At 42.1% G+C, this 144179-nt stretch overlaps 3 protein-coding genes and 1 pseudogene across 19 annotated transcripts; 3 read left to right on the top strand and 1 right to left on the bottom strand.

The window, feature by feature from the left end:
- Positions 1–27145: 27145 nt before the first annotated feature.
- Positions 27146–28597, top strand: LOC109876121 (piggyBac transposable element-derived protein 4-like; annotated as a pseudogene).
- A 1297-nt stretch (positions 28598–29894) lies between these two features.
- On the top strand, positions 29895–94945 carry LOC109876122 (serum response factor-like). Of its 5 annotated transcripts, none has more exons than XM_020468586.2 (8): positions 29895–31029; positions 64735–65001; positions 88635–88878; positions 91812–91964; positions 92599–92700; positions 92949–93128; positions 93570–93646; positions 94554–94945. In XM_020468586.2, the coding sequence occupies exons 1-8, from the start codon at positions 30397–30399 to the stop codon at positions 94647–94649; spliced, it is 1752 nt and encodes a 583-aa protein (XP_020324175.1). In that variant the 5' UTR covers positions 29895–30396; the 3' UTR covers positions 94650–94945. The 5 variants fall into 5 exon arrangements, with proteins under 5 accessions (XP_020324175.1, XP_020324178.1, XP_020324173.1 ...); XM_020468589.2 differs by having other exon boundaries at positions 93570–93671; positions 94554–94861; XM_020468584.2 differs by having other exon boundaries at positions 92949–93170; positions 94554–94861.
- Positions 94946–102716: 7771 nt separating this feature from the next.
- On the bottom strand, positions 102717–123720 carry LOC109876116 (uncharacterized). Of its 11 annotated transcripts, XR_004211673.1 has the most exons (8): positions 123357–123714; positions 114041–114119; positions 113727–113896; positions 113339–113443; positions 110919–111013; positions 110696–110784; positions 109944–110598; positions 102717–105869 (listed from the first exon to the last, which is right to left on the bottom strand). XR_004211673.1 is itself a non-coding variant. In XM_031835922.1 (7 exons), exons 3-6 carry the CDS (start codon positions 113844–113846, stop codon positions 110028–110030), a joined length of 888 nt encoding a protein of 295 aa, XP_031691782.1. In that variant the 5' UTR covers positions 113847–113896; positions 114041–114119; positions 123357–123716; the 3' UTR covers positions 102717–105869; positions 109944–110027. The 11 variants fall into 11 exon arrangements, 2 of the variants coding, with proteins under 2 accessions (XP_031691782.1, XP_031691783.1); XR_004211671.1 differs by having other exon boundaries at positions 109944–110784; positions 123357–123712; XR_004211672.1 differs by having other exon boundaries at positions 109944–110784; positions 110919–110985; positions 123357–123711.
- Positions 123721–130139: 6419 nt separating this feature from the next.
- On the top strand, positions 130140–133416 carry znf511 (zinc finger protein 511). 3 transcript variants are annotated; one of them, XM_020468591.2, is made up of 7 exons: positions 130140–130672; positions 131246–131319; positions 132016–132217; positions 132338–132471; positions 132622–132761; positions 132851–132903; positions 133241–133416. In XM_020468591.2, the coding sequence occupies exons 1-7, from the start codon at positions 130478–130480 to the stop codon at positions 133247–133249; spliced, it is 807 nt and encodes a 268-aa protein (XP_020324180.1). In that variant the 5' UTR covers positions 130140–130477; the 3' UTR covers positions 133250–133416. The 3 variants fall into 3 exon arrangements, with proteins under 3 accessions (XP_020324180.1, XP_020324179.1, XP_031691781.1); XM_020468590.2 differs by having other exon boundaries at positions 132622–132903; positions 133241–133409; XM_031835921.1 differs by having other exon boundaries at positions 132016–132471; positions 132622–132903.
- Positions 133417–144179: the final 10763 nt, after the last annotated feature.

The following is a 144179-nucleotide window of genomic DNA, read 5'->3' as shown; positions in this document are numbered from 1 at the left end:
GATGTGTGTCTGAATGCTCCTACCTACATCATACTCTGCCCCTATGTTGAACATTTTGTACTCACTCATATCCAGTTGACATGCCACCACCTTGTGGCTACCAAGAGCATTGCAAGGAAAATGCAATAGTCACCATAGTCACAAACCTGAGTTTGGAGTGTTACGTAGTCTTGTAGTTTGGTGAGAGTCTTAAAGATTAAGGAAAGTAAACTGGGGTGCTCTCTTTAAAAACTAAAAGGATTTGTTTGTGAAGTTAATCCACCTATAATGTCTCCACTTGTTCCCTCTCATCTGTACAACCCAGCACTAATCTCAGTTTCTGCCCTAAAGTGCTCAGCTCTTAAAGTGGGGGTTGTGCACTCAAGAAACTTTTTCAAAATATGATCATTATCATGTTTCCAATCATAAAGGCCTGAGTATGTTTAATTTGTAGTGGGCAATATCTGCCTATGTTACTGTCTGCACTTTTTACTATGCTTAGTTCTTGTGGATTTCAAATCACATGACACAGTGTTTCGGGGGATCATTTTGGCCAAGGCGAGCAGTATCGCTTATCTTGATCACATAATGAGTAGTTATTTGGGATGCAAGGTGATTTGTAATTTGCAGTCCGAATGCAATATAGTCAATCTCAAACATGCAAATTGTGTAATGTGGTTGCTGTCCACCAGGAAGAGCTGTGCAGCAGAATGGCCACTGTGCTGCCATCCTGTTAGAAGATAACGAATCATTAATTTTATGACAATGGTTAAGATGGATTTTCATTGTGTTCCATGGTGTTATTCGCCCCCTAGTGGAGCTTTCTGGTACTTAGACTGTTAGGAGAACAGAAAGAGACGCCGAGAAGCAGCTAAAAAGAACGCTACAGGGCAGGTCTTTTGTCACGCTTCAAAATATTTGTTTGTAAGTTCGATTCAAGCATTTAGCTAGTGATGATAATCTTGTTATTGTTATAATTGCTTACATATCAATGTTGGTTGCATTTACTCACACAAATTGCATTGCAGCTGTATTACCTTGCTCGTTCGTCATGCAAACGAATTGTAAAATATACAATACTGTAGTTTTGTTACTGTTTCTAGTGTAATATGCTTTGTTATTCTACAGAGATGGTTGTTTATTATCAAAGTAATGAAAGCAGTTAGCCAATTACTATATGAGTAACAATTAGCAATATGGTTTGGCGTCATGCCAGATGCATGATACATTGGCACGTGCTTTGTATTTTCATGCAACTTCAACTTGAAATGTATAATGTACAGCAACAATATGTCAATTTGAATTGAATACTAAAGTATATTCTTTTCTGTATTTTACAGTTTCACAACATAAACGTTTTCAATATATTCATTCAAGAAAAGTCACACCTTGGGAGTTTTATTGATGACTTAGTTGTTAGCTATCTGTCTAGTTTTGCATGGGAACGCAATTCAAGGGGAGAATAGCCACACCATAGCTGAGAAAAAGATTTTTTATGTAACTTGAGGTTATTATTTATAGGGGTGCCAGGTAGGTTGTGCCTACCAGAGAAAACATTGGTTTCTCCTTTTGGTTTGGAAGGGAATGAGTCCCATCTGGTCCGTCAAGTCTACACCAATAGAAAGGACTTATGTCAAAGTCAGGATGGAAATAAACTTTTCATAAACCCTTAAAACATTGAAAAAACTTCCAAAACAACTATATTCTTTTGCGTGGGTTGTATTAGCAACATCAATGATTACACACACACATATAATAATATCATAATGAGTTCTGGTTCCTCCAGAAATGTCCTGTACCTCGGGCCTAAAAAGAGTCCAGCCCGGTAAAGGAGTTCAGTGAACTCAAGTGACTTTTGTCACGCAATGTTTGTCCGTTCATTCAAGTGTAGCGTAAACCCAGTATTAATCATGCAATCAATATAACAATTATTTTACCACAGAACTTTAAAACGTATCAACTTTTACTAAGTCCTCAACTACAACTAACGACATAAATCATCACCGTATACATCACATCAAAACAAATGAAATACCGTATACAAAAAGGTGGTAGTCAGTCGGTCAGTCAGACAATCCAATCTGCCAATAGTTCTCCAGCGGAGAAAGGCCACGAAGAACTGAGAAGTGTAGTCCACAGACGATCGGATCCTGGGTAAACTCTATTAGGCTACAAAACACACGTTTAAAGGCAACCAAACAAATGGAATAGAGAAGCTTCGGAACTGAGGGTTGAACACATCCTCATTCACGTCTCCATCACAACCAGATGACATGATTGAGTAGAATACAGGAAAGGAAAATACAACACTGTTCCAGATGCCTTATCCAGAGCTCCTGCTTGTGATAACGGTGGCCCTCATCTTACATGTGCTACTGTCCTGTCAAGCAGGCGAGACTCGCCCCAAAACGGACTTTCCCATCTCTGATGAGGCCATATGAAAAGCCCAACAGGATGATCCAGAAGTACAGGCTTTGTACCAGACTATCCTGGAAGATGGAGAAAAGATGGTCAATCCTACCACAAAGCTGACCATCATTGAAGACAAAGTCTACCGAGTTGTACAACTACCTCACAGAACACTCTACCAAATGTACATACCTGAAACTCTACGCCTTCAACTGCTTCAACATTTAGCTGGTCATTTGGGCATGTTCAAAACCTACAAGCGGTTGCAAGCGTTACTGTACTGGCCACATCTGAGCATGGATGTGAAGTCACACATCCGAAACTGTCAGGTTTGTCAAATGTACAAACCAGAAGGTAGAAAGCCTGCTGGCAAGTTGCAGCAAACGGTGGTTACCCGACCTTGGGAAATGTAGGAGTGGATTTGATGGGTCCATTTCCTAGAAGCTCCCATCAGAATGTGTACATGCTATTCAAAGTGGGTGGAGCTCTTTTCCCTGCGTCAGGCCACAGCAAGGACAGTCTCTAACATCCTTACGAAAGAGATCCTGACTCGCTGGGGAGTGCCTGATTACATACTGTCTGATCGAGGTTCCCAATTTGTCTCTGATCTCTTTGAGGAGACCTGCCAAAGATGGAACCTGAGACAGAAGTTGACCACGGCCTATCACCCACAGACCAATCTCACTGAGATTGCACCCCTATAAATAATAACCTCAAGTCAAAACCGTTACAGTAGAGAAAGGGAAGTTTGGCGAGGTGCTGCTGGCCAAGGCGAAGGCCATCGAGGAGGGTGAGGAGGATACAGTGGTGCTGGTGAAGAGCCTGCAGAGACGAGCAGCTGCAGTTAGTCTTCAGCCGCCAGGCCAACATTTTCTCCAAGCTGAGCCACGGCAACATGGTGCGACTGCTGGGGTTGTGTAGGGAGGCCGAGCCCCACTATATGATTCTGGAGTACTATGAGCTGGTAAACACACACACACAAAGACACACACACACATAGATACAGCACAGACGCATGCACACACATGCAGACACATACACAAGTGAGAATGAGCGCACACACACAGGTATTGGGGATTAACGGATTACATGTAATCTGTTACATTACCAGCACAAATATTGTAATCAGATTACCGATACTTTTTTAAAAAAATAGATAGATAGGATTACTTTCAAATTTAGAAGGGATGTTTGCAGAAAAAAAATGTCCATGAAACAATTGCCTGTTTTCTTATTGACCTTTTATATTGACGTCAATCACTAACTGAAAAAGTACTTACTTGATCTTCCTGCCTGAGCAACATACACGGTCACAAAAGAAAATGGTATGGCGTGCCAACGCAATGCATTTTTTGGATGGTGCTTCAAATAACAATTTGTGTTCAAAGAAGAAAAGGGCAGGAATGTAACAGTTCAATGCAAACTATGTTTGCCCACTGTAAAGCTGCTGTCAACATCCAAAGACTTGACTTCGAACCTGAAGAAACACTTGGAGGTAAGGATGACAATTGGCAGGTGTGGCGCGTTAGCTTGCTTAGCTAGTCTCTAGAGGCAGACAGGTTGTCTTCACAATGTTACCAATGTTCCAGCATAGGTCAGAGAGTACTAGCTAACTAGTTAGTCAGATTTCTAGCTAGCCTGTTTAGTTTGCTAATTTGCTTGCCAACTCTCCTACACTATGGGGTATGCTGCTCACTTAAAGTTGCTCTGTCAGTTGCTACTGTAGTTAGAAAGATAACAAATTAACACAATAGCATACTTGCTATGCTAACAATTGAGCTAATTAAGTCTATTTATCTTGTACACCATTGAAACAAGCAAAACTACAACCAGGAGGTCCACACACCTCACAAAGCCGGGTTAATCACCTGGTATTTGACATCATCATAGAGGACTTGCAACCCTTTTCACTAGTAGAGGTGCCTTCATTCCACAAGCTAGTAGCTAGTAGAAGAGGAAACAGTGGTGGGAGAAAGGTCATGTGTCGAAAGACTAATGCAACAAATTGAAGGGAATTTGAGTCCATGAAAAATGCTCTCTCCACCAGAGCATAAAGTCAGTCTGCACCACAACAGACATCTGGTCTGTCCATAACATAAGCTTCTTCGGCATGACATGCCACTGGATCGAGGAAGGCACCTTGGAGAGGAAGTCAGCTGCTTTGGCTTGTGTGAGACAGAGGACGTCATACCTACGATGTGATTGCTGCCAAGTTTGATAAGGCGTTCAGTGAAAAGTAGAGAAGTAGAGATAGAGATACTGATGTGCAAAAGAGCAGAAAAGTAAATAAAATAAAAACTATATGGGAATGAGGTAGGTAGATTGGGTGGGCTATTTACAGATGGACTACAGTGTATGTACAGCTGCAGCAATCGGTTAGCTGCTCAGATAGTTGATGTTTAAAGTTGCTGAGGGAAATAAAAGTATCCAACTTCAGCGATGTTTGCAATTCGTTCCAGTCACTGGCAGCAGAGAACTGGAAGGAAAGGCGGCCAAATGAGGTGTTGGCTTTGGTGATGAACAGTGAGATATACCTGCTGGAACGTGTGCTACGGGTGGGTGTTGTTATCGTGACCAGTGAACTGAGATAAGGCGGAGCTTTACCTAGCATGGGCTTGTAGATGACCTGGAGCCAGTGGGTCTGGCGACGAATATGTAGCGAGGGCCAGCTGACTAGAGCATACAGGTCGCAGTGGTGGGTGGTATAAGGCGATTTGGTAAGAAAACGGATGGCAGTGTGATAGATTTCATCCAGTTTGCTGAGTAGAGTGTTGGAAGCTATTTTGTAGATGACATCGCCAAAGTCGAGGATCGGTAGGATAGTCAGTTTTACTAGGGTAAGTTTGGCGGTGTGAGTGAAGGAGGCTTTGTTGCGAAATAGGAAGCCGATTCTAGATTTGATTTTGGATTGGAGATGTTTAATATGAGTCTGGAAGGAGCGTTTACAGTCTAGCCAGACACCTAGGTATTTATAGTTGTCCACATATTCTAGGTCGGAACCATCCAGGGTGGTGATGTTAGTGGGGCGGGCAGGTGCGGGCAGCGAACAATTGAAAAGCATGCATTTGGTTTTACTAGCATTTAAGAGCAGTTGGAGGCCACAGAAGGGGTGTTGTATGGCATTGAAACTCATTTGGAGGTTAGTTAACACAGTGTCCAAGGAAGGGCCAGAAGTATACCGAATGGTGTCGTCTGCGTAGAGGTGGATCAGGGAATCGCCCGCAGCAACAGCGACATCATTGATATATACAGAGAAAAGAGTCGGCCCGAGAATTGAACCCTGTGGTACCCCTATAGAGACTGCCAGAGGTCCGGACAACATGCCCTACGATTTGACACTGAACTCTGTCTGCAAAGTAGTTGGTGAACCAGGCGAGGCAGTCGTTAGAAAAACCAAGGATACTGAGTCTGCCAATAAGAATACTGTGATTGACAGTCGAAAGCCTTGGCCAGGTCGATGAAGACGGCTGCACAGTACTGTCTTTTATCGATGGCGGTTATGATATCGTTTAGTACCTTGAGCATGCCTGAGGTGCACTCGTGACCGGCTCGGAAGCCGGATTGCACAGCGGAGAAGGTACGGTGGGAGTCGAAATGGTCAGTGATCTGTTTATTAACTTGGCTTTCAAAGACTTTAGATAGGCAGGGCAGGATGGATATAGGTCTGTAACAGTTTGGGTCTAGGGTGTCACCACCTTTGAAGAGCGGATGACCGCGGCAGCTTTCCGATCTTAGGGATCTCGGACGATACGAAAGAGAGGTTGACCAGGCTGGTAATAGGGGTTGCAACAATGGCGGCAGATAGTTTTAGAAAGAGAGGGTCCAGATTGTCTAGCTCAGCTGATTTGTACGGGTCCAGGTTTTGCAGCTCTTTCAGAACGTCTGGATTTGGGTGAAGGAAAAGCTGGGGAGGCTTGGGCGAGTAGCTGCGGGGTGTGGGGGGGGTGGCTGTTGGCCGAGGTTGGAGTAGCCAGGAGGAAGGCATGGCCAGCCGTTGAGAAATGCTTATTGAAATTGTATTATTTATCAGTGGTGACCGTGTTACTTAGCCTCAGTGCAGTGGGCAGCTGGAAGGAGGTGCTCTTGTTCTCCATGGACATTACTGTGTCCCAAAACTTTTTGGAGTTGGAGCTACAGGATGCGAATTTCTGCTTGAATAAGCTAGCCTTTGCTTTCCTGACTGACTGCGTGTATTGGTTCCTGACTTCCCTGAACAGTTGTATATCGTGGGTACTATTCGATGCTATTGCAGTCCGCCAAAGGATATTTTTGTGCTGGTCAAGGGCAGTCAGGTCTGGAGTGAACCAAGGGCTATATCTGTTCTTAGTTCTGCATTTTTTGAACGGGGCATGCTTATCTAAGATGGCGAGGAAATGACTTTTGAAGAATGACTAGACATCCTCGACTGATGGGATGAGGTCAATATCCTTCCAGGATACCCGGGCCAGGTCGATTAGAAAGGCCTGCTTGCAAAAGTGTTTTAGGGAGCAGTGATGAGGGGAACGCGGACCAACTGACCAACTTGCCCTCCAAATACACCTCCGCTGTTTTCAATCAGGATCTCATCGATCACTGCCTCATTGCCTGTATCCGCTATGGGTCTGCCCATGTTAACAGATTTAGGGTTGTACCTGGTGGGTTCCTTGATGATTTGTGTGAGATTGAGGGCATCTAGCTTAGATGGTAGGACTGCCGGGGTGTTAAGCATATCCCAGTTTAGGTCACCTAACAGAACGAACTCTGAAGCTAGATGGGGGGCGATCAATTCACAAATGGTGTCCAGGGCACAGCTGGGAGCGGAGGGGGATCGATAGCAGGCGGCAACAGTGAGATACCTATTTCTGGAGAGGTTAATTTTTTTAATTAGACGTTCAAACTGTTTGGGTATAGACCTGGAAAGTATGACAGAACTTTGCAGGCTATCTTTGCAGTAGATTGTAACTCCTCCCCCTTTGGCAGTTCTATCTTGACGGAAAATGTTGTAGCTGGGTATGGAAATCTCAGAATTGTTGGTGGCCTTCCTAAGCCAGAATTCAGTCACGGCAAGGACATCAGGGTTGGCGGAGTGTGCCAAAGCAGTGAGTAAAACAAACTTAGGGAGGAGGCTTCTGATGTTGATATGCATGAAACCAGGGCTTTTTCCATCACAGAAGTCAACAAATGAGGGTGCCTGGGGACATGCAGGGCCTGGGTTTACCTCCACATCACCCGAGGAACAGAGGAGGAGTAGGATGAGGGTACGGCTAAAGGCTATCAAAACTGGTCGCCTAGAGCATTGTGGACAAAGAGTAAAAGGAGCAGATTTCTGGGCGTGGTAGAATAGATTCAGGGCATAATGTGCAGATGGGTATGGGGTGGGTACAGGGGTGGGCCGTCAGGGCCAGCAAGGCCTTCTCTGCTGGCCTAAACATCATCAGAATATACTTAAAAATATATATATTTTCCCACAAATATGTATTAAATTATTCCTCAGAGTAAGAGTTACTCTTAATTTCATAGCGTTCCTCTTGGTTGCACTGCTTCCAGCCCCAGGTTGAGATTTGGAGGGCTGGTCTTTATGTTAGATCTTTTATCCAATCATATTCAGCCATCATGTGTTGCCAGGGGTCTAAAATCTGCCCTCGGGCCTTCAGAATCAACAGTGCGGGCGCTTGTAGCTTAAAGTGAATGGAAATAAAAAATTTGTGTCAACCAATCAGCTTTAGAGTTGGCTATTGTACGCCTGCTGGCTGGCTCCAGTGTTACACAGGAGCCAGCTAGCAGGCGTAGTGCGTGCACGTCTTTTGATTGGATTACCAATATTGAGAGGCAGGTCCTATATGGGCAGGTCTCAGAACTAGGAAACTGAAATTGATCAACGAATTAATTTGCGTACTACTAAGCTGTTTTTCCTTTTTTCAAGGAGAGGATATCTATTTGGTCGAGGATATAATTATAACGGCATTCTCAAGACAAACTTTTCAAGAAAAGTTAGACATTGTCAGGAGAGGTAGACGCCAACGCTACAAAGCCTGTCACAGGCGGGAAAGGGGTTCGTTCGCCACTTTCAACTATGGGCGCTATCAATGACTCACAGGCTCCGAGAAGCACTGCAAACTGTACTGCTGGGAATGCCTATTATTTGCAAGTGATCGATTTGGTGTTTGGAGCCACACTGGCTTTGCAAACCTGAGTTGTCTAACCAAGGCAGCAACGAGACACCAAAGTACGGTTGGGCACTTACAAGCAATGGTGCTTTAGAAAACTTTTGGGGACACCCGAGTGGATCTACAGCTCAACGAACAAGCACAATGAAAAGGTATTGTACTCTTCCCCTGCAATTCTCTGAATAAAAATGTCAATTTCAAGGTGACGCAACGCCTGGTTATACTGCGTTTCTGTCTAAATGTATAGTGTCTAGAGCCATGGCATCATAATGATGGTAATAAGAGGTGGATTAATTCGGGTGGGACTGTGTAGGACTTCACTGAAGGCCCAGGCCCCAGAACCACAGCACGCTACTGGGTGGGTACAGCGGAGGTAAGCCCAGGCACTGAGTGATGATAAGAGAGGTTGTGTCTCTAGATAAGCTGGTTATAATGGGTGAGGTCACCGCATGTGTGGTAGGTGGGACAAAGGAGGTATCAGAGGTATAATGAGTGGAACTAGGGGCTCCGCAGTAAACTAAAACAATGATAACTAACCTAAACAACAGTATACAAGGCATATTGACCTATGAGAGAGACATACAGAGAGGCATAAAGTAATCACAGGTGTTGATTTGGAGAGCTAACTCAGACAACAACGGGTAAGACAACAACAGCTAATCAGCTAAAACAACAACAGGTAAAATGGCGATGAATGGGCAGAGAGGGTCGGTTAACTACACACAGAGCTTGAATTTGCGGCAGGGGCCGACAGATAAAATAAAAAAAATTATACAAATAAATAAACAGAATGGAGTACCGTTATTAATGGACAGTCCAGCAGGCATCAGCTATGTAGCCAAGTGATCATAGGTTCCAGGGGGCAGCAATAGAAGGAACAGGGGAGCCACGGAGTAGTCGCTACCACGCTTTCACGCGGGCTACGTGGCGTTTAAAGTTAGTTGCCCGGGGCTAGTAGAAGTGTCTGCTCCGACGGAGGCCGGTTGAAGGCACAGCGGATGGAGTATTCGTCGGTAGACCTGGTGTCGACTAAGGATCCAAGCCCAATGGTGAAAGATGTGTTGTAGTAACTTAGTTTTCTATCCGGGAGATGCGCCTGGCTCATGGCTAACTGGTGCTAGTTTCGGGGCAGGGGCGTTAGCCACTATAGCCACTCATTAGCAGCGATCCGGTGCCAAGGTGATCCGGTGCCAAGGTCCAGAGCTTACAGCAAGGATCCGGTGGAGTAGTGTGTTCTAGCCGTGTTTGGGTGGAGTCCGGGTGAACAACTGAGTAGGCCGGGAGGTGGGTCTCAGGGATGGCTTCGGTACTGGGTAACTCGGTGGGTGCTAGCTAGCTGTGAAGATCAGGAGAATGGTCCAGGGATTACGGCAGGAATCCGGCGTTGTAGTGGAGAGACAGTCCGTTACTGGTAGGTTGGCGAGTATTATCCAAGCTAAAAAAAAGGGCTGGTACCTGTGCAGAAGGTAAAGGCCGCTAGCAGTGGCTAAATAGCTTGTAGCTAATTAGCTGGTTAGCTTCTGATGGCTAGGAGGTTCTTGCTATGAGGTTTAAAAATAATAGCGGTTCCGTATCACATTGTGTGAGGCAGGTTACCGGAAGGTATAATTGAACTAAAATGGAGAAGAGATTGAAATATAAACAAAAAAATAAGAAAAAATACAAAAGTACACGAGAGGACGAACAAAACACGTCTGCACTGCTACGCCATCTTGGATTATTGTGGAAAGCTTGTGGACGGCTACCCGAAACGTTTGACCCGAGTTAAATATTTTCAAGGCAATGTTACCAAATACTAATTGAGTGTATGTAAACTTCTGACCCACTGAGAATGTGGTGAAAGAAATTAAAGCTGAAATAAATCACTCTCTCTACAATTATTCTGACATTTCACATTCTTAAAATAAAGTGGTGATCCTAACTGACCTAAGACAGGGACATTTTACTAGGATTAAATTTCAGGAATTGTGCTAAACTGAGTTTAAATGTATTTGGCTAAGGTGTATGTATGTATGTATTTATTCTGAAAGTATTCAGACCCCTTGACTATTTCCACATTTTCTTCATTTACAGCCTTATTTTAAAATTAAGTAGTCCCCCCCCTTATCAATCTACACCAAAACAGGAAATGTTTGCAAATGTATTACCAAAAAAAATGACATTTCACATTTACATAAGTACTCAGACCCTTTACTCAGTACTTTGTTGAAGCACCTTTGGCAGCAATTACAGCCTCGTGTCTTCTTGGGTATGACACTACAAGCTTGGCACACCTCTATTTGGGGAGTTTCTCCCATTCTTCTCTGCAGATCCTCTCAAGCTTTGTCAGGTTGGATGTATTTTTTACTGCACAGCTATGTTCAGGTTTCTCCAGAGACGTTCAATCGGGTTCAAGTTATGGCTCTGGCTGGACCACTCAAGGGCATTCATAGACTTGTTCCGAAGCCACTCTTGCATTGTCTTGACTGTGTGCTTGGGGTCGTTGTCCTGTTGAATGGTGAACCTTCGTCCCCAGTCTGTGGTTCTGTGTGTTCTGGAGCAGTTTTTCATCAAGGATCTCTCTGTACTAGTCTCCCAGTCCCTGCTGCTGAAAAACATCCCCACAGCATGTTGTCACCGCCATGGATTAAATGTCAGGAATTGTGAAAAACTGAGTTTAAATGTATTTGGCTAAGGTATATGTAAACTTCCGACTTCAACTATATGTTGCTGTGTTAAGCCCGTACTTATTCCTGGTTTTAAGATGTATCCTTTGTCCTGCTCATTGTGTTTGTGCCCACATTTTTGACAGGTGTACATGATTAAAAAATGCATTGTCGTCTGACTTTGATGAGATCTTATAGGTGTAAATGGCAAAGATCAGGATGAAGGACGCATATTAGAGGCAGGTATACAGGGTTTAAATACATTTTTGTCACAATGTTTTGTGATGTGTTCTAATGTGGCTCTGCTTAGTGGCATCCTGCAATACATGTTAAATTGGTAATAATAAAAATGTTCTTATGTGTTTACGGGTGAAGTAATCCAAAAGTAACTGAAAGTAATCAGATTACATTAATGAGTTAATCCAAAAGTTACGTTACTAATTACAATTTTACAGGGAACTAGTAACTGTAATGGCTTACAAAAATTACCTGCCCAACCCTGTACATGCACAACACACACACTACATGATAGATGCTGAACAATTACATACCCATATAACATAGTATAACAGACTCTCATTCATATAGACCAGCAGTGTCAAACATACACGGATCCGCGAGGGGTTTGAATTGTCTCAATATACTTTAAAATGACTAAAACCAAATTGGCACTATGTAGAAATTATTCTTGACTATGTCCAGCTCACTAATAATCCCCGAAATGAAAGGTAGAAAGTCAGGGAGCATCCAGAATTCCCAAAATGATAGGACTGTTTTTTGCACATTTTGACAGGGAGGTAACAATCAATTTTGTGTGCGGGCCTCTGGACCTTGTTGAAGACTGAATGCAGTTGCTTGGGCAAAAATGGTTTGACACAACTGATATAGACTATATCAATTATCTATGCAAGGTTTAGGAAGTTATGCAGTTTACATTTGAGTACTCTAATAGATTACGTAACTAACCTTGAAACATGCCTCCAAGTGTATTATATTTATTGTTATGCTGCTGTTTTTGAATTTTTTAATATTTGATTATCTATTTTTTTTATTTTTAGCATTTTTCGGTTTCCTTGGAAATAGGGAGATCTGAAACAGTTCTTGAGAATCTACCAAAGCAAAGATGAGAAAATCTAGTATCAACCTATCAGCACAAAGACCAAAGTAAGTAGCATTCACTACATGTTGGATGGAATTTGCTCATTTAATTTGAAAAACAAGCACACAACACAATCATTATGCTCTGTTGGAAACCTTATGTGCCAGCTGGAGGGTACACGGGTGTCTCTATTTTGATGCAAATGAGTCCTTTTTTCTCTATAATTGGATTGCTTTGTCTAATGGGGCTTTAGACAGCTTTTAAAAACCCTATGTAAAACCTACCTGATTCATGCCATTCTGGATCTGAGTTGAGCAGCTTTGTATTATATGCCAATGCCCTTTCTCTGTCTCGCTCGCTCTCTCTCTGTGCCCAGGTAGCTCATGGGATGGAGCATATGTCCAATCACCGCTTCGTAACTGCCTGATCAGCGGCCCACGCAGTGTCAAAATCTCAGCTCTCAGCAAGAACATTTACAACAAGTAAGAGATGGTGCCTGCCACGTGTAGTGACGGTCCATCATGTGAAAAAGTATAGCACATTTGTACTAGGATAATGTATGCAGCCTTGGTTAAGCATAAAGTCAAGACAAAATAGTAACATCATGCACATAATTAAACTCTCGACATTAGTCTGTTTGTCTGACCCTCTATACATGTGTTGGTCTGTCTGCAGTGAGTACTACCACTACCAGCAGGTGTGGATCCCCCTGTGCTGGCTCCCGGCCGAGTCTGTGTTTGAGGATGACTTCTCCACCGAATCAGAGGTCTGGGCCTTTGTGGTGCTCGTGTGGGAGGTGTTTAACCACGAGGAACTGCCATACACCAAACTCAGTGATGATGAGGTGCTGGAAGGTTTGTATAAATCAATATACATTTTGAAATTAAGTACTTTGACTAGTGCAATTTACCAGATTACATAGTGCTCACCAATCTTTGTAATCCAATGGCTGAGCAACCACTGTTCAGAATGGGGGGGGGGGGGGCTTTGGATCACTACTGGCTGCAAGCAAACGACTAATGTGCATTTGGAGCAATACTAGCTGTATCCAAGGCTCAGCCAATCATTCACATAACAACAGAATGCAGCATGCGACTGGAGAGAAGAGACAACCAACTTTTTAGTTACAGCATCAGGAGTTTGCCAGTTACAGCAGTGCGCCCCCTGAACGATAATGAAGAGGTAGGTGAAACCACTGATGATGGGGGTGAGATGGTGATGAAGCTACTTCATGAGCTGTAACCGAAAAACAACTGGCATTTGGAAAGTTTGAGGTGAGTGTGGTGGAACAATAGCTTTTTTATTATTTTTATTTCACCTTTATTTAACCAGGTTGGCTAGTTGAGAACAAGTTCTCATTTACAACGCAACAATTACCAGATGGTCATGTACAGGTAGAGATACTGGTGTGCAAAAGAGCAGAAAAGTTAATAAATATAAACAGTATGGGGATGAGGTAGGTAAATTGGGTGGGCTATTTACCGATAGACTATGTACTTTATTAGCATGGTTAAGTATCTTGCTAGCTGGATCAAATTATCCGTTAGTTAGCCAGAGAACTGTTGACCAACATTAGCCAATTTAGCTGATCAAATAATTAAGTTTATGGTGTGAAAATTAGCTGGCTAATAAAGTCAGACAGCTAGTTGACGTTACAACAACAGATGAGCTAACGTTAGTAACCTAACCAATTCGCTATAGTATTAACTGGTATACGAATCAAATCAAATCAAATTTATTTATATAGCCCTTCGTACATCAGCTGATATCTCAAAGTGCTGTACAGAAACCCAGCCTAAAACCCCAAACAGCAAGCAATGCAGGTGTAGAAGCACGGTGGCTAGGAAAAACTCCCTAGAAAGGCCAATACCTAGGAAGAAACCTAGAGAGGAACCAGGCTATGTGGGGTGGCCAGTCCTCTTCTGGCTGTGCCGGGTGGAGATTATAACAGAACATGGCCAAGATGTTCAAATGTTCATAAATGACCAGCATGGTCGAATAATAATAAGGCAGAACAGTTGAAACTGGAGCAGCAGCACAGTCAGGTGGAAGTTGAAACTGGAGCAGCAGCATGGCCAGGTGGACTGGGGACAGCAAGGAGTCATAATGTCAGGTAGTCCTGGGGCATGGTCCTAGGGCTCAGGTCAGTTGAAACTGGAACAGCAGCATGGCCAGGTGGACTGGGGACAGCAAGGAGTCATCATGTCAGGTAGTCCTGGGGCATGGTCCTAGGGCTCAGGTCCTCCGAGAGAGAGAAAGAAAGAGATAAGGAGAGAATTAGAGAACGCACACTTAGATTCACACAGGACACCGAATAGGACAGGAGAAGTACTCCAGATATAACAAACTGACCCCAACCCCCCGACACATAAACTACTGCAGCATAAATACTGGAGGCTGAGACAGGAGGGGTCAGGAGACACTGTGGCCCCATCCGAGGACACCCCCGGACAGGGCCAAACAGGAAGGATATAACCCCACCCACTTTGCCAAAGCACAGCCCCCACACCACTAGAGGGATATCTTCAACCACCAACTTACCATCCTGAGACAAGGCTGAGTATAGCCCACAAAGATCTCCGCCACGGCACAACCCAACCCATACGACTCCTTGCCATTCCTCAAGTTATAACGTTTGTTGCTTACTGGAACCTGGCAATCTGTGAAATGTTAACTAGCCAACGAACAAACTATCTATGAATGAATATTTTCCCTCTATAGTATGTGGTTAATTTGAGGGAATTAGGTGAAAATGAGGCGTTGCTTGTTAAACAAGTGGATTCAGGGATGAAGTGGAGCTGGGCTTGGCTTAAACGGGATGCCACTATAGAGGTGAAAGGAACACCACACTTTTTCCTATTTCTCACTTTTTCAATACAGTGGATAAAAAGGGCTATGCCAGGTGTACTCTCTGCCTGAAAGAGATCAATTATGCCAACAACGGGTCTCATGTTCTGCTTCTAGCACATTGTAGAACACATGCCCACAGGCAGAAAGTATACATTGTAATAACGTGCAGTGTAGCCCAAAGACATTGCTTTTGTCTTGTTGAACTTGACATAGCATAACACTTGTGAGTGAGGGGAGATTATAAAACATTTTACACAGTGAACGTTATTTTTGTTGGTGCACTTCACGATGTCTACTATAGTTGCCACTATAATAGAGCAAAAATAGAATGCCTGTTTCATTTGATTTCTACTATAAGATGGTCCCCCCCCCCCAATTGCAATATTTAGATGTATGTGGTCACATGCGTTCTATAATAAAGTCTATCATTGCTAACTGCAATATTCGTGTATTGTTTTTTTTCTCTGGACTTGTGTCATTTGCAGTAAAGTCTAGGCAACAAATAACATTGGTTTGCTTTCCTTACATTTTTTAGCAGTGAGATAGGTTCACATTTACCACTTTTTATTTTACACACAGAGACTGATCATGTAGATCATATTCTTTGTTGTTTAATTAGTTCAAACCTGTATTTCAAAAAGGGATCCAGCCTTAGTCACTAGAAATTAGCATTTTAAAGCTGATGTAAAAATTTAAAAAATGTATCCCCCCTAGCAGGGATTTCTTTTGCATGTTTCAGTGCCAAAAAAAAGTGTCACCTTTTTCGACCCTCACCAGTTTGCATCCCTGGTACTTATGTTCTAAATAGTAGGCTGATTGGGTATGAGAAAAAAAAAATCTTATCTGCTCTGTGTATGTACCCTCTAGTGCCAAGGCTGCGAGGGCTGCTGCCCAAGTGATTGACTGTCCACCAACATGCTGTACTGTACTGTATTGTATACAACACACCCCAAAAGCCCCTATTATTTTGTGGGACTTCAATCATTTCAAACTGGAAATGTCACTACCAGGGTATGAACAATATATTAAATCTGAAAATAGAAATATGTTACGGAAATGTTATAAATGCATATACTGCTAGAGCCGAGCCAAACCATCCCTGTCTAACTCTGATCACAACATTCTCCAGCTCATTCCCACCTACTGTACAGATCGAGCAGTAAACCACTTGTGAAATCTGTGAATGTGTGGACTGAGGACAGCATAGAATCACTTCAAGGATGTTTTTTGTGTACAGGATATTTTTTATGAGTTAGACATGCACAAATCAATACAGATTTGTCACAGACTACATACATTTCTTTGTTGACTCTGTGATACCCAAAAAAACAACAAAGGCATATCCAAACATCAAACCGTACATCACAAAGGAGGTAAAGGACTGTATCAACTGCAAGAGACAAGCATTCAAAAATAAGGACCCACAACAACTGAAATGTGTGCAAAAGGAGCTCAGCCAAAAGCTCAGGGAGACAAGGAAACAACACATGGAATCAATTAAAAAAGAGTTCTTTACAATGAACTCCAAAAAACTGTTGGGTTCGATGACAACAATCACCAACATGAACTCCAAAAAACTGATGGGGTCGATGACAACAATCACCAACATGAACCCTGCAAAAATCATTGCACACACCAGATGAGCAGACCAAGGCCAATTAATTAATTGTTTTTTATTTCATTTAAAATTTGATGTACCTGACTTCTCTGTTGAGTGTGATAATGTGATTGATTCCATTGTTATTGATGACTGTGCTCATAGAAAGTATATTTTCTGGGTGATTTCAATATTGACTGGCTTTCATCAAGCTGCCCACTCAAGAAAAAGCTTCAAACTGTAACCAGTGCCTGCAACCTGGTTCAGGTCATCAGTCAACCTACCAGGGTAATTAAACAGCACAGGAATGATATCATCATGTATTGATCACATGTTTACTACTGCTACAGAAATGTGCTTGAAAGCATTATCCAGATCTATCGGATGTAGTGATCACAATATAGTAGCCATATCTAGGAAAACCAACGTTCCAAAGGCTGGGTTTAATATAGTGTATAAGAGGTCATACAATACGTTTTGTAGTGATTCCTATGTTGTTGATGTAAAGAATATTTGTTGGTCCGTGGTGTGTAATGAGGAGCAAATAAACGTTGCTTATCCCAGTTACTAATAAGCATGCACCCTAAGGCTAGGCGTCCCACTAGCAGTACAACTTCCAGGGACACTGGAGGGCATGCAATTCAAATAAATAATCATAAAGATTATGGATATTTAACATTTAGGAACATACAAGTGTCTTATATTGGTTAAAAGCTTAAATTCTTGTTAATCTAACTGCACTGTCCGATTTACAATAGGCTTTACAGCGAAAGCATGCCATGTGATTGTTTGATGACGGCGCCCCACATCAAAATATTTTTTCCACCAGCACAGGTTTCATAAATTCACAAATAGCGATTAAATATTCACTTTTTGAAAATCTTCATTTGATTTGTCATCCAAAGGGTCCCAGCTACAACATGTAATTTTGTTATATAAAATCCATCTTTATATCCCAAAAAGTAAATTTAGTTGCCACCATCGATTTGAGGAATCCACTCGTTCAACATGCAGAGAAAGGAATCCAAAAAGCTACCACTAAACTTTGCTAAAACAAGTCTAAATATATTTCTATTTAATCCTTGGGTACCCTAAAATGTAATTAAACTATAATATTTTGTACAGAAATAAGTATGTTCAACAGGAAAATGATATTAGCAGGTGCGCGTCCTCTTCGTCGCGTGCGCACAGACTGATTTCCAAGTCTGTATCCCAGTACTAAAAGTCATAATTCTTCCTCGTTTGGGAAGAAACAGGCCTGAAACCTTGAACAAACCTTGGACATCCAGTGGAAGCCATAGGAATTGCATACTGGGAGCTAGATTACATTTTTTCCATATATGTTCTAATGGAAGAGCATTGGCTCTCAAAGAAAAAAAAGATTATGGTTGGTTTTTCTTTGGATTTTCTCTTACCATATCTATTGTTTTATTGTCTCCTACATTATTGTAACATTTCTACAAACTTCTGAGTGTTTTCTTTCCAATGGTACCAATTATATGCATATCCTGGCTTCAGGGCCTGAGCAAGTTTAGGCCCTGAAGCCAGGCAGCTACTTTGGGCATGTCAATCAGGCGGAAATGGAGAAAAATAGACCCTAGCCTGAAGAAGATTTATTAAGAAAATGACTGTAAAAACTGTTAAATCCCAGTGGATTGATAAGGAATTAAAAAATTGTACGTTTGGGATGAGGCAAAAGGAATGGCAAATAAGTCTGGCTGCACAAACGATTGGAAAATGCACTGTAAATTGAGAGATCATGTGACTAAACTGAATAAAAAGAAGAAACTATACTATGAAACAAAGATACATGACATAAAGAATGATAGTAAAAAGCTTTGGAGCACCTTCAATGAAATTTTGGGAAAAAAGGCAAACTCAGCTCCACCATTCATTGAATCAGATGGCTCATTCATCACAAAACCGACTGATATTGCCAACTACTTCAAAGATTAGCAAACTTAGGCATGACATGCCAGCAAAAACCACTGACACTACACATCCAAGTATATCTGGCAAAAATATGAAAGACCAGAATTAAAATTTTGAATTCCGTAAAGTGAGTGTGGAAGAGGTGAAAAAATGATTGTTGTCTATCAACAATGACAAGCCACCGGGATCTGACAACTTGGATAGAAAATGACAGGATAATAGCGGACAATATTTATTCTAATAACATGCAGAGGAACTGACCCCGACTTGGTGCCATATCTTTCAGTGGTCTGTAGACTCCCATCCTCTCCCATCCATTTGGAAAAAGGCCATTATCACTCCAGTCCCCAAAAAGCCTTGTCCAAAAGAAAATAATGACTTTAGACCTGTTTCCCTGACCCCCATCGTAATGAAATGTTTTGAAAAGACCATGGTGTGGGAGCTCCGTTCAGATCCCTGTGTTCGATTTTGTGTTCGATTTTGCCTATAAGAAAATTTGTGAGACTCATCATGCAATCAACATCTGGAAAACCCCAAGGCCTAAGCTAGACTGTTATTTATTGATTTCAGTTCAGCATTTAAGACAATACTGCCACATGTCCTACTCAGCCAGTTAAAGCAGATGCGTGTTAACTCCTATACCATAAGGTGTTACCACTCATTCCTGACTAGCCATACTCAACAGGTTAGAGTTAACAGGAGATGGTGTTTGTCCCCAAATCTGTCGGCGTCCACGTGCCTATGGTTGTCCACAATGCTGAAAATAATGCTCCTGTTATACTATGCGGTCATAGAGTACCTTGAGATACGGCATCACAGTGTAGTTTGACAATTTATCAGTCCAACTGAAATCCCAAATTACCTGCCTGATACAAACTGCCATGAAGGTTATGGGTGTGAGGCTACATCCCTCCCTGCAGACTATTTTTGAACAGACAAGCACAGATTTTTTTTTAGATCCGATAAAACCAGATCCTTCCCATGTCCTTTACTCTGAGTATCACCTCAGATGCTATAGGGTCCCTCCTCCCTTCAGGCAGACACTATAGGGACCCCCCTTCCCTCAGGCAGACACTGTCTCTCCTCGCCTCAGGCAGACGCTATAGGATACCTCCTCCCCTCAGATATACGCTATAGGGTCCCCACGTGTAAGCTGAACAGGTGTAAGCCTTCCCATGTCCTTCAAATACCTAAACGACAATAAGTAAAGCTGAGCTGTTAGTACGCGACTGACAGAATAAGGGAATAAGCAAAGTATTACTTATGTGGCTATATGAGAAGTGTATGATGATAATGGTAACGTGCAATGTATGTATTATGTTGAGTGTGTAATGTAGTGTCTATTTTGTGTACAGTAGTACTGTGTGTCTGACAATGTTCCCCTAGGGACATTAAAGTTCATCCTTTCCTATCCTCCTTATAGTATGTGAAATTTCTAAAATGTTAAATGCCAGGATGTCAAACTAATTTGGCCTTTTCATCTAGTATGAGAATCATCTTTCCAGACCCACGTGCGTTTGACAACAGCCAATAATCAGATAAGGTGATGAGCTGTACCAAAATGAACGGATGGCTGGAAGCAACGCAATTGTGCATTAGATTACACAATCTCAGTATGGATGAGCCTAGTATGTTGATATTTTACATAAGTAAACTGTAGTTAATTATGCTTTTACTATACAGTACATTCTAAATAGTATGTAGTACAATTAGTGCACAGCATGCAGTTTTAGTAAGTAGTAAGCAAGACAGATTTCGGACACGGCCACTCTCCTATTCTTAGGGTAACTTCAAGCTATTCTCGAGTGTCAATCGCAGGACTGTGATTAATAATTTTTATGGTTCTGTTAGGAGAACAACTTGTATTTGCTTGACATTGTATTGAGATACACTGTACTGTAGGTCACCTTGACAAAGTGTCTGCTAAGTGGCACATACAGTATCATCATTTTATTTTATCAAGCTGAGGGCAGGCTGTCTACCCAATCATTCTTATGAATTCCCTACCAGAACCAGTTTTACTCTATTCTTATGATGATTTGACTTATTGCTCTATAAGAATGGAGTGAATGAGTCAAATCACATTGACCTGTACATTCTGTCTCCCAAGTCTAACCTCCCCTGTCTCTCTGCTCCACTCTTTTCTCCCCAGGTCTGCAAGCAGGCAAGATTAAGCTGCCCATGCCCGACGGCTGCCCCTCAAGTCTACAAGCGCATGTGCCGCTGCTGGTCCCCCAGTCTCAAAGAGCGCCCCTCCTTCAGTGAGTTCGTCAATGCCCTGGGGGAGCTGTCCTCGGACAGTGAAGCTTGAGAGGAGGACAACTGACCCCACCCCACCTGCATCTCTGCCCCCCCTCCCAAATGAACACAGAAATGCTGGATTTTTCTGAGTCACACAGATTTCAGGGATGAGGTGTGTGGCAAGGAGTTATTATTTCTAAGGACGTGTGGATAAGAAGAAGAAAATACGTTTTTATACCCTTGCGTGTGTGTAGATGGTTTCATGTGAGGAGGAGTGCCAGGAGTTTACATTTGCCTTAATTGCAGCATGGAAGGCATGCCCGCTGACGCTGTCCCTCTTTGCTCATGTGGTTTCACTGTGCCCATGCCTGGCATGGGTCTCTCAGGGTGTGTCCTAGAGATGCTCTCCCTCTCCTCTATGACCCTGCAGCACAGGAACCATAGGAACTACAGTGCCTCTCCTTGCCTACCAGGACCTCTACCAACGCTTAAATCCCCCCAACTAATCCAGGAGGAGAATTTAAACTACTTTTGTCCAGCAGGAGGCACATTGTGTATGTGCTGCACTGGACTCACCACCTGAATGCTGTATGTACAGTACCGTGAAAACGTATTTGCCCCCTTTCTAATTTTCTCTACTTTTGAATATATATTTATTTATTAGATATTTTTTTTTACAAATGTGTATTTTTACAGCTTTTTCTCCCCAATTTCGTGATATCCAATTGGTAGTTAGTCTTCTCCCATCGATGCAACACTGACTCGGGAGAGGCGAAGGTCGATAGCCATGCGTCCTCCGAAACACGACCCTGCCAAGCGACACTGCTTCTTGACACACTGCTCGCTTAACACGGAAGCCAGCCGTACCAATGTGTCGATGGAAACACCGTCCAGCTGGCAACCGTGGTCAGCTTGCAGGTGCCCGGCCTGCCACAAGGAGTTGCTAGAGTGCAATGGGACAAGGAAATCCCGGCGGACCAAACCCTCCCCTAATGCAGACAACACTAGGCCAATTGTGCGCCACCTCATGAGTCTCCCATTCACGGCCGGCTGTGACACAGCCTGGGATCGAACCCGGGTCTGTAGTGATGCCTCAAGTGCCTTAGATAGCTGCGCCACTCGGGAGGCCCTACTTTTGCATATTTTTGATACTGAATGTTAACAGATTTTCAACCAAAACCAAATATTATACAAAGGGAATCTGAGTGAACAGATAACACAACAATGACATACAGTACTTATTTCATTTATTTCATACAGAAGGTTATGCAACACACAATGCTCCTGTGTGAAAAAAAGTAATTTCCCCCTTACACTCAATAACTGGTTCTGCCACCTTTAGCTGCAATGACTCCAAACAAACTGTTTGTGTAGTTGTTTATCAGTCTTTCACCTCGCTGTGGAGGAATTTTGGCCCTCTCTCCCATGCAGAACTCAGCGACATTTGTGGGTTTTCAAGCATGAACTGCTTGTTTCAATTCCTGCCACAACATCTCAATTGCGATTAGGTCTGGACTTTGACTAAGCCATTCCAAAATGTCAAATTTGTTGCTTTTTAGCCATTTTCATGTAGACTTGATTTTGTATTTTGTATCATTGTCTTCCTGAATGTCCTAGCTGCGCTTCAGCTTCAGCTCACATACGGATGGCATGTCATTCTCCTGTAGAATTCTCTGATACAGAGCATAATTCATGGTTCCTTCTATTAAGACTAATCGTCCATGTCCTGAGGGAGCAAAGCATCCCCAAATGTTTGTTTTTTATGAAGGCTTACACTTAGGCCTGTTTTTGAATCCGCTTCAGCTAATGGCCACAGTAACCATGATGTATACAAGCTGCTACCAATAAAGTTTCATGTGTTTTTAAACAAGGTGTTTCGTCTTTCTAATTTCTGTGTTACATAGAACTCTGATTGGCCCCATACACACTCAAGTTGTGAAACTGATGTGCAACACGTTTTATGTACACTCTTAGAAGAAAAGGTGCAATCTAGAACTTAAAAGGGTTATTTGGGTGTCCCCATAGGAGAACCCTTTGAATAACCCTTTTGGGTTTCGTGTAGAACCCTTTCCACACAGGGTTCTACATGGAATCCAAAAGGGTTCTTCTACCTGAAACCAAAAAGGGTTCTCCGATGGGGACAGCCGAAGAACCCTTCTGGAACCCTTTTCTCTAGTAGTGTATGGTTGTGATACAATGTTTTTCTGTACAAAAATAAGTACATTAGTGTTGTGGACATGCCACACAATGGCTGTGTAGACGTTTTGTGCAGACTAACCCTCCACTGTGTCACAAAAATATCAGTTGTGCCACAACCATTGTGTCAAATGTGTTGTACATGAGTTTACCAACATGAATGTATGTGTACAGGGCCATGTAGACTGGAGAGATTGGAGATACTGAAGAGCCAGCAGTGTAAGGAACTTTGTAGAAGTTAAAGAAAGATTGTTTGACAAATGCCCCTCTGAGGCTTTAGGGATGTGTCTGTACTCTGTGGGTCTATAAGAGCTGTGTTGTCTCTGATGTGTGTTTACATGAATGGACGGTCACACAGGACCGAGTCTGGAGGCAACAGGATCTTGGTCTGACACAGAACTTTTCACAGAACTTCACAGCCCCATGATGTTGCCACCTCTTCCTAGAAGGACAGAGCTTGAAAAAACAGGTAATGAGAGCCTAAGCAGTGTATAGTCCAGGCTGTTAATGTACAGTACCAGTCAAAAGTTTGGACACACCTACTCATTCAAGGGTTTTTCTTTATTTTTACTATTTTCTACATTGTAGAATAATAGTGAAGACATCAAAACTTTGAAATAACATATATGGAATCATGTTGTAACCAAAGGAGTGTTAAACAAATCAAAATATATCTTATATTTGAGATTCTTCAAAGTAGCCACCCTTTGCCTTGATGACAGCTATGAACACTCTTGGTATTCTGTCAACCAGCTTTATGAGGTTGTCACCTGGAATGCATTTCAATTAACAGGTGTGCCTTGGTAAACATTCATTTGTGGAATTTATTTCCTTATTGCGTTTGAGCCAATCAGTTGTATTGTGACAAGGTAGGGGTGGTATACAGAAGATAGCCCTATTTGGTAAAAGACCAAGTCCATATTATGGCAAGAACAGCTCAAATAAACAAAGATAAATGATAGTCCATCATTACTTTATGACATAAAGGTCAGTCAATCCGGAACATTTCAAGAACTTCGAGTTTCTTCAAATGGAGTCGCAAAACCCATCAAGCGCTATGATGAAACTGGCTCTCATGAGGAACGCAACAGGAAAGGAAGGCCCAGAGTTACCTCTGCTGCAGGGGAAACGTTCATTAGAGTTAACTGCACATTTATTTGTAGCCCAAATAAATGCTTCACATAGTTCAAGTAACAGACACATCTCAACATCAACTGTTCAGAGGAGACCGCGTGAATCAGGCCTTCATGGTCGAATTGCTGCAACAAAAAAAACACTACTAAAGGACACCAATAATAAGAGACTTACTTGGGCCAAGAAACACGAGCAATGGACGTTAGACTGCTGGAAATCCGTCCTTGGTCTGACGAGTCCAAATTTGAGATTTTTGGTTCCAACCGCTGTGTCTTTGTGAGACGCAGAGTAGGTGATTGGATGATCTCCACATGTGTGGTTCCCACCGTGAAGCATGGAGGAGGTGTGATGGTGTGGGGGTGCTTTGCTTGTGACACTGTCTGTGATTTATTTAGAATTCAAGGCACACTTAACCAGCATGGCTAACAAAGCGTTCTGCAGCGATATGCCATTCTATCTGGTTTGCACTTAATGGGACTATCATTTTTTTTTCAACAGGACAATGACCCAACACACCTCCAGGCTGTGTAAGGGCTATTTGACCAAGAAGGAGAGTGATGGAGTGCTGCATCAGATGACCTGGCCACCACAATCACATGACCTCAACCTAATTGAGATGGTTTGCGATGAGTTAGACTGCAGAGTGAAGGAAAAGCAGCCAACAAGTGCTCAGCATTGTGGGAACTCCTTCAAGACTGTTGTAAAAGCATTCCTCATGAAGCTGGTTGAGAGAATGCCAAGAGTGTGCAAAGCTGTATTGTCTGTATACCACCCCTACCTTGTTACAATACAACTGATTGGCTCAAACGCATTTACAAGGAAAGCAATTCCACAAATTAACTTTCAGAAATGCATTTCCACCTGTTAATTGAAATGCATTCATGTGACTACCACATGTAAGCTGGTTGAGAGAATACCAAGAGTGTGCAAACTGCCATCAAGGCAAAGGGTGGCGACTTTGAAGAATCTAAAATATATTTTGATTTGTTAAACCTTCCCGTTGTCTCGGCGGGTCAGAGTGACCCCGGGCAGCGTTACGAGTTGATTCCCTGTGTCTGTGTGGCTCAGAGTGACCCTGGCAGCGTTAGCAAGGTGTATGTTGTAACCCTCCTACCCCTGTCTGGGCCGGGTCATAGTGACGTCAGAGTGACCCCGGGCAGCGTTACGAGTTGATTCCCCGTGTCTGTGTGGCTCAGAGTGACCCTGGCAGCGTTAGCAAGGTGTATGTTGTAACACTCCTACCCCTGTATGGGCGGGGTCATAGTGACGTCAGAGTGACCCCAGGCAGCGTTACGAGTTGATTCCCCGTGTCTGTGTGGCTCAGAGTGACCCTGGCAGCGTTAGCAAGGTGTATGTTGTAACACTCCTACCCCTGTATGGGCGGGGTCATAGTGACGTCAGAGTGACCCCGGGCAGCGTTACGAGTTGATCCCCCTTGTCTGTGTGGGTCAGAGTGACCCTGGCAGCGTTAGCAAGGTGTATGTTGTAACCCTCCTACCCCTGTCTGGGCCGGGTCATAGTGACGTCAGAGTGACCCCGGGCAGCGTTACGAGTTGATCCCCCTTGTCTGTGTGGGTCAGAGTGACCCTGGCAGCGTTAGCAAGGTGTATGTTGTAACGCTCCTACCCCTGTCTGGGCTGGGTCATAGTCACCCACACTACCACCTGTTGGATACTAGTCGAAGGTCCTGCCCCAGAATTGACATGCGCCACATTCCGGGCAAGGGCCCTGTGTGCGAAGCGGCAGGCTGTCCCCCCGTACGGGCCCTTGGGCCCCGTGTGAGTTTGGGTATTGATTCTAAAAACGCCTCCTACACTACCTTCCCTTGGTTGTGGATATTGTGCTTTTTGGGTATGGTTGTTGTTACATAACCCTCCCCTTGTCTCGGCGGATCAGAGTGACCCCGAGCAGGGTTACGAGTAGATTCCCCTTGTCTGTGTGGGTCAGAGTGACCCTGGCAGCCTTAGCAAGGTGTATGTTGTAACCCTCCTACCCCTGCCTGGGCCGGGTCATAGTGACCCGGGCCCTGTGTAGGCCCTGTGTTATGAGTTGTTCCCCTCTGTCCCAGGGGCTGGGGTCAGACTGACCCTGGCAGCGTTAGCAAGGTGTATGTTGTAACCCTCCTAACACTGTCTGGGCTGGGTCAGAGTGACCCTGGCCCTGTGTTACGAGTTGTTCCCCTCTGTCTGGGCCGGGTCAGAGTGACCCTGTCACCACTTGTCCCCAAGAACTCAGTGCACGACCTCGGTGCAATCACACGGGGATACGAGCCAAGCGTACCGGATGGGCCGAAGGGCCTGAAGGAGCAGACAGGGCCGACCACGCGCCTCGTCCATTCGCGTGCCTCGTCCCATTCACGTGGCCACTGTAAGCCGGCCGTAGAGAGGCTACTAATATTTTCAGGAAGAAGAAGAAGAAGGAGTAGAAGATGAGGACGCTGATGAGGACGATGACGAGGAGGACGACGAGGAGGAATATGACCCCGTCGAGCGTGAGCCCTCCGCCTACGATGCCTCGCAGTCCTTGTTTCAGCGCAGCTCAGGTCCTGGAACAGATATCCTCCAGTGTCGACCAAGAAGACGAAGAAGACTACTGTGAATCCGAAGAGGAGGACATTTCGGAAGATGAAGACGGTGAGGAATACAACCTCGAGCGTGATGCGGACGACGACGACGACGACGACTCGGCCTCGCGGTCGTGCTCCTCTTCGGATGAAGAGCGAGAGGGAGAGCGAGAGGGAGACACGGCCGCTGCCCGAGAGCGAGACAGAGAGCCAGACAGAGAGCGAGAGCGAGACAGAGAGCCAGATCGAGACAGAGCCAGAGCGAGACAGAGAGCCAGATCGAGACAGAGAGGACGCGGCGGCAGCCGCCCGAGCCCAAAGGGTGACGTTGCTGTCAAAAAACTGCAAAATCAAATGGTCCTCCACTATTACGGCCCGGACCGGCCCCGCGCCATCCGCCGCCCCGGCCCCGTCGTGACGCCGGGCCCCGCGGCCTACGCCGCGTCGCAAGCGCTCGACATCGCGTCCACCTTCCGGATGTTTGTCACACCGGCGATAGAAAGGATAACATGACAAATCTGCAGGGGGTGAGAAAATACGGCGACAGCTGGCGACCCATGGACTCCACCGACCTGCGCGCCAACGTAGGGCTGCTAATCCTAGCCGGCGTCTACAGGTCCCGAGGCGAGGCCGCGGCCAGCCTGTGGGACGCCGAGAGCGGCAGGACTGTGTTCCATGCCACCATGCCGCTCAAGGTGTTTCACAAGTACTCGAGGCTGCTGCGATTCGACGACCGCCAGTCGAGACCCGCGAGACTCGCCACCAACAGACTGGCGGCCATAAGAGAGGTATGGGACCTGTGGGAGGAGCGGCTGCCAGCCCTCTACAACCCGGGGCCCGACGTGACGGTGGACGAACAACTGGTCCCGTTCAGAGGTACCGTCTATGTATCTGTGTATGTACGTGTAGCATAGAGAGGTAGCAGTAGTAGCATGGCCAGTAGTAGCAATCGGCAGTAGTAGCAATCGGCAGTAGTAGCATCGACAGTAGCGGCGGCGGCGGCTGCGTGTAACATAAACGTAGTGCGCCCCGATGGTGAGCCAGTAACGATGACGCTGCTAATCTCCTCTCCCCTTTCCCCACCGAAAGGACGCTGTCCTTTTCCGACAGTACATTCCCAGCAAGCCGGCCAAATACAGCATCAAGTCGTGGGTGGCCTGCGACGCCAAGTCCAGCTACACTTGGAAGATGCAAGTCTACACCGGCAAGGCGGCCGGCGGAGGCCCCAAGAAGAACCAGGGCGCACGCGTCGTCCTCGATCTGACCGAGGGACTGCCGGGCGGTCACAACGTCACATGTGACAATTTCTTCACCTCCTACGAACTCGGGCAGCGGCTCCTCGAGAGGAACCTCACCATGGTCGGCACGGTGCGAAAGAACAGGCCCGAGCTCCCTCCCGCGTTGCTCCAGTCAAAGGGCAGACAGGTCTCGTCCTCCAGGATCGCCTACACGCCCACCGCCACTCTAGTGTCCTACCTGGCAAAGAGAAATAAGAACGTGCTACTTCTGAGCACGCTACACACGGAGCCCGACGTTAGCGATCGCCGTGACCGGACGCCGGCCCTCATCCTAGACTACAACTGCAACAACGGCGGCGTGGACAACCTAGACAAGGTGGTCGGGACGTACAGCTGCAGACGGATGACCGCCCGCTGGCCCCTGGTCATCTTCCACAACATCCTCAACGTGTCCTCCTATAACGCCTTTGTCAAATGGCGAGAGATCAAGCCCGACTGGATGCCTGGGAAGCGGAACAAGAGGAGGGTGTTCCTGGAGCAGCTCGGAAAGGCACTCTTTAGGCTTTGATCCAAAGAATGCAGCGTCTCCTCCGCACCCAAGCCGTGTCCGCACTTGTCAAAGTCCTACAGAGTGCCACCGCCGAGGCTCGTCCGCAAGCCCGGGAGCAAGCCGCTGGCCCGGCTGACGCCCCAGCCGCCCCGGGGGCGAGTAAGAGAAAGAGGTGTCAGCTCTGCCCACCCAAGAAGGACGCCAAGACACACACCGCGTGCTGCAGGTGTAAGAAATACATCTGCAAAGGCTGTTCACACGCATACTGTCACTTGTGCCCACTGGGCCTTTAGCCAAGACGGGACAGGGTGACCCGGGGGGACACTGTGTGGTAGGCATAATAGGAGGGCAACGGGAGGTTTAACACTTTTTTTGGTGACTACATGATTCCATATATGTTATTTCATAGTTTTGATGTCCACCCTATTATTCTACAATGTGGAAAATAGTAAAAATAAAGAAAAACCCTTGAATGAGTAGGTGTGTCCAAACTTTATCCTAAAAAAAATATAGAAAACAAATCTGGGGGGGGGGGGTACTGATATGGGAGAGCTAGTTGGACTCATGCTTACGAATACTTTTTCCATTGAGTATTTGCATAGGTATTGATCCTATTGTGCTCCCAATATTGTGTTGCCTGTGATATGTAGGCCTACTGCTTATCATTAATGATGACATTGACCCTTGATTGGCCTGATTTATTCTACAATGATCTACTGGGCTTGTTGTCCATGGCCCTTGATTGAAGGTGATTTGTGTAAGGAGGAGTGTTAATTACCTCTAATATGTAAAGTTATAACATTTTATTACTAAGTATTTAACAACATCCAATGTTGCTCATTCTAACAAGATTATAGCACAATTATTTAGGCTATTACCATCAGATAAAGTATTTATCCAAATTTGGAACATGTAATGTTCCGATTCAATCTGCTTTTGAATTATTTTCTAAATGTGATATTTTAGATAGTACCACCATTTATTTAGCTATGATAAATGTAGTAAATTCTAAAACCCACTATCCTGTTCTTAGGCACAACACTTTTATTATCGTCTATAACACGTTTATTATACCCTTTAATTTACTGTCTTGATAAAAATGTAATACTATGCTGCGTTGAGGGCATGCATGTTTTGATATTTCAATATCTCAACGCATGACCACATTGACGTCGTGTACAGCGCAACCATTTTGGTATTTATTCTAATAAACATGCTATATTGACCAATGGTAGCTCTACTGAGATCCTCATCGGCCAATCCGTAGACGACGCTTTGACTCGCCAAATAAGGAGAGACAACTCCATAAAAGGAAACATTGTATCTCTTTATAAGGAGGAAAGTAGTTCTTGGGTTGTAATATTAGTCCACTATCTGATACATTATTTCAAAAGGCATCAGGTTTGTGTGCAAATGCACGGCTAAAATACTGCGTGATATTCGATTAAATATTTGCAGCGTTTGTGCATTGAAGGCGGATACTGATGACACTTAAAGCGTTTAAGGTGTGAACTACATGACATGGCGGAGTAATAACTAATGCGCTCTAGGCTTTTTCCTTTTAGAGAAATTGCTCGGAGTTTTGGAAATAGAGGAGGTTGAGCCAAGCTGGACCGGGCTGAAGAGTCCTAGGGGCAGCATCACTTTTGAAAGTTTACGCTGGTGGTTTCAAAAAGACGCCAATTTCGCAATGTCCTCATTTTCGCTGCTTGTTTACCTTTTGGGTGGTTGGGTTGCATGAGCTGTGCCGTAATTTTACTAACACACGCGCTCCAGCAGTCGGCTGGAGATTTCAGAGACCGGGTCCTCTAAATAGAATGTTACCAAGCCAGGCTGGATCAGCACCATCTGGAAACGGATCAGCGTCTGTCAGTGGTAACACAGGTCACGGTTCTGTGGTTATTGGGAGTGGAATTCGCCCCGTGTTGGTCAGAGCAGTGCAGACGACAACTGGGGTCAGCGACAGCACCGGTGCGGTTGGGATGTTGGGGGGCAACGGTCCAGAAGTGGGTCCAAGAGGTGGGGCAAGAACAGTGAGCGGGACGGGACTGACGACTCTACAGACCGCCGGCCAGGGAGGCATCGGAAGTCTGAATACGGGAGTTGGGGTTCACGGAGGGAGCCGGTACGACCCAGACAAAAAGTGTGCGCCCATGGGGTGCAGTGGGTCAGACGCTGATTCGGATTCGGGGGATGATGACGACATGATGGGATCAATCAGAGACAACAGAAGAGGTGTAAAGCGGGAGAGACTGGAGATGGAGGCTGCGGTGACAGGGCAGGGGACTGGGGTACCGTCGGGGGCTTATGGTTTAGTCCCCGGAGGTGTTGCTGGCGCAAAACCGGGGAAGAAGACACGTGGACGTGTAAAGATAAAAATGGAATTTATCGACAACAAGTTGAGACGATACACAACTTTTAGCAAGAGGAAGACAGGCATAATGAAGAAGGTGAGTAATCACAGTGAAATTTCCAGCTGTTGCAATCTCATCACACGTGACAATTGATGTGAATTTTAAATGTTTAATTTGGATTTCAATGTTGTAAAAAAAGTGAATTGTTCTTCATCCTCCCCTGATTCAGAATATAAAATATTCATTGTCATGGCATGCTTGGTTCCATCGAGAGAACCGATTTATCCAATATGAAACTAATTTTACCTTGTTGAACTGAACCATATCTACAGGCTCTCTAAAAAGTCTAGTAAACAATACTTTCCTGTGGATATTTTATCTAATTTCAAGCAGCTGAAGGACAAACCACACCTTCAACCGGTAGAGTAAGTTAAAATGCAATATTATTAAACATTCTGGCTTGTAAGGAACATTTTCACCACAGGAGGTTGGTGGAAGAGGTCAACCGATAAATCGGAATGGCCGATTTAATTAGGGCCGATTTCAAGTTTTAATAACAATCGGAAACCGGTATTTTTGGGCGCTCATTTAATTATTATTATTTTTAATTTAAAAAAAATATTTTTTTAATTTTTATATATACCTTTTATTTAACTAGGCAAGTCAGTTAAGAAAAGAAAGGTTGCAAGTTATATCCCCGAGCTGACAAGGTAAAAATCTGTCGTTCTGCCCCTGAACAGGCAGTTAACCCACTGTTCCTAGGCCGTCATTGAAAATAAGAATTTGTTCTTAACTGACTTGCCTAGTTAAATAAAGGTAAAATAAATATGTGAATGCAGTAAGCCAAGGTAAGTTGCTAGCTAGCATTAATCTTATCTTATAAAAAACAGTCAATCATAATCACTAGTTAACTACACATGGTTGATGATATTACTAGATATTATCTAGCGTGTCCTGCATTGCATATAATCTGACTGAGCATACAAGTATCTGAGTAGTGGTAGGCAGAAGCAGGCGCGTAAACATTCATTCAAACAGCACTTTTGTACATTTTGCCAGCAGCTCTTCGTTGTGCTTCAAGCATTGCGCTGTTTATGACTTCAAGCCTATCAACTCCCGAGATGAGGCTGGTATGAAATGGCTAGCTAGTTAGCGCGTGCTAATAGCGTTTCAAACGTCACTCGCTCTGAGCCTTCTAGTAGTTCTTCCCCTTGCTCTGCATGGGTAACTCTGCTTCGATGGTGGCTGTTGTCGTTGTTGCTGGTTCGAGCCCAGGGAGGAGAGGGACATAAAGCTATACTGTTACACTGGCAATACTAAAGTGCCTATAAGAACATCTAATAGTCAAAGGTTAATGAAATACAAATGGTACAGAGGGAAATAGTCCTATAATTCCTATAATAACTACAACCTAAAACTTCTTACCTGGGAATATTGAAGACTCATGTTAAAAGGAACCACCAGCTTTCATATGGGGTGGCAGGGTAGCCTAGCGGTTAGAGCGTTGGACTAGTAACCGGAAGGTTGCAAGTTCAAACCCCCGAGCTGACAAGGTACAAATCTGTCGTTCTGCCCCTGAACAAGGCAGTTAACCCACTGTTCCTAAGCTGTCATTGAAAATAAGAATTTGTTCTTAACTGACTTGCCTAGATAAATAAAGGTAAAATAAATAAAAATGTTCTCATGTTCTGAGCAAGGAACTGAAATGTTAGCTTTCTTACATGGCACATATTGCACTTTTACTTTCTTCTCCAACATTTTGTTTTTGCATTATTTAAACCAAATTGAACATGTTTCATTATTTACTTGAGGCTAAATTTATTTTATTGATGTATTATATTAAGTTAAAATAAGTGTTCATTCAGTATTGTTGAAATGGTCATTATTACAAATACATGTTTTTTTAATCGTCTGATTAATCGGTATCGGCTTTTTTGGTCATCCAATAATCGGTATCGGCATTGAAAAATCATATTCGGACGACCTCTAGTTGGTGGCACCTTAATTGGGGAGAATAGCTTGTGGTAATGGTTGGAGTGGAATGGTATCAAAGACATGGTTTCCATCCTATTCGCTCCGTTCCAGACATTATTATGAGCCGTCCTCCCCTCAGCAGCCTCTACTGATTTTAAACGATTTTGCAGACATTAGTTTCAAGCTGTGTGTATACTAGGCTTGGGCGGTATCCAGATTGTCATGTCAACCATGCGCCATCCTGGGATATTCTGTAATACCGGCACTGAACACAAGGGGCACAATAAGTACATATAAAATCCCATAGCACTCTCTGACAAACTGTTTGCAGGGCAGACATCCCAGCTCATAAAGTGACTTATAAATGCTACTGACAGTTTGCTGCACACACAAAACAAATATTAGACCAAAAGTCTCTTGATCCAGTTGGGGGGATTCTCTGCTGTTACCAAGAAGAGCTTGATTGCAAGAAGCTAACCACTTAGCTAGCTAGATAACTAATTACTAAGTTAGCAAACCAAATGCACAACTGTAGAGCATTTAGCAGGGTTATCAAGTTATAGCAGCAATCTACCTCACCAAGCAAAGTGAGAAGAATAAGAGCACCACATTGAAGCTGCCCAGCAACACCCGTTGAGGTGGTGTTGTCAATATGTTTGACAGTCTCCTGGAGGGGAAGGAGTCTCCAATAAATGGCCATATCAGTCTGCCGATTATGGACGGCCCCATCAAGAGGATCCTCCTAGATTATGTATTTTGGGAGAGAGTGGTAAGCAGCCTGAAAATCCTGAAACCTATAGCAGTAGCCATTGCGCGGATTGAGGGAGACAATGCCACCCCGTCTGATGTTCAGACTCTGCTTGCAGATGTAAGAGAAGAAATCTGTACTTCCCTGCCCACTTCACTGTTGCTCCAGGAAGAGGAATCTGCAGCTCTGAAATGCATCAAGAAGCGTGAAGACTTCTGCCTGAAGCCCATACATGCCGCAGGGTACATGTTGGACCCCAAGTATTGCTGGCGAGAGAATCCTGTCTGGTGCAGAGATCAACAAGGCCTATGGTGTCATCAATACTGTGTCTTGCCACCTTGGCCTGGATGCGGTCAAGGTTCTTGACAGTCTGGAGTACACTTCCAAGCAAAGGCTTTGGGATGGAGATGCAATATGGCAGTCATGCCAACATATCTCATCAGCCACCTGGTAGAAGGGACTTTGTGGATCTGAGGCTCTTTCCCCTGTTGCCTCCATCATCGACCAAATCCCACCAACATCAGCCGCCTCAGAGCGCAACTGGTCCTTGTTTGGGAACACACACACCAAAGCACGCAACAGGCTGACCAATACAAGGGTTGGAAAATTGGTGGCTATCCGGGGAAATTCGAGCCATCCACAACAAGGTTGGAAAGTGACAGTGAATGTGAGGCCTCAGTCTGATGTTCAAGAGGTGAACAATAAAGGAGGTCCAGGGAGAAGACATGTAAGCCTGAGAGGAAGACAACCAAAGCTTAAGATTCTAGACTATCATTTTACAGATGTATGTTGAAAATGTTATTGTGAGATGCGATGGATCATTCAATATTCCCTTTTGTTGTTCAGTGAAATCATCCCATGTGATGAGTCAACTCATTTAATTAAAGTTAAATTCGCAATTAAATTGTTTTATTTCTATTGGAAGGATTAAATCATTTGCAATTATGTCCACTAAGGTAAAAGGTTTATGTTTCTGTCTTCATATGATATTGTAAATATATCCAATGCAAAAAAACATTTACATTTTAAATGGTATTAATATTAATTTGCATATGTTTCTGTTAATTCCCACGGAAAGTTTCCACCTCTGACTATTCTCCAAAATGTGCAACCCTAGTCAAGAGGTATGAATACTTTCTGGAAGCCCCTGTATATTACGCTTCTTTCCCTGATGGGGCTGTATGTGCACAGAAGCGAACGTTTCGATCACATCGAATTGGGGGAGTGGTTAACCCTTTTACCTCAGATTTGTGATGTTAGTATAAGAGTTTTAGTCAACATAGTGACACAATCAATTGCTTAATGTATTTGGTTTTGTAGTGTTGAGTTGATCAAACGTGCTGGAACTTAGAACGCAGCTATACATTTTTTATCTCAAATGGTACTGGGTAATTCTGGGGGAGGTCTCTCTATAAAAGTCGTTGGCCACACATCAATACGGAGTTGACCGTCAAACTATCACTTAAATAGCAGCCAACTGTTGTCAATGTTAATATCCTGTGGCGGTTCGGGATTCATTGAAGTTGACTAACAACACATTTCTCTTCCCTTTTCCATGATGGCAGCCTCCCGAAATCAACGTCCGCCATTCCAAAATATAGATGGAAGCCTTCTACAAATTTTCAGCTAACCAACCATGTATAGGTTATTCCAAGTTTCAGTGTGGCCTTTGAATAATTTTAGTTTAAACAGCGCTGCACCCCAAATGTTTGCCCACTGTACTATTGAATTCTGCGAAATATCGATGGAAGTGATTTAACAAAAGTGTTGTTACACTTACCACATTGGTGACCCACTTGATTCAAAATGCAACACTTCTAAATGTAGCTTGCTGTCTTATACAAATTGTCCCCTAACCAGTGATGTACAAAAATACTTTGAAGTACTTTAAATTATGTCTGTATGTTGTAGTGTTCCCTTGGCTATCCGTATATAAATAAAAAATAATAAGATTGTGCTGTCTGATTTAGCATATAAGCAATTTGAAATGATTTATGCTTTTTGATACTTATGTATATTTTTGCAATTACATATACTTTTGATAGTTAAGTAGTATTTTTCAGGGTGACTTTCACTTTTGCTTGAGTCATTTTCTATGAAGGTATATTTGGGTAATTGGGCACTTTTTCCACCTCTGCCAGATTCCGTTGGTTTTTGAGCTGTGTTAGTTTTAACCCCCCCAAGCAATATGATTACTATTATTGCACGTGTAGGTTGTTGTCAACAGGAAGCAGCGACCGCATCAATGTATTTTCTTAAGTTAAACATGAACTTTCAACATTTAATTTACAATGATATTGTACTTAATCAGGTAAAAACTGCTGAATGAGCTCAAAAACATTTTGTGATTTTATTTTGATTTACCTGAAATCACCCAAACTAGTTTGCACTGCCTAATACGACATCTAGCTGACAAATATTTTGCTGTGAATTCCATACTGTAACTAGATCAGTGTGTGGTGCACAACAGTGAGTGAGTTACTCACAAGGCTCCGGTCTCTCGTCGTTGTGTGCTTGTAAACAAACGTGACTAGGGACTATCTCTAAGCCTCATAATGTGACTGTTGAAATAAAGAACGTGATCTGCTTTATATCCTAACGTATTGCAGAAGTTGACTGCAGGTATTCAATTTAAAAGTAGCTACAAATATTCAAATGTATTTTTAAAAAAACTTCAAAACCTTAAAAAAAACTAGATTTAAAAAAACATTAAAAAAATGTAATAAAATATTCAAGAGCGGATGGTTAGGAGGCTGGAACATAAATACAAATAATTTGTAGGCTGCAAATTGACCGCAAGAAGCCCAAACGGATATAATTGAATCATTTCAAACTTTGCTTCCATGTGTATACGTTCACATCTCTCTATTATGCATGAAAATACTTTGGAATAGATTTCAACAATTATAATCACTTGGCGCTTGTTTTTAGTCTTATGTCCATCAATTAAAATTATATATTTTTGGGGGGTGCCGACGCTGCCAGTTGGGGAGCCCTGACCTATAGGCTACACTGACCAAGAATGTCATCATGAGGTAGATTTCAACTTTCCTGTACAATATCCTTCCCTTGTGTCACTTTGACTTATACATTATTTAACCCGTGGAAGACCCAATTCAACCCAAAATCCAACAGAATTTGCCATAATCTGATGTATTAAGACTTGCAGACATAATGTGTAAAGAACCAAGTGGGACATGCCATCTCTGTCCTGGCACTGAGTGACTGGAAGTCACAACATTCATGTCTGGATTTGTGTTTTAAATAGACTAGAGCAACTGACAGTCCTATTTCTAACCACAACGTCACCTCCACTATACATCTGTGTCCGGTAGGCATAGTTGCAGTAACACTAACACATTTTCAAAGAGCAGTTTGTGCTCAGTATGTTTGAATGTTTCTCATTCAACCTTTTAAAGTAGCTATTTCTATTTTTTATGGATCCCCATTAGCTTAAAAGGGTGTGAACCAAAGCAGCAGTTACACTTCCTGGGGTCCAGCAAAATTAAGGCAATTTTAAAAACATTACAATACATTCACAGATTTCACAGATTTCACAGCACACCGTGTGCCCTCAGGCCCCTACTCCACCACTACCACATATCTACAGTACTAAATCCATGTGTGTGTGTATGTTATCGTGTGTGTATGCATGTGTCTGTGCCAATGTTTGTGTTGCTTCACAGTCCCCGCTGTTCCATAAGGTGTTTATTCAACATGTCAATACCTCTCATAAATGAAAGTAGTGATGAAGTCCATCTCTCCTCCACTTTCAGCCAGGAGAGATGGACATGCATACTATTAATATTAGCTCTCTGTGTATGTCCAAGGGCCAGCTGTGCTGCCCTGTTCTGAGCCAATTGCAATTTTCCTAAGTCCTTTTTTGTGGCACATGACCACACAACTGAACAGTAGTCAAGGTGTGACAAAACTGGGGCCAGGAAGACATGCCTTGTTGATAGTGTTGTTAAGGCAGAACATGGCTTTATTATAGACATACTTCTCTCCATCTTAGCTGCATTAATACGTTTACAGTTTACAATTTAGGGTTACTCCAAGCAGTTTAGTCAACTTGCTCAATTTCCACATGATTTATTTCAAGTTTTAGTTGAGGTTTAGGGTTTAGTGAGTGTTTTTGTTCCAATTACAATGCTTTTGGTTTTAGAAATATTTAGGGCTAACTTATTCCTTGCTACCCACTCTGAAACTAACTGCAACTCTTTGAGTGTTGCTGTCATTTCATTCGCTGTAGTAGCAGACGTGTTTAGTGTTGAGTCATCCGCATACATAGACACTCTGGCTTTACTCAGTCAGTGGCATGTTAGTAGAAATTGAAACATGCATGGGGCCTAAATGGCTACCCTGGGGAATTCCTGATTCTAACTGGATTATATTTGAGGGGCTTCCATTAAAGAACAATGTCTGTGTTCTGTTAGACAAGTAATTCTTTATCCACATTATAGCATTTATAGGGGGTATAAAGCCATAACACATGATTTTCCAGTAGCAGACTATGCTTGATAATGTCAAAAGCTGAATTGAAGTCGAACAAGACAGCCCACACAATCATTTATCATCAATTTCTCTCAGCCAATCATCAGTCATTTGTGTAAGTGCTGTGCTTGTTGAGTGTCCTTCCCTATAAGAATACTGAAATTCTGTTTGTCAATGTGTTTACTGTGAAGTAGCATTGTATCTGGTCAAACAGGTTTTTTTCCCCCCAGAAGTTTACTAAGGGTTGGTAACATTTGTTGATTTCTAGGCACACTGGAAGGAGAGTGAGTGCACAAATTGTTGCAGAAAGTTATGGTTAACAGGCTAGTCTATTTGTTTCATTACATTTAAAAAAAAGTTTTTGGTGTATTTACCGATGACCTGTCTTTTTTTACTCTACCTGTATACGTTATCTCAGCAACATAATCAGTGTTGCAATGTCTCTTCTCATGGAGGCTTCCCTGTTCAGATGTAAAATTTAGCATTTTGTGCGCTGCAGGAGCTGTATTTACTACACGCTCTTCCAGGACAATGTGCACCAACTGGAGTTCCAATGCAACAATTGTTTACCCACAGAGGACTATAGAGAAGAAGTTGCTACTATTAACAAATAGATTTAAGGGGAAAGCACCCTCGCTACCTTCTCCTCTATTCCACAGTCTGGACGATGTGCTGGAGAGTATCACCGCCATGTCAACACTCATTGACTACATGGCCAATGCCTTCCAGGGACCCCTCGCCCGACGAAATCTCCCACTTCCCTGGAAAATGAAGCAGGACTGTCGCTTCTGATGGATTTAGTGGGTGATACTGCCAAATGGAGGGAAGCAGCCTGTGGCGATTGTACCTTCTTTGGTGTTGGGAGCCTGACCCAAATCCAGTTGTCAAACAGCTTCGTCCTCTTGGCTTTGGAGGTTCCAGCGCCATCGGCCCCTATCCTGACTCCTTCCCAGGGAGATTCTGACCCGGATTCTACCTTGGAGTCAGATCACTGGACCTTGAGGGTGTCTGATGCACTGGTTCCTCTGTCAGCCACAATGGGTTTTGCGGCCGGCACGAGGTGAAAAAACTGCCGGATCCCCTCTGCCATCTCTTCCTACCTTTTTATGCCAGAATATGGAGGCTGTCGCTGTCGTAATCCATGTGCGATCTAATGACATTAGGATGGCTAGCTCGGAATGTCTGAATCTGGATTTTATAGAACTGATTGGAACTCTGAAAGACTCAAATAAATCAATTAAAATCAAATTATTTCAGGCCCAGTGCCATCACTGAGCATGGCAATGAAAGATTCAGTAGGTTGCTGGCACTACATGACTGGCTATGAGTCTACTGCAATTCTGTTGGAGTTACTTTTGTGGATAACTTTGACACCTTTTGGAAATGGAAGATGTTCTATAGAGAGGATGGGGTCCATCCAAATCATCTTGGTGCCTGGACCCTGTCCTTGCATTTTAAGGTTGCGCTGAGACGTTGACTTATCAACACCCCAAGTCCCACTTTGGTAATCCCAACCATAAATTCTTAGTATTATCATCATATTGAAGGTCTGCAACAATTCAAGCCAACCATGGTATTTTCTATTAGGGGGGGGGGGGGTTTATCTGTTGAACATGGCATGTTTGTATTAGAATCTCCATTTGATCTGAAATCCTGCAATTAGGGCTGTGGCGGTCACAATTCTGTCTGGTGATTGTCAAGCAAATAACTGTCGGTCTCATGGTAATTGACCATTTTGAATTAATATAAACACATTTAGTATCTCCTGGCTTCCACTCACAGCCTACAAGCCACTGATGCAGACTTTTTGGAGTGTCTACATTTTTAAACGTCTAAATCCATTGAATGTAGTCTACACCTTCACAATAAATCCCTGATTTATTTTAGACGGGTCTAAAGAAACACCATGATATGGAGAAAATGCAGTCTATTTCAGAAGAACAGAATAGCGTGCCCTTAGTTGTCCTGATCTGGCTATGCCATATGGCTGTGTGCTACACAAGTTCATTTAGTAGACAAGATTTGCTTAGAATTCCGTGGCATTGTTTTATAGTATGAAGAATTAAATTGAACAAAGCTGAAAAAAATCAAAAGGATATTTTCTCCAAACGATTTGAGTGGGTAACAAAGAAATAGGTACTCCTATATGCTTAATTTAGAGTTATTACTGTAACTTTAGTTGTTCTACAAACGTTGGGCTGTATGTTTAGATTTTTCATCTATTGTAAGGTTGCATGATGCAACAAATGAGTATTTTTAAAGTTTCTTGAAAGGCATGAGCTCTGCTTTGTTTTAATGCGCAGGCTGTACACACCTCGTCAGTCTCTCATTCACAATTTGAGAAGCACTTGATAATGCCTCGAATATCCTGGGGGCATCCCCTTTGTGTGGCCATAATGCACCCTAAAAAATCCATGCCTTTTGCAGCCCTGCTCCCTGAGTTCTGCCTGCTCCAAAGCTCATCTCACTCACACGGCTCTCATTCAAGTGATCGGATCTTTCTCACAGGCTACAAGTGAAGACCGACACATCGGGGATGCAACTACGCACATCCTTATCCAATTCCAAGGTGCATATTGGAAGAACTGTCCACATTTTACGTTTTGTCAGCCAACAAGATGAGTAGGCCTAACGAACAACAAAAGCACTAGCCTATGTCAATCTACTATCCACCATAGTACCAAAGTTGTGCTGTTCTGTGTGAGAAATAAATATTCCCAAACCGTCTGGGACAGTTGTGGGATGCGATAGATCCCAAATGAGTACAAGCACTAACATCAAAACACTTTTTTACGCAATGAGGCTGACGCAGCCGATCAGAATGTTTAGCTTAAGCTGTTTTTAAACTATTAGGCTATTTCTTCACATTATAAGCGCAGCAATGCGCACACGGCAGCAGGCTATAAGCACGAATGTTCCATTAGCAGAAAACAACATTCTCAAAAGCGACCATAAATGTGATTATGCATGCAAATTATATTCCCCAAACTTGAAACTCATGTGCTGCTTATGTATCCCAGTTAGGCTCTACACCCCTTGTAAAGTGGATTCAAGTGCTTCATTTTAATAAGTTATTTGGCCACTCTAGTTGTAACTGACTAAACGGTCACGTTGAATTTGACTGCCTTCATGACTCCTGACCGCCGGTGTGACGGTAATACGGTCACCACAGCAGCCCTAGCTGCAACCTTTGACTAATTCATGTAAATGCGAGAAGTTTTGTTTTCAATTAGTCTGACATCTCAAACCAACATTCTGGTTATAACTGAAACTTAGCTAAAGCAGTATGCTGGACTCTTGCGTATCTGACTGGCTGGTTTTAATGTTTTTAGATCTGATAGAGTTGGCAGAGGAAGGGGTGTCGCAAATTACATAAAGAGCCATTTGAAATGTTTCTGTATCCATCACCACCTCTGTCTCAGAGCAATTTGAATGTCTAGACCTAAATGTGGGACTTGGTAAAAATGCCTATCTAATGCTAATGGGAATTTATTGCCCTCCCTTGGTCTCCATATGTTATTTTAGCAAATTCTGACCTGCTGTCTAACTGTACTCAATCTGAATTACTGCGTGATCTTAATCTACACCAAACGAAAATATAAGCGCAACATGTAAAATGTTGGTCCTCATGTTTCATGAGCTGAAATAACATTTCCTAGAAATTTCCAAAAGTTTTATTTCTTTCATTTTGTACACATTTGAAAATGCATCCACCTGACAGGTGTGGCATATGAAGAAGCTGATTCTGATGAAACAGAATGATCATTACACAGGTGAACCTTGTGCTGCGGACAATAAAAGGCCACTCTAAACACGATGCCACATATCTCTCAAGTTTTGAGGCAGCATGCAGTTGGCATGCTGACTGCAGGAATGTCCACCAGAGCTGTTGCCAGAAAATTTGATGTTCATTCTTTTACCATAAGCCACCTCCAATGTCCTTTTAGAGAATTTGTCAGTACGGCTAACCATGCCAGCCCAAGACCTCCACATCTGTCTTCTTCACCTGTGGGATAGTCTGATACCAGCCACCCGGACAGCTGTTGAAACTGGGTTTGCACAACCAAAGAATTTCTGCACAAACTGTCAGACACCATCTCAGGGAAGCTCCTCTGCGTGCTCGTCGTCCTCACCAGGGTCTTGATCTGACTTCAGTTTAGCATCGTAACTGACGTCAGTGGGCAAATGCTCACCTTCGATGGCCACTGGCATGTTGGAGAAGGGTGCGCTTCACAGATGAATCCTGGATTCAACTGTACCGGGCAGATGGCAGACCGTGTGTATGGCATCATGTTTTCTGATGTCAACGTTGTGAACAGAGTGCCCAGCGGGGGGGGGGGGTTGTTATGGTATGGTAACCTACGGACAACGAACGCAATTGCATTTTGGCGGTGGCAATTTGAATGCACAGAGAGACCATGGCGAGATCCTGAGGCCCATTGTCGTGCTTCATGTTTCAGCATAACAACGCCATGTCGCAAGGATCTGTACATAATTCCTGGTAGCTGAAATTGTCCCAGTTCTTCCATGGCCTGCATACTCACCAGACATGTCACCCTTTTTAGCATGTTTGGGATGCTCTGGAACGAAGTGTACGACAGCGTGTCCAGTTCCCGCCAATATCCAGCAACAATGAAGAGGATTGGGACAACATTCCACAGGCCACAATCAACAGTCTGATTAACTCTATATGAAGAAGATGTTGCGCTTGCATGAGGCAAATGGTGGTCACAAGATACTGACTGGATTTCTGATCCACGCCCCTACTTACATTTTTTTACATTTGTGACCAACTGATGCATATCGGTATTCCCAGTCATGTGAAATCCATAGATGAGGGCCTAAATGAATTTATTTCAGCTGACTAATTTCCTTATAAATCAGTCAAATCTTTTGCATTTATGTTTTTGTTCAGTGTTTATGAACAGAATGGCGTGAAATGGAATTGTTCAATTATATGTGATGTCTAAATCTGTTTTTTTTCTACGGCCTCTGCATGATGAATCAATGCTGACCAAACCGGACGTGCGCAAGTTGATTTTGTTCAGGACACAGGTTGAAATATCAAAACAAAATCTGAACCAATTATAATAATTTGTGGACAGGTCGAGAGCATTAAACATTTATGGCAATTTAGCTAGCTAGCTTGCTGTGGCTAGGTAATTTGTCCTGTTTAGCTAGCTTGCTGTGGCTAAGTAATTTGTCCTGGGATATAAACATTGGGTTGTTATTTTACCTGACATGCACAAGGTCCTCTACTCTGACAATTAATCCACAGATAAAACGAATACGTTCCTTGTCATCTCTCCTCCTTCCTACTGGCTTCTTTATCTTCTTTGGACTTTATATGGCGGTTGGCAACCAACTTCACGGTGCATTACTAGAACTGACGTCCACACTCCAGTCAGTTGATCTTTCAATCACCCACGTGGCTATATGCTTCTAAATAACAATGAGGGGATTTGAAAAGCAAGACTTGCAGGGTCACAAATAGAACCAAGGTTTATTTTAGCACTTGGCCACGCAGACGCTCACGAGCAGTGTGGGTGCAGTGTTTGAATAACACGTATGCTGACCACACGTGAGCGGTGTGGTCAGGGTGGGAACAGACCTATCTCAGTATGGAGCACACTTCACAATGCATGTAGACCTCATGGTAAAAAAATCTTGTCACATGCTACAGTAAAGACAGAATGTGCGTCTAATTGACCCATCTTCATCTGGCTTTCGGGGGTCACCTTGTTTAAAAAAAAATATATATATACGTTAATTGCAGCTCAAGTTTTAACTTCTTGCGTCGAGCAATCCCGTATCCGGGAGCGTAATCATAGCCTTACACTCATTACCATAACGCAACGTTAACTATTCATGAAAATTGCAAATGAAATGAAAGAAATATATTCACTCACAAGCTTAGCCTTTTGTTAACAACACTGTCATCTCAGATTTTCAAAATATGCTTTTCAACCATAGCTACACAAGCATTTGTGTAAGAGTATTGATAGCTAGCATAGCATTAAGCCTAGCATTCAGCAGGCAACATTTTCACAAAAACAAGAAAAGCATTCAAATAAAATCATTTACCTTTTTGAAGAACTTTGGATGTTTTCAATGAGGAGACTCTCAGTTAGATAGCAAAAATATTATTTGTATAGGAGAAATCGCTCCGTTTTGTTCATCACGTTTGGCTAAGAAATGAAAATTCAGTCATTACAACGCCAAACTTTTTTCCAAATTAACTCCATAATATCGACAGAAATATGGCAAACGTTGTTTAGAATCAATCCTCAAGGTGTTTTTCACATATCTGTTCGATGATAAATCATTCGTGGCAGTTGGGTTTCTCCTTGGAAGCAAATGGAAAAATACACGCAGCTTGAGATTACGCAATAATTGCGTCAGAGGACACCAAGCGAGCACCTGGTAGATGTAGTGTAAAATGGTCAATCTTCCAATGATATGCCTACAAATACGTCACAATGCTGCAGACACCTTGGGGAAACGACAGAAAGTGTAAGCTCATTACAGGCCCATTCACAGCCATATAAGGAGACATTGGAACACAACGCCTTCAAAATCTGGGGCACTTCCTGTTTGAAATTTCATCTTGGTTTCGCCTGTAGCATCAGTTCTGTGGCACTCACAGACAATATCTTTGCAGTTTTGGAAACGTCAGAGTGTTTTCTTTCGAAAGCTGTCAATTATATGCATAGTCGAGCATCTTTTCGTGACAAAATATCTTGTTTAAAACGGGAACGTTTTTTAAATCCAAAAATTAAAAGAGCGCCCCCTATATCCAAGAAGTTAACAGCCTATCACTATCGAATGTCGTTGCTTTAAATCAGTGTACGCACGAGTGCTCTCGCAGTCTTTCTCTCCAACTCCATTCAAATAGCATCTAAAATAGTGCATCCTTTTGTAGATATGTTGCCTTATTTAGATATCCTAGACTGCCTCTTTCCGGTAACATATTCAATGCAGTATTAGTCTTTTATATTTATCTAATTAATGATGGGTTATACATAATATGCTTTTAAGTTATAGCTTCTGTCTCTTGCGTAATACGCAAGCACCTTGGAGAAGCTCTTGGAGTCCCATGCAAGAAAAGCTAGACTAGAATAGCTTGCTGAACATTTATTTTTGTTTTAGCATTTCTTATGCCTCACTCCTCAAATATTGGTAAGTTCTATTTTGCTGAATGTTAAATACAGCAGCCAATAGAACTCACCGGTAGTTTGAAAGAAGTGCGAACGCGTGATGGCGGTAGGCTATAGCAGTTAACCCATACCCTTTCAATCTTCGTGAAGAGAAGTGAAAGCCTTCTGCATCTAATTCTAGTCCTATATTATTCAAGGATGTCATTAGAATGATTAAGATGAGGACAATGAAACTTATTTAATTTAACTGTTGAAAGGAATGAAGCAACAATCGAGAGCAAAAGGGGAGGTAGGCTAACATTAGGGGAAATATTATGAAGGCTATATATGAGACAGCCTACTAATTATACAAATAGGCCCTATTATATATCAAATTCGCTTGCCTATATTTGTAACTTTGTAGGCCTTATGTGCTGCAGGAGAATAACATGTTCTCTTCTGCTTTATCATGGTTTGAACAATGTGTGTAAATCCAGTCCATATAATACAGTACAGTAAGACGGTACACACTCAAAACGATTAGCCTACTGGACCTAGTTTAATTTATTTACCTAAGATCATAAATACTGTAGCTAGCTACATCTATGGGCTTTTATAATTTTCTGTCGTGCGTAATGTGCAATAGCCTATATCATATGTGACTGACTGCCTCGATTCAGTCTTGTGCAGCAAAAATTGAAATTGTATTTTTTACATTGGCTAAAAGTAGAGACTCCGAGCTAGGAAATTGTATGTCATACACTGCAGCGGAAGAACACTGGGACAGTAATTCTGCTTTGAAAGTTGATAAACTTGTATCCCCACTTTTGAGAAAATGGCCCTTGAATGTTTTGGAACTCTTCTTTGTCTATACCCATTCAGCATCGTTCACACCCTTTAAAGCCTTAGACCCACCCATCTCTTTTAGGATTCAGGTGAGACCATTTGAACAGAGTGATTTAGTTTAGTAAACAAACAAACAAAGATTGCAAGACTAAGAGTGGTGAAAGTAGTAGCCTACAATAAGGAAAATCTCCAGGTAAAAATACACAATTTAGTCCTTGACATATATCCTAATCAGACTTTGGTGCAGGTCACATCACCGTCTCTGGGAAACACTCCCGGAATGTCCATCCCATCCATTGTCTCAGCCAATCATGGCTAGTGGGAAGGTTTCTTACTTTTTCCGTGGCTAAACCAACTGGGCTCGTAATTTTAACAATTATATTTCTATTTACAGGATGGAATACAAGTTTGCTATGAAGGCACATGAACGTTCACATGTTCCAGAGGGCATTTCTGCCCAAAAATCCATTTTGATTTTAATAATTGTTTACGCTCACCTTTCCTGTGAAGTAGTGATGTGTGACAGTAGGTAATTTAAACAAATCACATATACGGTACCAGTCAATAGTTTGGACACACCTACTAATTCCAGGGTTTTTCTTTTCTTTTTACTGTTTTCTACATTGTAGAATAATAGTGAAGACAATTATGAAATAACACATAAGGAATAATTTAGTAACCAAAAAAGTGTTAAACAAATATATTTGAGATTCTTCAAAGTAGCCACCCTTTGCCTTGATGACAGCTTTGCACACTCTTGGTATTCTCTCAACCAGTTACATGAGGTAGTCACCTGGAATTGCATTTCAATTAACAGGTGTGCCTTGTGAAAAGTTAATTTGTGGAATTTCTTTCCTTAATGCATTTGAGCCAATCAGTTATGTTGTGACAAGGTAGGTGGTATACAGAAGATAGCCCTATTTGGTAAAATACCAATTCCATATTATGGCAAGAACAGTTCAAATAAGCAAAGAGAAACGACAGTCCATAATTTCTTTAAGATATGAAGGTCAGTCAATCCGGAACATTTCAAGAACTTTGAACATTTCTTCAAGTGCAGTCACAAAAACCATCAAGCGCTATGATGAAACTGTCTCTCATGAGGACATCCACAGGAAAGGAAGACTCAGAGTTACTTCTGCTGCAGAGGATAAGTTCATTCGTTTTAACTGCACCTTTGGGCCAAGAAACACGAGCAATGGACATTAGACCGGTGGAAATATGTCCTTTTGGTCTGAGTCCAAATTTGAGATTTTTGGTTTCAACAGCTGTGTTTTTGTGAGACGCGGAATAGGTGAATGGATGAGCTCCATATTTGTGTGGTTCCCACCGGGAAGCATGGAGGAGATGTGATGGTGTGTGGGTGCTTTGCTGGTGATACTGTCTGTAATTTATTTAGATTAAGGCACACTTAAACAGCATGGCTACCACAGCATTCTGCAGCCATATGCCATCCCATCTGGTTTGCACTTTGTGGGACTATAATTAGTTTTTCAACTGGACGATGACCCAAAACACACCTCCAGGCTATGTAAGGGCTATTTGACCAAGAAGGAGAGTGATGGAGTGCTGCATCAGATGACCTGGCCTCCACAATCACCCGACCTCAACTCAACTGAGATGGTTTGGGATGAGTTCGACCACAGAGTGATGGAAAAGCAGTCAACAAGTGCTCAGCATATGGGATAACTCCTTCAAGACTGTTGAAAATGATTCCTCATGAAGCTGGTTGAGAGAATGCCAAGAGTGTGTAAAGCTGTCATCAAGGCAAAGGGTGGCTACTTTGAAGACTCTCAAATATAAAATGTATTTTGATTTGTTTAACGCTTGTTTGATTACATATGTGTTATTTCATAGTTTTGATGTATTCACCATTATTCTACAATGTAGAAAATAATCTAAATATAGAAAAACCCTTGGTGTGTTCAAACTTTTGACTGGTACTGTATGTATTGCATAATGGCACAATGTTGGGGTTTGTGTTCATTTAAATGTCATTATTATAATAAATAATTAGAATGCCACTCTTTGCATTGTTTGATCTTTGTAAAAAGGTTGAATTCTGACTGATGAGCAAGTCCCTACTTTGCTTGTGCTTGTTTCGTTTTGGCATCCTCCACTGTTGTCGTGGAAACTGAGGTTTCTGTATATTGTACAGTAGGCAGCAGCATGACTGATTGTTCTGTGCACTCTGGTTTTGACAAAGTATGACAGAATTCATCAGTTTGGTTTCAGATCTGAGGGTGCAGGCCAGGGCAGTGTAAAATGGTTGAAATTAATGGATTTCTAGATCTGAAATCTGCCTCTGGTTCAGAAAAGGATCTGCAGGCTCATTCAAAGGCATGTCAAGCCTGCACACCCTCTAGCAAGTCTATTTCTCCAAGACCAGGATTTTACTACTGCTCAAAATTATCATGCCCCTGAGCTTTAATGTATAGATAGATCTGAATGACTGTTCATCACCACAGTGCTAATTTGTGTGACTGCTTCAATGGAGCCACATGCCCCAAAGCTTTACATGTAAATCAAATTTGATTAGTCACATGCGCCGAATACAACCGCTGTAGACCTTACAGTGAAATGCTTACTTATGAACCCCTAACAACAATGCAGTTAAAAAAGAATAAGAAATAAAAGTAACAAGTAATTAAAGAGCAGCAGTAAAATAGCGAGACAATATACAGGGGGGCACCGGTTAGTTGAGGTAATATGCACATGTAGGTAGAGTTATAAAAGTGGCTATGCATAGATGATAACAACAGAGTAGCAGCAGTGTAAAAGGGGTGGGGGGTGAAATGCAAATAGTCTGTGTAGCCCTTCATTAGATGTTCAAGAGTCTTATGGCTTGGGGTAGAAGCTGTTTCGAAGCCTCTTGGACCTAGACATGGTGCTCCGGCACCGCTTGCCGTGCGGTAGTAGAGAGACCAGGCTATGACTAGGGTGGCTGGAGACTTTGACCATTTTTAGGTCCTTCCTCTGACACCGCCAGGTATAGAGGTCCTGGATGGCAGGGAGCTTTGCCCCAGTGATGTAGTGGGCCGTACGCACTACCCTCTGAAGTGCCTTGCGGTCGGAGGCCAAGCAGTTGCCATACCAGACAGTGATGCAACCTATCAGGATGCTCTCGATGGTGCAGCTGTAGAACCTTTTTGAGGATCTGATGACCCATGACAAATCTTTTGAATCTCATGAGGGGGAATAGGTTTTGTTGTGCCCTCTTCATGAGCTGACAAGGTACAAATCTGTTGTTCTGCCCCTGAACAGGCAGTTAACTCACTGTTCCTAGGCCATCATTGAAAATAAGAATTTGTTCTTAACTGACTTGCCTAGTTAAATAAAGGTAATACTGTCTTGGTGTGCTTGGACCATGTTTGTATGTTGGTGATGTGGACACCAAGAAACTTGAAACTTTCAACCCCGTCGATGAGAATGGGGGTGTGCTCGGTTCTCTTTTTCCTGTAGTCCACAATGATCTTCTTTGTCTTGATCACGTTGAGGGAGAGGTTGTTGTCCTGGCACCACACGGCCAGGTCTCTGTGGCTGTCTTGTCGGTGATCAGGCCTACCACTGTTGTGTCATTGGCAAACGTAATGATGGTGTTGGAGTCGTGCCTGGCCGTGCAGTCATGAGTGAACAGGGAGTACAGCAGGGTACTGAGCATGCACCCCTGAGGGGCCCCTGTGTTGAGTATCAGCGTGGCGGGTGTGTTGTCAGGAAGTCCAAGATCCAGTTGCAGAGGGAGGTGTTTGCTCCCAGGGTCCTTAGCGTGTTGATCAACTCTGAGGGCACTATGGTGTTGAACACTGAGCTGTAGTCAATGAACAGCATTCTCACGTAAGTGTTGCTTTTGTCCAGGTGTGGAGTACAATAGTGATGGCATCATCTGTGGATCTGTTAGGGCGGTATGCAAATTGGAGTGGGTCTAGGGTTTCTAGGATAATTGTGTTGTGAGCCATGACCAGCCTTTCCAAGCACTTCATGGCTACAGACATGAGTGCTACGGATTGGTAGTCATTTAGGCAGGTTACCTTAGTGTTCTTGGGCACAGGGACTATGGTGGTCTGCTTAAAACATGATGGTATTACAGACTTGGACAGGAAGAGGTTGAAAATATCAGTGAAGACACTTTCCAGTTGGTCAGCGCATGCTCACAGTACACATCCAGGTAATCCGTCTGGCCCTGCGGCCTTGTGAATGCTGACCTGTTTAAAGGTAGTAGTCTTCCGGATCAGCTGGTGCTCTCATGCATGTTTCAGTGTCATTTGCCTCGAAGCGAGCATAGAAGTAGTTTAGCTCGTCTGGTAGGTTTGTGTCTCTGGGCAGCTCTCAGCTGTGCTTCCCTTTTTGTAGTCTGTACTGGTTTGCAAGCCCCGTCGCATTCGACGAGCGTCAGAGCCTGTGTAGTATGATTCGATCTTAGTCCTGTATTGACACTTTGTCTGTTTGATGGTTCGTCTGAGGGCATAGTGGGATTTCTTCTAAGCTTCCGGGTTAAAGTCCTGCTCCTTGAAAGAGGCAACTCTAGCCTTTAGCTCAGTGCGGTGTTGCCTGTAACCCCATCCAGAAGCCATGGATATGTACATACGGTAACTGTGGGGACGACGTCATCGATGCACTTATTGATGAAGCCAATGATGGATGTGGTGTACTCCTCAATGCAATCCCGGAATATATTCCAGTCTGTGCTAGCAAAACAGTCCTGTAGCTTAGCATCTGCTTCATCTGACCACTTTTTTTTATTATGTAAGGCCAGAAATAGAGCATACAGTGCCTTCAGAAAGCATTCACAACCCTTGACTTTCTCCACAATTTGTTGTTACAGCCTGAATAAAAAAAGGAAATTCTGTGCCACTGGCCAACAGATAATACCCCATAATGTCAAAGAGAATTATGTTTTTAGAAATGTCTACAAATTAATAAAAAATGAAGACCTGAAATGTCTTGAGTCAAGTATTCAACCCCTTTATGGCAAGCCTAAATGTTTTTTAAAAAATGTGTAATTCCGCTAGCGGAACCCCTCGACAACATTTCGCGGAAAAGGCAGCGTGCGAAATTCAAAAATATTTTTTTTACATGTATAACTCTCACACATTTAACAAGTCCAATACAGCAAATGAAAGAAACTTCTTGTTGATCTACCCATCGATAAAAAAAAAAAAAATGCTTTACAGCAAAGCACAACATATGATTATGTTAGATCACTGCCAAGTAAAAAAAAACACACAGCCATTTTTCCAGCCAAAGATAGGAGTCACAAAAAGCAGAAATATAGAAGATCAAAGGTTAGTGATTAATTTTATCATCAGATGCCACTCATAGGACATCATGGTACACAATACATGTATGTTTTGTTCAATAATGTGCATATGTATATCCAAAATCTCAGTTTACATTGGCTCGTTACGTGCAGTAATGTTTTGATTCCAAAACATCCGGTGATTTTGCAGAAATACTCATAATAAACATTGATAAAAGATACAAGTGTTATTCACAGAATTAAAGATAGACTTCTCCTTAACCCTTCTGGGCCAAAAGCCAGGGAAAATGCTGAGCGCCAAATTCAAATAAATTACTATAAAAATCTAACTTTCATTAAATCCCACATGCAAGATAGCAAATTAAAGCTACACTTGTTGTGAATCCAGCCAACATGTCAGATTTCAAAAAGGCTTTTTGGTGAAAGCAAACAATGCTATTATCTGCAGGCGCGACACAAAACGCAGAAATAAAAATATAATTCATGCCTTACCTTTGACGAGCTTCTTTTGGTGGCACTTTGACAAAGTCAATAATACTGGCAGCACAATATTGCTTAGAATCAAGGGCAATGGTGACATCATTGAGGACCCTTAAGGTTGCAGTGACACATCCATAACCTGAGAGGAAACCAGATTGCATACCCCAGAGAATACTATAGACATTAAGAAAGCCAGTCAGTTGATTATTGACACTTTTGATAAACAGGGTGAAATAGAAATAGGCCTATAACAGAGCTCAGCCATGTGCTTCTTGTCAGTAACAACCACATCATCAACATTAAGGGACATGGGCAGCTGTGAAGAGGAGGGTTTATTCTCCAGTTTTCCAGAACTTCTTGGGGTTAGATGCACAGAGGGAGAACTGCTCCTTAAAGTAACTAACTTTGGCCTTCCGGATAGCATGAGTGCACTTATTTCTCATTTGCCTGAAGGATAGCCAGTCAGTCTGAGTATGCGTGTGCCGAGCCTTTCGCCAAATGCAATTCTTGAGGTGGAGTAAAACTATGCAACATCACGGTCGAATCAGGGGCTGAACCTATTTTTTTACATTTTCTTTATGGGGGCATTAACAATACCACTGGAAATATCAAAAAAGAAGGGCCAAGTGTCTTCGACAGAGGGTATCAAGCTGATTCATACCATTTTACAGAGGCCAGTTCATGAACGAAGGCTTGCTCATTAAAGTTTTTTAGCAAATGTCCTATGACAAATCAGGACCGTTTTTTTTCACTGAGCAGCCATTACGAATACAGGCTGTAAAACAGTGATCACTATGGCCATTACAGAAAACACCAGACTGATACCTTATCAGGATTATTTGTGAGGATAACATCGAGGAGAGTAGCCTTGCCTGGGTGTTTGAAGTCACACTTTGTGGGATTGGTAATAATCTTATAAAGATTCAGGGAGTCCCATTGCTTTAGGACTTGGTCAGGTGGTTTAAGTGTCACAGTTTAGGTCACGAAGCAGGACAAATTCAGGCTGGTGCTGATGGAGGACGATAGCACCCAGCAACAGTCAACAAAGAGATATTTGAAAGTTGAATTGTTAAAACCAGCAAATACATTTTTTGGGGGGACAGACTTGGTGGTATTCAAAGCACTCTTTCTTAACCACGTCTCCGTAATGACCAACACATCTGGATTGGAGCTGTGAACCCACACTTTCAATTGATCCATTTTAGGTAATAAGCTTCTAGTGTTAACGTGCAGAAAACCCAGGCTTTTACGAGAGCAGAAATCAGTGAAGCAGATATCAAAGCACAAGTCAGAATTGGGGCTAGCAACAGTAGATGGGCCAGGGTGTACATGTACATTTCCAGATATCATCAATAGTAATAGAATCAAGGCAGGACAGGAGTAAACAGTTGCCAGTCAGCGTTAGTCCTGTGGGTGAAAACAGCTTGTTGATATTAGAGGTCGAAGGAGAATGGCAATCTAACGGGCGGGCCACAAACGGACAAATAATGGCTCAGTACAACAGTGGTGTGCTGAATTGCAATACTAGTCGACCTTTGTCACAGATGGGCTATTGCAGCAGACGACCACACCGGGTTCCACTACTGTCAGCTAAAAACAAAAGTGGCGCCAGTGGGCACACGATCACCAACACTCGTCAATTGAGAAGTGGAAAAACATATCAAGTGGGTAAAACGGTATGTAAACATTTATTATAGTGACCAGTGTACATAGGGCAGCAGTCTTTAAGGTGCAGGGTAGAGTACAGGGTGGTAGATGGCTAGTAACAGTGACTAAGGTTCAGGCCAGGGTACTAGATGTCGTTATGGGTCTGGGTGGAACTGATATACCCAAGACTCGACCTGGGCTCAATTGGGTTTGGCTCTGAAATTCTAACTTTGGTCTCGGGTCTATGTAACTACAGCTGATAGACCCGACCACGGCTCCACGGCTCTGCTAATAAGGTGAATTTATTGACGTATAGAAGGCCTAGCCAACATCTATAAAGAATGATTCATTAACCAGAAAAGCAACTTAGCTGATAAACATATTTTTTTGTCACCCGTGCCCATTCTGGTCTAGACCCGGACCTGTTAGACCTGACCAGTACCTTTATGTTGAGTGTTCCTCGGGTCCATTCAGGTCTGATTATTCTCTGGTCTGTCCAGGTCCCCATTTTTGTTATTTTATTTAAAAAAATTGGGGGTCCATTCGGGTCAGTTCTGATTTGTCCTCGGGTCTAACTTTTTGGACCCGTGAAGACCCCTGCAAGGTACTGGGTGTAGGCCTGCTAGTGGTGACTATTTAACAGTCTTATGGCTTGGAGATTGAAAAACAGCTTCTGTCTCGGTTCCAGCTTTGATGCACCTGTACTGTCTACTTCTAGATGGTAGTGGGGTGAACAGGCCATTGCTCAGGTGGCTGAGGTCCTTGACAATCTTCTTGGCCTTCCTGTGACACTGTGTGCTGTAGATGTCCTGGAGGGCAGGTAGTGTGCCCCCGGAGATGTGTTGGGCTGACCGCACCAGCTTCTGGAGAGCCCTGCGGTTCTGGACGGTGCAATTGTCGTACCAGGCGGTGATACAGTCCGACAGGATGCTCTCAATGATGCATCTGTAGAAGTCTGAGAGTGTCTTAGGGGCCAAGCAGAATTTCTTCAGCCTCCTGCCTCCTTATTCAACATGCTGTCTATGTGAGTGGACCATTTCAGGTCCTCAGTGATGTGCACGCCAAGAAACTTGAAGCTTTTCACCCTCTCCACTGCTGCCCCGTCGATGTGGATGGGGGAGTGCTCTCTCTGCTGTCTCCTGAAGTCCATGATCAGCTCCTTAATTTTATTTGACATTGAGGGAGAAGTTATTTTCCTGGCACCACTATGCCAAGGACCTCCCGTCCTCCCTGTAGGCTGTCTCGTTAGCCAATTTGATGATTGAGTTGGAGAGGTGCTTGGCCACGCAGTCATGGGTATCAGAAGTAAAATTACAGGCAAACTGGCATGCTACTGTGCCTTTCTAGATCTTAAACTGTCGAGTAGATCCACGACTGATCCAAATGGAATGAAACACTCAAATCACTGGGCTTTTGCACCGTTATTCAAATGACATTTTCACTGCAGGTTAGTAGAATTTTGTACCCCCTTATAAACAATAATGCAATTATTCATTGCATTGTGGTGTGGTAGACTAGTCTAGGCAGGATAATTGTATTGTCCCTCAAGATCAATAGGGAAGCTTGTTTGTAAACAAAGTAAAAAAATAAACAAACACTATACAAAACATTGTTAAAACTAGAATTTTGATATCATGTATGGTCAGTCTGTCCATCCAAATCTCTGTTTCTGAATTTAATTGGTTACATTTCGCCAGCTCCATCAGGCTTTTTACTGAAACAACAGGGGCGAGGAGGCTGCTTTATTGTTTCAACTGTTGATTGCCTCTCTATACATTTGATGTTTTATCACTTAATTTCATGTTATTTTTCTGAAAATAACACTTACTAAGCTATTTTAAACATGACTATGGATTCATTATATCTACATTGGCAGCCATTCTGAATTCCGCTTCCTGCCTAAAGTTTACAATGAACACCGCTTCTGGGATGTTTTCATATCACAATCGCCATTGCACTACACGCTGCCCTATCCCACCTTGACAAGAGTAATACATATGTGAGAATGTTGTTAATCGACTACCACTCAGCCTTTTTTATTTATTTTAGATTTTTTTATTTCACCTTTATTTAACCAGGTAGGCTAGTTGAGAACAAGTTCTCATTTGCAACTGCGACCTGGCCAAGATAAAGCATAGCAGTGTGAACAGACAACACAGAGTTACACATGGAGTAAACAATTAACAAGTCAATAACACAGTAGAAAAAAAGGGGAGTCTATATACATTGTGTGCAAAAGGCATGAGGAGGTAGGCGAATAATTACAATTTTGCAGATTAACACTGGAGTGATAAATGATCAGATGGTCATGTACAGGTAGAGATATTGGTGTGCAAAAGAGCAGAAAAGTAAATAAATAAAAACAGTATGGGGATGAGGTAGGTAAAAATGGGTGGGCTGTTTACCGATAGACTATGTACAGCTGCAGCGATCGGTTAGCTGCTCAGATAGCAGATGTTTGAAGTTGGTGAGGGAGATAAGTCTCCAACTTCAGCGATTTTTGCAATTCGTTCCAGTCACAGGCAGCAGAGAACTGGAACGAAAGGCGGCCAAATGAGGTGTTGGCTTTAGGGATGATCAGTGAGATACACCTGCTGGAGCGCGTGCTACGGATGGGTGTTGCCATCGTGACCAGTGAACTGAGATAAGGCGGAGCTTTACCTAGCATGGACTTGTAGATGACCTGGAGCCAGTGGGTCTGGCGACGAATATGTAGCGAGGGCCAGCCGACTAGAGCATACAAGTCGCAGTGGTGGGTGGTATAAGGTGCTTTAGTGACAAAACGGATGGCACTGTGATAAACTGCATCCAGTTTGCTGAGTAGAGTGTTGGAAGCAATTTTGTAGATGACATCGCCGAAGTCGAGGATCGGTAGGATAGTCAGTTTTACTAGGGTAAGTTTGGCGGCGTGTTGCGGAATAGAAAGCCGACTCTTGATTTGATTTTCGATTGGAGATGTTTGATATGAGTCTGGAAGGAGAGTTTTCGGAACCATCCAGGGTGGTGATGCTGGTCAGGCGTGCGGGTGCAGGCAGCGAACGGTTGAAAAGCATGCATTTGGTTTTTACTAGCGTTTAAGAGCAGTTGGAGGCCACGGAAGGAGTGTGGTATGGCATTGAAGCTCGTTTGGAGGTTAGATAGCACAGTGTCCAAGGACGGGCCGGACGTATATAGAATGGTGTCGTCTGCGTAGAGGTGGATCAGGGAATCGCCCGCAGCAAGAGCAACATCATTGATATATACAGAGAAAAGAGTCGGCCCGAGGATTGAACCCTGTGGCACCCCCATAGACTGCCAGAGGACCGGACAGCATGCCCTCTGATTTGACACACTGAACTCTGTCTGCAAAGTAATTGGTGAACCAGGCAAGGCAGTCATCCGAAAAACCGAGGCTACTGAGTCTGCCGATAAGAATATGGTGATTGACAGAGTCGAAAGCCTTGGCCAGGTCGATGAAGACGGCTGCACAGTACTGTCTTTTATCAATGGCGGTTATGATATTGTTTAGTACCTTGAGCGTGGCTGAGGTGCACCCGTGACCGGCTCGGAAACCAGATTGCACAGCGGAGAAGGTATGGTGGGATTCGAGATGGTCAGTGACCTGTTTGTTGACTTGGCTTTCGAAGACCTTAGATAGGCAGGGCAGGATGGATATAGGTCTGTAACAGTTTGGGTCCAGGGTGCCTCCCCCTTTGAAGAGGGGGATGACTGCGGCAGCTTTCCAATCCTTGGGGATCTCAGATGATATGAAAGAGAGGTTGAACAGGCTGGTAATAGGGGTTGCGACAATGGCGGCGGATAGTTTCAGAAATAGAGGGTCCAGATTGTCAAGCCCAGCTGATTTGTACGGGTCCAGGTTTTGCAGCTCTTTCAGAACATCTGCTATCTGTATTTGGGTAAAGGAGAACCTGGAGAGGCTTGAGCGAGTAGCTGCGGGGGGGCCGGAGCTGTTGGCTGAGGTTGGAGTAGCCAGGCGGAAGGCATGGCCAGCCGTTGAGAAATGCTTGTTGAAGTTTTCGATAATCATGGAATTGACGGTGGTGACCGTGTTACCTAGCCTCAGTGCAGTGGGCAGCTGAGAGGAGGTGCTCTTGTTCTCCATGGACTTCAGTGTCCCAGAACTTTTTGGAGTTGGAGCTACAGGATGCAAACTTCTGCATGAAGAAGCTGGCCTTTGCTTTCCTGACTGACTGCGTGTATTGGTTCCTGACTTCCCTGAACAGTTGCATATCGCGGGGACTATTCGATGCTATTGCAGTCCGCCACAGGATGTTTTTGTGCTGGTCGAGGGCAGTCAGGTCTGGAGTGAACCAAGAGCTATATCGGTTCTTAGTTCTGCATTTTTTGAACGGAGCATGCTTATCTAAAATGGTGAGGAAGTTACTTTTAAAGAATGACCAGGCATCCTCAACTGACGGGATGAGGTCAATGTCCTCCCAGGATACCCGGGCCAGGTCAATTAGAAAGGCCTGCTCACAGAAGTGTTTTAGGGAGCGTTTGACAGTGATGAGGGGTGGTCGTTTGACTGCGACTCCGTAGCAAATACAGGCAATGAGGCAGTGATCGCTGAGATCGTGGTTGAAGACAGCGGAGGTGTATTTGGAGGGCCAGTTGGTCAGGATGACGTCTATGAGGGTGCCCTTGTTTACAGATTTAGAGTTGTACCTGGTGGGTTCCTTGATGATTTGTGTGAGATTGAGGGCATCTAGCTTAGATTGTAGGACTGCCGGGGTGTTAAGCATATCCCAGTTTAGGTCACCTAACAGAACAAACTCTGAAGCTAGATGGGGGGCGATCAATTCACAAATGGTGTCCAGGGCACAGCTGGGAGCTGAGGGGGGTCGGTAGCAGGCGGCAACAGTGAGAGACTTATTTCTGGAGAGAGTAATTTTCAAAATTAGTAGTTCGAACTGTTTGGGTATAGACCTGGAAAGTATGACATTACTTTGCAGGCTATCTCTGCAGTAGACTGCAACTCCTCCCCCTTTGGCAGTTCTATCTTGACGGAAAATGGTATAGTTGGGTATGGAAATCTCAGAATTTTTGGTGGCCTTCCTGAGCCAGGATTCAGACACGGCAAGGACATCAGGATTAGCAGAGTGTGCTAAAGCAGTGAGTAAAACAAACTTAGGGAGGAGGCTTCTGATGTTGACATGCATGAAACCTAGGCTTTTTCAATCACAGAAGTCAACAAATGAGGGTGCCTGGGGACATGCAGGGCCTGGGTTTACCTCCACATCACCCGCGGAACAGAGGAGGAGTAGAATGAGGTTGCGGCTAAAGGCTATCAAAACTCGTCGCCTAGAGCGTTGGGGACAGAGAATAAAAGGAGCAGATTTCTGGGCATGATAGAATATATTCAGGGCATAATGCGCAGACTGGGGTATGGTGGGGTGCGGGTACAGCGGAGGTAAGCCCAGGCACTGGCTGATTATGAGAGAGGTTGTATCACTGGACATGCTGGTTGTAATGGGTGAGGTCACCGCATGTGTGGGAGGTGGGACAAAGGAGGTATCAGGGGTATGAAGAGTGGAACTAGGGGCTCCATTGTAAACTAAAACAATGATAACTAACCTGAACAACAGTATACAAGGCATATTGACATTTGAGAGAGACATACAGCGAGGCATACAGTAACCACAGGTGTTGAATTGGGAGAGCTGGCCTTCAACACCATAGTGCCCTCCAAGCTCATCACTAAGCTCAGAGCCCTGGGTCTGAACCTCGACCCCAGGTGGTGAAGGTTGGCAACACAACTGCTCCACCACGCTTATCCTCAAAACGGAGGCCGCTAAGGGGTATGTGCTTAGTCCCCTTCTGTACTGACTGTTCACCAATGCTTCGTGGCCGCACAAGATTCCAACACCATCATTAAGTTTGCTGACAACACAACAGTGGTAGGCCCGATTACCAACAACAACGAGACAGCCTACAGGGAGGAGGTGTAACCTCAATGTCAATAAAACGAAGGAACTGAGGAGGCTGCAGTGAGCATGCCCGACGGGCCGCAGTGGAGAGTCAAAAGCTTCAAGTTTCTCACTGAGGACCTGAAATGCTCCCTCTACATCGGCACCGTGGTGAAGTCGCAACAGCGCCTCTTCAACCTCAAGAGGATGAAGAAATTCGGCTGGGCTCCTAGGACCCTCCAAAACGTCTACAGATGCACCATCGAGAACATTCTGTCGGGCTAAAGGGCTCTCCAGAGGGTGGTTAGGTCAGCCCAACACATCACCGGGGGCACACTGCCTACCCTAAGGTCATCTACAGCACCCGGTGATACAGGAAGGCCAAAAAGATAATCAAGGACCTCAGCCACCCGAGTCCCGGCTTGTCACACCCTGCTACCAGACTGAGACCGTACAGGTGCATCAAAGCTGGGCCCATCAGACTGTTGAACAGTCATCACTAGCCGGCCTCTACCCGGTTCCCTGCCCTGCATGTTAGACACTGTCACTAGCCGGCTACTGCCCGGTACTCTACCATGTATTTTTGTCTACTGCCCTATGTATATATAGTCATTGAACACTGATCACTTATTAATTATTGTTGTTCTGAAATTGTTTCTGTAGTTGGAAACAGATAAGAGTAGCATTTGTGAAATATTGTTTTGTTGATTTATTTACTCTGAGAAATAAAGGTAATTGATTACAGTTTATATGTACATACTGCATTCTCAACATAGCTCATCCTATATAACCACTGCCATAGATACCTTTTCTTACTTGTATATTGTCCATACTGTCTATACACACCACGTATTAGTATTCCAGACTCTGACATTGCTTGTTCTGATATTGCTCATTCTGATACTTGTTAATTTCTTGTTTTTGACTCTTTTTTGGGGGGGGGGGGGGATTATTTGTGTGTTAGTATTTGTACTGCTTTTTTTGTATTGTACTGTTAGACACTTACTGCACTGCTGGAGCTAGGAACACTAGCATTTCGCTGCACCTGCTTTAACATCTGCTAGTCTGTGTACGTGACAAACCTCGATTTGATATGTCTCTAAATGTCATGATTTTATCTGTTGCATCATACTTGCATACATTTTCTTCTGCTCAAATAACAGCTATTATGGCAACCATTTGGTATTTTTGCAATAACACGTTTCCTGGTGAAGTTTGAAATGGGCACCCCTTCTGGGATGTTTTCATATCGCCTGAAGAATGTTTGTACCAAATTTCATGCTTTAGTCCACCACGTAATGTTTTTTTTTGCTCAGGCCCTGGACTATAAAGCAAACAAGCTAGAATGAAAGAGGGTACAAATAGGAATGAACAAACTCCCATTTTCAACACTATGTAGTTATCAAGCCGTGCACTTGGGTATTGGCCAAGCCACCCTGACACACACACACACACACACACACACATATATAGCCCTGGTATGGCTGAGACAAGCTGATCACACAGTTCTTGGTACAGCAAGACAACCTCTCATTGAATTATGGGATAAAATCAATTGGAAGTGTTACTGAGCGCTGCATACTCTATGCACTCCATTTCTAAGAATATTTCCGCAGGGCCCACTGAAGCTGAATAATTAAATGGTGAAGTGAGTCCAACCAACCACAGGTCTCACCTTCGCTGCTTTACAGAGCATGCATATATTTCCAGAAGCTGGCTGTCTTTGATTCGTTCATTAGACACATCAGCTCTAGAAGTGAAGCATGCACCGCTGGCCTAGCAAGTATGACAGACCCACAGAAAGAGTGTTGGAAGTTGCTCATACATTCATTGACCCTCTATTTATTTTCCCCTTTTTCCCTCCAATTTTGATCTTGTCTCATCCCTGCAACTCCCCAATGGGATCCGGAGGCGAAGGTCGAGTCATGCATCCTCTGAAACATGACCCACCAAACCAAACTTCTTAACACCTGCCTGCTTAACCCGGAAGCCAGCCACACCAATGTGTCTGAGGAAAAACTGTTCACCTGGTGACCAAAGTCAGCCTGCAGGCGCCCGGCCCGCCAGAAGGAGTCGCTAGAGCGTGATGAGCCAAGTAAAGACCCCCCCCAACCAAACCCGGATTATGCTGGGCCAATTGTGCCTTATGGGAGTCCCGAACACATCCAGTTGTGATACAGCCCAGAATAGAACCCGGGTCTGTAGTGACGCGATGCAGTGCCTTAGACCGCTGCGCCACTCGGGAGGCCCTTCTACCTTTTATTTCATGTGGAGTTACATTTCACTCCTGCCAAACGATGATTATCTAATATTCTGAGTAGCTTCAGCATTGTCCAATTGCTACATTAAATGAATGCAGTACATCATATCTGAAAATGAGATGACAGGCTAACAATGAACAAAGTAACATGTTGCCACACTTCCAAACCTTGTGATGTCTGAAAGTCCCTTGAAAGCTAGGAACCGGTAAGTTCCTTGAGAGAATGTAACTTAAAGTAACTGTATTGATACTTTTGATGCGAGTACTGTTTGACAGAAATTTCTCATGTAGTAACGGCACTGTAGTTTAACAGTATAGATCCTATGCATAGATCCTATAGATCCTATTTGATAAAGGTAAAGAAGCGATTGTTGGTTGTGTGAATGACAGCCATCCTCTAGTCCTCCTTCCTACTCTGCATTTCTGCCAGAATGATACCCTGTGGCTAGCAATGAAATCATTCATCAGCCAACAGAAATTGTATTCATTAAGGTGATGGTAATGGTAGTCTGCCTACTCTACATCTCTTTCCTTTTCTCCCTTTCTCTCTGAAAAACGTGCCACCAGAAGCATCCTACACTTTGCTGATCACTCAAGTAAATCAAAAGGCTCTCTTAGGGAGTGCACAAGGTTCGCTCCAAGTGCAACAATAAGTCTGTGTGAGAATAGCTCATGGTGTGGGTTGCATATCTGATGCAAGACCTGTGCTGTATTCGTGGAACACTACACAACTGGCTTTGTGGTTAGTGTCCACCCTGAGTTTGGATGGTTGGGAGTTCGATCTCTGACCGAGTCATACCAAAGACCAAAAATGGGGCCTGATGCGTCCCTGATTGGCACTCCATATTAAGGAGACAGATTGGGGGAAAGGGCCTGTGACAGACTAGTGTCCTGTCCAGGGAGTGTACTTGCACATTAAGATGCCTCACGCCACAGAAACAGGAGATAGGCCCCTGCTCCTATGAGCTGTTCCGGCTCGCTCGTGCAAGGTTAGTTACTTATACCACTGGTGTGTGTGTGTGTGTGTGTGTGTGTGTGAGATGTCTGGCGTAATGTATGACAAGGCGGGACAGCTCATGTTCTAATGTTTCACAGCTTGTGAGAGGAGTCATTGCTCATGTGCTCTATTTAAGATCTACAGTGCCTTTGAAAAAATATTCAGACCCCTTGGCTTTTTCCACATTTTGTTACGTTACAGCCTAAACATTTTCCTCATCAATCTATACACAATACCTCATAATTACAAAGCAAAAACAGGTTTGCTAAATTATAAAAAATAAGAAACTGAAATATCAGGTTTACATAAGTATTCAGACCCTTTACTCAGTACTTCTTCGAAGCAGCTTTTGGCAGCGATTGCAGCATAGTCTTCTTGGGACGCAACAAGCTTGGCACACCTGTATTTGGGGAGTTTCTCCCATTCTTCTCTTTCGAGCTCTGTCAGGTTGGATGGGGAGCATTATCAGGTCTATTTTCAGGTCTCTCCAGAGATGTTCAAGTCCGGGCTCTGGCTGGGCCACTCAAGGACATTCAGAGACGTGTCCCGAAGCCACTCCTGCATTGTCTTGGCTGTGTGCTTAGGGTTGTTGTCCTGTTGGAAGGTGAAACTTCAACCCAGTCTGATGTCCTGAACACTCAGAGCAGGTTTTCATCAACAATCTCTCTGTACTTTGCTCCATTCATCTTTGCCTCGATCCTGATTAGTCTCCCAGTCCCTGCCGCTGAAAAACATCCCCACAGCTTGATGCTGCCACCACCATGCTTCACCGTAGGGATGGTGCCAGGTTTCCTCCAGAGGTGACACTTGGTATTCAGGCCAAAGAGTTCAATCTTGTTTTCATCAGACCAGAGAATCTTGTTTCTCATGGTCTGAGTCCTTTAGGTGCCCTTTGGCAAACTCCATTGTGGGTTGTCATGCGCCTTTTTACTGAGGATTGGCTTCCGTCTGGCCACTCTACCATAAAGGCTGGATTGGTAGACTGCTGCAGAGATGGTTGTCCTTCTGGAAGGTTCTCCCATCTCCACAGAGGAACTTTGGAGCTCTGTCAGAGTGACCATCGGGTTATTGGTCATCTCCCAGACCAAGGCCCTTCTCATTCTAATTGCTCAGTTTGGCCGTGAGGCCAGCTCTAGGAAGAGTCTTGCTGGTTCCAAACTATTTCCATTTAAGAATTATGGAGGCCACTGTGTTCTTGGGGACCTTCTTCAATGCTGCAGATATTTTTTGGTACCCTTCCCCAGATCTGTGCCTCGACACAATCCTGTCTCTGAGCTCTATGGACGATTTCTTTGACCTCATGGCTAGTTTTTTTTTCTCCAAATCATGTCCAATCAATTGAATTTACCACAGGTGGACCCCAATCAAGCCATATAAACATCTCAAGGATGATCAATGGAAACCGGATGCACCTGAGCTCAATTTAGAGTCTCATAGCAAAGGGTCTGAATACTTAAGTAAATAAGGTGTTTCTGTTTTTCGCTTTGTCATTATGGGTTATTGTGTATAGATTGCTGAAATGTATTTAAAAATAAATATGTTTTAGAATAAGGCTGTAACGTAGCAAAGTGGAAAATGTCAAGTGGTGTGAATACTTTCCGAAGGCACTGTACATGGTTATTACCACTCCCCCTTTCCTTTCTCTCCCTTACAACCAAGACACCCATCATAAGGAATGCAATTATTCTCACAATATCACACTCTATTCTTGGACCTTTTATCTCATGATATTTTAGCTACATTTGTGCTATATGTCCAGAATTCACCAGAGAGGTATTTTTAGACTTGCAGTGTGTTTCTTGGCTAGTTGGCTGCAATTTCAACCAGTTATCTGTGGGTAACACCACCAATAACTATGTTTTTTCCTATTACAATTAAGTCTGTGTTGGTAAGGAAAGTTTAAAAAAATAATTTGTTTCAGTTATTAAGAACGTGGTGTGATGTCAGCTTACTTTGTTTATTTTGGCACATGATGCAGACTGATGTTGATGCTCATGCTAAAACTGAAGCTGATATTGGATGTTGATGCTGATTCTCTCCCTCCCTGCCATGACAGGCTTATGAGCTCTCAACGTTGACAGGAACCCAGGTCCTGCTACTGGTGGCCAGCGAGACGGGCCACGTCTACACGTTCGCCACCCGGAAGCTCCAGCCCATGATCACCAGCGAGACAGGCAAGGCCCTCATCCAGACGTGCCTCAACTCTCCGGACTCCCCGCCCCGCAACGACCCCTCCACTGACCAGCGTATGAGCGCCACAGGCTTCGAGGAGACGGACCTTACCTACCAGGTGTCTGAGTCGGAGAGCCTTGGGGAGACCAAGGTGAGTTCTGCTGCTGCTCTTCACCATAAGGACCAGGGTCGTATTCATTAGGCACCGAACATACAAAAAAAATGGACTGAAACAAGGAGGGAGTACATGAACTTGACAAATAAAAAATGCTCATTTTCATTTTCCGTTGCAAAACTTTTTGCTACAGAGTGCCCTAATGAAAATGACCCAGAACAAACTGGCTTTGGAACAGAAACAGAACACATCTGCATGTTCTGCTCATCACTTTACCTGTACTGTACATGCTGTCCGGTTCCCAAGTGTTTACAAAGAATGGCATTGCTATTTTTTTGTTTGTTAACTGTTCTCTGTATTTCAATGCTAAAGGAATTCAGTAATTGCAGTCAACATAGCCACTTACTTAAAAAAGATATTGCACCAGAGAGTTACTATAATAGATTCTCAGTCAAATCCCCCCAGAATTTTATAGCCAAGCACAGCAGAGGAGAACTAGACTAGTTCATCAGATTCACTTTCAGTTATGGAAACTCTTACTGGTATGTATAGAATGAGCTTACTGGTATGTATAGAATGAGCTGTGGTTTGTCACCGGTTTTAAACCTTTGTGTCAAACTCAAGGCAACCTCTTTTGGCTTGTTGCTCGTGGTTTTGTTTGATTATCTACTAAATATTTTTTTATTGGCTCAAACAGCCTGGTTACGTCTCTTGTGGCAGGAAGCAGGGGTGTAAAGACAGACCAAAGTAGTGGAACACGAAACCACTCAACAGAATGGATTAGAAGTCATCTTCAATCTACCTCGCTGAACTTGGCACAGAAAAGCTCTCAAACCCCTGACTATAAACCTGTAGGTCAAGGCAGGTCGGGGTTGTATTATGAGAAGCGTACAGCCGGTTGTATATGTATGTATGGATGTTTTTTTTTTTACAGTATGATTATTCCTGTCGTCCTATAATGTCTATAATACAATACATATTTTTTGACCTTTTAGAATAAAAGTTTTTGTTTTTTTGCATGCTGATTCAGCATGAGCACTGTAGTTACTCACTGTATTAGTGGAAGAAGGGTTTTTCATGAGAAACTCAATATTGCTATTCTAATTGTGCAGTGATATACCTGATACTGTTCTAAAAAGGTAGTAGGCTTTGTGATGTGCAGTGGAAAGAGATTACAATGTTTTAAAGCCATTTGGACGTTCTTTATAGTCAGATGTGCTTCATTACCCAATGGAACACTCTGGATCCCGTTGCTTACATAGTCACGTGCTAGCCACCGGGATTTCCTCCGCTGTTGACTTGATTTAAGTACACTCCTTTGAAGAGGACCTCCTTTGAAGAGGACCATACACTATGTGCTCATTTCATGTTTTCACAAGCCAGTTACTTGCTGTCTACCTTGAGGATGGTGATCAACCTTTGGGTTGTTAAGTCACTAATGCCCGCTTCACTCATTGGTAAAAAAAAAAAAATGGATTCTGCCTCCAAGGCCATATATGGTATGGTTTCCCTGCCTGTTCTCTTGGCTGAGGCTCCTCACATTCCTTATAAGCTGCAGCTGTCTTTGGAGTCCTGCAACAGTGATGTGGTGGTGGGTTGTATGTACATTTGAGTGGGGGGATGGGGGGTGTAGATAGGGATATATTATTTAAGAAGACCGATGGAATGGAAACATTTGGCTGTTATCAGTGATATGTCCCCTTGGATGTCATTGAGACTGGATGGTTGGTGATGGGGCCTCAGTTCAGTTATTGTGTGGAAGATCAATATGTGTGTGAGGGAGAGAGAGACTCTTGAGTATGGTTTCATTGTAAAGGCAATCCAAGTTTAATACATGTGGGGGATCAACACTTGTATTGTTAGACGCTGGCAGATGGTTACTGTAGCCATGATGAACTCTGGATCCCTTTGCTTTAGTTTTCAAGGCTGCTGCTTTGTGCTTCCCTGAAGTCTAGATACCATTGGTCTTGAACACTATGTCATACATACTGTAGAAACTAGTCTAAACATTTCACCTTTTGGTCTGGTTGGTGGAGGGAGAGGGGGAGATGAAGGGAGGGACGGGTGCAGGGTGAAACAGAAGAGTTAGGTCAGCAGCACCCACGTGACAAGATGCAGTCGAGCCATGCTGCCATGTGACATTTGGAAACCTGTTGTAGCCTAATGATGTGTGTACTACTGTACATCATATGATTACTTTCAATAGGAGTGACAGATGTAGAGAAAACCTATCTCCTTTAGTTTTTTGTGTATTTCCCTGTTCCGTCTGTTAGTGGGATTACTCATGTTACTCAAGACACTGATCTAAGGCATGTGTTTTTTTTCTCCATAACAGTTATGGTTATAATTTGAGGAGGGTAAACTGATCCTAGATCTGTGTGTAAGGGTAGCATCCTAGTGACACCATGCCCCCTCTCTTGCACTCCCTCCCTCCCGCTCTCTCTGCCTGGCTGCTAGTATTGTCGTAGTTGTAATTGGGGTGGTTTTATTTGTTCCCTGCAGTTGTTAGTGCAGATCGTGTTTCCTCACCCCCACTGTTGTAACATTGTTGCATTCTTCTCACCAGAGCTCCCACACAAAGACACCACTAGGCCAGAGAATGCAAACTAAGATTTAAAATGTTTGTTTTTCTAGATATTGGTGATCAATTAGTTCAGTTGTATTATAATTGCCACTCAGGGATGAATAATATTGAATTATAATGTTCTCATTATTCAAATCATTCAAATCATCAGCTTAATTTTCTCTATTAGTCCTCATTCCCCATAGTAATGAATCAGGTCTGTTATATTATTCCAGTTGATGGAAAACTGCTGTGGGTAAATGAAGTTTTTCTACTTCTGCTCTCCCAACACTGTACCACTGTGTCTCTCTGGACACAAGGTGAGCTTTGGCTGTGGAGGGCTGCAGCAGGGCAGGGGGCATTCTGTGACAATTGAGTGTCATTGAGATAATGGAAAGTTAATTTACTCAGATATGCAGCCTTATCACAAGGTTACTCCTAAATAGGGAGTCTGTGACACATTTAGTGGAAGTGGGTGGATGGGGGGGGGGGGGGGGGGGGGGGGGGGGGGGGGGGGGGGGAAGGTGAGCGCAATGTGTCGCTGTGCAAGAGAGGGAGGGCTGTGACATTATGTTACCCCCCTTTTTTATTTTACAGTGAGCAAGTGGACAGGCCAGCTGCCATTGGCTGCACCTCCTCCACTTGGGCTGCCTTGCCTTTTTTAGAAGTCCCCCAAAAGGAGCCGTGAATTCCATGTTGCTGGCAGGGTGCCAGTGCGTGAGTTTCGGAGCCAGCAAATGGGAGATTATTAGGGGGACAGACAGCTACCAGTGAAGTTGTAGCTAGCTACGATGGACACTCAATGCAGAAAAGGGTCTGAAGTAGTGGTGGGCTGCCAGTTGTCACCTTCATTTGAGATTTGTTCAACCTCCCATGAGTACTGAATCATCTCACAAGCCTCCAATGGGGGTGGGGGGGGGCAATTCTCATTTCCCCTCACTTTATCTATCATCACAACATTACTTATAGTTGAAAAGAATTGTCACCTCAGTTAAATAGAAGAACGAGCACAAGGACAGGCCATTGTGTGTATGTGTGTGCGCTGTGCGTGCGTGCCGTGTATGTGTTACGTAGAAATTTGACCATGTCTGTGTGTGTAAAAATTATTGGTAATATCTCTCCTGGCTTAAGTAGTATAATATTGTTCCTCAGATGTAAGAGGGTATTTAAGTACATGCATTCTCACTGGAGGGGGCAGATAGATACATTAGCCCAGAGAGGACCCATCCATCCATAACTCCTGTCCCAACTAGTTGCTAGCAGAGATGTTTTTATTTTATTTTTTACCCCGAACAATCTATTTGGACATACTTTGTTAAATCCTGTTGCTGCTCCATTATATTAAGTGGTGTGTTTCTCTGCGTCAGTGTTTTTCTCTTTGTCAGTCTTGGTTTCCTTAGAGATGGTTGCAGTGCTGGAGATGAAGTAAAGGAGTAGGGGGTGTGGGGGCTGAGGTTCCATTAGTGACTAAGCTTCTCTCACCAAGGTCCCATGGAAAAATGACAAAAGAATATAGTTTACCCTTCATAAATAAATGCAGCTGTGTGACATGAGTAGTGTTTGATTGAATGACAGAAAGAGACAGGTTTCAGGTAGAGAATACTACTGGAGGAGAGTTTCAAGAAAATGTAATGCTGCTCTCGTAGAGTTGGCTCCCGTATGTGGAATCTTTATGTCAAGGACAGATGTTTTCTTCTGTACCACCGGACTGAAGGAGTAACTTGAGTGCACTGTGGTAGGCTACATTTAATACACTGCTAGCCTGGCTTGCAGCCTCAGAGCTCGTTGCTTTGGGGAGAGACTAATGCAAGGCTGTGGTTGAAATCTTGTTCAAATTAGTGTATTTCACCACTTTTTTAGTGTTTTCAACCAAAACTATAACTGATGTTCAACATCAGTATGTTGAAAAGAAACTTGGTTTAACATATTTTTTTCCAGGTCGGTTTGAACCAAAAGCCAATGCAGATGTTATGGTTCAATCAACCTGTGGTGAGGAATTCAGAGGAGAGAGTAGAGGCAGAGTGAGATGGTCAAACAAACATGTTTGAGGAACAATGATAAGTCGGCCATAGAGATAGCGTGGCTGAACTGACAGAGTATTAGTGCCATATTTGACTTACTTCGATTCAGTCCAATGCCCCCATTTCTGTAGGAGTTTCCTGCTCAGACAAAGGCCTATGGAAAATGTGATCACGTAATGTTGATAATGATGTGTCTTACAGCATGGTCAGCTGCCCTATAGTAAATTGAGTATTTTCAAATCAACTACTTCTATTTTAAGTATTTCAAAGTATTTTCAAATAGCCTCCTTGTTTCAAAATAAGTTTAAAATACCCCTAGGACCAAGTCCGGGCTTGAGACAACATTTTGAGTGTCTCGGTCTTGTCTCTGGGTCAAATATATACACTCCTTTCTTGAAACATTAATGCGTGCAGTCTTTATATCTATTATAGACATGTTTGTGTCAGTGTGTGACAGGTTTGTGATGCTGAAAGTACAGCAACGGTAATACCAATACACTCCTGTAGGAGAGTGCACTTTTTGTAAAACACAAAGGGCCAGTGGCGTAGTGGAGGCTATACGCAGGTGCTGTAACCCCCCCAAAAAAATGTATGGGCGCAATGTTGCGTATACGCACTTCTTAATCCCTACTGATGCTTATCAAAGTAGTGTGGTGGAGGTATAAGTCTTATCAATTATGTAGCACAATAGAGAAATCATGCACAAAGTAGCCTACACAGTTGCAAAACAACACATAGCCTAGTTTCAGCTGAACATCATCTGCAGGCATCAAGAGCGCACAGCTCTCAACTGGTTTTGGCAGTGAGCGCACAGCTCACAGACCAATGTATTTTTTGTAAAAACTGTCCCACCAATTACAAGTCAAAATGTGATTGGTTGAGTCCACTGTCACTCCAACTGTTTCCCTAATACAGTTGAATGGCACACGCCTTCTATCTAGCTTCTGATGGCCAAGCCAATTGTTGACTTATGCTAGTTAGACTTATCTTCCCAGAGACCACTAAAGAAAAATCCCGATTGGATCTTTTTTCTCTGCAGTGTTAACCCTTTCCTTTCCAACAAAAACTGAAGAGGGGTAGTAATAATTTGTTGAGTGGCTCTATTTTCCCTGAGCATGCATTTTTCCAACATTCTGAATGTCTAAAGAATCCATATGTTTTTCTGAAATATGAACACAGAAATACTGGACATTTTTAACTCTTATTATGGTGGCGATTTGACAAATTACAATCATGGTCTTGAATTAGACTCGCATTTTTCTGGTCTCTGTCTTGACTCGGTCTCGGACCCCTTGTTCCCGACTCTGTCTCACCCCTCTCCGGTCTTGGTCTTGAATCGGTCTTGCTTTAGGTGGTACTGAACACGACACTGCCAAACAGACCTGGGTTCAAATGCATGACGTTTTAAATATTTGTATCTGTGCATTTCACTATTTTCAAATGCATGCCAATACTTTCCTAATGTATTTCCAAATAGTTTCCAATATTCGTCTACTTGTACTTTCAACTTTTTTTTTTCAAAATACTTACATCGAAAATTATGTCAAAGTAATTGAAATACTTTGTGGTATTTGAATCCCAGGTCTGTACTGAAGCAATGTCCGCCCGGAGATTGCAAGGTTGGTGGACTTTCAAATTGGGACCCAATGTCTCTCTGTTTGGCATTGGGGGTAAGGCCCTGAGACAGACTAGCGTCCTGTCCAGGGGATGTACTTCATCAAGCTACCTCACACTTCAGAAACAGGAGATTCACTCCTGCCCTATGGTTCAGACAAGGCTTACTTACTGCTACTACTGAAGAAGGATGCGTTTGAGTGTCACAAGAACGCAGTCTTCTCATACCACTCATGTCAGACCAAAGGGCTGCGACATGACATCTATTCAGGCTGTGGCCTATGGCTCTTCACGCCGGCTGGCCTCCTGCCCTGTCGTCCCAGCTGGTGTGGAAAGGGTTAACTCCCCTCCCGAGGTGCTTGGGTTACCCCCCCCCTCCCACCAGCTGTCTACTGCCCCCTCAGCTGTTCATACACTCACCCTTGTCCTCTCTCTGTCCCCTGTCCCAACCCTGGCCCTCATGGCCCTCCCTCCTGAATACCTCAGACACTCCTCACACCCTCACTCCCACCATGTGGTCTTGCCGGCTAACAACTGGTCCTCACCCTGTCACTCTCTCCTTTTAGCCCCTGGCAAAAGCACTATAGTAGTTATTCAGTGCATTTTGGGCTATTCCTCTCGGGTCGATATATCTCTGTTGATTTGATGTGATTGAACCCAAACACCAGAGTTATTTTGTCTAGATCTACTGTTATCCTATCCCACACATACAGACATGCATGCACATAAATAATGGCCATATGATAGTAGACACACAACTGTGATTACATGATATGATGGCACATATTGGTAAGACTAAATTATGTATAAATCAACCAATTTTTGCACTCTAGTAACCTCAACCCCAGGCTCAATTGCTACCAAGCCGGCTGCAGACGAGATAAGCTCTCAAGTAGAGAAGCAGCACAACACCCCCCCCCCCCCCCCCCCCCCCCCCCTATGCTGTTTAACTAGAGAGGGAAAGGACCTTGGCCTAGTAGAGCTCCCTTTCTCTGTGTGGATTAGATTTGAGGTTTGGAGAGTATGGACACTGCTCTGCTTTGCATTTGTGCCATGCTTATGCTGCTCCCTTCTGTCTGTTTGGCAGTCAGGAATACTCATTTGTCTAGTCTCTGATAAGGAGCATGTTTACAAATTATTAATGTCTAGTAGTGGACACTACTCATATACTATGCGTGTTAGTATGTAGATTATATTCTCAATGGAAATATTTGAGAGTAGATGTCATTTATTGAACCTCTACCTCTATTTTGTGATAGCCCCAAAATGCCTTCCTTATTTTCCTGTCTGCGACATGGGACTGTGGGTTTATGTTGGTGGGTGTGTGGGTGGTTGCAAGTGTGTGTGTGTGAGTGAGAGGAGGGCCCTATCAGTAAAGCTTCTGTAGTCCATGGTGCATCCAGTACCTCTCACCCACTCAATCAGTCACATATAAAAACCAACAGGGGTGTTACTCTGGTTTGCTGCTGCTGCAGTAGCTTGCACTGATCACGAATCAAATGTTATTCATCACATGCTTTGTAAACAACGGATGTGGACTAACAGTGAGAAGCTTACTTACTTATGGGCCCTTCCCAACAATGCAGAGAGAAATAAAAAGAGAAATAAATAGAAAAGTAAAACGCATAATAATTTAAAAAAAGTAATAATAGATAACTTGGATATATACAATGGGTACAAGTACCGAATCCATTTGCAGGGGTACAAGATAATTGAGGTAGTTATGTACATATATCTAGGAATCAAGTGACAGATAGTAAGCAGCAGCAGTATGTGATAAGTTAGTGCAAAAAGGTTCAATGCAGATAACCAAATAGATACCCGGACTAACTATTTAGCAGTCTTATGGCTTGGGGGTAGAAGCTGTTCTAGGTTCTTCTGGTTCCAGACTTGTAGTACCGGTTCGCGTGCGGTAGCAGAGAGAACGGTCTATGACTTTACAGTGTGATGCTTACTTACAGTTGAAGTCGGAAGTTTACAAACACTTAGGTTGGAGTCATTTAAACTTGTTTTTCAAACACTCCACAAATTTCTTGTTAACAAACTATAGTTTTGGCAAGTCAGTTAGGACATCTACTTTGTGCATGACACAAGTAATTTTTCCAACAATTGTTAACAGATAGATTATTTCACTTATAATACATTGTATCACAATCACAGTGGGTCAGAAGTTTACATACACTAAGTTGACTGTGCCTTTAAACAGCTTGGAAAATTCTAGAAAATGTCATGGCTTTAGAAGCTTCTGATAGGCTAATTGATGTAATTTTTGTCAATTGGAGGTGTACCTGTGGATGTATTTCAAGGCCTACCTTCAAACTCGGTGCCTCTTTGCTTGACCTCATGGGAAAATCAAAAGAAATCAGCCAAGACCTCAGGAAAAAAAAGTCTGGTTCATGCTTGGGAGCCATTTCCAAACGCATGAAAGTACCACGTTCATCTGTACAAACAATAGTACACAAGTTTAAACACCATGGGACCACACAGCCGTCATACCGCTCAGGAAAGGAGACGCGTTCTGTCTCCTAGAGATGAATGTACTTCAATCCCAGAACAACAGCAAAGAACAACAGCAAAGGACCTTGTGAAGATGCTGAAGGAAACAGGTACAAAAGTATCTATATCCACAGTAAAACGAGTCCTATATTGACATAACATGAGAGGCCGCTCAGCGAGGAAGAAGCCACTGCTCCAGAACCATCATAAAAAAGCCAGACTACGAATTGCAACTGCACATGGGAACAAAGATCATACTTTTTGGAGAAATGTCCTCTGGTCTGATGAAACAAAAGTAGAACTGTTTGGCCATAATGACCATCGTTATGTTTGGAGGAAAAAGGGGGATGCTTGCAAGCCGAAGAACACCATCCCAACCGTGAAACACAGGGGTGGCAGCATCATGTTGTGGGGGTGATTTGCTGCAGGAGGGACTGGTCCACTTCACAAAATAGAATTATGAAAAATTATGTGGATATATTGAAGCAACATCTCAAGACATCAGTCAGGAAGTTAAAGCTTGGTCGCAAATGGGTCTTCCAAATGGACAATGACCCCAAACATACTTCCAAAGTTGTGGCAAAATGGCTTAAGAACAACAACAAAAAGTTGAGATATTGGCGTGGCCATCACAAAGCCCTGACCTCAATCCTATAGAAAAGGAATGTGCCAAAATTCACCCAACTTATTGTGGGACGCTCATGGAAGGCTACCTGAGACGTTTGACACAAGTTAAACAATTTAAAGGCAATGCTACACTCAATTAGTATTTGGTATGTAAATGTCTGACCCACTAGGAATGTGATGAAAGAAATAAAAGCTGAAATAAATCATTCTCTCTACAATTGTTCTGACATTTTACATTCTTAAAATAGTGGTGATCCTAACTGACCTAAAACGGGGAATTTTTACTAGGATTAAATGTTACGAATTGTGAGAACCTACACCTTAGCCAACTACATTTTAAACTTCCGACTTCAACTGTACATGCCCTTTCCCAAAAATGCAGAGTTAAAAAGTAAGAAGAATTAGCAACTAAAAAAGGAAATATCAACACAAAAAAATAACAAGGCTATACAGTATACAAGGAGTACCGGTACCCAGTCAATGTGCAGGGGTACGAGGCAATTGAGGTAATACTTAATTTCCACCACAATTTGCAAATAAATTCATTGAAAATCCTACAATGTGATTTTCTGTATTTTTTTTCTCATTTTGTCTGTCATAGTTGAAGTGTACCTATGATGAAAATTACAGGCCTCTCATCTTTTTAAGTGGGAGAACTTGCACAATTGGTGGCTGACTAAATACTTTTTTGCCCCCACTGTATATTCCAAATAATATCCATAATGTCCACAGAAACATGTCAAACGTTTTTTATAATCAATCCTCATGTTGTTTTTAAAATATATATTCGATAATATATCAACCGGGTGTGTAGGTTTTTCAATAACACCAGGAGAAACAATGGCCGCTTTACTCTGTAGCGCAGAGAGCCCCCACCTATCCACTTACGCAATGTGATCATTCACGCTTTTTCAAAATAAAGGCCTGAAACTATGTCTAAAGACTGACACCTTAGGGAAGCCATAGAAAAAGGAATCTGGTTGATATCACTTTAAATGGAGGATAGGCATGCTTAGGAACAGAGAGGTTTCAAAATAAGAGGCACTTCCTGTTTGGATTTTCCTCAGGTTTTCGCCTGCAATATCAGTTCTGTTATACTCACAGACAATATTTTTACATTTTTGGAAACCTTAGCATTTTCTATCCTAATCTGACAATTTTATGCATATACTTGTTTCTGGGGCTGAGAAATAGGCAGTTACAAATGGATATGTTTTTTAGCCAAAAATGAAAATTACTGACCCCTACTTGCAAAAGGTTAACAAGAGGTTTATCTACCCATTGTGACCAATTTCAGAAAGGCTTTTACAGCGAAAGCACAACATATGATTATGTTAGGTCAGAGCCAAGTCACAAAAACACAGCCATTTTTCCAGCCAAAGATAGGAGTCACAAAAAGCAGAAATGTAGATTAAATTAATCACTTAGCTTTGATGATCTTCATCAGATGACACTCATAGGATATCATGTTACACAAATGTATGTTTTGTTCGATAATGTACATATTTATATCCAAAAATCTAATTTTACATTGGCTCGTTATGTGCAGTAATGTTTTGATTCCAAAACATCCGGTGATTTTGCAGATAGCCACATCAAATCCCAGAAATACTCATAATAAACATTTGATAAAAGTGTTATTCACAGAACTAAAGATAGACTTCTCGTTAATGCAACCGCTGTGTCAGATTTTTTTTTTACTTTACGGAAAAAGCATAATCTGAGTACGGCGCTCAGAGCCCAATCCAGCCAAAGAAATATCCACCATGTTGGAGTCAACAGAAGTTAGAAATAACATTATAAATATTAACTTACCTTTGATGATCTTCATCAGAATGCACTCCCAGGAATCCCAGTTCACCAATAAATGACTGATTTGTTCCATAAAGTCCATCATTTATGTCCAAATAGCCACTTGTTGTTAGTGTGTTCAACCAGTAATCCATCATCATGAGGCGTGCGTGAGCACTACGTCCAGACAAAAACTTGAACATTTCCGTTACAGGTCATAGAAACATGTCAAACGATGTATGGAATCAATCTTTAGGATGTTTTTAACAGAACTTCAATAATGTTCCAACGGGAGAATTCCATTGTCTGTAGAAAAGCACTGGAACGAGAGCTAAGTCTGTCGGGAGCGCGCTTCACGAGCCTGAGACACTCTGCCAGACCACTAACTCATTCAGCTCCCATTCCCCCCTCCTTTATCGCAGAAGCCTGAAACCAGTTTCTAAAGACTGTTGACATCTAGTGGAAGCCTTAGGAAGTGCAACTTGACCCCATAGACACTGTGTATTCGGTAGGCCAAGCTTTGAAAAACTAAAAACCTCAGATTTCCCACTTCATGGTTGGATTTTTCTCAGGTTGGATTTTTCTCAGGTTTTCGCCTGCCATATGAGTTCTGTTATACTCACAGACATCATTCAAATATTTTTAGAAACTTCAGAGTGTTTTGCAATACAAATAATGATATGCATATATTAGCATCTGGGACTGAGTAGGAAGCAGTTCACTGTGGGCACGCCATACATCCAAAAGTGAAAATGCTGCCCCCTATCCCAAACAGGTTACTTTCCGGCTGAAATAATACATTTTATGAAAAAATATTAAATACAGTTCCTAAAGCAAAAATATACCAAATAATTAATCTGATGCAATTGCTTTAGAAAGGGGCACACGTCGGGGATGTCTCCTCTACCCCTCCTGTTTGCACTGGCAATTGAACCACTTGCAGAAATAATTAGACAGGACCTAAACGTAACCGGTATTGGTAAACATGAATATAAACTAAACTTAATTGAGGTGATCTCCTGATATACCTGACCAATATTGAAAACGCAATGCCCCCCTTGATAAGAATATTTTCAGAATACTCTAATATTGTCACGAATCCCGTTTCCTGAGTCTGTTTTTTGCCAGTGTTCTGTCCTGGAGTGTTTTTTCCGGCGTCCTGGAACGCACCCTGTCTGGTTGCCTGGCAATGTAGCCAGTTGGGAGTTCTGATTACCCGCACCTGTATCCCATCAGCTATCTGCACACCTGGTCCTGATCATCATCTCTCCTCTTCATAAACCCGGACCTGACAACCATTCCCTGCCGGATCGTTAGCCATGAACAGTATGTTGTGCCATAGTATCAGCCTCAAGTTGGATAGAATTTGTTTTGTTGTTTTGTACGTCTTGCTTGCCTTAAACTTACCTCCGTTTGTTCTGTCTTCAGTTACTCACCTGGATCATTTACCCCATTCCCGCCTGGTCGTCGTCGGATTCCGCTTCCCCATTGGATCCACCTATTTACTCCCATCAACTCACCACCGCTGCCCGCTACGCCACCTGGATATATCTACCCATTCACATTCACTTGTAAATAAATACTCACCTTCTTCCTACTCTCCTTGTCCTGGTCTGCTTCTGGGTTCGATTTTGAAGAAACGTGACAAATATCTCAGGATATCAAATTAATGTGGAAAAAACTGAAATAATATCAACAGGGAAAGTAATAACTCATGATCTACAGTGGACCACAAATAAGTATAAAATACTTAGGATGCTTAATAATTGACAACAAATATATAAATAACTTTATTGAATTAATTAACAATATGAAAGTTAAATCTAATTAAATGGAATAATCTTTCCATAAATCTCTTCAGAATGGCATGGCTCCTAAAGTGTTTATTCTCGGTAATACCGGGAAATGATGGAAGCTCACAATTCCATTACATTTGTAAGAAACTGAACACAGAGGCACTGAACAATGTTCATTTGCACCTCCTTCGCAGGGCTGTAATTTAAACATAGTCATTGCGAACTATTTCAGTCAGAAATGCATCGATAATGGCTAGTAAGCTAATGATAAAAACAATAGCAGATCTCGCTCTGAAAGTCATCAACCCGATCGGAAGTAAATTAGAACGTTGGAGGCGGTATAATGCATAGAGCCTAAGATTAAACGTTGACACTGTCTCCAACACATTTTGACCATGATGACAGTGTCCCACTGGCGATGTTTAACAAGGTCCGTAGTAGCTATCTATAACCTTTCCCTGCTCTCATGCTGTGCGGCTTTTCACTCTTCCTCATGGACCTGTGACAGGCAGCCCTCACGGTGATCTCCCCTGTCAACGTATCTTTGTTAGATACTGTGTAGAAGACATGAATAACAATTATTTTTAGCTAGCAAATATAGCTAGCAAGCATAACTTAACCAAGCTAACGAAAATACGCACATTCTCAGGTAGATTCTGTCAACGTTACATCATTTTACGAAGTAACTAGCGAGCTACAGTTAATAGTTAAATTAACTAATGATTGTAGCTAGCTAACGTTATATCTGTCACTGACTTGGTACTCACCTTCATAGTTGTCTATGTAGCTTCCTATATACATCTTGAACCCCTTTTCATTCTTGCTAGCTGGAGTCTCGGAGGCTGATTTAACAATTTGATGTACATCATTAATATTAATTTGAGGCAAGTCCTGAAGACACCTAGTAAAAAAACTGTGACATAGTGGTAGTAATGGTATATTGTCGATAACAACTAGGATGACCTAAAAACACAATCCTTGGATAGCTTTTCAGAAATCACAGATAAATTGGTCCACATGGGAAACTGAAGAAACTGTATTTATTCCATGATAGAATTAAAAAGCAATTTTGGACTAACCAATGTAGATATTTTTAAATACAGTAGATGCAACTTAAGTTTCATATCAAGACATTTTTATTTGAAATCTTTTGGACATCAGAGCAAATTTGAGGGAATCCTATTTGAGTTAGAAAAGGATATTCATATGAAGTAAGATATACAAAACCTTGCAGAGAGCCTATCCAACAGACAATATTGTAGAACAAGAATTATAAACTATTGGAACCAAGACTTAAAAATAACTAATTGAGGGGATATTGGGACATACAACAAAATTACAGTTCATGAAAATGTACGCTTAATCCAGTATAAATGAATGTATCAAATATATTACACGAGACAAAATTCACATTCTACAGCACAACGGCAGAGTCATTTCTGAAGTGTAAAACTAATAACCACTCAATAATCCATGCCTTCTGGGAATGCTATAAAGTCCAAAAGTTATGGGTGGAGTTCGAAAGTTGGTTGTTAGAAGTATTACAACGTAAATTAAATTTATCCATCTGTCTGCATATTTCAAGACATGGTATATCAGGGTGCAGGGAAATACTGATAGGTTGGATAACTTTTCTCATCAATCATCTTGAAATAATGTATACATAAAAACAGGAAATTAACCAATACTCAATTTTTAACACAATGGAATGGTCAAATGCTTTATCAAAATGTTGAAAGTGTGTAAGCGACAGAGAGAAAAAAAATGGTGCTGTTTTAGGCCATGTGGCTGAGAGTGATGTGGGCGCTGGGTCTTGGCAGGGGTGATGTTGTGGATTAAATCAAATCAAACTTTATTTGTCACATGCGCCAAAGTGTAGACCTTACAGTGAAATGCTTACTTAAAAGCCCAACAGTGCAGTTCAAGAAGAGTTAAGAAAATATTTACCAAATAAACGAAAGTAAAAAATAATAAAAAGTAACACAATAAAATAAAATAACAGTAACAAAGCTATAAACAGGGGGTACCGGTACCGAGTCAGTGTGCGGAGGTACGGGTTAGTCGAGGTAATTTGTACATTTAGGTAGGGGTGAAGTTACTATGCATAGATAATAAACAGCGAGTAGCAGCAATGTACAAAACAAGTGGAGGGGGAGGGTGGGTGTCAATGTAAATAGTTTGGTGGCCATTTTATTAATTGTTAAGCAGTCTTATGGCTTGGGGTAGAAGCTGTTAAGGAGCCTTTTGGTCCTAGACTTGGAGCTCCCGTACTGCTTGCTGTGCGGAAGCAGAGAAAATAGTCTGACTTGGGTGACTGGAGTCTGACAATTTTATGATCTTTCCTCTGACACCACCTATTATATAGGTCCTGGATGACAGGAAGCTTGGCCCCAGTGATGTACTGGGCCGTACACACTCCCTCTGTAGCACCTTACGGTCAGATGCCGAGCAGTTGCCATACCAGGTGGTGATACAACTGGTCAGGATGCTCTTGATGGTGCAGCTGTAAAAACAAAAAAACAATTGAGGCTCTAGGGACCCATGCCAAATCTTTTCAGTCTCCTGAGGGGGAAAAGGTTTTGTTGTGCCCCCTTCACGACTCCACTACAGCCCCGTTCGGCCCGCATTGTCCTGTAGTCCACGATCAGCTCCTTTGAGGGAGAGGTTGTTTTCCTGGCACCACACTGCTAGTTCTGACCTCCTCCCTATAGTCTCATCGTTGTCGGTGTGTTGTCAGCAAACTTAATGATGGTGTTGGAGTTGTGTTTGGCGACGCAGTGGGTGAACAGGGAGTACAGGAGGGGACTAATTACACACCCCTGATGGGCCCTAGTGTTGAGGATCAGCATGGCGGACGTGTTGTTTCCTATCCTTACCACCTGGGGGCGGCCCGTCAGGAAGTCCAGGATCCAGTCGCAGTAGGAGGTGTTTAGTCTCAGGTTCCTTAGCTAGACCCAATAGACCAGAGGGTAGAGGTGGTTTATTTACGAGCAGACGGGTTTCATCAGGTTGCCCGCACATCGGCTTCTATATTGCCGTCTGTTTCTCTTCCGAGTGTTGGGGATTAGGGCCTGGTCTGTGTTGAGCAGTATGTCCTGTGCCGCTGACCTGTTGAAGTGGAAATCTTCATCCAAATCCAAAAGCTTTTTTCTGTCATAGGACATTTATTTATTCTGCATTCAGTGTGCAGTCTGCTCTGCCTTTCCTATCTTTTGGTAGTGTTGTCTATCTTATATGAATGGCAATGGCAGTATGAAATCAAACTTTTAGGGGCAGTTTCCTGGACACCGATTAAGCCTAGTCCTGGACTAAAAAGCATGTGCATTCTCCATTGAGTTTGCTATTCAGTCCAGGGCTTAATCTGTGTCCGGGAAACCCCCCCTCAGAGTTGAAAATAATCTAGATCACAATGACAGACCATCCAACCAGTGTGTGTTGTAATAATACTGATGTTAAGGATTTCTGAAATAGCCCTATCAACAGGGTGTGTGTGTGTGTCTGATTATGTAGCTTTTCTCTGTCTAATGCCTATCTTTCCTTGCAGCCCACTCACAACAATGTTTACTGTTGTATACTATGGTTGTGACGATACACATCACAATAACTCTTTGGGCCTTTTACAAACCTGCTGTATGTAAAATATTGTGTCCTATAATTTGGAAAATAAATAAATGTTACTCTGGATGGAAACCTAATGATGTTTTGTTTCCAACATTAGGGCTGTTTTCAACATCAGGGCTTTTCCTAAAGGAGTTAAATCTTCGTGTTTTGTTTCCTTGCCAGCATACTAATGAGTATCGTGATAAAGGTATCATCCCGACCCTATTTGTGTACCCTCACATAATCATGCTTATGTTTTGTTATTATGATGTACACTATACTACCACTTCTTGCCAACTTATTACACAGCTTTGTTAAATAATTAGCATTCGTTATTTTTTGATTGTTGTTGGATTGGTATGATTCCACTCCGATGATTTTGAGGACAGAGAGACAATCAAGGCAAAACAATAAGGCTCTGTTAAAACATGTCATTAGTCTTATTATGCTGATACAAGCGGAGTACTTAACTTATTCGTGACAACTTTAACGTCCTGTAATGATTATTCCTGTTTGACACTACTTTTCCATCCACTGACATGTGTTTACACTGGAGTAAATGCTGTGGCATTGATGTCCAGTAGGCGTAAGTGCAGTAAGTGGTTGGGTTCCGGTTCTCTTTAATGAGATGTGTGTATTGGACTCGTTCAATCCCCCAATGCATTTACAAGCATTTGATTGGTTCAAGCAAGGGGAGTGTACATGAAACTGTATTGACTGACATTTGGCTATTATATTAAGTGGCATTGTTTAAAGTGGCTAGTGATACATGTATTACATAAAGATGCAGTAGATGATATAGAGTACAGTATATACATATACATATGAGATGAGTAATGTAGGGTATGTAAACATTATATTATATTAAGTGGCATTGTTTAAAGTGGCTAGTGATACATTTTTACAGAAATTTCCATCAATTTCCATTACTAAAGTGGCTGGAGTTGAGTCAGTATGTTGGCTGTAACGGTTGTCGTAGGTAGAAGAAGGAGAGGACCAAGGTGCAGCGTGGTAAGTGTTCATGTTGTAAATTGGATCAAAACTAAACACTAAACAAAATAACAACGAGGAATAACGAGAACGATACCGTTCTGTCAGGTGATACACACAAAACAGAAAACAACTACCCACACCCATAGTGGGAAAACAGGCTGCCTAAGTATGGTTCTCAATCAGAGACAACGATAACCAGCTGCCTCTGATTGGGAACCATACCAGGCCTAAACATAGAAACACAACACCTAGACATACAACATAGAATACCCACCCACATCACACCCTGACCAAACGAAAAATAGAAACATACAAAGCAATCTAGGGTCAGGGCGTGATATTGGCAGCAGCCACTCAATGTCAGTGGTGGCTGTTTAACAGTCTGATGGCCTTGAGATAGAAGCTGTTTTTCAGTCTCTCGGACCCTGCTTTGATGCACCTGTACTGACCTCGCTTTCTGGATGATAGCAGGGTGAACAGGCAGTGGCTCGGGTGGTTGTTGTCCTTGATTATCTTTTTGGCCTTCCTGTGACATCGGGTGGTGTAGGTGTCCTGGAGGGCAGGTAGTTTGCCCCCGGTGATGCGTTGTGCAGACCTCACTACCCTCTGGAGAGCCTTACGGTTGTGGGCGGAGCAGTTGCCATATCAGGCGGTGATACAGCCCGACAGGTTGCTCTCGATTGTGCATCTGTAGAAGTTTGAGTGCTTTTGGTGACGTGCCGAATTTCTTCAGCCTCCTGAGGTTGAAGAGGCACTGCTGCGCCTTCTTCACTATGCTGTCTGTGTGGGTGGACCAATTCAGTTTGTCAGTGATGTGTACACCGAGGAACTTAAAACTTACTACCCTCTCCACTACTGTCCCGTCGATGTGGATAGGGGAGTGCTCCCTCTGCTGTTTCCTGAAGTCCACAATCATCTCCTTTGTTTTGTTGAGTGTGAGGTTATTTTGCTGACACCACACTCCGAGGGCCCTCACCTCCTCCCTGTAGGCCGTCTCGTCGTTGTTGGTAATCAGGCCTACCACTGAAGTGTCGTCCGTAAACTTGATGATTGAGTTGGAGGCGTGCATGGCCATGCAGTCGTGGGCGAACAGGGAGTACAGGAAAGGGCTGAGAACGCACCCTTGTGGAGCCCCAGTGTTGAGGATCAGCGGGGTGGAGTTGTTGTCACCTACCCTCACCACCTGGGGGCGGCCCGTCAGGAAGTCCAGTACCCAGTTGCTCAGGGCGGGGTCGAGACCCAGGGTCTCGAGCTTGATGACGAGTTTGGAGGGTACTATGGTGTTAAATGCTGAGCTGTAGTCGATGAACAGCATTCTCACATAGGTATTCTTCTTGTCCAGATGGGTTAGGGCAGTGTGGTTGCGATTGCGTCGTCTGTGGACCTATTGGGGCGGTAAGCAAATTGGAATGGGTCTAGGGTGTCAGGTAGGGTGGAGGTGATATGGTCCCCGACTAGTCTCTCAAAGCACTTCATGATGACGGAAGTGAGTGCTACGGAGCGGTAGTCATTTAGCTCAGTTACCTTAGCTTTCTTGGAAACAGGGACAATGGTGGCCCTCTTGAAGCGTGTGGGAACAGCAGACTGGGATAAGGATTGATTGAATATGTCCGTAAACACACCAGCCAGCTGGCCTGCGCATGCTCTGAGGACACGGCTGGGGATGCCGTCTGAGCCTGCAGCCTTGCGAGGGTTAATAACACGTTTAAATGTTTTATTCATGTCGGCTGCAGTGAAGGAGAGTCCGCAGGTTTTGGTAGTGGGTTGTGTCAGTGGCACTGTATTGTCCTCAAAGCGAGCAAAAAAGTTATTTAGTCTGTCTGGGAGCAAGACATCCTGGTCCGCGACGGGGCTGGTTTTCTTTTTGTAATCCGTGATTGACTGTAGACCCTGCCACATACTTACCTCTTGTGTCTGAGCTGTTGAATTGCGACTCTATTTTGTCTCTATACTGATGCTTAGCTTGTTTGATTGCCTTGCGGAGGGAATAGCTACGCTGTTTGTATTCGGTCATGTTTCCGGTCAACTTTGCCCTGGTTAAAAGCAGTGGTTCGCACTTTCAGTTTTGCGCGAATGCTGTCATCAATCCACGGTTTCTGGTTTGGGAATGTTTTAATCGTTCCTGTGGGTATAACATCGTCAATGCACTTTCTAATGAACTCACTCACCGAATCAGCGTATTCGTCAATGTTGTTGGACGCAATGTGGAACATATTCCAATCCACGTGATATAAGCAGTCTTGAAGCGTGGTCAGATTTTCCAAAAGGAGGGCAGGGGAGGGCCTTATATGCGTTGCGTAAGTTAGAATAACAATGATCCAGGGTTTTACCAGCCCTGGTTGCGCAATCGATATGCTGATGGAATTTAGGGAGTCTTGTTTTCAGATTAGCCTTGTTAAAATCACCAGCTACAATGAATGCAGCCTCCGGATATGTGGTTTCCAGTTTTACATGGAGTCAAATAAAGTTTGTTCAGGGCCATCGATGTGTCTGCTTGGGGGGGAATATATAGGCCTGTGATTATAATCAAAAATAATTCCCTTGGTAGATAATGCGGTCGACATTTGATTGTGAGGACATCTAAGTCAGGTGAACAGAAGGACTTGAGTTCCTGTATGTTGTTATGATCACACCACGTCTCGTTCCTCTGTAGAGATGGGAGAACCTTCCAGAAGGGCCTTGAGTTTGCCAAAAGGAACCTAAAGGACTCTCCGACCATGAGAAACACGATTCTCTGGTCTGATGAAACCAAGATTGAACTCTTTGGCCAAGCGTCACGTCTGGAGGAAACCTGGCATCATCCATACGGTGAAGCATGGTGGTGACAGCATCATGCTGTGGGGACTGGGAGACTAGTCAGGATCAAGGGAAGATGAACAGAGAAAAGCACAGAAAGATCTGTTCCAGAACACACAGAACCTCAGACTGGGGATGAAGGTTCACCATTCAACAGGACAAAGACCCTAAGCACACAGTCAAGACAATGCAAGAGTGGCTTCGGAACAAGTCTATGAATGTCCTTGAGTGGTCCAGCCAGAGCCCGGACTTGAACCCGATCGAACATCTCTGGAGAAACCTGAACATAGCTGTGCAGTAAAACTACCCTTCCAACCTGACAAAGCTTGAGAGGATCTGCAGAGAAGAATGGGAGAAACTCCCCAAATAGAGGTGTGCCAAGCTTGTACAGTCATACCCAAGAAGACTCGAGGCTGTAATCGCTGCCAAAGGTGCTTCTACAAAGTACTGAGTAAAGGGTCTGAGTACTTATGTAAATGTGATATTTCAGTTTTTTTTGTAATACATTTGTAAACATTTCTAATAACCTGTTTTGCGTGTAGATTGATGAAGGGTGGGAAAAAAACTACTTAATTTTAGAATAAGGCTGTAATGAAGAAAATGTGAAAATAGTCAAGGGGTCTGAATACTTTCAGAATAAATACATATATACATACACCTTAGCCAAATACATTTATATATACATAAACACATATCTGTGTATATACACACATACATATATATATACATATATATCTATATACAGTGCCTTGCGAAAGTATTCGGCCCCCTTGAACTTTGCGACCTTTTGCCACATTTCAGGCTTCAAACATAAAGATATAAAACTGTCTTTTTTTGTGAAGAATCAACAACAAGTGGGACACAATCATGAAGTGGAATGACATTTATTGGATATTTCAAACTTTTTTAACAAATCAAAAACTGGAAAATTGGGCGTGCAAAATTATTCAGCCCCTTTACTTTCAGTGCAGCAAACTCTCTCCAGAAGTTCAGTGAGGATCTCTGAATGATCCAATGTTGACCTAAATTACTAATGATGATAAATACAATCCACCTGTGTGTAATCAAGTCTCCGTATAAATGCACCTGCACTGTGATAGTCTCAGAGGTCCGTTAAAAGCTCAGAGAGCATCATGAAGAACAAGGAACACACCAGGCAGGTCCGAGATACTGTTGTGAAGAAGTTTAAAGCCGGATTTGGATACAAAAATATTTCCCAAGCTTTAAACATCCCAAGGAGCACTGTGCAAGCGATAATATTGAAATGGAAGGAGTATCAGACCACTGCAAATCTACCAAGACCTGGCCGTCCCTCTAAACGTTCAGCTCATACAAGGAGAAGACTGATCAGAGATGCAGCCAAGAGGCCCATGATCACTCTGGATGAACTGCAGAGATCTACAGCTGAGGTGGGAGACTCTGTCCATAGGACAACAATCAGTCGTATATTGCACAAATCTGGCCATTATGGAAGAGTGGCAAGAAGAAAGCCATTTCTTAAAGATATCCATAAAAAGTGTTGTTTAAAGTTTGCCACAAGCCACCTGGGAGACACACCAAACATGTGGAAGAAGGTCAGATGAAACCAAAATTGAACTTTTTGGCAACAATGCAAAACGTTATGTTTGGCGTAAAAGCAACACAGCTCATCACCCTGAACACACCATTCCCACTGTCAAACATGGTGGTGGCAGCATCATGGTTTGGGCCTGCTTTTCTTCAGCAGGGACAGGGAAGATGGTTCAAATTGATGGGAAGATGGATGGAGCCAAATACAGGACCATTCTGGAAAAAAACCTGATAGAGTCTGCAAAAGACCTGAGACTGGGATGGAGATTTGTCTTCCAACAAGACAATGATCCAAAACATAAAGCAAAATCTACAATGGAATGGTTCAAAAATAAACATATCCAGGTGTTAGAATGGCCAAGTCAAAGTCCAGACCTGAATCCAATCGAGAATCTGTGGAAAGAACTGAAAACTGCTGTTCACAAATGCTCTCCATCCAACCTCACTGAGCTCGAGCTGTTTTGCAAGGAGGAATGGGAAAAAATTTCAGTCTCTCGATGTGCAAAACTGATAGAGACATACCCCAAGCGACTTACAGCTGTAATCGCAGCAGAAGGTGGCGCTACAAAGTATTAACTTAAGGGGGCTGAATAATTTTCCACGCCCAATTTTTCAGTTTTTGATTTGTTAAAAAAGTTTGAAATATCCAATAAATGTCATTCCACTTCATGATTGTGTCCCACTTGTTGTTGATTCTTCACAAAAAAAGACAGTTTTATATCTTTATGTTTGAAGCCTGAAATGTGGCAAAAGGTCGCAAAGTTCAAGGGGGCCGAATACTTTCGCACGGCACTGTACATACAAACACAGTTGAAGTTGTAAGTTTACATACACCTTAGCCAAATATATTTAAACTCAGTTTTTCACAATTCCTGACATTTAATCCTAGTAAAAATTCCCTGTCTTAGGTTAGTTAGTATCACCACTTTTATTTTAAGAATGTGAAATGTCAGAATAATTGTAGAGTGATTGCAAATGAATTACTTAAAAATTATACAATGTAATTTTCTGGATTTTTGTTTTAGATTCCGTCTCTCACAGTTGAAGTGTACCTATGATTAAAATTACAGACCTCTACATACAGAGTAAATAACCCACGGACACTGGAGAAGCTTTAACCAAGTTTATTCTTCCCAAAGGTTCTGTACAGCTGAAAACAGACAGCAAAACTTTTCACACTTCACAGTTTATATGCATCCTACTTAAGACACTCCCCTTATTCTCCAATCCTTACATTTTATGGTTCTACAGAAGCTAATAAAGAGGGTAACAGAATTCCAAACATTCATTACACTCGTAGGAGAATCTGTCCTCACCTCCTGACCTCAACCCCTCTTTCATCTAATATACAGATGTACATCTGTCTCCCCTGTTTTAACACATCGCTCTCCTCTTCTCCATCAAACACATTCCAAAGCCTTCTTCTTTCTTCTGAGAACCATTAACTTCTAACATAACCCAGTCTCTTTCATTTCCTATCATTCATTTAATATCTCAATGTTCAAAGCCAATTCCAACCATACATACATACAATATATTAAAGGGGGGAAATGGCTACCTGCTGAGAGTAAATCAATAGTAATTGCTTGGCTATGAACTTCCTCTCTACCCCACTAGCTCTAGTGAATAGTGCTGTCATGGGCTTGGTTTGTTCATTAAAATATGTCTGTCAGTAATTGAGTTAGTCAGTAAGTCCCGTGGATAAGAGCCAAAAAAACAAACATTTTTGCACTTTCTGATGGAAACATGAAACTGCTATTTTGACAGTCCCACTCATAATTCATATTTTCCCTCCTTTCCCAGGACCAGCTAAAGCCTGCATTCACGGTGGCCAGCCTCCCGGGCACCACCAGTACCCACACGCCCACAGCCCCCACCACCTCTACCAGCATGCAGGTAAGCAGCGGGCCCTCCTTCCCAATTACCAACTACCTGGCGCCCGTCTCGGCCAGCAGCAACGTCAATGCCAACGGCACCATTCTCAAGACCACCGGTGCCTCCGGAGGGCAGGTCATGCAGCTGCCCAGCGGCTTCACCTTCATGTCAGGTAACTATAGCTATGCTATGCTATACTTTAATAAAAAATACTATGCTATGCTGTACTATACCATACCAGTCAGCATCCAGGGTCATGTTTTGACATTTTTTGCAACAGAAAATGAAAATGAGCGCCTGTATTCTTCTGCTTGGTGGCTAAAGGAGAAAACTCACCAGACCAAATATTTGTCTGTACAGTAGGGGGCCATTAGTTTGCCGTTCGTTCACTTGCTGACTGTGCGTGGTGTGTTATAGGCACCATCCGCCAGTGGACGACTGACGGATTTACTTTTTGCCCACTTCTACATGTAGAATCAGTTGGCACTAGGTTAGCAAATTATGTCTGGCACTCTGTTCAGAGGTACTAAGTACTCTCAGACAGTAGAAGCTCGACAATCCTACTGGTCTGTCTGTGTCTTAATGAACACAACCCATCTCTAAGGAGAAACGCATACCATTTACTGCAGTTTGTTTGTTTACTGGGATACATAGACATCCTTCTCTACAATGGAGTTGGTGTTCACTGGGATCAACTCGGTGACACATGCTTGTGTGTCACTCAAGAGGGTTAGTTCTTCACAGACCTGGGTTCAAATACTTTTTAAAGTATCTAAATTATTTTCGCATATCTTTCAAAGTAAGTATTTGGATATTTTTTCTTAAAAAATACAAGTAGTTGAATATTTGGAAATGTATTCGGAAATACACTTGGTAAATTGCAATGTATTTGAAAATACTCAAGTACATTTTTTAATACAAACATTAAAGTACTTCCATACATTTGAACCCAGGAATTTTTGGTCCTAGGGGTATTTTAATTGTATTTGGAAACAAGTATTTGAAAATAGTTTCAAATAATATTTATAGGAAATATTTCAAAATACTTCAAATAGAAGTATGTAACTCTGCTAAATTATTAACAAAAAAATCAAATACACAGAAAATAAGTATGTAGAATACAAATACTTAAATAAGCATGTATTTGAATCCAGGTCTGGTTGTCGACATATTTATTTTTTTGCTTTGTCATTATGGGGTATATTATATTATTATTAGGTATTGTGTGTAGATTAATGAGGGGGAAAAAATAATTGAATCCATTTTAGAATAAGGCTGTAACGTAACAAAATGTGGAAAAAGTCAAGGGGTCTGAACACTTTCCGAATGCACTGTATAGCAAATCCTGTTACAAGGGGCACATTTTATACACCATCTCTCTAGATGGATACTGTAGCTTTTCTGGCACGATGTGATGTAATGAGGGGGCACGCCTGGTTCCTCAACACTCTGTCTGAGCCGGGGCTCCATGAAGTAGGACAAAATAATAATCTCAGCACTAGCTGCCCAATATTCATTGAATATTCATTACTAATTATAGGCAGAGCTCGGCAGCCCTCTCCACGATGGCCATTGTGTTGGACCTTCCAATTATCCCTCTATTAGAATGGAAATCAAAGGCAGGAGCTGCTGAGCCCATAGATGTAGGCGTTTCCTTCCTGGATACTGGTGTTTTGTTATACATGTAAAACATAGCCAAACTGAGAGGACTTCCTGGAGATGTGAAATGCTCCATAAGGTAAACAGTTGATGTGGAGACGCAAGTCACGCTACTGCAACGAACCACCTTGAGGTCATAATTGCTACCAAAGGTGCTTCAACAAAGTCCTAAGTATTTATATAAATAGGGTATTTCAGTTTTTTTTTCTTAATAAAAAAAGAAAACAACATAACTTTGTCATTATAGGGTATTGTGTATTGATTGATGAGGAAAACAATTTATTGAATCAATTTTAGAATAAGGCTGTAATGTAACAAAATGTGGAAAAAGTGAAGGGGTCTGAATGCTTTCCAAATGCACTCTATATCGCATACCAGACGGTGTCAGAGGAAGGCCCTAAATATTGTCAAAGACTCCAGCCACCCTAGTCATAGACTGTTCTCTCTGCTACCACACGGCAAGCGGTACTGGAGCGCCAAGTCTAGGCCCACAAGGCTTCTAAACAGCTTCTACCCCCAAGCCATAAGACTCCGGAACATCTAGTCAAATTGCTACCCAGACTATTCACATTGCCCCCCCCCTCCCCTCCCCTCTCCACACCACTGCCACTCTCTGTTTTCATCTATGCACAATCACTTTAATTAATTAACTCTACCTACATGTACATACTACCTCAACTAACCGGTGCCCCCGCACATTGACTCTGTACCGGCACCCCCTGTATATATTGTTATTTATTTATTTCTCTTATTATTATCCGTATTTTTTTAAACTACACTGTCGGTTAGGGGCTCGTAAGAAAGCATTTCACTGTAAGGTCTACACCTGTTGTATACGGCGCATGGTTCAGATTTTTGAAAACTTTGTAATATAAGGTGGCTGTCGCCTTTTATAAAGGAATCTTTGATTCTGTATATTTGCATTGCCATGAATTCATTGTATTTCTCTCACTGGAATATTGATATTAAAATAGGTAAAATCAGTATAGGAGGTCCAGGTCTCTTACAACTATGCAGTACTGGGCAATAACCACCTTAAAGCTTAGAAAGTCTTATGTTATGTAGTGGTGCAGTCACTGATGGTAAGGTATTACCCTTGTTGTTGCTGGGTGAAGTCTGTATGTAGTGACAGTGTGGCTGAAGCTGTAGCTAGTTGAGGTAGCAGATCATTCTTCCCATCTGTCTTTTCTCTCCCATTATGACAGCAGGCTGAAGGGCAGATTGGGAGCCTCTCAATCCCTTTCCTCCACTCTCTCTGCACCACCTGTCTGGTACATGACCAGTGCCAGGTGGAACAACAAACTACTTAAAAAAAAAAATTAAACTCTTAAATCTCAAACCCTAATAGCACAACTAAAGAAACTGTCAATGGACCATATGACCAAGTGTGGCTATGCAACACCCTCCCCCTGTTTAACTCTTCTTTTTCTCCTCTCCAACCTGCAGCAGGCACTTCGCTCCCTCCCGGCACGCCCACCATTCCTCTTAGCCAGCTGCACCAGCACTCCTTGGCCATCCAGGGGCAGACGCTCACCTCATCGCAACTGACACAGCAGGGCCAGCAGGCCGTCTTCCGCTTCCCCACTGCAGTCTCCCTAGGTCAGTCCGTCTGTCGAGAGAAAGAAAGAGACTAGTCTGTCTGTCGATAGACTAGTCTGTGTCTGCCTGTGGAGACTAGTCTGTCTGTCGAGAGAAGTCTTGCACACCGTTAGAGCCTGGCGCAGTCCAGTCAGTGTGGTGCTGGGTGTAAGATGTGCGCTACAGAAACACAGAGCCCTTTTTCTCCCCTTCCTATATCAATGGGTAAGCGGGCATCCCCTGCCCCAGTTGTGTTTTTTGAGATTCGTGGGATGATAAGGCCGATGTCTTGAGGTCTTTATAAAATAAATGTGATTGTAAGAGGGGGAATTGGGTATAGGCCTTACTACATATTTCCATAAATGGCTAGCATTTATCTTTCATTTGTGCGGATGTAGTTACTCATGTTCTGATTTGTGCTCCGGGAAAAAATAGGGAGACTAGTCTGTCTGTCTGGCTGCAGAGGGGATATACAATGGATAACAGGCATGAGGCAGGCATGAACTTTAGTTGATTATACGTAGGTGTATGAAACCATATCCAAAACTGTATGGGTCGAAATTGTAGTATTATTATAATTTATGTGTTCTGACATTAAGATAGAATAGTGTACAGGTGAGTGAGCAGGTGTTTGGTGTTGCCTGTTCTCCTCCAGGGGGAGGGATGACCCAGCAGCTGCAGGCCATCCAGGTGCACCCCACCACACATGCCAACGACAGCAGCTCGGAGATATCCCAGACCTCCTCTGTCTCCACTGGTAACTATCCTTTGATTTAACACAGGGCTGTACAACTCTGGTTATGTGTGAGAAGCTGAAGCCATAGTCTAACTTAACTCTAACGTATCTCTCTGAGTGAGCTGAGTGGGTGAAGGTTGTAGTCTACAATACTGTTATGAGGGGTGAACTAAGGTTGAACAGAATGGACCATCTGGTGGTGCCATCTGGTGGGCAATGTCTCTTATAAACTAATCTTTCTTTGTCTCACACACTTTATTTTCCCCCAGCGACCATCGTCACATCGTCAGTGCCCACATCTATGGCGGGTCACATGATGTACACCAGCCCCCATACAGTGATGTATGCGTCCACGCCCACGCTGGCCGATGGTGGCCTGGCTGTGCTCAATACCTTTTCCCAGGGCCCCTCGGCCATGCAAGTGTCCCATGGACAATGCCAGGACACAGGTGAGACCACGCTAGACTACAGTAGGCTACGCTGGGACACAGGTGAGACTACATCAGTCATGGGCTAATGGGGAACCAGGGAGGGGGAGGTTGATTGACGTATGAATTAGACCTGGGTTCAATAAGTATTTTTTTCTTGCCAATATTTTTAGTTGGGCAGATTGAGCTTGGAACTTTCAAAATGCTCCCATTCCAGGCAGGCTCAATCAAGTGCTCAAAGGATGAAAACGCATCCTATTTGAACCCAGGTCTGGTATGAATATAGCTATATAGTCAGGATGTTGATTATGACAGGCTAGTGAGTTTGATCATGACCCAAAGTGGGGTGTTATATACCTTACACACCATGCACATAGTGTCTGTATATATTCAGTGATAAAATGTTAGTTTAGATGAGTGGTGTGTTCTTCATGTTGTTTGTGTCCGTCTCTCTCTGGCTAGGTGCTGTCCCTCAGGTATTCCTTACGGCACCCTCGGGCACCATGCAGATCCCAGTTTCGGCAGTGCAGCTACACCCAGTACGGCAAGACCTACATTTTACAAGTGAAACTCTCATATTCTATCTGCAACCAGCATGCCACTGACCTGCACTAATGCATCCGGACAGAGCACTGTCTTCTCACTGTGGAGGGATAGGGTTTCTCCTGCCTCCTGTACTGTTACTGTATGTGGATGATATAGTCCTATGACATTTGGACAACACGTGTGACACAAGCAAAACCATATGTTATTTGGAAGACTGGTTTTGTTACTATAATTGAGAAAGTCATGCAAGATTGACATTTCAGATTGACTAAAGTTTAGGAACAGAATATAAGCCATTGTGTTTCAAGAGCCCTAGTTAGAGTACATAGTTACACTGTAACAACACAAATGACCAAACTTGTGCAAAGTGATGCTTTTAGAAAAGGCTTTCTTATCTAAAAGAGATGATTTAAGTTAGTAAATTTAATGTCAATAATTTGGTGCTTAGGCAGCAGGGTTGGAGTCTATTTCATTTCCAGTCAATTCAGGATATTCTCTTAACAAATATCAATTAAGTGAATTAAGATCAAATTCGTATTTACAGTGAAGGCCTGACAAGAGGCAAAAGGGACTGAAAAACAACAACAATGTTAGACAAAACGGACAACACAGACCGAAGAAACTGGCAACAGCACAAATACAGCAGGAAAAAAACAGTGGATGTGTGCAGGCGTGTGTGCGGGTGGTATCAATGCTTTTCAATGAGGAAAAATTGTCATTTGAATTTGGTTTAATTCATGAATTTACAGGAATGGAATAGAAATGAAATTGACCCTAACCTTGTTGACCCTAACCTTGTATTGTGTGACAGAAGGCTACTCAACAATCACAAATTAAAGCATGCAAAGTGGAACTGAGGTCTTCAGTGGCGCATGCTGACGTTGATGTGTTGTGTTGCAGATGGTGATTAGTCAGAAGTCGAGCTACAGCAGCAGTAACCTGACAGAGCTGCAGATGGTCAACCTGGACACCACACAGAGCGCTAAGAACGACTGACAGAGAAACGCATGAAAACCGGCCAAATAGACAAAGACTCTCTATTTATTGATGCCTTAGCACTTCATTTTACACCTCTGTTGCTTTACAGTAGAATACTGTAAGTAAACAGTCCATTCGGAAAGTATTCAGACCCCTTGACTTGTTCCACATTTTGTTACATTACAGCCTTATTCTATAATTGATTCAATTGTTGTTGTTTGTTCTCTTCAATCTACACACAATAGCCCACAATGACAAAGCAAAAACAGGATTTTAGAAATGTTTACACATTTATTACAAATTAAAAACTGAAATATCCAAAGTTTGGGGTCACTTAGTAATTTCCTTGTTTTCCATGAAAACATGAGTTGTAAAATGAATAGGAAATATAGTCAAGATGTTGACACGGTTATAAATAATGATTTTATTTGTGTCCTTCAAACTTTGCTTTCATCAAAGAATCCTCCTTTTGCAGCAATTACAGTCTTGCAGACCTTTGGCATTCTAATTGTCAATTTGTTGAGGTAATCTGAGGATATTTCACCTCATGCTTCCTGATGCACCTCCCACAAGTTGTATTGGTTTGATGGGCACTTCTTACTAGGGGGCACAATTTTTATTTTTGGAAAGATAATGTTCCCAAAGTAAACCGCCTATTTCTCAGGACCAGATGCAAGAATATGCATATAATTGACAGATTAGGATAGAAAACACTCTAAAGTTTTCAAAACTGTCAAAATATTGTCTGTGAGTATAACAGAACTGATATTGCAGGCGAAAGCCTAAGAAAAATCCAATCAGGAAGTGACTCATGTTTTGAAACCGTTGTGTTCCTATGTTCCCCTATTGGCCACTGAAAGGGATATCAACCAGTTTCCTTTTTCTACGTATTCCCTAAGGTGTCTACAGCATTGTGACATAGTTTCATGCCTTTATGTTGAAGAATGAGTGTAAATGACTACATTGCGTAAGTGGCCAGCTGAGGGCTCTCAGAGTGATTCTTGCGTAAAAGACAGAGGTAGTCATTTTTCCTCTCGTTCCTACTGAAAAGCCAATTGTCCCGGTTGATATATTATCGAATAGATATTTGAAAAACACCTTGAGGATTGATTATAAAAAAACGTTTGCCATGTTTCTGTCGATATTATGGATAGAATTTGAATTTTTTCCGGTGTTGTCGTGACCGCTATTTCCGGTGGATTTCTCAACATAACGTGACAAACAAACGGAGGAATTTGGGGTATAATAATCCTCTTTATGGAACAAAAGGAACATTTGCTGTCTAACTGGGAGTCTCGTCAGTGAAAACAGTCGAAGATCATCAAAGATAATTTGATTGCTTTTCTGATTTTCGTGACCAAGCTTCCTGCTGCTAGCTGGACATAATGCTATGCTAGGCTATCGATAAACTTACACAAACTGGCTGTAACAAACGTTATGGCTGTAAAGCATAATTTCAAAATCTGAGATGACAGGGTGATTAACAAAAGGCTAAGCTGTGTTTCACTATTTCACTTGTGATTTCATGAATATGAATATTTCTAGTAATATTTTTTGGACCGATGCGCTATGCTAATTAGTTTAGTTGATGACAATTCTCCCGGATCCGGGATGGGTAGTTCCAAGAGTTAACATCTCAATATGGTTGTGATCCGGTGACTGTGCTTGCCACTCCATTATAGACAGAATACCAGAATATAATATCCATTATAGACAGAATACTGACTGCTTATCCCCTAAATAGCTCTTGCATGGTTTGGAGCTGTGCTTTGGGTCATTGTCCTGTTGTAGGAGGAAATTGGCTCCAATTAAGCGCGGTCCACAGGGTATGGCATGGCATTGCAAAATGGAGTGATAGCCTTCCTTCTTCAAGATCCCTTTTACGCTGTACAAATCTCCCACTTTACCACCACCGAAGCACCAGCAGACCATCACATTGCCTCCACCATTCTTGACAGATGGCGTCAAGCAGTCCTCCAGCATCTTTTCATTTTTTCTGCATCTCACGAATGTTCTTTGTGATCCAAACACCTCAAACTTATATTTGTCTGTCTATAACACTTTTTTCCAATCTTCCTCTGTCCAGTGTCTGTGTTATTTTACCCATCTTAATCTTTTCTTTTTACTGGCCAATCTGAGAGATTGCTTTTTCTTTGCAACTTTGCCTAGAAGGCCAGCATCCCGAAGTCGCCTCTTCATTGTTGACGTTGAGACTGGTGTTTTGCGTGTACTATTTAATAAATCTGCCAGTTGAGGACTTGTGAGGTGTCTGTTTCTCAAACTAGACACTCTAATATATTTGTCCTCTTGCTCAGTTATGCACTGGGGCCTCCCACTCTTTCTATTCTGGTTAGAGACAGTTTGCACTGTACTCTGAAGGGAGTAGTACACAGCGTTGTACGAGAACTTCAGTTTCTTGGAAATTTAGCCTTCATTTCTCAGAACAAGAACAGACTGACGAGTTTCAGAAGAAAGTTCTTTGTTTCTGGCCATTTTGAGCCTGTGATCGAACCCACAAATGCTGATGTTCCAGATACTCAACTAGTCTAAAGAAGGCCAGTTTTATTGCTTCTTTAATCAGGACAACAGTTTTCAGCTGTGCTAACATAATTGCAAAAGGGTGTGTTCTAATGATCAATTATCCTTTTAAAATGATAAACTTGGATTAGCTAACACAATATGCCATTGGAAGATAGGAGTGATGTTTGCTGATCATGGGCCTTTGTACAAGCTATGTAGATATTTCATACAAAATCAGCCGTTTCCAGCTACAATAGTCATTTACAACATTAACAATTTCTACACTGTATTTCTGATCAATTTTATGTTATTTTAATGGACAACAAATTTGCTTTTTTTCAAAAACAAGGACATTTCTCAGTGACCCCAAACTTTTATATGGTAGTGTAAGTATTCAGAACCTTTACTCAGTACTTTGTTGAAGCATCTTTGGCAGTGATTACAGCCTTGAGTCTTCCTGGGTATGACACTACAAGCTTGGCACACCTGTATTTGGAGAGTATCTCCCATTCTTCCCCACAGATCCTCTAAAGATCCTCCCATTCTCCTCATCCAACCTCTGTCAGGTTGGATGGGGAGTGTCGCTGCACAGCTATTTTCAGGTCTCTCCAGAGATGTTCGATCGGGTTCAAGTCCGGGCTCTGGCTGGGCCACTCAAGGACATTCAGAGACATGTCCCGAAGCCACTCTTGCGTTGTCTTGGCTGTGTGCTTTGGGTCGTTGTCCTGTTGGAAGGTGAACCTTCACACCAGTCTGATGTCCTGAACACTCTGGAGCAGGTTTTCATCAACAATCTCTCTGTACTTTTCTCTGTTTATCTTTGCCTCGATCCTGACTAGTCTCCCAGTCCCTGTCGCTGAAAAACATCCCCACAGATGCTGCCACCACCATGCTTCACCGTAGGGATGGTGCCAGGTTTCCTCCAGAGGTGATACTTGGCATTCAGGCCAAATAGTTCAATCTTCGTTTCATCAGACCAGAGAATCTTGTTTCTCATGGTCTGAGAGTCCTTTGGGTGCCATTTGGCAAACTCCAAGTGGGCTGTCATGTTCCTTTTACTGAGGAGTGACTTCAGTCTGGCCATTCCACCATAAAGGCCTGATTGGTGGAGTGCTGCAGAGATGATTGTCCTTCTGCAAGGTTCTCCCATCTCCACAGAGTGACCTGTCTCAGAGCTCTACAGACAATTTTTTCGACCTCATGGCTTGGTTTTTGTTCTGATAATTCACTGTCAAATGTGGGACCTTATATAGACAGGTGTGTGACTTTCCAAATCATGTCCAATCAAATGAATTTACCACAGGTGGTCTCCAAGTTGAAGAAACATCTCAAGGATGATCAATGTTAACAGGATGCACCTGAGCTCAATTTCGAGTCTCCTAGCAAAGGGTCTGCATATTTAGGTAAATAAGTCAAAAAATCAAAAAACCTGTTTTCGCTTTGTCATTATGGGGTATTGTTTATAGATTGATGGAAAATGTTTATTTGATTAATTTTAGAATATGTAACAAAATGTGGAAAAAGTCTAGGGGTCTGAATAATTTCCGAATGCACTGTACACAAGCACGGAAGGGTGTGTGTTGTTAACCCTTGTATGTTAGTAGATGTTTGAAAAAACATATGTATTCATTCACTAAAGCAGAGGAAGGAATTGAGGTATTCACTACATCCCCTTTTCTATTGGGTGTTTTTTCTTTTTGTTTATCTTTTTTTAGGAAGATCTGTAAGTAATTGCCATGTGAACACGATGCAGGTGCTGCAGCTTCACATGTCAGCCAAAGATACATTAATTGTCTGAATGTGTGTGTGTGTGTGTGTGTGTGTGTGTGTGTGTGTGTGTGTGTGTGTGTGGGGGGGATTTATAAATGGGTGGGGAATGCGGGACATTGAGGTTAAAGGCATTTGGAAATGTACATAATTATTTTTTAAATTGAATCAAATTGTATTTTTTGCCTGTTTGTGCGATGGCATGTAGTTGTTTTCTATTTAGTTGTTTTGTGTGTGTGTGTGTGTGTGTGTGTGTATATATATATATGTATATGCAACTAATTTGCATATAAATAAATTATTTACACACTATGTATGTAAATGAATGTAATATTCGTGCATATTATGTTGATTTATATATGCGGATGGGAATTGACATCCAGGACAATTTATTCTTTACAAGTCAGTGCAAAGATGCTGGATATTTGTTGACGTTTTCCATTTTGACATCTGAGGGTATTTCTTAAAGCAGGATTAACGAGTTGGCTAAACCTTACTAAATAAAATAGTCTGAAACAGCCACTTACTGGACTTCCTGCTTGATCTGTAATGAGTAGTATTTTGATTTCAATAACTATTTTTACATTAATTTATGAATCTTAAAGTATAAACATGAATATTGAGTAGGATAAACTTGAAACGGGCATGATAAAAATGTTTAAATAATGAGTTAGTTGGATAATGTAATGATCCTGCATTTTGAAATACAAACCAGCTTGTGCCAAACTGACAATGATAGTGGTGAAGAAATGCATTTTCCCTAGTGATGAATTCTTTCTAGAGTGATCCACAATGATCCCTTGCCTTGCTGAAGGACTGCATCTACTGGTGCCTGTATTGCCATGTAGGCTACTGAAAGATACTGTTATGTTCTCTAAACAGGGCAGATGTGAGCAGGACACTGGCAAGCTCCTGTGTAGAGGTATTCACAGGTCCAAAAAGTTGGACCTGGACCCGAGGACAATCAGAACCGACCAGAATGGATCATTAAAAATGCATGGGGACCCGGATACGAGAACAATCAGACTGAACCCGAATGGACCAGAGGACAACTCAACCTAGACCCGACCGGAGTACCACTGAAGTACCCCATCATGGGCATTTTACCAGTAAGCATATGGTCTCGTGAGTCTTTTCAACTACCCCCTGTGGCTAGGCCAAGTACCCCCAGGAGTCCTTGTACCCCTGGTTGGGAACCACTGCTATAGGCTATGCAGAGCAGTGGTCGGATCTATTAGCTGTAGTTACATAGGCCCGATAACAATTAAACAGGACCACAAGTTAGAATTTCAGACCCGAACCCAATGGGGCCCGGGGCGGGGCTCTGGTATATTGGGTCCACACGGACCTGTGACGACCTCTACTCCTGTGCCGTTTAAGAGTTAGACATAATGCCAAGATAAAACGCTGTAATTTTCAATGGTTTTCTGCTATTCTCATAAACTGAAATAAAAAGGGTCTATCCACGTTCTATAGGTGTCACTACTGTATGATGGGTTTGTTAGTGTCCTTGTAACCATACCTGGGTTCAGGTATTATACATAATATCTTTCAAATACTTTAAGCATTTGCGTTAGCCTGTCTGGAGTGCTAGGTGGGTGTGCTTTGCACTTATGGGACTTTTCTATTGGTTCCATCGCAACAGGCAAGCTCACTCAAGCACAACTTAAGTATTTAAAATGACTTCAAATAGTGTTTGGACCCAGGTCTGCTTATACAGTAACATGGTTAATCAATCAATCTGTCATTCTATTGCCTCTGGACCATTTACATTACATAGCCAAAAGTAGGTGGACATCCCTTCAAAATAGTGGATTCGACTATTTCCGACACACCCATTGCTGAAAGGCGTATTAAATCGAGCACACAGCCATGAGATCTCCATAGACAAACATTGGCAGTAGAATGGCCCGCTTTGAATAGCTCAGTGACTTTCAACGTGGCACCATCAAGTCAATTCATCAAATATCTGCCCTGCTAGAGCTGCCCGGTCAACTGTAAGTGCTGTTATTGTGAGGTGGAAAAGTCTAGGAGCAACAATGGCTCAGTTGCTAATTGGTAGGTCACAGAAGCTCACAGAATGGGACCTCCGAGTGCCGGAGCGTGTAAAGCATAAAAATTGTCTGTCCTCACTACCGAGTTCCAAACTGCCACAGCACAAGATCGGTTCGTCGGGAGCTGAATGGGTCATGAAATGGGTTTCCATGGCCGAGCAGCCACACACGAGCCTAGGATCACCATGTGCAATGCTGAGCATCAACTGGCGTGGTGTAAAGCTCGCCGCCAATGGACTCTGGAGCAGTGGAAACACGTTCCCTGGAGTGATAAATCACGTTTCAACATCTGGCAGTCCGACAGACTAATATGGGTTTGGCGGATGCCAAGAAAACTCTACCTACCCGATTGCATAGTGCCAAGTGTGAAGTTTGGTGGAGGAGGAATAGTCTGGGGCTGTTTTTCATGGTTCGGGCTAGGGCCCCTTAATTCCAGTGAAGTGAAATCTTAACGCTATAGCCAATGACATTCTAGACGATTCTGTGCTTCCAACATTGTGGCAACAGTTCGAGGAAGGCCCTTTCCTGTTTCAGCATAATGCCCCCTGTGGACAAAGCAAGGTCAAGATCGGTGTGGAAAAGCTTGACTGGCCTGAACAGAGCCCTGACCTCAACCCCAATTGAACACCTTGGGATGAATTTGAACGCCGACTGTGGGCATAATCGCCCAACATCTGTGCCTGACCTCACAAATTCTCTTATGGCTGAATGGAAGTAAGTCCCCGCATCAATGTTCCAACATCTAGTGGAAAGCCTTCCCAGAAGAGTGGAGGCTGTTATAGCAGCAAAGGGGGGACCAACTCCATATTAATGCCCATGATGTTGGAATGAGATGGGACACCTGCTCGTCAAACATACTTTTGTCCATGGAGTGTACACATACTATACTGGTATTTGTTCAACTGTGTTGAGGAAAAATGTTTTAAAGAGTACTTCATAAAGTTATACCCCAAACAAGTATTAAAGAAAGCGGTTATATCCATAATTTCATAGTATTTATTTGGAGAAGTTATGGTGGATTGGGTGTAGTGAAAGCACCATTTTATTTTTATATACCACAATGCCTCTTTCATAAGTGTGGGTTTATGTTTACATGAAGGGAATTTAAACATCTTTATTCTGCAAACCATCACAAGAGCCTTGACCCTTACCTTATACTGTATATTGAAACTGTCATGTTTTTCTCCCAAACCACAAATTTGTTTCACCAGTCAGTGGAGTCTTTATGAAGTCAGTTTTTTATTGTGTATGGACTGGGCTGACAAGATCTGTTGAGCAGGTTCATGCAATGCTTAGATTTTATTTTCCTGAAGTTGCAAAGACCAGGAACCAATCCGGTCGTGTTTGAAGACCATGTGTATTTTACAGGCACTTACTGTGTTCGCAGATGTCGTCTCAATTGGAGAAAATATTTAAATGTCAAGCGTGCTATAGCGTGGTTTTGGATTGAATCCCGTCCAAAGTCTCTTGTGTGTTTAGAAGTTGACACTTGTTATATCAGATACTCAGGTCCCTCCAATAGTTCTTAAAAACATAAGAATAGTGCATTTTAAAGGAGATTATGAATAAATGGAATGTGCAGTCCACTCAGTCATGGCAAAATATAAATGGTTTGTTTTAGTACTTTTGAATCTAAATGTAATAGTATATGTCCAAAACTTTTGTAATAAAAACCGAATTAAACCTTTTGAATGTATTTTGTCCATAATCCCACAACTTCATTCAGCAATAACAACCAAACAACTTGATGAAAGCGCTCTTTATTGGGGACGGAAAATGTTAGCCATAATGTCCTGTATGATTTATAATACACACCGAAAAGTAGCAGGCATAAAGCAGAAATGGCAGATGCGAGAAAAAGATGTGATGTGCATGAGAGAAACTGTAGAAAATAACCCACCCATCAGAGATAGTCACTTTCGACACTGATCATAGGCATCGAGAGGCATGATGAGGAATGAGCATGCAATTTCTTACATTTAAATAGCATTGCACTAATCACTGAAGAAATCATACTTGTCATCAAACCAATTTAAAAAACATCATACCCCATTTCCCTCCATGGAGGTTTTAAAGCTTAAATGCAGAAAATATTTATTTATCAAAGATATACAGTAAATCTTTGCTGCATTTAATCGTTAACTCCATTGCTGCTTAACATGGAGTGGAATGGGGTATGATGTTTTTTAAGGTCTAAGGTGATACATAACAGGAAAGGAAACAAAATAAGTTGGCATCAGATTTAATAATAAGATTTAATAATAATAATAATAGATTTAATAATAAGAGATAATAATACTGCTAGAATCTTGCCCAGACAACAGTCCTGTATACATTCACAAATCAAACACAAAAGAGAGTGCATCCTGTGTAACAAACAAACCCAAGCAGGGAAACAATGGTCTATTTTTAAATGTTGTCATTGAGAACCACAGTGTGAAGTAAGGCATTGTTTTATTTCCCTGTCAGTGTCTTCAGAAGAGGAGCAGTGCTGACAGCTAAAGAAATCATTATGGATGGGAAGAGAGCCTGGTTCCAGATCTGTTTAGCCCGTCTTCCCAATTCCTATGGTAATTTGGTCAATGGCCGTAGGAGTTGGCCAGACCACACAAACTGATCTGGGACTATGCTAGGAAAGAGGCTGCTTTCCTCATTACTATAAATGATATGCATGCATTTATACCCAGCAGCAGGTCCAGAAAAGTTGGAAATGTTGACAAACAAATGTGCATGATTAAGACAATTTTTTCTTCTATTAAAATAGAAAGGTCATTGCTACACTATATATACACAAATAATTTTGCACGCCCAATTTTTCAGTTTTTGATTTGTTAAAAAAGTTTGAAATATCCAATAAATGTCGTTCCACTTCATGATTGTGTCCCACTTGTTGTTGATTCTTCACAAAAAAATACAGTTTTATATCTTTATGTTTGAAGCCTGAAATGTGGCAAAAGGTCGCAAAGTTCAAGGGGGCCGAATACTTTCGCAAGGCACTGTATATGTATATATATATATATGTGTGTATATATATGTTTGTATATGTTTATATATATATATGTTTATATATATATGTGTATATATATGTATATATATATATATATGTGTATATATATGTATATATATATATATATATATATATAATAGGTCTACTATTGTTTTCTGAGATCTTGGCTGATTTCTTTAGATTTTCCCATGATGTCAAGCAAAGAGGCACTGAGTTTGAAAGTAGGCCTTGAAATACATCCACAGGTACACCTCCAATTGACTCAAATGGTGTCAATTAGCCTTTCAGAAGCTTCTAAAGCAATGACATTTTCTGGAATTTTCCAAGCTGTTTAAAGGCACAGTCAACTTAGTGTATGTAAACTTCTGACCCACTGCAATTGTGATACAGTGGTCCAGTAAGTGAAATAATCTATCTGTAAACAATTGTTGGAAAAAAGTACTTGTGTCATGCAAAGTAGAAATATGTCCTAACCGACTTGCCAAAACTATAGTTTAACAACAAATTGGTGGAGTGGTTGAAAAACGAGTTTTAATGACTCCAACCTAAGTGTATTTAAAGTTTCGACTTCAACAGAATGTATGTATGTACGCACACTATCTATCAATCCATCTATCTATATACAAATCCACAGAATTTGTAATTTCAGGATCCACATTGTACAAAATGTGAAGCCACATTAATCTAACGTTACCCCATTGCTAGTGAGGTTGAGGGTGCAAGCAATAAGAAATATGCACAACTAACATAGTTCAGTAGGTAGCCTCAGCAATGGTAACACTAGCACATCTCAACAGTGAAGTTTACCAGTAACAGATAATTCAAAAGTTGATGGATTTGTTGCAAACAAAGCATTATGAGCTCCTTGTCTCTCCTTGTCTCTCCTAATTCCATAATTGTAATTATAGTTACTTGGTTTAAAAACTTTTTTTTTCTCTCAATACAAACAATACAAATATGTATCAGTTAAAAAGGCAACCTGAAAGCAAAATGGTGAGAATAAATATGGGGGCCATTTCTGCCACACCAGTATCTCAGATACTACAGTTAAACTTCTCCATCACAAAATGAAGTTAAATAAATACTTTTTAATTGTTTTCAAACAAATTGAGTAAATTACCTGATTTTGGTAAACAACAGAAGGGCTAATTTGTCTATATTTCACCCAGACTTTTTGAGACATTGATAATCTGACAGAATAGGAATATATTAGACATGTGGGCTAAAGATAACATGTTTCAATAGGAAACAATCCCCTAAAAGTAACTAACTGAACAGTCGTAATAATCCAACACTAAGGCATTCTGAAATCCAGAAATAGATACACGCACAAATACACAATAAACCTCTTCTCTCGACACACATAGTGAAGGGGCTACCATCTTGTTTTGGCTGGCGAGAAAGATAATGACGGAGAGAGAGCATGAAGGGACTCCGCAGGCCCTGCCTAGCCCAGGTCAAACCGTCCAGAGGTTTTCCCCTCTCTTCCGCATCCATCCACTTCCTCACCCTGAGAAGAAGACTCTAGTGCCTTCCCCGGTAGCCAGTCATACTGTTCTGTACTGTACTGGGTAGAGCAGGGGCAAAATACTTTCTCTGTAGTGGAGCCCCGAGACATTTGATGAAACGTGTCCTGCTTACAGTATGTCCTTGGGGCAAAACCTATATAGGGATGACCAGTGGGTAAGTAACCAGTGGTTTGTTGATCCTGTTCTTTGCCATCCAATTCCCCCCCGAGGGTCCAGTCTTGGCTTGCCTGCCTGGTCTTGGCAGCTGGGTTAGGGTGAGCTGGAGGCAGATGTGTGGAACTGGACAAAGACAATGGCAGCCAGCTCCTTGCAGAACTCCTCCAGTAGGATCACCCCCTCCAGCAGGGTCATGTGGTCGATGCTTCATAGAAAAGACCAGAGAAACACTGTGTCAAACCTTAAAACATCCACTTCAAGTCAAATACATCAGGATATCTGAACGAAATGTGTCTGTGGTCAATGCTACACAGAAATGGCAAGAGAGACACTGGGCTCTATTTTTGGCTGGCGATAAGGAGGCACAAGTGGCAAACGCACATTAGTTTGCAATTTCATCATGTAAAAACTGGCACACTGGCATTTTTCAGCCCAAACACCAGGTTTGTCAATTTATCGTCTAACATCAGCTCGCTGAGTTGGGAGGAATGGCAATATTTGAAGTATGTCACTTTTGCGCTTGTTTATAAGTACAATTTCATGCAGCGCTAATGGGAAGTTTTAAGACCATTGATTTTGAGAGCGGAAGCGTAGCCTATCCAGCCATGATCCACATTGCCCATGGAAGGAGAGATTTGCCTATGAATCTCATATTTAGAAACATTAAAAAAAATATTTGTTTCCCCTAGTGATGGTGGGGGACATACACTTACATATCATGATACTATTTTTTGGACGATATTATATCAATATTTGACTCCAAGTACCAGTGCTTGTGTGTGTAGACTACCTGCCCCTCCCCCTCTTAAGCCTACTGACAACGTTACAAGCGTGGTATATAAATTAGGGAGATATGTTTAATTAGAGAAGATTGGATTCACCTTTTTAATGCTAGTTAAGGATACTATAGTTATCACGTTTCACATTGGATTTATTAACCACAAAAAGGTAAGATGTTTTTTTAATCTAGTGCTGCTCTGCACACACAAGCTTGTTAGCTAGCTAGCTACTTAGCATTTGCTATGGTTCAATGTTAAACCAACTCGGAAGTTTAAAGTTCCTCCATAGAAGCCGCTCCTCCGTAGGTACTGTATAATTCTGTGGGCCTAATTTAGACAATGCATGTCATAAGATGACCAGCGCTTCAAGGCAAGCTTCCTCCATCCTATCTCGCTCTTTCCTCACCCACAAAATTTCTGTTGCACCTCGCGCCATACACTGTGATTGGCAGCACAGTGTGTGTGCGTGTTTGTCCTTTATTATGGTTAAACCATGCTGTTAAGGCAAAATACAATTTGCTCTTAACGACTTTCCTATAGAGATTAAATTGCTTACCTGCTCCATAGCAAACTGCTCTAGCCGCACTGATTGGTGAAGTAATTTAATGTCGAGCTAGATGTACATTTGTTTTGCTGATTTCAGAGGTTTAAAAAGAAACAGAAAGGATTGATATAAATCTGTACCTTTTCGGGGTTCGAATTGGTTCAGAACTATATTTTGCTGATCGGAACGGAAAAAATTGATGGTATTGTTCGGAGGAAACAATTAAAATAATTTTTCTTCAAACCCCTGGTATTTTTCATCCTATAGCTTGTTCTCCATCTTATTTTTTTGCATTGAGGTGGGAGGGATAGAAATATTTGAGGAGTGATACTTTGGGATTTTGGAAAGGAGTCCTTTATTTACAGTGCCTACAGAAAATATTCACACCCCTGGACTTTTTCCACATTTTGTTACGTTAAAGCCTTATTATAAAAAGGATAATCTCCACACAATAACCCATAACGACAAAGCAAAAATATTTTTTTCGTGCAAATGTATTACACATTTTTAAAGCTCTGACAGAGCTCTAGAGTACCTCTGTGTAGATGCAACACTCCACCAATCAGGCCAGATGAAAGCCACTCCTCAGTAAAAGGCAGTATCGCTTTGTAGCACTCACTCACTCAAAACTGTCAAAATATTGTCTGTGAGTATAACAGAACTGATATTGCAGGCGAAAACCTGAGGAAAATCCAACAAGGAAGTGCTGTTTTTCCTGAAACCTCTCTGTTCCATTGCATGCCTTCCCTCCATTTAAAGGGATATCAACCAGATTCCTTTTCCTATGGCTTCCACATGGTGTGAACAGTCTTTAGACATAGTTTCAGGCTTTTATTTTGAAAAATAAGCGAGAAAGATCACATCGCATCATTGGATGGCTGGGTGCCATCTCTCTCTCCTATTGAAGAAGCTACAGTCCGGTTGAAATATTAGTGATTATATATTGTAAAAATATTATTGATTATATATTGTAAAAAATATTATTGATTATATATTGTAAAAATATTATTGATTATATATTGTAAAAACCTGAGGATTGATTATAAAAAACATTTGACATGTTTCTACGAACTTTACGGATACTATTTGGAATTTTCATCTGCCCCGTCGTGACCGCTCGAGCCTGTGGATTTCTGAACATAACGCGACAACCAAATGGAGGTATTTTGGATATAAAAAATAATCTTTATGGAACAAAAGGCACATTTATTGTGTAACTGGGAGTCTCGTGAGTGCAAACATCCGAAGATCATCAAAAGTAAGCGATTCACTTTATTGCTTTTCTGACTTTAGTGACCAATCTACTTTGCTGCTATCTGTTTGTAATGTTTTGTCTGCTGAGAGAGATGTCCTTACATAAAAGCTTGGTATGCTTTCGCTGAAAAGCTTTTTTGAAATCTGGCACGCCAGGTGGATTAAAAGCTAGTCGCGATGTTGCCATCTCCATCGGCGCCATTATAACATCCATCCTAAAGTGAACGATTGTAATCTGAATAAAAGGCCAAAATAATATTCATAAAGGCCAAAATATTTCTGTTTTTAGAGGAAGAGAAACCAACCATTTTTTGTACAAGGTCATCCTGGCGGGGTAAACTCTACCCTAAACTGGACGACGCTGGGCCAATTGTGCATCACCCAATGGGACGCCCAAACACGGTCGGATGAGATACAGCCTGGATTCGAACCAGGGACTGTACTGATGCCTCTTGCACTGAGATGCAGTGCCTGCGCCACTCGGGAGCCATCACCAATATATATTGAAACGTTGTTTGCAGAATTCACAGCCTGCTACGCTTGTGAAAAACATGGTTAATAATACTTTTCCTCCCTTTCCACATGTTAAAATGTTCCAATTGATAACGTTTTATTTTTTTATCAATTAGTATATTTGAATTTAACCACAATATTTGTTATATTATTTAGTCAGTCTTTTCTGGTGGATTAAACTGAAATTGCAACCAAATTTCTATGGCTTGTTTAAAAAATAACGATATTTTGGAGAATTTGTAAATAAAGCCAGTTTATTATTTAGAATGATTTATTTCTGTTTTTAGAGGAAGATAAACCAAAAGTACACCGTCACCTCATAAAACCTTTTATAAAAATATAGTATATGGGATTGATTTTAAGAAATTACGATTAATTAACGTGAATCATATTATGGTGTTTCTATTCCAAGAAAAATGAAAAAATGAAACCCTGTACAACGTGACCTTTATTTAACAAGGCAAGTCAGTTAAGAACAAATTCTTATTTACAATGACGGCCTACACCGGTTGTGATACAGCCAACTTAACTAAGAAATACATTTGACGATACCCTCCTTCTTGGCAATAGTCTGTTGTCCTGCTAATAGAACATAATGGAGCTGTACAATGTGACAGGTCGGGAGTAGGCTACAGTACTACAGTAAGAGCAAAATAATCCTAACATTTCCACACCCTAATTGTAGTCTAACCAATACCCAAACGGAGATAGAGTGAAAATAAAAATCTTGTTGATTTATCAAGACCAGTCCCCATGCTTGTCTCAGAGCAGCGCTATCTTGACCTCTGAATGCTGTCTCTTCCATTAATATTTAAAGACACTTTGTTTACCTTCATTAGCCTACTTTGTTCCAATCTGTCATTCAGTGATATATAATCTCATCAAATCATTTGTTATGGATCCATAACAAAATAAACATTTGCTTTTTGAAAGAGTATTTTTTCATTAACGAAAGCATAAAGATGCTGATGAAGAAATACAGAACTGTACAGTATATGGTTTATCCGACATTTTGCGGTTGCATGAGGTTGCCCACATGCACTTTAAACATTTGAATAAAGCATTTAAAGCATTTTGAAGATAGAAGCCACCTGCATTTGTTTATTAGGCTACGGTGCAGTCTGACAAGTAAACATAGCCTACAGTAAATACTGTAGTAAATATGGTAAAGTAATGAATAATTCCTTACATAAGGGAGAGCAGGCCATGTCTAGACTTTCTCGGTGACTTCAAGTACTCATGAACTCTTTCTTGAATGCTTTTTCAGGTTGCATCAGTCACGGACAGAAACTTCTGGAGACAGTTTTAATGACGAACACCCAGAGCCACATTTGCAGTTCGTATTCTGTGTCCACTCGTGGTATCTCTCTTCGGTTAAACATCTTTGGAATAGCAGAACAGCGTAACGATCCGGACAGCCCTCGCTGTGCCTGGTGAGCAGTTGGTCCAGTTCTGTTGTCAGAAGGAAAATGGAAATGTCACATATGTTGCCACATATGTTGACTGTGCCTGTAGGAGGTGGAGTTCCAGAGCTCACAGGTGTGCCTGGTATGGATTGTGACTCCATCTCCTTCCTCGCCCTCTTCAACGCGTCATTCTCCGCCTGACTCTCCGCCAATGCCGCCTGACTCTCTGTCAATGACGAGTGACACTCTGCCAATACTGCCTGGCTCTGGACCAATGCATCAGCTGTCCCTCGTATCTCTGCCCTCAGATAATGTTTATCTTTCTGCTGGTCTGCCTTCAATGACTCGATCTCGGTCTTCAAAGTTTGAATCTGATCCATGTGCACCTTCATCAGATGAGCAGAATGGTACCGCCCTGAGCCACCATCGATTAGTGGCCTATGATAGAAACGGTAGATCAACTAAGAATTAAAAGTGACTCCAACACACAAATGCTGCGTACAGAAACACATTTTAAGAATCCAGCAAAACGAACAGCTTTTTATGGGAACCATGCGTTTTTTCGGTGCGGCCCATTGTCCAGCCCTTTGTCCACTGATCTCCACGGATGGTTGGTTGTATGATCTGCAAAAACACATTCACGTTTTTAGTACGCAATAATTTTTTATTTCACCTTTATTTAATTATCAATTTTATTACACAGTATGGCTACACATTGATCTTTTTTTTTTAAAGAAATTGCACTGAAACCAAAATACTTTTAGTTTTGGTGATCCTCTCAGCTCCGGCTCATTTTCAAGTCCTCTGGTGGTTACGGTCCTAACCCTGGAATGGGTAGCACCATAGAAAGAAGCTGGCTTGATGAAAACAATGTTCATTTCGTCTCTTCTCTTTGGTTGCAATGTCATTTTTTAAAGATAAACGGCTCGAGGAGTACTGGTAAAGTGTGACTTTCAGCTTACAATAGGCCATAAGTACCGTAATTTCCGGACTATAAGCCGCTACTTTATTCCCACACCTCGCGGTTTATACAATGACGCGGCTAATTTATGGATTTTTCCCGCTTTCACAAGATTCATGCCACCAAAAAACTGAGCACCGTATGTGACGTAAATCGAGCGCGCTCAAACTTCCCATCATTCTGATTACGGTAGTAATTTTGTCACCCTCATCATGGCAAAGACACGGAGAAATGCATATGATGCAGCTTTCAAGTTGAAGGCGATAAATCTGGCTGTTGGAAAAGGAAATAGAGCTGCTGCATGGGAGCTTGGCCTTAATGAGTCGATGATAAGACGTTGGAAACAGCAGCGTGAGGAACTGACTCAGTGCAGAAAGACAACAAAAGCTTTCAGAGGGAAGAAAAGCAGATGGCCCAAAGTATTTGCAGCCACTCGACATCAGTGTAAATCGTGCATTTAAGGTGGCGCTCCTTGTTCAGTGGGAGGCTTGGATGACAAGTGGGGAGAAATCCTTCACTAAAACGGGCCGCAGGCGAAGAGCATCTTATGGTCAAGTCTGCCAGTGGGTCCTGACAGCGTGGAGCACTGTCAAAAAATCCAGTATCATCAACGGGTTTCGAAAGGCTGGACTGCTGCGTGTTGAAGGGGCAGCATGAGCTCAGCGGGGTATTTGCCTCCGGATGAAAGTGACGAGAGCAACAATGAAAACGATCCAACATCGGATGAAGCAATTCGAGGCTATTCAACTCCGACACCGAAGGAGATGACTTCAGTGGTTTCAGGAGGAGGAAGATAGTGACCCATGACTTTCTTGGTAGGCTACTGTTTTAATTTTTGTTACAAGCCGTGTTTCGTTAAAGCCTATTTATTTTTGTTACAAGCCGTGTTTCGTTTAAAGGCTGTGTAAAGTTAATTTGTTTCAATGTACCGGTAGGCACCTGCGGCTTATAGACATGTGCGGCTTATTTATGTACAAAATACATATTTTTGAATAATTCAGTGGGTGCGGTTTATATTCAGGTGCGCTTAATAGTCCAGCAATTACGGTATACAGCAGATCGCCGATTGTCCTCACTTTGATTATGCTGTAACAGCATACTGTAGCAACATGACCAGGATCTCTAATTTAAGTGAGCAGATTAGGGCCTTCAGGATGAACAGAAAATCTAGTACAGCCAATGTTTTGTTTTAACCAATTAGTATATTTATTTGAGTTTAACCACAATATTTGTTATATTATATGTTCTGTCTTTTCTGGTGGACTAAACTGAAATTGCAAGCAACTTTCTATGGCTTGTTTAAAACCATAGTGATATTGTGGAGATGATTTCAAAGTTTTTAATGCTGATCAATTGCCTTGCACAAAGTATCAAAATACAGAGAGGTGTTGGAAAGAGTCTATTGTCCTGCTAATAACCCATAATGGGCTATGAAAATAACAACAAAAAATCTTTATTAAAGAGTATCAGAAAGAATATTGGTACTTATTTATTTTGATCCAAAGCTGAGTCACTCAGCTTTATGTAGGTGCCGGGGCTATATGACTGAGTCACTCAGCTTTATGTAGGTGCCGGGGCTATATGACTGAGTCACTCAGCTTCATGTAGGTGCCGAGGCTATATGACTGAGTCACTCAGCTTTATGTAGGTGCCGGGGCTATATGACTGCGCCATCAACTTGATTATTTAGCAGACATCCTTTGATTATATACAGTCAACACATATCTTAAGAATATCATGGAATATAATTGACCTTTTTCGTTTCGCCTAGAATAAAAACCTTAGTGTAACAACAGTTTTAGTAAGTAATATTGACGAGTAGAAACAAGGGTGTAAACGTGCAGGACAGAGGAATAGCAATTCTTACATTGCTGTTCTAAATTCAATCACCTTCTTCATCCTCATCATTCAGTTAATTGAAATTAAACTTTGAAGACGTGCACAATTATCAGTTTCTATTTGGTTTATGTCGCCCATTCATTGTCAGTTAGTGATATATTAGCACCTTAGGACCCAAAAGCATAATCAGTGCTCTAACTCCCGCTTGCCCTGGTCTGGAGCAATGAAGCAGGTACGCAGGGTACCGTACTAAATTACCTCTAAATCCCGCAGCATAATCTCAAAACTTTTAGTTGAGGACCCACTGTATGCTATCATAATATCACCCAACCCTGGTAAATATATCTACATGTTACATGAGAACTTCTGGGATCTCACCAGTACAGGTCTATGGACATTGATGTGGGGCAGAAGAGGCTGGCGAATGCATCCTAGCAGCTTGGTGTAGAAACTCAGGACCTGTTGCTTCATTCCCGGAGGACACTGCTGGCGACAAAACACCACTAGATTAAGATGAAGAAACATTATGGTACTTTTCATACATGATCTGGTATTTCGTACATGGTTTGGTATAGGCTAACTACCCAATAGAGCGCAGTGAGGTATTTTACTCTTTTCACACTACTGAGCCAAGTCTTGCTGTACTGTGCTGGCCTGGTTACGCATCCACTAAAGTTGCTGAAAAGGACAATGTGAAAATAAAATATCCAAGACAGCACAGTGTGGTATGAGTTGGCATGAGTGTGAAAATGGCATTGTTCCCTACATCTGCCTTTCCCAGGGTGTAGATGGTCTCTAGGATCTTGTGGTGCAGCAGGTACTCCATGCATGGCCCAGTCTCTCCAGACTCTCTCTCTGACTCCTCCTGCGTCAGGATGTTCAGCATCAGCTCCAGATGAGACGGGATGTTGGTGTCTGTCACTGGGTCTTTGTCATCTGACAAGGTAGAAATAAACAAGCAAACATTGCTTTCGATGCACATTGTCGTTACAGGTAATACATAATTAATAACATCTATTCTCCATGTATGTTTACAGTGATTTGAAACTCACTGGATTTCTATTAAGTGCTGTTTATTACCCGATGTCTCTATGTAGTAATGTGTGATGGCCTTCCAGTGATACACAAAGTCCTCCTGCAAGGGCAGTGAAGGCGCAACCTGAAACGGAGAGATTCAATCAAAAGCATGTTTACCACACAAGATTGTGATATGAGGATGGGATAAGTCCAGTGCTTGCTTAATTAGTTTAGACATCTCTACTCTAGGCCTAACCCATTCAGGCACACAAACTACCTTTAGTGCCTATTGATGGTAGTATTTTCTGGACGGAGGAGTTTTGTTAAGAGACCCGACGCTTGTTCTGGACGTTAAAAGGGTTAGGGTTTTCACACGGCCATATTTCCATGTTACAGCGCTTGTTTACAGAAAACAGACGGAAGATGGTCATAGCTGTGCTAATTACGCCCTAGCTATCTGCGTCACCGAACGAGTGTAAACGGAAGACAGACGCCACAAACGGGTTGTCAGTGAAAAAATATTGTTGACTGCAACTGTGTTAAAACTGGTTAACACAGTGAACAGTAGGTTTCTCCCATCTCCAGAGGAACACTGGAGCTCTGTCAGAGTGAGCTCTGTGACTGACAACACGTTTGTGGTGTCCGTCTTCCGTTTACACACAGGTGTTTGGAGATGCAGATAGCTAGGACATAATTAGCACTCCTTTAGTCCATTATTGGGCTACTATAGGCCTATAGACAGTTTGTGTGTAAAGCATGCACTCTCGTCCAGGCAAGATGCACAAAAATGTAATCTGCTTGAGATGTTTTCACTCTCTCTGCACAATGGACATGTAGGCCTACTCCTTGTAGCCTCCAACTGTAGTGTCTTAAAAACAGTATAAATCCCTTTTCTACCTAGCTACAGATTGTTACACCCAATAATGTGATTTAACCAAAGATTTCTGGTATTCATTACTGGCCGTTACAGGATAGGTACTAGGGATATGCATATCTCCTTTCATGAACAATTTGATACGCATCCATACAAGGGCTCCGATACAGGAACAATACGCTTTAGTTTTAAACAATTCAGTTTGATTAAGGAACAAATTGATGGACAATTTTTTTCTGCATGAACAAATACATTTTCCATTTTAAATGTATATCTGCTGCTGTGTGTGTGTGTGTGTGTGTGTGTGTGTGTGTGTGTGTGTGTGTGTGTGTGTGTGTGTGTGTGTGTAATTCATTTGCATTTTATTGCATGGCATAAGTATTTGATACATCAGAAAAGCAGAACTTAATATTTGGTACAGAAAGGCTGTAACGTAAGAAAATGTGGAAAAAGTCAAGGGGTCTGAATACTTTCGCAAATGCACTGTACGATGAGTCAGTATAAATGTGTGTGCATTTTGTGTGTGAGGTCAAGCCTTCTTCACGACTGTGCGCATGTACACCATTAAGTATATGTATGCCTTTTGTCCCCACACTTTTTATCTGAAATCACCATCACCAACGGATTAACGTATTTTTGCAGATAAAGAAATGTGAGCTAGTTCTATGACAATATCTATCTTTAGAAATTATCATGGCATTTAGCCAATTAATATAATGCAGCTTTGGAGTTCTAAAAAGCGAATGGTTTAGACCATTTGGAATATTCCTGAGAGTCAACCATGCTCAGCTCCAAAAAATGTATTGCTGTCCTTTATGAAATTATACTGTTGAACTATTTCTTATGGTTAACCTGAACAATCAAAATAAAATCTGAATGACTGTACCCCAGTCAGCATTTGGATGGGAGTTACGTCCACTCTGGTAGGCTACACAACTCCCGGTAAAAAACAAAATTTTCCACAACGCAATTGGTAACAATTAGTTGAGTTACAATTAGTTGAGTGACAAATAAATTACATTGCTTGTCACTCAACTAATAAAGCCTATGATTTGACATAGTGAAAGCAATTTTACAAGCATCTGAAAGCTGAAGGTGCCGCACAGATGTACAAAATGTAAATAGAACAGAGATATGCCTATCTCTCGTTTGCACAAGCAGCTGTGCCGCCCACACTGTTGTTATCTGACAGGCATATGCAGTTGCATGCATAACAGTTCGATAGGCTACAGGGCTTGACATTACCTTTTTTTAGCCACTTGGACAAGTAGGGCCGCCCCCAGGTATGTAGGAAACATCACCTCCACTTCGCTGATCCTCAACTCTGGGGCCCCACAAGGGTACCTGCTCAGCCCCCTCCTGTACTCCCTGTTCACCCATGACAGTGTGGCCAAACACGCCTTCAACTCAATCATCAAGTTTGCAGACGATACAACAGTTACGATGATAATATTGCACGCCCAATTTTTCCGTTTTTGATTTGTTAAAAAAGTTTGAAATATCCAATAAATGTCATTCCACTTCATGATTGTGTCCCACTTGTTGTTGATTCTTCACAAAAAAATACAGTTTTATATCTTTATGTTTGAAGCCTGAAATGTGGCAAAAGGTCGCAAAGTTCAAGGGGGCCGAATACTTTCGAAAGGCACTGTATATACTGTTTTCTATACTATTCTACTGTATCTTAGTTCGTTCCACTCTGACATCGCTCGTCCATACAGTGGGGCAAAAAAGTATTTAGTCAGCCACCAATTGTGCAAGTTCTCCTACTTAAAAAGATGAGAGGCCTGTAATTTTCATCATAGGTACACTTCAACTATGACAGACAAAATGAGACAAAAAATACAGAAAATCACATAATTTATTTGCAAATTATGGTGGAAAATAAGTATTTGGTCAATAACAAAAGTTTATCTCAATACTTTGTTATATACCCTTTGTTGGCAATGACAGAGATCAACCATTTTCTGTCTTCACAAGGTTTTCACACACTGTTGCTGGTATTTTGGCCCATTCCTCCATGCAGATCTCCTCTAGAGCAGTGATGTTTTGGGGCTGTTGCTGGGCAACACGGACTTTCAACTCCCTCCAAAGATGTTCTATGGGGTTGAGATCTGGAGACTGGCTAGGCCACTCCAGGACCTTGAAATTCTTCTTACGAAGCCACTCCTTCATTGCCCGGGCGGTGTGTTTGGGATCATTGTCATGCTGAAAGACCCAGCAACGTTTCATCTTCAATGCCCTTGCTGATGTATCTCACGATACATGGCCCGTTCATTCTTTCCTTTACGCGGATCAGTCGTCCTGGTCCCTTTGCAGAAAAACAGCCCCAAAGCATGATGTTTCCACCCCTATGCTTCACAGTAGGTATGGTGTTCTTTGGATGCAACTCAGCATTCTTTGTCCTCCAAACACGACGAGTTGAGTTTTTACCAAAAAGTTATATTTTTATTTCATCTGACATTCTCCCAATCTTCTTCTGGATCATCCAAATGCTCTCTTGCAAACTTCAGACGGGCCTGGACATGTACTGGCTTAAGCAGGGGGACACGTCTGGCACTGCAGGATTTGAGTCCCTGGCGGCGTAGTGTGTTACTGATGGTAGGGCTTTGTTACTTTGGTCCAAGGTCTCTGCAGGTCATTCACTAGGTCCCCCCGTGTGGTTCTGGGATTTTTGCTCACCGTTCTTGTGATCATTTTGACCCCACGGGGTGAGATCTTGCGTGGAGCCCGAGATCGAGGGAGATTATCAGTGGTCTTGTATGTCTTCCATTACCTAATAATTGTTCCCACAGCTGATTTCTTCAAACCAAGCTGCTTACCTATTGCAGATTCAGTCTTCCCAACCTGGTGCAGGTCTACAATTTTGTTTCTAGTGTCCTTTGACAGCTCTTTGGTCTTGGCCATAGTGGAGTTTGGAGTGTGACTGTTTGAGGTTGTGGACAGGTGTCTTTTATACTGATAACAAGTTCAAACAGGTGCCATTAATACAGGTAACGAGTGGAGGACAGAGGAGCCTCTTAAAGAAGTTACAGGTCTGTGAAAGCCAGAAATCTTGCTTGTTTGTAGGTGACCAAATACTTATTTTCCACCATAATTTGCAAATACATTCATTAAAAATCCTACAACGTGATTTTCTGGATTTTTTTATTTTATTTTGTCTGTCATAGTTGAAGTGTACCTATGATGAAAATTACAGGTCTCTCCTCTTTTTAAGTGGGAGAACTTGCACAATTGGTGGCTGACTAAATACTTTTTTGCCCCACTGTATGTATAGCCTTAATTCATTCCTACTTAGGATGTGTGTATATGTTGTGTAATTTGTTAGATATTACTGCACTGTCGGAGCTAGAAGCACAAGCATTTTCGCTGCACCCGCAATAACATGTGCTAATCACGTCTATGTGACCAATAAAATGTGATTTGATTTTTGATTTGACTGATTTTTTACTTATCCGAAAGCAGAAGTCACTTAAAAATGTGACTGAAAATTGTGTTGGATAATGCAAGGAACCACTTCACAGAATAATCTGAAAAAAGGGCTATAGATGTGTTACATATATATACTGCATGTTACAGGAGAAGGTCAATTTGGGAAATGTTAAATCAGTTGACAGACAGTGAGCTGGTATGGGTCGTATCAGAACAACTTATCGGGGAAACAAATAACACAAATGATTCAAGATAGACTGAAAAGCATTTAAACATTTTCAACAATCTTCAAAATATCTTTCATTCATTGTTATCACTGGTACAGAAAATGGAAGGTTGTAGGTCTCTGATCATTATCGCCTTGATTAAAACACCTAACCCCCCCAAAGTAAAATACTGCACTGATAGGCTACTGTATAAAACATATGCAGTCCATCAATCTGGAGAGCTACTGGGTGTGCAGGCTTTTGATCACGTGTATGTGACCAATAAAATGTGATTAGATTTTTGATTTGACAGATTTTTTACTTATCCGAAAGCAGAAGTCAGCTCAAGCATACTAGTCAGCTTATCAAGGTCCTGTTGAGCAGCTGATTTTTTATGTGGTGTGTTTGCGCAGGGCTAGAGCAAAAGTCGGCACACCCAGAAGCGCTCCTGGCATCTCCTGGAGGATGGTTGGCCACCCTGCAGCATTACAATTACAACCAAATACTTTTCATGTCGTTATAAAAGAGGGATTAAATGGCTAAGAGGGTGAGGTAACTAACTCAGATGTGTATATATTTGTAAGGTTAAAAAGTTCTGTGTTCAGGGGAGATCTTGACAGCACTTTAGTTTGTCAATAAGTATATTCTAAGAATATATATTTTTAACTTTTCATATTACATGGCTAGTATTGAAAAGAGGAGAATCCTAGCCAATTTTGAGTGCTTGAGACGGTTTACAAACTGGAGTACGCAGCATTAGTTTCCTCAACTGTGCACCCCCATCAAGTGCAAGTCCGCCATTTGCAGCTATACACGAGTGACGATGGAAAGTTATTTTAGGCTAATCGGAAATGACAATAACATTAATACATGCTAATAGCTAAATACACTGAACAAAAATATAATGTAAAGTGTAAAGTGTTGGTCCTATGTTTCATGAGCAGAAATAAAAGATCTTCTGGCACAAAAATCTTATTTTGCTCAAATTTGGTGCCCAAATTTCTTAACATCTTTGTTAGTGAGAATTTCTTATTTGCCAAAATAATCCATCCACCTGACAGGTGTGGCATATCTAAGGCCCTATGAAATCCGTTTATTTTTTCTCAAAATTCCATTTTCATTTTTCTGAATTCTGTGTTTTACAATTTACTCTAATTGTATCATCAGAAAGACTGTCTAATAAATGCATGAATAAAAAGTAAACAATTTAATAAGATATAACAGTAAATTTGTAATGATGCAACACCATATTGCACTATTTTTTTATCAAGACAAGTGCTTCAATACAGAGTCCTACTAAGCGTTTCATTATAAATGGAAAAAAAGTCATGCAAGAATATAGGCAACAATGCAGCAACCTTCTCATCTGTTTCCAGCTGGCTGAGGATGTTCGTGAATGCCTGGGATGGTGACTTTTCTGCCACCAAAAACTCTGTACAGATGAACTGCATGGTACTTCACTGATTCAAACCAGTTATTCCATCTGGAGGATGCTGCTCCAAGGGGATCCTTGGCCAGCACAAATTCCTTCATAATGAGGAAGTTCACCCATCTCTTTCTGGCAGGCTTCTTGAAGAAGACAGATCTCATCCATGTCACATGTGAAATATTTGTAGTGCTGCCAGGTCTCACCCACTAGATTGATGACATGGCAGAGACAGGTTACATGGACACGGTTGGGCATCACTCCTTTCAGAACCTCCATGCATGCCTTCAGGCAGTAGGAGGCATTATCTGTGACCACTGCCCAGACATCATTCAGGTTCAGATTGTTGCTGTGGAGGGAGGCTAGTATTACTTGGGAAAACGTTGAGTAGATGCATCTGTCCATGAAAACGGCATCCACCAGAAAGTACTGGTTTTCAACACCTGCAATGAAACATAAGGAAAAACTTGAATTATGTTTTAACCTAAAATAATATTTGAAAAAAAAAAAGTTATTTAAATGTTAAGTGTAAACACAATATAGATACAGCGATTGTTAGCTTGATGGAGAGGAAGACAGCTGCTAAAATTACGCATTGCTATATTTCACGATAGAATATCACAATTTGCATGCGTCCAATTCACATTGCAGAATGTAAATGTAGGCTATTGCAACGGTATATTAATAGGCTGTTCAGTTAACTCACCAATGACTCATGTTTAGAACCCTGCAATCCCTTGCATCTGTTGTCTTGTCAACAACCACCACAAACTTCTTCCCACAGAACTTTTGTAGAATGGCAGTCATACGTTGGTCGAACACACCGGGCAGGTGCGTTTGACGGAGGCCGCTCTCATTTTCGGTCAACGCTCTGTTCGGTCAACGCCCTGTTTGCAATGCTTCAGCTTTTCTAAGGGGATGTCAGACTCGGTGCACACAGCCACAAAGTCCTGAATAAATTATTTTCTTGAATATGCTGATGCGCTTGCACTAGTAATGGTCTTTTTAAGAGGGATGCTCTGGCTAACACAGTGCTTTTCCTTGTTCTTCACATGGGCTTTAGACTTTAAGTCGTCATCACACGTATTTTTACGGGTCCAATCAATAGTATGTTGACAGAATTTGCAAAACAGCTATTCGCCTGACTCATAATAGTCCTTTGGGTATTGCTCTGCTCTGAATTTAGGGATTAGGGTCAAATTATTTTGTTTTTTTTAACGACTTGGCCCTCTCAGTTGGCCTCTTCGACATGTTTCTCAAAGTGACAGCCAAGTTGTGAGGTTGACGTACGACCATCCCCCCCCTCAAAACACCTCAATCGAAAACGTAATTATTTCTCTAGGCCTACTCGTCTGTAATTTTACAAATCTGAAATCATTTAGGTTACTACAATCATTAGGCCTACTTCTGTTTTTTTTATTTAAAAAAAATAAAAAATCCATTTCAGTCAAAATATGGAAAATTCTGAAATATTCCACTTTTTACAGTTGATTAAATTTTTATTACCAATTTCCGCAATTCCATCTGAGTTTTCCACATCGCGGAAATCATAGGGCCCTACATATCAAGAAGCTGATTTTTAAAATGTTTTTTAGCCTTTATTTAACTAGGCAAGTCAGTTAAGAACAAATTCTTATTTTCAATGACAGCCTCGTAACAGTGGGTTAACTGCCTTGTTCAGGGGCAGAACGACAGATTTTTACCTTGTCAGCTCGGGGATTCGATCTCGCAACCTTTTGGTTACTAGTTCAACGCTCTAACCACTAGGCTACCTTAAACAGTATGATCTTTACACAGGTGCACCTTGTGCTGGGGACAATAAAGGGCCAGTCTAAAATGTGAAGGTTTGACACACAACGCCACAGATTTCTCACGTTGAGGGAGCGTGCAATTGGCATGCTGTGCAGGAATGTCCAGAGGGTAGCCCAAGGGTGAGTGATTCAACTGGGAGCCCCCGAGTGAGTAGGCCTGAAGAGGATGATCCAAAAAGGATGCGTGTTAGTAAGGTTGGATTTCTTGCGTTTATAGTCATGGAGATAAACAGCACTGCACTGATGGAGCAGAAATTGCAGAAGATAGATGTGGTAAAAAAAAGTTGCAGCAGCAAATAATTATTTGGGGGTGAGAGATTTTAGTACTTCTACAGGAGGTTTTGAGAGAAGGGGTTCCAGCCGCCCAGGCCAATGACCTGGTGTAGGGTCGTTTAGGGACAAAGTAGTGGGATGGGGTGGTGGTTTTGGAGATATTGTTAGGTGCTGGGTTAGATGGTTTTCCCATGTCCCTTTTTTTGGGGGGGGGGGGGGGGGGGGGGGGGGGTTGCAAATGGGCAAACCTGCATAAGGCAGAAATACCCAACACATCTGTCTAGTCTGCCAGAAAGCCACACAAAGAAACAGAAGAGGAGACAGGTGGGTCCACCCCAAAGTGCTGCAGTCATAATGACGCTCACCTGTCTCGGTCAAAGTGAGAGAATTTGAAATAGACAAAATGGCGGTGTACATATTGTTGGATTACTTCATGGAGCAAAAAATACGATTTTAACGGAGCATTTTCTAAATTCAAACACAACATCTGCATCTAGACACGGACATTTTAGAAGATAAGACTATCTTCATTCTCAATTCAAGTTGACACGTTAAGGTTGGTCGTAAAGTCAGTGCCCATCCTGTAACTCCCAATAATGGATACCAAAAATCTTTGTTTAAATCATTATCTAGTGTAACAATCTGTAGCTATTTTCTACTGTCAATCTTGTTTGGACAACATCGATAAGTGAAGTCACATTAACAAGGTTGTGGAGAAATCCACCACAGATGGAAACCAGCTCACGTTTGACGGCAGATGAAAACGTCGACCAGCTGAATAACATGTCTACATCACAACAATTCCTTTGCCTTTCTCGCTATACAGGAAGCCCATACGGCAGAAGACTGGTACCAGATTACAGAGACGTATCAGAATCAGCTATCTATTCATAGACGTACAGCAGCTAGCTCAACTCGTTAGCATATCTGACGTGTTGATGCTGATGAGCTAACGCTAGCCACTAGTTAGCATTAAATAGCTAGTTAGCTAACAGTTCTAACAATTAGGATAGCAAATATTAATGAATGCATGCTATTGCTAGCTAGCTAACACCTTTCGTGAATAATTTCAATCGCGTTGCTTGAACACAAACAAGCCCGGAAAACAGTGAAAGCTTTAGCTTGCCAGGCTTTCTAGGACAACGGTTGTTAACATTAGCAGCAGACGGGCTCACATCTGGCAAAGTTAACAGAGCTACGCTAATTAGCTAGTCTATTACATGTGTAACTGCAGTACAGTTAGCTAACTAGCTACTTGGCTAACTTATATTGAACGTCAAGTTGGGCCCAATTGTCCCCGACCTCGATTGAACCATTCTTTGAGGTTTGACAGCGTTCTACAGAAATTAAAACTCACCGCCTCGACTGCGTGCTGTAGAATAGATGTAAATTGAGAACATTTTGTTCTTTGATTGGACAAGTTTGCCACGAGAAGACCAAGATAATTATTCTATCTTCTTCCCGTTGCTACCGCCACGATCCAGATTTGGAGGTTTCATATAATGACAGTTGAAGGAAAATAAATGCCAACAGTAAAAAGCACAGTGGACTCTGGCTTGATAGCTCACAACCACTATAAACACACACGTTTACGATGGCACGTCCCTAGCAAAGCAGTAATGTCTTTCACCAGCAGGGGGCGCACCTTATTAATAGTATAATCGACCTTGACACCATAATGACGTTGAAGCAATTACACGGAACAAAACTGTAAACGCAACAAGATCCCGAAAATGTTCCATATGCACAAAAAGTTTTTTTCTCTCAAATGTTGTGCACAAAATGTGTTTACATCCCTGTTAGTCACCATTTCTCCTTTGCCAAGATAATCCATCCACCTGACAGGAGAGAATGCCAAGACTGTGCAAAGCTGTCAAGGCAAAGGGTGGCTACTTTGAAGACTAAAATATATTTTTATTTGTTTAACACTTTTTTGGTTACTACATGATTCTATATGGGCTTTTTCATAGTTTTGATGCCCTCACTATTATTCCACAATTTAGTAAAAATAAAGAAAAACCCTTGGATGAGTAGGTGTGTCCAAACTTTTGACTGGTACTGTACATATACACTTACATATACCCCTCGCGTAATTGGAGTAAACTAATGAACAACAACATTTAGGCTTCTACATACTATATACATTTTATGTACACAATATATTTTTCAATAGCTATATTTTGTTTTTAGTCCTGTCCTTCCTCTACCCTCAACCTCGCCCATGTATTTCTTATGTCCATCCAATTTGATTTATATTTGCCATATATTTTTAAACTATGCTGTTTCACAAAAGTTCTGAACCTATATACATTTTACAGACACAGTATATTTTACATGAGTTATCTTGTTATTAGTCCCACCCTTCAGCTCCATTCTATCTGTCTCTTAACACCATCCATATTGGATTTCTATTTGCCATATATTTTTCAACTGTGCTGTGACAAAAGTTCTGAACCTTTCTATTCTCATAGTTTCTACAGATTGTGCATTTAAAAAAATGTAAATGCTAAAAGTATTACTATATTATTGATCTATTGACTATGACTTCTCAAATCACCTAGTAGTGCTATCTGCAGAGTTAACTCCAGGTAAATGTTGCAATTCTTCAGCCATTCCTGGACCTGTGACCAAAAACAAGCTAATACATATGGACAGTTCCAAAATAAATGATCTAATTACCTTTTCTCTTCGCAGCAAAGTCGGCAGAGCTGGGAAGGTTGTATCCCCCATTTTATATAACATTATATTGCAAGAATTTTGATTGCGGCTTTTTGAATATATTTTGCGTATTAGTTCAAAAACCATGTGCCATGGAATAGGTACATCGAAAATCTCTTAAACTATTTTGTCATCTATATAGCACAGCTGTCAATTTTTGGGGTCCTTAAATTAAACTGGTATACTTTTTTATTTACCACAATTTTCTTTAACCAATTTTGGTCTTTAATACTGGCCCGATAGACAAGTTCCTTACTTTTCCCCTTCCACTTCCCTCTTCCATTTGTGCGGTAATGCTGCAATTAGTTGGTTGTAATTTTGGGTAGAGCAGACAATCCCATATATTTTTGTTAGCTGCATGTATGAGAACTCCACCAGTCCTATTTAATCATATAATTTACAAAGATATGTATATATTTTTTTATCAATTAGTATATTTGAGTAACCACAATATTTGTTATTATTTGTTCTGACTTTTCCAGTGGATTAAACTGAAATTGCAACCAACTTTCTATGGCTTGTTTTAAAAATAGTGATATTTTGTAATTATTTAATTTTCAAATAACTGAAAGTGAGAGGTTGTAACCTGAATAAAGGGGAAAATGCCATTCTTGAACATGGGGTGATACATTCTTACTAATTTACTAGAGAACCGGGTCGGATTTAAGAATAACTTTTGTATGACTGAGCCTTTAGTGAGAGGTTTATTGCTTTAATATTTAATCATTTCTGCCCTCGAATTCATATTCATTATGAAAAATAGGCCCTTCTAATTTTGTCTGGCTTGCCATTCCAAACAAAATGAAATATGTTTTGCTCATTTAATTAAAAAAAAAAAAAAATTAACTGGTCGCTAGGTGTAGGCAAGACCATAAGCAAATCGGTAAACTGGGAAGAGTTAATCAGGGTGATTTTTCCACAAATAGACAGGTATTTTTCTTTCCATGGTAGCAAGATCGTATCTATTTTTGCTTACTTTATATTAAAATGTATTGGAGTGAGATCATTTCTTTCTTTTTGGGATATGTATACCGAGTCTGTCCACCTCACCGTCAGACCATTTTATTGGTATACTACATGGTAATGTAAAAAGAAAAATGTGTGTGTGTGTGTTCCAAAACGTAATTATAATCCAGAGAGGTTAGAAAAGGTATTGAGAATCCACACAATTAGCTTCGGTTAGTAGAGGGAGGAGACTGAAATGAAAACATATGCTTAAAGTACTTCCTCGTTCAAAATATTGTTTGGTGAATCATGGATGACAAGTTCAGTAAATTATTTTTGGTAGCATTTCTATGTTGAAGATTTTTATATTCCATCCAGTCCACTTTATATGTATAGCACTTGATCTTTGTTGAATAAGTTCCTCCAATTATTTTTGTTTTTTCCCCAACTTGTTCTGAGCCTCAATGGTACAGTTTTATTGCTATCTATCTGTACTGTTAGTCCTTCCATTTCCTTTGTTAATATGGACTCTTTTAACCGAAATTGCTTTTGATTTAGAGATAAGTACTGAATTGCATGGCCTCTAAAGGCACATTTAAAAGTGTCCCATATAATAAGGGGTTCTGCTGTACCTACAGTTGAAGTACATACACTTAGGTTGGAGAGTCATTCAAACTCGTTTTTCAACCACGCCACAAATTTCTTGTTAACAAACTATAGTTTTGGCAAGTCGGTTAGGACATCTACTTTGTGCATGACACAAGTAATTTTTCCAACAAATGTTTACAGACAGATTATTTAATTTATAATTCACTGTATCACAATTCCAGTGGTTAGAAGTTTACATACACTAAGTTAACTGTGCCTTTAAACAGCTTGGAAAATTCCAGAAAATGATGTCATGGCTTTAGAAGCTTCTGATAGGCTAATTGACACCATTTGAGTAAATTGGAGGTGTAACTGTGGATGTATTTCAAGGCCTACCTTCAAACTCAGTGCCTCTTTGCTTGACATCATGGGAAAATCAAAAGAAATCAGCCAAGACCACAGAAAAAAAATGTAGACCTCCACAAGTGTGGTTCATTCTTGGGAGAAATTTCCAAACGGCTGAAGGTACCACGTTCATCTGTACAAACAATAGTACGCAAGTATAAACACCATGGGACCACGCAGCCGTCATACCGCTCAGGAAGGAGACTCATTCTGTCTCCTAGAGATGAATGTACTTTTGTGCGAAAAGTGCAAGACAATCCCAGAACTACAGCAAAGGACCTTGTGAAGATGCTGGAGGAAACAGGTACAAAAGTATCTATATCCACAGTAAAACGAGTGCTACATCGACATAACCTGAAAGGCCGCTCAACATGGAAGAAGCCACTGCTCCAAACCCTCTATAAAAAGCCAGACTATGGTTGGCAACTGCACATGGGGACAAAGATTGTACTTTTGGAGAAATGTCCTCTGGTCTGATGAAACAAAAATAGGACTGTTTGGCCATAATGACCATCGTTATGTTTGGAGGAAAACTGGGGAGCTCTGCAGAGAAGAATGGGAGAAACTCCCCAAATACAGGTGTGCCAAGCTTGTAGCGTCATACCAAAGAGGACTCGAGGCTGTAGTTGCTACCAAAGGTGCTTCAATAAAGTACTGAGTAAAGGGTCTGAATACTTATGTAAATGTGATATTTCAAAGTAGCATTTGAGTCCTGCCTCAAGCTTGACTGACACCACTGGTACAGAGATGGACACCATGGAATACTGCATAAATCCTGTCTTCAATCATTAATTTCGCTAAATGGATAGGCTATACTTTAGGTCTATTCAATAGTAGCTTTTTTGTATCGTAGGCTAATTGTCCAGTCAAAGTAGCCTATACTTATACAGAACATTTCCCTGACAATCAAGGCTAGGATACTGCATAAATAACAATGTGTGAAATTGCTGGGAAGTAATTTATCCGATGCCTCCCATCAAGCTATATGGCGAGCTGCTCTGCGCCCCTGCATTGTAAAGGCATAGTAGCCTACATATTTGGACAAATAAACGTTGTAAATCATAGCTTAATAGCATTGCCAACTTGGCTGTTGAACTGTGAGGCACTTTTCCCCGGGAATGTCACCTAAGGTGATGCAGTCCAGGAGAGACCGGACGGGTCAGGTCTTAAACACTAAAGCTGCGCATCTGAGAGTTTCAAAGGACACATCATCTCATAGGTCTGTTGAAAGAGCTACGTTTTTATATCATACCTAATTATTGATGTAAGTTGATAGGCTCATCAGAAATATCCAGATCCTGAAATTGACAACTAGAAACTGTTCACCATTGGTTATGACCACTGTGTAGATCATTGGTAATTGGCACAAATTTTACCAGACCCCGGCTTGCCTGCCCATGGTAAATAATACTTCTATAATTGAATATCGAATGACATTCATGTTTTCCTGTAAAATCTATTCATTGTTGTCTAAGCTCGTAGGCACTGAAGCTTGTGGTGATGAGTTGCATGTTATTGAGCCTATCCACAAGACTACAGGTTAAAGTGCTTAAGGTTGTGGAAGTGGCTGTCTCACTGACCTAGGCAAATTTGGACTGGTCACATGACCCACTACAAAAAGTTATGCTGTGGGTTATATGGCAGCAGGTAGCTGAGTGTTGGGCCAGTAAGCAAAAGGTCACTGGTTCAATTCCCAGAGCTGAATAGGTGAAAAATCTACTGATGTGCCCTTGAACAAGGTACTTTGCCCTAGTTGCTACTGTCTGCTAAATGACTAAAATGTAAATGGTGTATTATAACCCAAAAACCTCCACCAACTGGAAGGGGTTGAAAAAAAGAAAATCCATAGGTGATAGGGAAAACTAATTTAATCCATTCAAGTAAAAATTGTACAAAACCAACTCCCACTTCAAAACTCCATATCTCAGGCTCTAGGCCAGGGCCTGAGAGGGTGGTAATGGCTTGTGACAATACTCAATTTCAACACCTCCACTGAGAAGTCTTTCAGTCCCAGGAGCTGCATCCATAATGATATCTATTTTCTGGGACTTTCTCTCCACCTTGGCAGTGCCATTAATCACCATCGCTATAAAGGCCACAAAGCCACCTTCTTAACCTTTAAAATATCTGGGTCCTGCTGGTGAAAGGCATCCCCTGCAGTGAAGGCCTATTCACCATGGACTCTTCAGGAGCACCATTCGAACCCTCAACCCTTTTAACAGTTGCTGCATATGAAATTCTCTGGACAGCCCTGACTTTGGCCACCTCATTCTCTTTCACCTTTGTCGGGTATTCCAAAGACGTGGCTTCATGGTTCCCACCACAATTGCAACACGTCACATTTTCATCACTTTTAAAACATATGATCCTTTCCACAACTTGTACACCTTGGCTTCTCCCTTCTGCAAACACTTGAAACATGTCCAAAAGCTTTAGTGATCACACTGCATTGTTTTGGGGGTAAATGATCTGACTCTGCAGTTTATATACCCCAACTGCACTTGAGAAGGGAGCGACTCCACATCAAAAAACTAAAGAACAGATACTTTTCACTTTTTCTTAATTCACCACATGATTCACCTTATATGCATCAATCATTCCAGGAATATTTATTATCTCTGCAACATCGACTTCCCTCGAGACGCCAGATATTACCCCCCTTGAGTGGGCCCTGTTCTGAAGAGACGCACACGACATGTCAAACTTCTCAAATCGGGTGAGATGCAACACACGTTCCTTCTGATCCTCAGAAGTACAAAACATCTAAACAAGCCGGCCTCTCGTGACCCTCATAGCCTTCACTTTACCAAGGACTCTCCACCAGTTTGGATATCTCAAATGGATTCTTCAATTTTGGTAAGACGGGACATTCTCAGCATTGTACGCTACTTTGCTCCATTTCCCATTATTTTAGACAATATTACAATTCTCTTTGATTACACCGGTATTAGACTCAAGATCCACATCAGCGTCCGCTTCCGCAATCTTTTCCTTCTTCCAATATTTGTTCGCCACAACAATGACTGTCAATGATGACATCATTGGAATGAGAAACAAAAAAAACTTTAAAAAATCAATAGGCCTAAATAATCTTTACTTGTTTATTCGATTACATAATATGTAAGATAAAAATCATGAAGAACCCATTTACAATTTGTGTAGTTAGAAAGTCACAACTATTAATTTGCCAAAACGTGTGGTGCATGGGTTGAACCAGAACTTATAATTAAAAACAATATATTTGAATTATTATTATTCAGTTTCTCGTAATTTAATATTTCCTTTAATTTAAACAAAAACGAAATAGTTTGTTGTTTGACTTCAGATTCAAATCAAATAAACAAAGAACGATCGTTTTGTATCATGTCTAATATGAAATAATTAAAAAAGTACACGGACCTTTAAATATATCTTATGTCAATTTCTAACTGATAACGACGAACGTTTGTTGTAGACTAAGTAGGTAACGGTTGAACTGTCGCACGTTTTGAACGTCATGGCCGTTGTGACGCGTTCAAAACAACTGGGAACGAGGTACTCGTGAATCTCCGACTTCAGTGCGTTCAAAACAACTGGGAGCTCGGGAAAAACAACTCAGTCTGGGAAAAAATTTTTTGTACATCCAACTCCGAATTCCAACATGGGCCTCTTTCTTTTTATTTGAATTCCTATTTTACGAGTTCCCAGTTGTTGTGAACGCGGCAACTGTGCCTTGGCATTACACTGCCATGAGGTTCAAAACAACCCAATTTTGTCTTTATCAGTTCGTAATGTCCGAGAACTTGGTAGTGACATAAAATCCTCTTTCGCAAACTAGCTACAATGCTGCAGCCTGAATTGATACAGCTTTTGACAGCGAGTGATTTGGTTGATTTACGAATCGACGCAATTCCTAAATTGCAGGTGGGCTTTAGACCGGGGTGTTTCTTCAGTTCGTCGGGATCACAGGACGGGGAGGCGAAGTTAACGTTCATTCCACAACAAATACTGCTCAACAAGGACCACGAGTTGTTTGAGGTAATCTAGCTGCTGCTGCTAAATCTATAACTGCTGAAAAACTGAATGTAGACCATGTGTTCTGTGTTATTCACCAATGTTCTCTTTAGCATTTTGATGACCGCCGATAAGGAAATGCAACCAGGTCTTAAGAGCGTTTCATATTATTCTGTCCATTAACGTAGTATTGTATTCATTTGTGGATGCCCATCACTCATTATGTTACGAATTTTCAAAACGTTCAATATTTTAAGTATTTGCTAAACGTATGACATGTTCAGATTCTAGTTAGGTGGCTAGCTGGCTAACTTTAGCCAGGCTAAACTCTAAAATAGTTCAGGTTAAGGGAAGGGTAACAATCTGTCTTGTGTGACCATAGTAATTGTATTATATGCTATATAAGATGGGCTGTTCGGGGTAATAAAATGTATGTTTATAATAACTAAAACAAATAGTTTTTACAGTGTGGTAATACACCATCATTACCACCACAAGCAGTGTTATAGTCACATGCAGAGAAGCTACAGCAGTGTAACTGAAAATACTGACGTGTGTGTGTGTGTGTGTGTGTGTGTGTGTGTGTGTGTGTGTTAGGATGGGGACATACATAGACACCTGTACCTCCAGAACCTCTCTACCTGCCCAGCTTATGACTCACCTACAGCCAGGTAACAATATTATCATCACCATGGTGATCAACAACAGATTTTAAAGTATAACCCATTCACATGGTAATACAGTGGGGCATGGGAAAGAATGATGTATGTGGCATAATGTTACAAATAGCTGATGACTGTTAAAGAGCAGTATTTTCAGATCAGTTTAATTAGTCAGGTGATAGACTTGAGTCAGTTAAAAACAGTTTTAAGAAAGTCAAGAGGCACGGTCGAAGTAACAGCTTTAACACAGTGTTCTGGGTACATGCAGTCACATTCACAAATTCAAAATGCTAAGACAAGTCACATTCAAGATATGATGGCTTCCTCAGTCTTGATTTTTCAATGTCTTCCTGGCACAAAACATACATGTATTGTCAGTGTCTAGTTTCTGCTAAATGGCATTAGGCCTAATTGATAGAGCTTCTGCCTTCTCACATGGAACCAAAATAATATTTTGACTTTGACAACTACTTTTTATTTCTGTGCCATGGTGTCCAGAATACAGATCAGCAGTTTAAATTAGTTCAAGGTTAAATTGTGGAGGTAATCATGAGACTGTTCTGTGATATCTGGACAAACACTGACATGGTACTTCAGACAGTTTTTAGTTAGGTTACCAGATTTGGCATTGAAGTCATTAGAATTAACCTTCATGTTGACTTTTCTGTATTTCACCCCCCCCCCCCCCCTTTTTTTTTCTCTCAGGCAGTGTGAGTTCAGGTGTTATATATCTGGCTGTAGCCAGGTGTTCAGTACTGTGGAGGACTATGAGCATCACTATAACACGCTCCACAGACACGTGTGTTCTTCCTGCCAGAGGTCGCTGCCCTCCGCTCGCCTGCTCGACATCCACATCCAGGAGTGGCATGACTCGCTCTTCAGCATTCTGGCTGAAAGGCAGGACATGGTAGCTAACATACATGCACACAAACGCACGTGCACACACACTCACTATGTTGCTCACTCTGGCCTGGACTTGGACCAGTCTATGCACACTGTTTTTCACTCTCTCTCCCCTCGCCCAAAGTACCAGTGTCTAGTGGAGGGGTGTGGTTCGAAGTTCAGAACCAGAGATCAGAGGAAAGACCATATGATCAAGATCCATAAGTACCCCTCTGACTTCATGTTCGACAAGGTGAAGAGGATCAAGAATATCAAAATGTAAACACAAATTCAAGGGTTGGTCTCACTGTGTCCAACAGGTGGTGGAAATGTGTCAGAATGAGTCATCTCTCAGCATTCAGGACTGGGTCAAATCTGTGAATGAAGTATGTGTGTGTAGAGGATAAAACATTCCCCTCTTTCTTACAGAGCGAAGAAGAATATGCTGCAGAAAGGCACAAGTATGGAGGTGTCCATGAGTGTGAGTGAACCTGAGGGTGTGTGTGAGGTGTTGTCTGACCAACCAGAGGAAGAGGAATATATGGAGATAAATCACTCTCTCGAACCAGGTATCCTGGACCCTCCCAGTAACCCAATTAACACAGTAGAGCTGTCCACAGATCATGATACTGCCCCAATCCTCTCTGTCACCATCCAGCCCACCACAAACCAACAGAGACCACAGCACAACAGAGAGAGACATTCCTACAGGTCGGTATTCACTTCAAATCTCAAATGGCACACTATTTCCTACATGGTGCACAACATGATTCTAATGTATTTCCCTTAGACCTACAGTCGATGTGCAACGACCCTGAATGCATACATGAATATAGAATAATATATTTCAAGTGGGACTGGTGAACTGCAATGCCTTTACATAGTTAAAAAAATATAACAAAAATTGCAGACTATGCAAAATGAAGCCAAGTACCACGACAATGGGAGGGGTATAGCTGGATCTACACAAACGCTGTCGTGGGACTCGGTAGTGCACTTCTCAGGAACGGACTGTGTATGTTTAGTGGACTGTGTTCTGTTCCACCAGGGTTCCTAGGACGGTGTGTTTCGGCCAGGGTTCTGTCCAAGGGTTCAGAGGTCATGGCAGGAGGATTTAGAGAATCTTTAAAGGTGATGAGTCTCAGACAGGATGCGACCCTTGCATCGGTCTGGTCTGGCGTGTGTTTTAAAAATAATACAATAAATCATGTTTGTTTAACTCAAGGTGATGTGTCAAATGTTATAGCACTGGTAATACCCTAGCTAGCTCTACACCAATTTAAAATAAGCTACTAAAATCATTCCAATCCAGATTGAAAAGGTAAAAGCGATTACAGACCTGCCAACATACATGCATTTTGCGTACCAGCTACGCAATTCTCTGTCCATGTGTGCAGGTACGAGATCCAAGTTAAAAGTACGCAGAAATGAATACAGTCAGATTATTATTTTTTGAAATGTGTACCTTTTTGTAAAAACAAAATTAATAAAAAATAAATCCACTGAGTAAATCTAACATCACGATTCTCGAGCTGTAACACAGACATGTATGGAGTTTGTGTCAACGGACATGGAGATTAATACATCATTACTCGACGTAGCTACCCCGTGTCTGCCCCTCCTGTTTGTTGTGATGCCAGGTTTGCCGACTGTCAGCTGTACGTAAACACATGGACAAATCCCTTTTCGACTCTGTGTGTTGTGGAAAGGTAAACACTAATTGCTTCAAGCTAAAGTTAGCGAACATAAGATGGACATTCAGTGGGCTCTAAAGTGCCAGCAGTTCACTCACATTTGTTAGTGAAAGAAATTAAATGCAAATATGAAAAAGAACTGGTCGCATTTGTGTGAGTGTGATATACATTTAATTCTGTGTCCCATTAGTTGTATTTTCCACGTAACATTTTGAGGATCACGCAACCTGATAGACTAACTATGATCCACGTCACAAAAAGTATAATCAAAAATAAATGTAAACATCATGGCATTAAATGGGAGTCGGGAGTTTAGAAGACTGGGTGATGAAGAATGAATGCGTGTCCGGTGTTAGCTATAGAGGCAATGCTTCTAAAAATGCCTTTGCACTAGATTTGAGATCAATTTCAGTTTGTGGTCTGTGTCGATGCGATGTTTAATTTTCTTTTTTAATTATTTCTTTATTTTTCCCCAAAAATGATTTAGCTTTTAGTGTTGATTAGGAACCGTGTCTAAAAAGCCAATACTTGTGAGCTGGTGTTAGGGTTGCGTAAATTCGAATCTGGTATCAGGATAAATATAACAATGAGTCACCGATTTTATACTATGTATTTTTTATTAGCTAAGTAATAAATGGCAAATGCAACTTTCGTATATACGGGCCCACTGTAATACCACGCAGGACAGAACAGGGAACTGGCAAGATGTATGTAAACAGTATTCTATCACAGTAGAGACTGGGCGTGGTTTAAACTTGCTCAGCCTATTGCAGGCGCTCAGGCGGGTCCCCGCCTCTTGACGCTTCTGTTGATAGATGTAACTGTTGCTGTGAAGAACATCCATGCGCTCATGCTCCATACCGTTATCTCGCACCTGGCTCCTGTTTTCCGCGTGTTCTCGCAACACCCCATGCTACTCTGTATTTTTCCATCATGAGAAAGGCCCATGGCCCTGACACTTTTAACAATGTTTCAAGTCAGCTATGTTGCATAACACATACATACATCCACACAAGCCAACAGCAGATAATATTCAATCATATATATATGGTAATGGCTATAATGTAAAACACAGGATCCAACACTGGCCCTAGTGGTTGGCCCTGTTTGAGAGGTGACAATGCGTTCCTCTACTATAGAGACTAAACTTGGGGGCATGTGCTAATTATCTACAATGTTTTTCTTATCTCCATTCTACACGGTACATGTAATGGATTAAACATAGAACGTCTGTTAATTCCACAAAACATATATGTATTTTATATGTTCTGTACTCCTCAGTATGAATCTGTTATTTATGTTCTGTAAATAGCTTTTCAGAGGACTGATCTGAACCAGGTGTGATCCATAATGTCTAAGCACATGAATCTCCAATTTACCCCGTGCGTCTGGTACTCTAAAAAGTTTGACAGTGCTGTCAGGTCTGCGATTAGTGTTATAGAGGCTTGCTTTAGGGATAGAATGCAAGAATGTACTAATATTTGCCATATTCTAATCATTCTCATGTGTCAACCTATCACTTCCACCGCCGGCCGGCCGGGAAGCAGTTTGCCGGCCGCATTCAAAGTGAGAAAGTAGCTAGCTTGTAGCATCGCAGGACTTGGAAGAAATTCACCCAGCTGTGATTGACTGACAGATAGCAAGCTAAATACCATGTTACATGTAAACTCAGCAGACTAGCTAACGAATTAGGTAGAATTACACATTCAGATACAAAAACTTGTCATGCTGATGGACGAGCTCTCTCCACACTTTCAGTCTGTATATTTGCATTGTGTCCTGCTACCATGTCCCCCATGGCAAGGGGTTGTTAACAATGATGTGCATTTGGAAAGTATGTTACGTTACAGCCTTATTCTAAAATGGATAAAAGTATTTTTTTCCCTGATCAATCTACACACACACTACCCCATAATGACAAAACAAAAACAGGTTTGTAAAATACAGAAATCTTATTTACATACATACGTATTCAGACCCTTTGCTATGAGACTCGAAATTGAGCTCAGGTGCATCCTGTTTCCATTGAGCATCCTTGATGTTTTTACAACTTGATTGGAGTCCACCTATGGTAAATTATATTGATTGGACATGATTTGGAAAGACACACACCTGTCTATATAAGGTCCCACATTTGACAGTGCATGTCAGAGAAAAAAAACAAGCAGTGAGGTCAAAGGAATTGTCTGTAGAGCTCCGAGACAGGATTGTGACGAGGCACAGATCTGGGGAAGGGTACTAAAACATTTCTACAGCATTGAAGGTCCCCAATAACACAGTGGCCTCCATTTATTCTTAAAATGGAAGAAGTTTGGAACCACCAAGACTCTTCCTAGAGCTGTCTGCCTGGCAAACTAAGCAGTCGGGGGAGAAAGGCCTTAGTCAGGAAGGTGACCAAGAACCCAATGGTCAGTCTGACACAGCTCTAGAGTTCCTCTGTAGAGATTGGATAACCTTCCAGAAAGGACATCCATTTCTGCAGCACTCCACCAATCAGGACTTTATGGTAGAGTGGCCAGACGGAAGCTACTCCTCAGTAAGAGGCATGTGACAGCCCACTTGGAGATTGCCAAAAGGCACCTAAAGGACTCTGACCATGAGAAATTATTATCTGGTCTGATGAAACCAAGAATGAACTCTTTGGCCTGAATGCCAAGCGTCACGTCTAGAGGAAACCTGGCACCTTCCCTACGGTGAAGCATGGTGGTGGCAGCATCATGTTGTGGGGATTTTTTTAATGGCAGGGCCTGGGAGACCAGTCAGGATCGAGGTAAAGATTAATGGAGTAAAGTACAGAGAGATCCTTGATGAAAACGTGCTCAGGACCTCAGACTGGGGCGAAGGTTCACCTTCCAACAGGACAACGACCCTAACAAACAACCGGGAGTGGCTTTGGGACAAGTCTCTGAGTGGCCCGTACTTGAACCCGATCGAAAATAGTACCTGTGCCCAAGAAAGTGACGGTAATCTGCCTAAATGACTACTGCCCCGTAGCACTCATGTTGGTAGCCATAAAGTGCTTTGAAAGGCTGCTCATGGCTCACATCAACACCATCATCCCGGAAACCCAAGACTCACTCCAAATCGCATACCACCCCAGATCCACAGATGATGCAATCTCAATCGCACTGCCCTTTCCCACCTGGACAAAAGGAACACCTATGTGAGAATGCTGTTCATTAACGACAGCTCAGTGTTCAACACCATAGTGCCCGCAAAGCTCCTCACTAAGATAAGGACCCTGGGACTAAACACCTCCCTCTGCAACTAGATCCTGGACTTCCTGACAGTCCGCCCCCAGGTGGTAAGGGTAGGCAACAACACATCTGCCCCTCAGGGGTGCGTGCTTAGTCCCCTCCTGTACTTCCACAACACCAAAACCTTAAGTTTGCTGATGACACAACGGTGGTAGGCCTGATCACCAACATCAATGAGACCGCCTGGTGGTCAGATACATGGCAGTGTGGTACCAGGACAAAAACCTCTCCCTCAACGCAAGACAAAGGAGATGATCTTGGACTACAGGCAAAGGAGGGCCAAACACTCCCCCATTCACATCAACAGGGCTGTAGTGGAGGGGATTGAGAGTTTCAAGGTCCTTCGAGTCCACATCACCAACAAACTATCATGGTCCAAACACACCAAGAAAGTCTTGGAGGGCACGACAAGCCTTTTCCCCTTCTGGAGACTGAAAAGATTTGTCATGGGTCCCCAGATCCTCAAAGTTTTACGCCTGGTATGGCAACTGCTCGGCGTCTGACCGTAAGGCGCGTAACTCTACAAGAGGGTAGTGCGTACAGCCCAGTACATCACAGGAGCCAAGCTTCCTGCCATCCAGGACCAATAATTGAAGTCAGAAGTTTACATACACTTAGGTTGGAGTCATTAAAAATCATTTTTTAACCACACCACAAATTTTGAATTAACAAACTATAGTTTTGGCAAGTCAGTTAGGACATCTACTTTGTGCATGACACAAGTAATTTTTCCAACAATTGTTTACAGACAGATTATTTCAATCAATTCATTGTATCACAATTCCAGTGGGTCAGAAGTTTACATACACTAAGTTGACTGCCTTTTAAACAGTTTGGAAAATTCCAGAAAATGTCATGGCTTTAGAAGCTTCTGATAGGCTAATTGACATCATTTGAGTCAATTGGAGGTGTACCTGTGGATGTATTTCAAGGCCTACCTTCAAACTCAGTGCCTCTTTGCTTGACATCATGGGAAGATCAAAAGACCACAGAAAAAAATGTAGACCTCCCCAAGTGCGGTTCATCCTTGCAAGCAATTTCCAAACGGCTGAAGGTACCACGTTCATCTGTACAAACAATAGTACGCAAGTATAAACACCATTGGACCACGCAGCCGTCATACTGCTCAGGTAGGAGACATGTCCCGTAGAGATGAATGTACTTTGGTGCGAAAAGTGCAAATCAATGCTAGAACAACAGCAAAGGACCTTGTGAAGATGCTGGAGGAAACTGATACAAAAGTATCTATATTCACAGGAAAACTAGACCTATATCGACAACCCGAAAGGCCGATCAGCAAGGTAGAAGCCACTGCTCAAAGCCCGCCATAAAAAAGCCAGACTACGCTTTGCAACTGCATCATGTTGTGGTGGTGCTTTGCTGCATGAGGGACTGGTGCACTTTACAGAATAGATGGCTTCATGAGGAGGAAAATTATGTGGATATATTGAAGCAACATCTCAAGATGCTATGGGGATGCTTTTCAGTGGCAGGAATAGGTAGACTGGTAAGGATAGAGGGAACTGTTATGTTTGTTCCTTATATAATGACAAACTGGGGCGTAGGTTTAACTACTTTTTAAGGAACATATACTTCAGCTAGAAAACTCCATGTTTAGCCATAGCTTGCTGGGTAATCTAGTCTAAATGTCATTTACACATAACAACACATCTTCTTTCCTTTTAAAAGAAAATATTTGTCTATATAACTACACGTCACATCACATTTTCACATTTGTTTACTCAACCTGCATAACATGCCATTTTCAATAAAATGTTTCTTTCCCCGCCCAAAAATTATTGAAAACTAAAAATAAATAAATATAGTCTGTCCAACTACTCTATTTCTTTTCACATTAACAAAACATTCAGTCCAGGTGCCCCTTTTTTGTATTTTTTTTTAGCAGTTCTCAATAAGCCTTTCAGGGGCTCTGACAGTCCTTTTTGGTCATTCTGCTGAAGTGCTTCCTGAAACAGTTGGACAGCGTTCATTGTCAGTCAGGGTGTTCTGACTGAATTGTCCATTTCTAAAGGCATTTGACGCTTCAGCAGTATCCTCCTGATGATCCTCAGTCCCTTGACTGAATGGCTGAAGACTTAGATCCACTCTGTTTCGTCTCAGTTGTGATCCATGCTCCGTTTGGATCTCATAGGATCGCGGTGCAACTTCTCTCTGCACACACCCTTGCTGCATCCAGTTTCCTGTAGTGATGTCTCGGAATCGTACATGATCTCCAGGTTTCAGTTCAGGTAAGTGTCTTGCACTTTTGTCGTGTCGCTGTTTTTGTTTGTCTTTCTGTTTTCCTTTGCGAGTTTGACTTTGTGAGCACCTAGGTGTTCGCAAGTCCTCATGGATGGGTAGGTTGGTTCTCATGTGACGTACCATCAACATTTGTGCAGGTGAAAGTTGTTCTGCAGCGGTGCGCTGCGGTAGATCATCAGATGTGTGCCTTTTTCATCAGACCTTTGACAATTTTGTAGTAGGGTCTATTGGGTACTGGATGAGGCATTAGCTGCTCTGCTTGCTGCTTTGGTCTGTAGGTCAAACACAGTTCACATGAAGCAGTGGCCTGGCTGATTTCCTGGTTCATTTTTGGCCAGTACATTACCTCTCGTGCTCATCGTTTGCATTTTTCCTCACCCAAGTGGCCCTTGTGTATTTTCTGTAGCATTTCTTTGCGTAGTGTCATGGGAATGACAATCTTGTTGCCTTTGAACACTATGTCATCCACAACGGTGAGCTCTGCTCTGCACATCCAAGTAATCCTGTATTCTCCTTGGACAGTTATTTTTCTGTGCAGGCCATCCAATCAGTGTTGTTTCTTTCAACTCTGTCATTGTTTGGTCAGCTGCGGTCTCTCTTTTGATCTGCTCCATTCTCTCTGAAGACACAGGAAGTGATGCTAGGATCATCTCGACGTAGGCCTGAATCTCAGTGTTTTTCTGTGTATCGAAGCTCTCCTTCTTGTCGACTGCTCGAGAAAGAGTTTCGGCGGTGAACATTAACTTTCCCAAGGGTATAGATCATCTTCACATCATACTTTTGCAGTCTGATCAACATTCTCTGGATTCTCATTGGACAATCATTCAGTGGCTTAGACATGATTGACACCAATGGTTTGCGGTCGGTTTCTACTTCGAAGTCTCGTCCGTAGACGCATTGGTGAAACCTTTCGCAAGCGTATGTGCTTGCCAGTAGTTCTTTCTCTATTTGTGCATACCTTGTCTCTGCGCCTGTCAAGGCACTGGACGCATATGCGACGGGTTGCCACGTGTCGTCATGCTGTTGCAGAAGAACTGCCCCCAGGCCAAACTGTGATGCGTCTGCAGAAATCCTTGTGCTTTTCTCTGGATCATAGAACCTGAGCACTTGCTCTTCTGTGATTGTCTTCTTTAGGTTTTTGAAGCAGTTTTCCTGTTCATGGGACCATTCCCATTCATTTTTCTGTTCCAGAAGACAGCTGAGTGGAGCGGACTGTGCTGACAGTTGAGGTATGAACTTTGCAAGGTAGGTGATCATGCCCATGAAGCGTCTCACATCGTCCTTGTTCTTCGGGCGCTCCATGTTGTTGATGGCTAATGTTTTCCTCGGGTCTGGTTTGACTCCGTCCTCTGGAAGTACATCTCCCACGAAGGGAAGTGTTTTCACACCAATCTAGCATTTGTCCTTGTTTAGCTTTAGGTTGAATTTCCGTGTCAGGTCCAGCACTTGTCTCACTCTCGCATCGTGTTCTTCTTTTGTAGACCCCCAGATGATGATGTCATCCATCATAGTCTCCACTCCTGGAATGTGCTCGAAGATCATGTGGATTATCTTGTGATAGACCTCTGGCACTGAGAGAATCCCAAATTAAGAAATCTGTACCTGCCTGTGTTGAATGTGCATAGCCTTGAGCTTGCATCATCTAGCTTCATTTGCCAGAAACTTAATGAAGCATCAAGCTTACTGAACCATTTTGCTCCATCAAACTGCAACATTATCTCTTCTCTGGTTGGCAACTTGAAATGCTCTCTCTTGATTGCTTTGTTGAGATCTCACGGGTCTAGACATATCCTGAGATTGCCGTCCTTTTTCACCACAATAACCAGTGAGCTTACCCAGTCTGTAGGTTCATCCATTTTTGTGATGACGTCCATCTTTTCCATGCGTCCGAGTTTCTCTTTGAGCTTTTTCCTCAGTGCAAATGGAACTTTTCTGCATGCATGCACAACTGGAGTAGTTTTGTCATCAGTACATATTTTGTGTTCTCCTGGTAAACATCCAAGACCCTCAAACACATCCTCATACTCAGCCAGTATTGATTCTTGGTCATTTTCAGTCTGTGATGTCACTACATACACTCTTTTCAACAAATTGAGCTTTTCACATGCATTGATTCCTAGAATAGGATGTACACTCTTTTCCACAATCAGCAGCTGTGCTCTGAACTGTTTTCCTTTATGCTGTAAAGTTACTATGCAGCTTCCTTTGACTGGTACGTTCTCCCCAGTATAACCAGAAACCTTAATATTCACCGGGTGTATTTTGCTCTTCACCTTCAGTGTTTTGTAGTCATCCAGCGATAACAGGTTTACCTGTGCTCCATTATCAAGCTTGAATGGTATTATAGTTTCATTCACAGTCAATGGCACAATCCATTCAGATTTTACTGCATTGCATATTTCCACAGAATCAACAAAGAATTCCTCAATCTCCTCCTTGACTGTGTGAACCTTTTTTCTTTGTAGCCTCAGCTTTGCAGCATTTTGAGAAATTATTATTTTTCCCACAGTTGTTACATGATTTGCCATATGCAGGGCATTTTTTGGGCTTGTGGATAAATCCACATTTTCGACATGTAGTGTTTTGATTTCTCTCTTTTTGCTTGTTTTTGTTTTTTAAGGCGTTGTGTGTATTGCTCCTCTCTTTTTATTGCATGCACTAACGTCTCATCCCTGCGCAGCTCTTTAGCTTGTTCTGGTGGTTTAAGCTGCTCGACACATTAACTGCTCAACTTAAATCTTGCTCACACAGCAATCTCTCCTTGAGTCCATTATAAAGTATGCCACAGACTATCCTGTCTTTCACTAGTGAGTCTTTCAGATTTTCAAATTCACACATTTTGCTCAGTGTCTTCAGCTCAGCCAAATACTGGTCAAAACTGACTCCCTGTTTCTGATCATGAAAGAAAAAGTTGTATCTCTCAAACGTGATGTTCTGGCATGGTACAAAGTACTCCTCAAATTTAGTCATTAGCACAGTCAATGTCATGTTTGCATCGTCTTGCTGAAAGTTATTGTAAATGTCCAATGCATCCTCTCCAATAACATGCAGAAAAATGGAAGCTTCAATTTGTCATCATCTCCCCCTGCACCACTGGCTGCTAGGTAGATATTGAATCTCTGCTTGAAACATTTCCAATAGTCAGCTAAATTGCCTGTTAACTGCATAGGAGTAGGAGGACTAACGTAGTCTAAATGTTATTAACACATAACAACACAGGAACAATGAATGCAGCCAAATACAGGCAAATTCTTGATGAGAACCTGCTTTATTAGACTGGGGTAAAAAATATGTTCCAACAGGACAATGAACCAAAGCATACAGCCAAAGCAATGCAGGGAGGGCTTCAGAACAAGAATGTGAAGGTCCTTGAGTGGCCCAGATTTAATCTCCATGAAAATCTGTGGAAAATTTGACATATCTACTAATTTGAGATTGTTACTCCAACCTCCCTGTGTGTGTGTGTCGGAGGGGTTTGGCTAAAGTAAAGACAAATCACTGTCCCACAAGCATCCTGAGACCATTCACGCGTGGGGTTGCTTCTCAGCCAGGGGAGTGGGCTCACTCACAGTTTTGCCTAAGAACACAGCCATGAATAAAGAATGGTACCAACACATCCTCAGAGAGCAACTTCTCCCAACCATCCAGGAACAGTTTGGTGATGAACAATGCCGTTTCCAGCATGATGGAGCACCTTGCCATAAGGCAAAAGTGATAACTAAGTGGCTCAGGGAACAAAACATAAATATTTTGGGTCCATGGCCAGGAAACTCCCCAGACCTTAATTTCATTGGGAACTTGTGGTCAATCCTCAAGAGGCGGGTGGACAAACAAAAACCCACAAATTCTCCAAGCATTGATAATGCAAGAATGGGCTGCCATCTGTGAGGATGTGGCCCAGAAGTTAATTGACAGCATGCCAGGGCAGATTGCAGAGGTCTTGAAAAAGAAGTGTCAACACTGCAAATATTGACATCAACTTAATGTAATTGTCAATTAAAGCCTTTGACCCTAATGAAATGTTTGTAATTATACTTCAGTATTCCATAGTAACATCTGACAAAAATATCTAAATACACTGAAGCAGCAAACTTTATGGAAATTAATATTTGTCATTCTCAATTCTTTTGGCGACAACTGTACAAAATATTAGGAACACCTGCTCTTTTCATGACGTAGGTGACTAAAGAAGGATTTTTTTTAGCCTTGAGACAATTGAGACATGGATTGTGTGTGCCATTCAGATGGTGAATGGGCAAGACAAATATTGAAGTGCCGTTGAACGTGGTATGGTACTACATGTCAGGCGCACAGGTTTGAGTGTGTCAAGAACAGCAACATTGATGTTTTTTTTACATTGAACAATTTTCTGTGTGTATCAAGAATAGTCCACCACCCAAAGAACATCCAGCCAACATCCAGTCAATCAAATCATTTATCACATGCGTCGAATACAACAGGTGTGTAGACCTTGCCGTGAACTGCTTATTTACAAGTCCTTAACCAACAATGCAGATTTTTATTTTTTGATTAAGTATATACTGTAAGTGCACTCATGCTATCCGGAAGGCAAAGTTAGTTACTTTAAGGAGCAGTTCTCTCTCTGTGGCTCTAACCTCAAGAAGTTCTGGAAAACGGTTAAAGACCTGGAGAATAAACCATCTCCCTCACAGCTGCCCATATCTCTTAATGTTGATGATGTGGTTGTTACTGACAAGAAGCACATGGCTGAGCTCTTTAATCACCACTTCATTAAGTCCAGATTCCTATTTGA

Source organism: Oncorhynchus kisutch, linkage group LG11 (assembly GCF_002021735.2).
Source record: "Oncorhynchus kisutch isolate 150728-3 linkage group LG11, Okis_V2, whole genome shotgun sequence".
NCBI lineage: Eukaryota > Metazoa > Chordata > Actinopteri > Salmoniformes > Salmonidae > Oncorhynchus > Oncorhynchus kisutch.
Note: the sequence above shows the minus strand (reverse complement) of the source record. Positions and strands in the feature narration are given on the sequence as shown.

Coding starts and splice junctions, on each gene's coding strand:
- LOC109876122 (XM_020468584.2), top strand. CDS start 30,397: ATGTTACCAAGCCAGGCTGGATCAGCACCATCTGGAAACGGATCAGCG. Junction 31,030..64,734: donor AGACAGGCATAATGAAGAAG/GTGAGTAATCAC, acceptor CTGCCATGACAG/GCTTATGAGCTCTCAACGTT. Junction 93,171..93,569: donor TAGGCTACGCTGGGACACAG/GTGAGACTACAT, acceptor CTCTCTGGCTAG/GTGCTGTCCCTCAGGTATTC.
- LOC109876116 (XM_031835922.1), bottom strand. CDS start 113,846: ATGCTGAACATCCTGACGCAGGAGGAGTCAGAGAGAGAGTCTGGAGAG. Junction 113,447..113,726: donor ACACCCTGGGAAAGGCAGAT/GTAGGGAACAAT, acceptor TTTTGTCGCCAG/CAGTGTCCTCCGGGAATGAA. Junction 110,599..110,695: donor CATGGTTCCCATAAAAAGCT/GTTCGTTTTGCT, acceptor TTTCTATCATAG/GCCACTAATCGATGGTGGCT.
- znf511 (XM_031835921.1), top strand. CDS start 130,478: ATGCTGCAGCCTGAATTGATACAGCTTTTGACAGCGAGTGATTTGGTT. Junction 131,320..132,015: donor TATGACTCACCTACAGCCAG/GTAACAATATTA, acceptor TTTTTCTCTCAG/GCAGTGTGAGTTCAGGTGTT. Junction 132,904..133,240: donor AGAGAGAGACATTCCTACAG/GTCGGTATTCAC, acceptor CTGTTCCACCAG/GGTTCCTAGGACGGTGTGTT.